This window comes from Micrasema longulum, unplaced genomic scaffold (assembly GCF_059751315.1).
Source record: "Micrasema longulum isolate JH-2025_06_02 unplaced genomic scaffold, ASM5975131v1 h1tg001557l, whole genome shotgun sequence".
Taxonomy (NCBI): domain Eukaryota; kingdom Metazoa; phylum Arthropoda; class Insecta; order Trichoptera; family Brachycentridae; genus Micrasema; species Micrasema longulum.
Window position 1 is genome coordinate 987,015 of NW_028278740.1, and position 144,179 is coordinate 1,131,193.

General features: G+C 33.6%; 3 protein-coding genes and 1 long non-coding RNA gene across 7 annotated transcripts; 2 read left to right on the top strand and 2 right to left on the bottom strand.

Annotated features, from left to right (window-relative positions):
- Window positions 1-4,473: 4,473 nt before the first annotated feature.
- Window positions 4,474-10,554, bottom strand: LOC148274931 (basic helix-loop-helix ARNT-like protein 1). Its single transcript, XM_088236441.1, has one exon. It carries the CDS (start codon window positions 9,006-9,008, stop codon window positions 7,356-7,358), a length of 1,653 nt encoding a protein of 550 aa, XP_088092567.1. The 5' UTR covers window positions 9,009-10,554; the 3' UTR covers window positions 4,474-7,355.
- Window positions 10,555-19,393: 8,839 nt separating this feature from the next.
- Window positions 19,394-27,135, top strand: LOC148274932 (uncharacterized). Its single transcript, XR_015824168.1, has 2 exons — window positions 19,394-19,602; window positions 24,435-27,135. It is a non-coding gene; the product is annotated as an uncharacterized LOC148274932 (long non-coding RNA).
- Window positions 25,972-36,819, bottom strand: LOC148274933 (charged multivesicular body protein 2b-like). Of its 3 annotated transcripts, none has more exons than XM_088236444.1 (6): window positions 36,633-36,819; window positions 31,910-32,001; window positions 30,824-30,940; window positions 29,844-30,024; window positions 28,913-29,019; window positions 25,972-27,871 (listed from the first exon to the last, which is right to left on the bottom strand). In XM_088236444.1, the coding sequence occupies exons 1-6, from the start codon at window positions 36,667-36,669 to the stop codon at window positions 27,767-27,769; spliced, it is 639 nt and encodes a 212-aa protein (XP_088092570.1). In that variant the 5' UTR covers window positions 36,670-36,819; the 3' UTR covers window positions 25,972-27,766. The 3 variants fall into 3 exon arrangements, with proteins under 3 accessions (XP_088092570.1, XP_088092571.1, XP_088092572.1); XM_088236445.1 differs by lacking the exon at window positions 36,633-36,819 and adding an exon at window positions 33,337-33,629; XM_088236446.1 differs by lacking the exon at window positions 31,910-32,001 and having other exon boundaries at window positions 36,633-36,799.
- A 1,933-nt stretch (window positions 36,820-38,752) lies between these two features.
- On the top strand, window positions 38,753-98,088 carry LOC148274934 (gustatory and odorant receptor 22-like). 2 transcript variants are annotated; one of them, XM_088236443.1, is made up of 8 exons: window positions 38,753-38,792; window positions 47,206-47,456; window positions 54,436-54,696; window positions 59,624-59,751; window positions 68,502-68,661; window positions 75,090-75,161; window positions 79,558-79,647; window positions 97,328-98,088. In XM_088236443.1, the coding sequence occupies exons 1-8, from the start codon at window positions 38,768-38,770 to the stop codon at window positions 97,415-97,417; spliced, it is 1,077 nt and encodes a 358-aa protein (XP_088092569.1). In that variant the 5' UTR covers window positions 38,753-38,767; the 3' UTR covers window positions 97,418-98,088. The 2 variants fall into 2 exon arrangements, with proteins under 2 accessions (XP_088092569.1, XP_088092568.1); XM_088236442.1 differs by lacking the exons at window positions 38,753-38,792; window positions 47,206-47,456; window positions 75,090-75,161 and adding an exon at window positions 48,542-48,790 and having other exon boundaries at window positions 54,303-54,696.
- The last annotated feature ends 46,091 nt before the right edge of the window (window positions 98,089-144,179 follow it).

Sequence of the window (144,179 nt, forward strand, 5' to 3'; positions counted from 1 at the left end):
CCTCGAAAGGAAGAAGAACGAGTGGAGGTTAGTCCGCTTCGTAATTTACCAGAGTGGTGGGTTCGATTCCCGGCAAGGACGACGTGAAATAGGTATTTGACATGTTTTTTTACTGCAATGTGTCATAGTCCCTGGGGTGTGAGATTGGCCATATTGCTTATATTACAAATGATCGCTGATACGCCGCGATCGGAGTAACAACGCAGTGCCCCATGGACTGCTGGGCAATGGAATAAGGAAATGGTGACGATAACGATGAGCTGACGGTCTTAATGTGTCATGAAATGGTCAGCTGACGTCATCTGCCAGTAAACAGATGATGCAGATGCGTCGGAAAATATGGAGTTAGGTTAGTTTATTGTTTACTATATATAAAGTTTGTCAAATGAAATAATTATATTTGTTTAATTTTGTTAATTTCAAAAATGCATCGCTTTCGCAATCCAGTCAAAGAATATCAATATTAATCTATATTTTTTAATAAACCGTAAACAAAATGCGTGTAGGTATACAACAATAAGCAATTATTTTATCAACAATGTTTTTAGTATGTCAAATGCTTGCAGACTTGCTGGATTTTCTCCCTAAGGAGTTGTTAAACCGGATGAATCTCACTCACATGATAAAGGTTTTAGCTCTTTTACTTCGTAAAAGTCAACAGATGGAATAGTTGAGGTAATGTGGATGTTCGAACATAGGCAGAATGGTGAATGTTACACAGTGTGTAAAGTGGCCACTTAAACCAGGTAATGACAGGTCATAAGCACTGTAAATGCCTAGACTCCCATATTCCCTTCTCAAAAATGATTTCTCTCTCTGTCGCAACAAATATAATTATTTTATCATGAATTTGGATGATTTCAGCAGTCCAATTTTCGTAAAAATCTCCTTAAGCGCTGAAATCCATTTTTTTTAAATTACACATTTGATGGTTGAAAACGCTTCAGAATCTTAATCAAAAATATATTTTTAGTTTTAATCGAAGTTTATTACGAATATTATACGTAATATAGTACGTAATAATGCAGTTAAAAAATAAAAATATGGTTAAGCTTTAGGGTAATAACCTAATGGGTTAAACCATTCTATGATTATTGTCCACGAAGTTAGCTACAGATTACAGCGATACAACGGGTCGTAGGTACTTCTCTAGAGAACTATTACTCTGAAGGTAAAGTAGTTTTAACTAATTGCGGTTTTACTTGTGTTTTAGGTTATGTAAAAAAAAATTGATCACATGTATCCTATAGAATTCATTACCGAGAAAAGGGTTAAATCTTTAAACGTGAAATAACAAAATTGGTATTTCAGATAAAGAATTTGAGCACTTAGTAATAACAATGTATCTCAATTTAATTCATTTAACGAACAATTAATACAAAGAAATACCGAGCTTTTTGCTAGATTTTTAGTATAGTTAGCTATTTATTGAAAGCGCCAATGAAAAGTCTACGAGTACTCTGGAAATAATCGATCGAGACAAGAGATTAGATTAATCGGTTCAAACAATTAGATTCTTTTATCAAGTAACTTCGAGTTACTTTGATCTTTCATCGCCCATAATCCATCATACCGTTTCTACAAAAATATGATTATTCGGATAAGTTATTTGCCACGCGTTGTAAAAAATAGTTTAAAAAAAGAAAATGGTGGAAATTTTTGTATTTCCAACGAGAGCCGCCAATTTAAGCTAAGAGACAATAATTTAAAATTAACATTTATCGAACTTCGTAGATTATATTTAATAATTGAGAAATTACAACTATTATATTACAATAATATCACATATTATAATACATTATTATTACGCCGTGTCTACGTATAAAAATTGAGACCATTGCGGATGAAGTGAACCAATTGTAAATGGTCAAACTTTTGTATTTATATTTTTTAATTCTGTAAGCTTTTTCCCTATTTTTTAAATAAACTGTTTTGACATTTTTAATTAACATTAATATAGAACGAGAAAAACATTTTACAATCATAAACCAGGAAAGGGGGATTTAAAAGGATTACAGAAATGTAATATAATATAAGGAATGAGTTTACTTAACTTTTAAAATGTCAGTTCACTTCATCTACAATAAACTCAATATATAACAATGCTGAGAAGCATGAATATAAAATTGTTGACTTGAAGGAAAATGTTTATTTTTTTAAATCAATTTATGAAAGAAAATTTAATGAATTAAAAATAAATATATATCGAATTAAAATCAACAAGACCGCGGTCGGTATTTAATTTTAAAAAAGATCATTTGATCTAAAACACGGATTTACTTAAAAGACTATTAATTCGTATATTTTCTTACACCTAAAAGGTAAATGAATATTTTTTGTATTTAGTCCAGTAACTGAGAAAAAATATGAATGTAGGCATTAAAATGTTAAATAAATAAATACAAATCCCATGATAATAAATTTGGAAAAAAAAAATTATAATTAGATATTCTTCATTGATAAAGTTGCATTGAAAATCAAATCGAAATACTCAGAAAACAGTAATATAAGAATGGCAAAGTGGAAAAATAGTTTAGTATCAATAGTCAATATAATTAACTGATATAAACATAATCAATAACCTAATGCAAATAACTGTTTCCCATCCATGATTGGAATAAATCACTAATTTAAAAAATCATTGATTTAAATTAAACATATTTTCAACAAACTGACGTCGTAAACAAGTTTACTCTGCTGCTAATGTGGAAGTTCCCTAAATGTGTTTTACACAATTTACCAATGCGTTTATAGTAAATTTTGTCCGCCTCGTGGTCTAACGACCCAGTGCGTTTTGCTACCATGCAAGAGGTCTCAGATTCAATGCCCGACATAATTGACACCGAATATTGATTTTAAAGGGTGTTTTTAAACTAGAATATTTCATAATACCGGGACTGGTACCTGAAGCGTAAGACTGATTATCTTACTTTCATGTAAAATAAATATTCGAGATACGCTGCGGTTATTGCACCAGTGCAGTGCCCTAGTACAGTGGTCGGCTCTCTCTCTATTTCAACTAAAAATTCTTTGAATTGGCGATAATTGACCAATTGTGTTGACAATCTTGATTATCAATTCCAAAATATTGAATTTCTTCTGGAGACGTCTTCTCATAAAGAGCTTCTTGGTGAATGATGCAACGATAAACAAGTATCTCGCGATGATAGAAAAAGAACCCTTTCTCACCATTCTGCCCAAATGTGAACATCTACATATATTCCTTCAATCCTTTTATCTGTTGATGTTTGTGAGGTTAAAGAGCTGAAACCTTTATTTATGCGGGTGAGATTCTAATTGAATTATTTCACCTCCATACCAGGCAACGCCTGAAAATTTTGTTTTGTCAATTTCTATACTTCTTCATGGACCAGGTGGATTTATCAGCAATATTTTGAGTTTGAAGAATAGAAATTGAAAAAATAAAATTTTCAGGCGTTGCCTAGTATGTGGGTGAAATAATTCAAAAGGGTGAATCTCACCCGCATAAATAAAGTTTTCAGCTCTTTAACTTCAGAAACATCAACAGATGAAAGAATTGAAGGAATATGTAGATGTTCACATTTGGGCAGAATGGTGAATGTTACACAGTGTGTAAAGTGGCCACTTAAACCGGCCAATGGCAGGTCCTGTAGATGCCTAGACTTCTGTATTGCCTTCTCTTAAATGTTCTTCATCTCTGCTGTAATGAGTTTATGTTAACAGCTCCCCAGGGAGTTTAATCCAGTCCTTGTCTACAAAAGTTTGGACAAACTCAAAATATTGTTGAGAACAAAGAGAAAAGTCTCTTTCTGGTCACACTTTTTGTCCCGTCTGTTGAAATTGAAACAATTTATCGAGTGTAAGATGATGTTTCTCTGTCCATTTAATCAGAGCGTTTGCAATATCCTCACCACGTGTTTGACCTTTCAGGGGTAATAATCCTAAAGGTTCTTCATTAGGACCCGTTGACAAAATAAGCGAAGAGTGAACCTTGGGTTGTGTGAGCCGCACTCGAGTGGCTAAAGAGCCAAATTCGGCCGACCACTGCCCTAGTACAGTATACAAAACAACATATTTAAATTATGAAACACGGAAAATCGGTAGTACTTAAAAAAAAACATTTTAAAAGTATAACGTAGATTAGAATTTTATGAGAGCAAGGGAATCGAGAAGGACAACATCTTAAAATACCAAAAATCTTTTATTATGGTCCTTAAAATATAGCTTGATTAGAATGACAGCTGTCAAACTAATTTCATTAGTGATAGGAAATTACTGATCACTGATCAAATCGATTTTATCAGTTATTTCATGCAATCATGAAACTCTATTTCCGAAAATTTATATAAAAAACGCAAAAAAAAGCCTAGTGTGTTTAACACAATTATTCAACAAAAAATTGGACATATATACTTTTTTCATGAACAACGTCAAATGAATTATTTTTTTATTCGATCAATTTACATTGATCAATTTGTTCCATCTCTAACGTTTTTGCAAAATGATGTAACCTTGTAAGAACGTCATTAATAATTAGGTTTATTTTAATTTCCTTTTAGTTTTAACGCTGATTTTTTGTATTAATGTTGATTTATGTTTCAATCATTGTATTAAAAAAATAAATTAACACGCCAGATGCAAATGATTTTTCGTGTGTCAATATAAATAACTCCTTTGACGTTACTACAAAGTTATGTCGTCGCTTTTTCTGACAGCTGTCATTCTAATCACGTTACATTTTAAGGACTATAGTTTAATTATTCTCGTAAATAATGACTGCGTTGTACTCTTTTAAACTGTAAACCCTAAATTATGTCGTTTTCTTTTGTTGAGTTAAACAAAAATAGTCAATAAAATCAACGATTTTTTTATTTATCTGATTTGTGATTTTAATATGATTAAATCATGCCAACCCTGAACCTGATTTACCATAATAAAACAATGAATCGCCTTCGATGCTTTACTTAATAAAGAATGTTTACTATTCTTAATATTATCATTTTTGATTGGAGATTCTCTAATAAAATTAAATGTTATGATAAGGTAGGTATCCAAATAAAATCATAAATAATAAACCGATTTATATTATCATGTAAATGTACCGCAAATAATTAGCATGGTCAAATATATAATTTCATTTTTGTAGTTGATAATTTCCTACCCCGAAACCACTTGCGGTTGCGAATTATTATAAATGTAAAATAATGTAAGTACATTTGTATTGTATTTTTCCGCGGAAGATATACAGGCAACCCACGCATAACAGGGAATGAAATAGCGTATTGGGTTATATGGCTGCGAAATAAGTTAAGAGAATCGTTCATAAGACTGTCATATTCTTTGTTACGGGACGTGATTTAAATAACAAAACTGGAACTCGTCAAATGGACTGCGGAACTAAACATTAAATGGACTTTTGTCGAACTACCCTTCGCTTCGTACGAATGACGAAATTCAGTGGTTTAATTTTTTTTTAAAGTATAATTGTTAACAGACAACCTAAACCAAAAATTTTATTGCATCATTGCAATGATATTCAAAATTTTGAAATTACTTTATCCGTGACGTCACGAGTTGTCGTCGGTGAGACGTGCTGAATTTAAAAGTAGAACTCCTAATATACTAAATGTTGAAAAAAAATTGAAACTGGAAATCTATCACAAAACATAATAAAGCTAAGTGAAAAATTGATTACTGTTCACAAGAACTTGTGACGTTTCAAAGTAATTCATATTTATTAAAACCGTTTTTTTCAATTTTTTCATACATTTACGTTAAACTTCGCCGTAAGATATGGTTTAATTTTTACCGCGCGTGAGAAAGCATTTTTTATATCCACTGAACATATTATTGACGATTAGGGAGATCATTTTGTCACCTAAACCGCATCTTGCCAGCTCTGAGGATATTCATGGATGTCTATGGAATATAATTTAGATGATGCACAGTGATGAAATTCTAAATTGAGGAACGTTTTTTCAAAACACGACATTCGCTCGAAACGGAATTTTTAAAGGGAGCGTATTTTGTGATTCGCGTTAAACCGCGTAAACAATCTTTGTTTTAAAAATTACAACTTACAACTAAAGCTGAAGGAAATCTAATTGAGAGTTTATACTATTCTTTTATATTTAATGAGCATCCAATATAAATTATGAAATCAGGGAAAAAAAAATACACGATTAATATCGTTTTTCAGTAGTGTGAGACTGATAGTTTTTTTAAGCCGGTTTTTAGCGTGTTTTAGTGAGTTTTTTCAGGTAATCGATGCGTCTCAATACTGGATTTATTTTTTTTTAATCAAGACGCCATTCGGTGCGAATATCATGTTTTGAAAAAACGGTCCTCAATTATATTCAGTTTAAGTTGACACAAACATAGGACAATACGTATATTTGCGCTGTAAGAAATATACAATCAAAACAGTGTTATGCGGGAGTTGCCTGTAATCATTTCGGACCTTCGGAGTGCCTGGTTTACAATAACCTGACCCGAAGTGTAATAATAAGAATACATTCATATACATTTTGGACCTTTCATAGATTACCTAATAAATGTATAAAATTGGTTCTCCATAGTAGGGAGGTGTTAATACATACACCATTTAACAAACTTAACAATACATTGTAATATAATCTAGTAATTCGATCCGTTAGAGTTTTATATTCAACCTTTGGCAAAGGCATTGTTACAATTCCAATAATTCACACATTTTAAAAACATCAATACATTTAGAAAGTGCAATCACAACGAGTGGACATAAACAATAATTATTCATTGCAATAATTCACAGTGGATAAGAAAAAGAACTGCCTATGTAGGTACACACATTCAATGTTCTATACCCGCTACTATAAATGAATAGTGCCGTATCACACGGTAAGGTGTTTCATATCATATTATACTGCACACTATCGGAAATGTTTATGCCACCAATAATTATTAAAAATAAAATCAACCATTTATTTACCTTCCATAAGCTCTGCCACATCAATTATAATCAAATTCGTTTCAAGTTCCAAACTTGGCCAGCACGATAGTTTGACGATTGAGTAAATTTAAATAGGTAGGTAGTTATTACTAAACACGTAGAGGTTAATAACAGTAGCTAAAACATCCGTAGAAACTTCGATTAACTGCACAACGTATAATATACTATATGTTTATTCGAGAAAATATTATTAAGTAAAGTTTGTTTAAATAATTTGTAATTTGTGTCCGGCGATTCGGTAAAATAGTATATTGTCGACCTCTACGCAGCTTAAAAAAACACGAGAACTAATGCGAACCTTTTCGTATTTTTGAGAACAAATAAATAATTTTTAAAAACTGATTAAATAGGTATAGTATAATGTATCTTAAAAAGCCGATCACTAAGCGAGGTCTTTATCGAAATCTGCGGGTTGTATTTCACCTCGGCACAGTCGTTTGCACGCGCTATCCAGGCTGTTCCCGGATCTCTTGAGGGCGCCCGACAGGGACATGACGGATATACTCTTCATGATGGAGGACTTGACGTCCGACTGCGTGGGCGGGATGATGGTGAGCGACTCCAGCGTGTTGGCGGACGGCTGCGGGGAGTTCTCCGGGTCGAGGGAAAACTCCACCTGGGAAGGTCTCCTACTACGCTTGGAGTCAAGATGGGATATAAGGTTTATTATTACCTTCTCTATCAACTTCGGATCTTCGACCCCCATTTCGTCGTCGTTAGAAATGCGTTTCAAGGCAGCGTGCGTCTTATCCAAATCGATGGTGGCCAAATACCGATTTCTCATTTCGGAAATCATCTCCATCCCGTCCTTTTCAGAAACGAGGGAGTTAATGCAGACAAAACTTTGAGCGGCCTTCGTCGTCCGGTCTATCTCCAAAAAGCCTTTGGTGCGCAGGTACATGAAGTGTCCCGTCCTGGACACCAGGCGATAACAGGACTCCCCGTAGGGATTGTTCCCGTCGTACATCTGGCGGAGAGCGATCACGACCCACCGCACGTCGTCCTTGTGCATGAAGGTGAAGGCGGACACGCCGATCACCTCCTCCGACATGTAGCCGGCCACCAGAGATATGCGCTGGTCGCAGTGCACGATGCGGCCGTCCACCAGGTGACGCGTCCAGTACTCCTGCTTGCTGGCCTCCAGCAGCCGGCTGGGGACGACGGAGTGGTCCAGCACGCGCACGAGCCCCACGAACACGACGTCGTTGCCGCTGGACGACACGGCGCGGTCCTTGCGCACGCGCTGGCGGCGGATGGGGTGCAGCGCGCCCGCCGCGCCCGCGCGGTCGGAGCGCCGGAAGGAGCCGTCCACGCGGCACACGGAGTACTGCGGCGGCTCCGAGCGGCTGCCGGCGCGCGCCAGGCGCACCAGGAAGTCCCTGCGCTCCGTGGAGATTGCCGCGGACCCGTCCGGGGACTGCGCGCACTGATACTTCAGGTTTTCCTTCACGCGCTCCACGTCGTCGGGGTGCGTAAAGCCCAGTATATTCTGCCCGAGAAAATCTATTTGAGTATAGCCCAGGTACGATACTATGTTGGAGGAGACGACTACTATGAGGCCCTTTACGGTGATGGTGAGCAAGAAGCCCCCCATGAGCTCGAGGAAGGCCTGGAGCACGCCGGGGCCCACGTCCGAGTGGCAGGGCTTGACGGAGTCCCCGAACACGTGCTCCTTACGGAGGTCGTGGGCGGCCAGGCGCAGGATGCTGGTCTTGTCCACCTTCTTGGTGGACTCGGCCACGAGGGGCACGAGGCTGGCCAGCTCGCCGATGTGAGTGTTGAGCGTGGTTCTCCTGTCCTTCTCGGCCTTCTTCCTGGCCTCGCGGTCGCTGCTCCGGAGGGTGCCGGCGAGGTTGAGGTGGGAGCCGTCGCTGTCGTAGCTCTCGTAGTAGGGCTCCCCGGCCGAGCGGGGAGAGGACGCCGCCCCGTGGCAGCCGCCCGAGGCGCCCCCGACTCCCGCGACGCCAGCGCTCTCCTCGAACAAGGGGCGGCTAGAAGATGCCATGCTGTAGCTTTGCCTCGCTGAGGTTTTCATTGACGATACTTTCGATCAACGTTAAAACATTTTTTTAAAACTGATTTTTTCACACAATTTTGATACGGCGAATCCAATTTATATTTTGTATGTAATCATTGTTGTCGATGATACACTGAGATAAGTTTGCAGCACACTCGTTAGTTTTTTTTTGCATTCGATTAAGAATTGCATTATAAATTCATTCGAGCATTTGTTGTTTTTATTTACTACTTAAAATAAAAGTTTCCAGGTTTTATTTTGTATGTTTAAATATTTTACTATTCTGTCAATTGCTAAATTGGCACAAGGCGGGAAAACACGACTGTTTCTTTTCTCGTTCCACACTATTCGCTGATTGCGCCGATCTGTCACATCACGCAGATATAAACTGCAGGCCGCTTTTTTTCTGTTTTCGTTATTTTGTACATAAAATAGAATACATGGCGAAAAAGCCACCGGTTGCACGGTACTGCGACCTGCGACCGACCGGTGAATGAGCTACAATCGAAGAATACCAACACTGACCAACACTACGATGAATTTTATTTATCAAACGTCAAACACAAGTCCGCACGACGCGCAAGGTCACGGCGTTATCTATCGTACAAAACGTTTAACCTTCGAATCCATTTTTCAGACACATTCTTGATATAAAATTCCAATAATGTTTATTAATACCCTTTTCTACGAGCATCACTCGTCGGATACTTTGCGATGAATTTAAAACACTCAAAGTTGCAAATGCTGACCGGATAAGCACTAGCGCCACACTGCACACAGCATTATGTACCGCGAACAACTGGTGCAACTATACTGCAGCCGGCGCAACGGGCGATGACGATATTCGCCCTGCGCTCTGGGCAATTGTGTTCACATGACGCCTGCTGGGATGCCTGCATACGAGCGACAATGTTTCACTGGCGATAAAATAAATGAGTTCATTCAATTATGACAGTCTTATCAGAAACCACTAAGAATCTGTTTAAAACTAGATTCCTGTTGTTTTCTATACAAAAAACAAAAAACTAAACAATTCTTTATCTTTTAAACTACACATTTCTGCAAAAATCAACGAAATTATTTTTCAAAACATTCGTTTATATTAATAAAAAGCAAAATAAAGCATGTCTAGCTAATAATGTGACAGCTGAGGTTTCCGTTCGCGGTACCTACAGGTGGCTTAGCACGAATTACTTCGATAATCGCATACTTCTACCCGAAAACTAATAGACAGGGTAGTACAAAGTGGATTTTATTCGTCTTCGTGTCAGCGAAGGAAATTCCGGGAAAACCGGTTAAAAACTGATCTTTTTTCTATGGATTCGTCCACTGACAGCGACAGCTACGTAATCGCAGCGCTCCCCTGCCGACGAGTCTTAATTTGAGTTAATAATGTTTAAAAACAAATTCTATAAATATAATTACAATGCTTTCACGTTGTTTTAAGTACGCAAAATGATGTTGTACATTTTTACAGACGTTTCGTAGACGCTTGAAGCCTTAAGTGAATCAAATGTTCACCGATATTATGGAGTATATAGAAAGAGGTTAAGTTTTACTTAGAGAGTTTAGTCAACATTATATTTGTTGCCGACGTAAAAGTACATGCACCAACTTGGCGGCCCTTCCTGGGGTTTTAATGTAGCATAGGAGGCTTCAGTATGTGTAAGCGATCTACCACCTCCTCAATAAAGACTAGTATTTGTCACTTTCGGGGGTGGTGATCGCCATACTGAAGCCCACATATAGATTAGAATTCATGAAAATATTTGTATGCCCATAATGTGTTTTTATGTTGTTCTGTATGAGTGTTGATCGCCGCGCGGTCGGCGGGGAACTGCGGCCGGTAGCGGGAGGGTGGGGACCTTATACGTGGCGCGAGAGAGACCGATAGAGCCGGCAAATGTGCTCGCTATCTCTCTCGCCGCGTGATTGGTCAACCTAGCACCGCCCGCTATTGGCCTAGCCCACCGCCGCACGGCAAAATGTTGTATATATAGCCCCGCCGGGGAAAATAAAGTCAGTCATCTCACCACACTACTAAGGCTTTCTACTCTCCACTTCACCTCCCTACCTCGCTTCAAACCGGACCTCATCGCCACCTGGATTCGAACACCGCTACCCCCCTGGACTTGGAACTCGGATACTCTTTGGATTGGATTTTGGACCCCGGATAATTTGGACCCTTGGATACTTCCCCGGAACACACCCCGCCGTTCCCACCGACGGAGAGATACCGGCCTTACAACCCGGTTGCCTGACTCAGGATTGCGGCCGCCAGCGCTACTCGCTAGCGACCCCGCAAGGGATCTCTAGGCGACGATACCTCCCCCGGAGCTTATCGTTCGTCGGCCGAGGCCCGCCTACGCCCGGCCACTCTGCGTTTGACACCAGCACCTATAGAAATACAGTTCTTGTGACGGGCGCGATTGCTACGGACGAAGCAGTGATCCGCCGCGTCTGTTACAAGTTGGTCCTTCGAGCCGGATATTCATCGCAGAGCGCCTAGAGATGACTTCGAGAACCCCTTCACTCCGCTCGGGTCGAGGAGGCACGGAACCAAGAGAAGACCCTGCTACAGATCAGGACTCAGCCGAGTCGGACACATCCGAAGATACAGTCCAGCGGCTGAGGACGCAGGTTCGAACGCTCCGTGCTTCACTACACGATCAAGACCGACGCGTGCCCTTGGAAACGAATCCCGAGCCCGCGCCGCGTGCTACGGAGATGGACGGCATCATGACGGTGCTGTCAAAAATGGCGATTCTACTAGAGGCTTCGCAAGGAAGAAGCCCGACTTCAGCCCCAGAGGACGTTAGCAGAGTCGGCGCCATGATAGCGCGCCAATCTACTGCCAAGGACCTACCCGCCTTCGCCGGAGAGCCGCAGGAATGGGCTACTTTCAAATCGCAGTACACTCAGTCGACGGAGATGTGCTGCCTTTCGGATCCAGAAAACCTCCTGCGTCTACAGCGTGCGTTGAAAGGACGGGCAAGAGAATCTGTGTCGTCATTACTAGTGGATCCAAGCCAAGTGAGGGTGATAATGAAGACGTTGGAGCTACACTACGGCCAGCCGGACATTGTAGCGTCTTCCTTGTTGGAAAAAGTGAGAAGGCTCCGCTGCATACAGAACGACGGATCTACGCAAGCATTAGTAGATCTGTCTAGCGCAGTTCGGAACGCGATAGCGACCTTAGAAGGCTTCGGTGGCGATTACATGTCTACGCCACAACTACTAAGCGAACTAGTGAGCAAGTTACCGCTGTGCATGAAGTCTCTCTGGTGGTACAGCAGAAGAGGAAACCGGGTGAGGCCCTCCGCGAAGGATTTCGCGCTCTTTTTGGAAGATTTAACGGAATCTTCGATGATAGGCGGCGGAATAGAGCCGCAAGTGTACAGCGGAAAACAACGCGAGAAGCCACAGAAGCGAGAACAAGTGCATACAGTGATTTCAACAGAGGGAAACGGGAAAAGTGTAGCGTCATGTGTTTTGTGCGGACGAGGACATTTACTACAAACGTGCCAGGAATACATAGAGTGTAGTATTTCGGAAAGATGGGACATAGTGAAGCGAAAGAATTTGTGTTTTTCGTGTTTATCGAACACTCATCGGGCAATAAAGTGTAGAAATGTAAAAAAGTGCGGCCTCGATGGATGTCGCCGAACACATCACAAGACATTACACGACAGAAATAGTGCCGATATCAGTGAAGCTCGGTCTAGCGCCGATATACGAGCGCCAGATAATAATGCCCGCCGCGACACGCCTGCAGCGGCGGGCGCCGGGGGAAACAGACCGACCGCGAACGAAACCCGCGCCGCGAGTTCAAATGAAAGAAACTACGATTACGGCCACAGTTCGCGGACGAATAATATAGTGACGAGCACCTACGCTCGGGAGGAACCGGTCCTCCTAAAAGTGATTCCCGTCATGTTAAGTGGTCCGCGAGGACGAGTGAACGCGTACGCGTTACTAGATGAGGGATCAACCGTGACATTGATTGACGCAAAAATAGCAAACGACATCGGCGCGCCGGGAGAGACTCGAGGATTAAAAATCCACGGTGCCGGCGGAATGTGCGTAACAGATAGTGCATCAAGAAAAGTCACAATTAAAGTGCGCGGAGTTACGGAAGATTTATTCACTCTCCGCGCAAACACAATACAGAAGCTGAGTCTGCCGCTACAGCCCGTGATTGAAGGGGAAGGCAGGATGCGACAAGTGTGCCCGCAGTTACTCATCGGCCAAGATAACGCCTCTCTCATAGTGACGAGAGAGGCACGGAGATGCGGGGAATACATCGCCTCAGTGACAGCCTTAGGAAAGGTGATACACGGTGGGCGGACACGCCAGACTAACGCCAGCATACTAATGGCACTTAGTACAGAACAGAGACTAGAAAATCTAGTTAAACAAAATTACGCCGTCGACGCGTTAGGTATAAGTTCGACAGCCAAGATATCGCGTCAGGAGGCGCGAGCCACAGAAACCATGAGAGCCACGACACGTTTCCTACCGCAAGGACAGTACGAGACAGGGCTACTGTGGAAAGACAATCGAATATGTTTACCGGATAATCGCCGTACAGCGCTGAATCGATTTTTAAGCATAGAGAAAAAGTTCAGTAAAAACAGTGAATTCGCCGCGGCTTACAAGTTAAAGATTAAAGAATATCTAGACAAGGGGTATGCCCGGGAACTGACGCTGGCTGAAAGACAAGACACTGCGAGTGGGCTTTGGTTTTTGCCGCATTTCGCAGTGACGAACGTGAATAAACCGGATAAAATACGGATAGTATTTGACGCCGCCAGCCGCTGCAACGGGAAGTCATTGAACGACATGTTGGCCAACGGCCCGGACCTTCTCTCATCGCTTATGGGAAATATAATGCGATTTCGCGAGGGAAAGATCGCGCTGGCAGCAGATATAAGGGAGATGTTTCTCCAAATTAAAATAAGAAAAGAAGACCAGAGGGCGCAGCTGTTCCTCTGGCGCGATAGTCCCGAAGAAGAAATTCGGGAAATGATTATGACGTCGATGACGTTCGGCGCGGCGTGTTCACCGAGCAGCGCACAGTACGTGAGAAATCAAGTCGCAGAAGATCACGGGCAAGAGATGGCCGCCGCCAGGGATGCTGTGCGAAATAAATTCTACATGGACGACTATATGGATGCCGTAGACAGTGCAGCAGAGGCGATACAACTGCGCCACGATGTCAGCGAACTACTACGGCGGGGCGGATTCATCCTCGCGAATTGGGCGAGTAATGATCCCTCCGTAATGGAAGCGATTCCTTCAAATCTGAGAGGGAAAAGCGCACGCGAAATAATTAGCGGAACCTCCGTAACAGAGAGGGTCCTCGGCATCAAATGGGACCCGGTGACAGACGAGTTTCAATTTAAATTTAAAGTGTCACGGGAGGTTCCAACAGAGAGGCCTACAAAACGGCAGATGCTAAGTGAAGTTATGAGCATTTTCGATCCACTCGGTTTCGTAGGGTGTTTGACAATACGCCCGCGAATACTGCTACAAGATGTGTGGCGCTCCCACATAGAGTGGGACGAACAAGTGAATGAAGAACACGCAGAGAAATGGCGCACTTGGGTGGACATATTACGCAATACCGAGTGCGCTATACCGCGGCGCGTATCGAGCGCCAAGGGCCAGCCAGTAGAGCTGCACGTATTTTCCGATGCCTCGGAGCAAGCGAGCTGCGCCGTAGCCTACATCGTGGAGGAGAACGCCGCCGGAAGGAATGCGACGTTCATGGCTAGCAAGTGCCGAGTTAGCCCGCTACGAGCGCTATCAATTCCACGCCTGGAATTACAAGCCGCGCTCATGGCCGCGCGACTGGCGGCCACAATTAAGAAAGAATGCGGAAGTAATATACGCGAAACCTACTACTGGACAGATTCTACTACGGTGCTGTGCTGGGTCCAGAGTGATTCGCGTATCTTCACGCCATTTGTAGCCCACCGCCTAGGGGAAATAGATGAGCTAACGAACGCTCAAGAGTGGCGGTGGGTACCAGGAAAGAAGAACCCCGCTGATCTCGGGACGCGGGACGGCGAGATACCAGACATCTCCCCGGCCGGCATGTGGTTCAGTGGGCCGAGTTTCATAAAGAAAAATAAAAGTCAATGGCCGCCGCTCAAGGTAATAACGGCGACCCCGGATACAAGCAGTGAAATAAAGTGTGCGAACAGTGCCATCGTGATGACAGCCCTCCCGGACGAAAGAAGATTTTCCTCCTGGCGGAGACTGATCAGGACTACAGCGTGGGTGTTGCGCTTCATAAACCGCTGCAGGAAAAAGAATACAGGAAGCGCGACACTCATCGCCCCGGAACTCAAGGCATCAGAGAGGGCGTGGATACTCATAAGCCAGACAGACAGTTACCACGCCGAGATAGCCGCAATTAGACGGGGGGAGTGCCTCCCGCGGAACAGCCGCCTGCTGGGCCTCACTCCCTACCTCGATAAAGATAGCGTCCTCAGAATGGGGACGCGAATTATGGAAGCCCCCGCGGTGAGCGAGCAACTAAAGGCGCCCGTCATACTGGACGGAGCGCACGCCTATACGCGTCTATTGATAAGGCATTATCACGAGTCGCGGCAACACGCAAGTACAGAGCGGACACTCAGCGAACTCAGACAACAGTTCTTTATAACACGATTACGGACAAATATAAGGAAAATTATATACGAGTGCCGCTACTGTCGAATACAGAAGGCCCGCCCGCAGCCTCCGCTCATGGGACAGCTGCCTGCCGGCCGACTCGATCATCACGTAAGGCCTTTTACCCACTGTGGGGTGGACATGTTCGGGCCCGTATACGTAACTATCGGAAGACGCCGGGAGAAACGATACGGGGCCCTGTTTACGTGCATGGTTACGAGGGCCGTGCATATTGAAATTACACCGTCGTTGAGTACTGACTCGACGGTGCAGGCCCTCAGAAGGATGGCGGCCCGCAGAGGACATCCGACAACGCTCTACTCGGACAACGGGACGAACTTCAGAGGCGCAGACAAAGAGATGGCGGCCGCCATGAAGGAACTAGCCCACGATCCCGAACTACAGAACGAGGCGACAAGGAGAGGGATCAAATGGGTGTTCAACCCGCCATCGGCGCCACACATGGGGGGAGCCTGGGAACGGCTCGTCCGGTCGATAAAGGGGGCGCTTATGGTGATTCTAAAGGAACAAGCCCCCCGAGAGGAAACGCTAATGACAGCGATAGCGGAGGCCGAGTACACAGTAAACACTCGGCCCCTAACCCACGTCTCGCTTGATAGCCGAGACGACGCTCCGCTGACTCCGATGCACTTTCTCATCGGGTCGAGCGGGGCCCAGCCGCATCTGGCCGATTACAGAGACGCGCCGCCCGAACTGTGCCTCAGAAAACAATGGCGGGTGGCGCAGAAACTAGCCGACGCATTTTGGAAAAGATGGATGAGGGAATATCTCCCGACGTTGGCACAGCGACGGAAGTGGCAACAGGCCGCCACACCGATCATGGTCGATGACCTGGTCATAATAACGGACGCCGCCCTCCCGCGGAATGAATGGCCGCGGGGACGCGTCATAGCAGTCACACCAGGGAAGGATGGACAAGTCAGGAGCGCCCGGGTCCAGACAGCCACCGGAACCTACACACGACCCGCCGTCAAGCTCGCCGTGTTGCAAATCAAGGACGACGTCGGCGCAGAGATGCCTCCTCGGCAGGGGGGAGTGTTGCCGACGTAAAAGTACATGCACCAACTTGGCGGCCCTTCCTGGGGTTTTAATGTAGCATAGGAGGCTTCAGTATGTGTAAGCGATCTACCACCTCCTCAATAAAGACTAGTATTTGTCACTTTCGGGGGTGGTGATCGCCATACTGAAGCCCACATATAGATTAGAATTCATGAAAATATTTGTATGCCCATAATGTGTTTTTATGTTGTTCTGTATGAGTGTTGATCGCCGCGCGGTCGGCGGGGAACTGCGGCCGGTAGCGGGAGGGTGGGGACCTTATACGTGGCGCGAGAGAGACCGATAGAGCCGGCAAATGTGCTCGCTATCTCTCTCGCCGCGTGATTGGTCAACCTAGCACCGCCCGCTATTGGCCTAGCCCACCGCCGCACGGCAAAATGTTGTATATATAGCCCCGCCGGGGAAAAATAAAGTCAGTCATCTCACCACACTACTAAGGCTTTCTACTCTCCACTTCACCTCCCTACCTCGCTTCAAACCGGACCTCATCGCCACCTGGATTCGAACACCGCTACCCCCCTGGACTTGGAACTCGGATACTCTTTGGATTGGATTTTGGACCCCGGATAATTTGGACCCTTGGATACTTCCCCGGAACACACCCCGCCGTTCCCACCGACGGAGAGATACCGGCCTTACAACCCGGTTGCCTGACTCAGGATTGCGGCCGCCAGCGCTACTCGCTAGCGACCCCGCAAGGGATCTCTAGGCGACGATACCTCCCCCGGAGCTTATCGTTCGTCGGCCGAGGCCCGCCTACGCCCGGCCACTCTGCGTTTGACACCAGCACCTATAGAAATACAGTTCTTGTGACGGGCGCGATTGCTACGGACGAAGCAGTGATCCGCCGCGTCTGTTACAATATTATTACCTGATTTTTATGAATATTTTTGTTTTTTATTGTTTATTATGTTTATTATAATTAGGTTAATTAGATTAATTACGTTTTATTTATTGTTATTTAATTGTTAACTTTGTTAAATAGCTAATCTTAGGCATGTTTCACATTTTGTAAAATGTTTCCCTCGGCACGGGACACCCCAGTGAACGGAACATTATTCTGTATAAAAATAGAATACAAACAATGTTAAAGTATAAATAAATAAAATAAATAAGCTAATCCATACATCTTTGTTTTGTTTAAGTAATGGCGATTTATATTTGTCAACTTTTGGGTGGCCACTAGCAAATAGGAGCAATCAAAACCCAGTATACGTGGTAAAGGTGTGTCATTATTTAAGTTAGTTTTTTATTTATTAAAAGAAAACAACAGCAATTAAAACAATCAAAGAAAAATATTTACAAATAAACAAAAATTATAGCCCAATTATAGTTTTCTATACATTACTAAAAACAATGTCAAAAAAAAAGAAGAAAAAGCCACTCTGCATGATTCAACACGTAAAAAAAAATCTAAAAAAGTAAAAGAAAAAGTTTTTTGTTTACTCGGACTTAAACATCCTTTCGCCTGTAGATCCGTACGTAATAACCTCAGATCAGCCTTCCCTCATTTCTTCGGTTCTTCTCCCTACCTCTCCATCGTGGGAATGATCATTCCTTATCCTAAAGCTGTCACGTGCATGCATTGCTGAAATAAGACAAAATAAACACCTAAAATCAAAATGTACACTAACAGACTTCTGTCTTTAAACTTTTAACCTTAATAAGCATTTAATTGACATATTATGCACGAGTTTAGTTTTGATGTCTTGAAAATCGGTTGTAACACAGTTAATACATTAGGTATGGGGTACAGAGAGGGAGAAGCAAACATTTATTTTACCATAATAAGCTCACTCTGTTTATGCAATAAGATCTAATATGATAGATAAATAAATTATTTTATAATAGCGGTACAATGACTTTTGAGGCGATATTTTAGAAAAGCAGTCAGTGAAATGTTACGGTGCAATAAAATAATATTTTAGGACACTACTTGTCTTTTTTAAAACTCGGCAGTTTTTATATTTCACACTCGGTATTAATACTTAATATGCCCCTTTATTCATTTATCATTGTTTTTTTTTTCAATACATAACACTGTTTCATGATTTAAAACTTACCAAATAAAAACCGACAACTTTTTGAAAGTTGCAAAATACGAAAGCGAATTGCCGAAACGACAGGTTAAATAGCATTCGTGTAAAATAACCTTCTTTCAGTCCAAAAAAGATACAAAAATGGTCGTATGTAATGTTAATTTAAATGAGAATATATAGGATAAAGACGATTGGATTTGGAAAGCGAAAACGAGGACACCATATAATGCAAATAAGCGAAGGTTCGGTTTCGCTTCGTCTTCCATACAAAAAATCCTGCCGAATCGAACCGAATTCTGTCGTTGAGGTTTTCCGATTGGCCAATATTTTCGTCTGAACTGAATCAGATTGGAAATATGACAAAAGGAGCCGTTTAGTAAAAAAAATTGTTCCGATTCGTTACTGAGAAAAAACACATTTATTTGAAATAATAGTTTTTTTATTTGAATTAAATAATATAATAAACCAAGGAATAAACTCATTTTAAGAAACCTTTAATACGCAAAAGTTTTGTCGCGCAGTTTTTCTGAAATGAAAAAATGTTTTCAAGTGTCTTAATATAAATTAAAATTAAATTCGGTTTAAAAATCTGGTTTCGTAAGATTGATATAAAATATGAACGATTGAGAATACGATTACTTATTTCTTGTCACTACACCGCAAACACAAAGCTCTATCTCATGTCTATGACATAACACATAACCTATAATCTGCAGCCAAGCTCCAATCACAGACTACAGATATCCTCCAATCTGTCATTCATCATTCGACGTCTCAACGTGTGATGTTTCTGTTACCATCTGGCGAATACGGTACAAAACTTTTTAAACAATAGATACGAAACTCTCCAACAAAAAGGCACACAAAACATAAAGTACAGTATTATGTGTTTCCTACATGAGGTGTATAAAACATAATGTAGGTTTAAACCACCTAAATCTAATTGTGAAAATCCTACTGGACAAATTTGCACTGATTATTAACATTACAGGAGTACATACCTCTTCTGTATTAGTTTTGCGTCACATCAGGTAAAGTGGCCCGATCACCGTGGCTAATTTCACCACAGCGTAGCTAGGCATTGTAAAAATCATATTTACTTACTTCAATCACACCGAAAATCAAACCATAAACCCTCCGTGTATAATGCAAACTTTTATCATTTTTTTTATTTTATTTTGGCAACAGAGTCCAACGCAACGGACATATTAAAACAACAGGTAGAGAGAATGATTCTTGGGTATAAAATGTTATTTTAGTTTGTTTTTCAAAAAAAGGTGTTTGTTAGAGTAAGAGTATATAAAAAAAAAAATGTAAGTGGGGATAATTGCGGTTTAGAATTTAATCAAAATATTATTTTTAAAAGATGTTGCAGTCTAGTAAGATGTCGATGTCGAGAGTATGTATTTGATTGTATAAGGTCAGGGCACGATTGATAGGTTAATTTGTTGCTGCATTTGTATTATATTTAGGGGTACGTGAAAAATTTTGGTGTGTATTGTCCGCCTAGGTGGGATATTTAAATGAATCGAGGAGAGTAGGTCTGGGCAGTCAATTTGGCCATCGAGTATTTTATGTATGAAAAAAGGTCTGCTAGTGTTAGCCAGTTTTTTAAAGTCTGAAGTAAGTGACACATATAACTATTGTCAACAAATCTTCGTACATCGCCTGGCAAATATTGGGGGAGAATTCTTGCAAAACTCTAGCCAAGGTGGAATGTTATGATTTTTTTATATCAGAGGAGTTAAGTGGTAATCGATGATCAGACAGGTAAACAAAGATAGATTCTTGATGGGAGAGTTAAGATCATCAAATGCACCCATCGCTACATTGTCGCAAGATGAAATGAAAAAAAAACAATGCTTTTAACAATTATTTTAATTTAAATGAAAGTCCGAATGCGATAATTCAATGGAAATAATTGGTAGTCGTGTGCAGGTAATGAAAATAGTAGTAACTTCACTTCAAATGAGTTCATTTGAAAGAAAATAACAATTTTGGAACAAATTAATTAATTTAAGAGCAAATAAATCAGTAGGCACGCATATATTTCATATACGCATTAGTTTGTAGCAAGTCAACAAATTTGCATTGCCCAAATTGCTGCAACTTCATACCAAAGACCAATCGGCTTCAATAAAGAGACTGAATTCATTTGAATGATCGTTGGATTATTTCAATAATCTGTCTCAATCTAGCCTTGTGCTATATCTATCTTATAATTTAAAATTAAAGTGAAAAAAAAACAGGGGGAAGCATAAGAAAGTAGTTATGGAGAGAATTAATTAGAAACAGTTAATATTTATTGTCTTACTGGTATGCAATCAATTGTTTTATTTTAGTAGTAAAATACATGATATAAATTTTATAAATACAGTTAATATCTGCACATACAAAAGACTAAAATTAAAACTTGGGTTTAAATATTTTTGATAAATATTTAAAGAAAAAAAATTCAAGGCAGGAATATGAAAGTCTGGAAACTGTCGTTTAATATTTCACATTCCCTTTGTCATTGTTAAAATATTTATAAATCTTGATAAACTTCCTGGGCTGGTATTCCGAGCTATAGCGAATTTTACATACTAAATATGCATTATAGCATGCTGTAAATGCGTTCGAAATACTAGCCCCGGTGGGTTAAATTCAGCATCTATGATGTAGACATACTCAAAATATTGTTAATCAACCTTTTGAGTTCCCTGACATTTATGATCAGATCGAAACAGTTTGTAGTAGTGAAGATGTTAGGATTCGTCTTGCGTACTGCCAGGGTTTTTGGTAGTACACGAGTACTGAGAATTCTTTATAACTCGTTGGTGCGAAGTAGACTCGAGAGTGGCTCGATGATTTGGGGACCGTGTGAATTGAAGTACTCTTTAATGGTGGAGAGGGATTTTTCAGAAAAAATTTCTTCAGTTTCTCTACATGAGGGAGTGCAGATATTATTCATGGCTTTATCCTACTGAGTTCCTCCAGGGTATGGTTGGTTACAGCAGTTTGAAGACTAGAAGGAATGTGTATTTAACAACGCACTTCTTTCAATTGTTGCGCGGTGTTATTGACAACCCTGAAATTATGCGGAGCATTAGCTTTTATGTTCCGGATAATTACCTTAGATAGCGTCAGCATATACTGTTTCACATTCCAATATACAGGACCAACCTGCCAATGGTTATGCCTGTTGGAAGGGCTATCTCTATGTTGAACAATATCACTTTGTACATTGACATTTTTCACGTCTCTGGGGGAGTTTTTCGTTACAAGATTCTCTTACTTTTTTAACATATTATTCTCTGGATGTTATGTATACTTATGTTTTTTTTATATATACCTAATTTTACCTAATTATTTTAATTATTTCTAAGTATGAATTAAGATATTCCATTTGGTAATGTACATATGTATGAATAAATAAAATTGAAATTGGAAATGACTGCGATAACTTAAGCATAGGTATTAAAATTTATGAGATGACAATAATTTATTATACGCATAATAATAAATTATAATTGGTAAGATAGAAAATGTACAAAGTCACATCGCAAGTTATATATATTACAAGTTTATTAGTTGTTTACTGACAGTGTGTCTATAATAAAATATACATTTTATTATTAACCTATGGAATATAAGGAAAACATATTCTCGAGGTTTAAAAAGACGGTTCATGGCTCAGAGTAATAATGCGCCAAGCTATAGAGGAGCCCAAACGTAGGAAAACCATTCTATGACTATTGGGTATTAAGTTAGCTACAGTTCGCAGCAAAACAAAGGGCCGTACTCAGGTCGAGAATTGCCAAATGGATATTAATTTGCATTGTAAATACTTTTAAATATGTACCTGTGTATTTATTATTACAGGGTTATTCCAATTTATTTTTCTAGAATTCGCCTATATTTATTTTATAAAACTGAAAATACATGTGTGTGTTTATTTTTTTTTTTATTTATTCATTTTATTCCCAATATACTTCTGTTACATTTATAGAGACATAAATCCCAACTCCATGGAACCCAAGTCCTGTGTTGAGTTTATTTGTTTGTCCGTCACATTTCCGAAACGGCGAGTTGTAGCAGCCTGAAATTTGGACATGTCATTTTAGATGCGATTTCAAGGTTTCTATTTTCGAGCAAAATTTGAATCAACCTCTATTCGATAAAAACTCAAACTTTATATGGATGCCTAGTGCGGCCCCGACATATTGCCCTTAATCAAATCAGTAAACATACTTTAATTCACAAATTTATCCCCTAAATTTAGAAAAAATAGTATCTGAAGTAAATATGTTGATATAACGAAAGGTTTTAAGCAACATAATACACGTGTCGGGATGATAAATGCCAAAAATCAATGTAAATCATAGGAAAATATTTGAAAACAATTACCTGTGAAAACTGTCTCCTTTAACGCTCCTACCGCTGCAACCAAACATACAGCAATTCACCATAGTCAATTTTTATTTATTATAACGTAAATATCCAAGTTATTTACAAACAAAGCCAAGCACAGCTACAATAGCATCCGATCGAACTGTTATGTTTATGTTGTCAAAAGAAACAAAGTGGCCACCAATTTGTTGCTAAGCATCAAACCAACATCGCTTGCATTCTATGAAACATAGTGATAGGGCTTTTCTATAAGTTCACACATTATTACTCTGAGGTTCATGACATGACAAAGTGATAATTACTATAACCATTGTAAAAAGCATGCACAAAATATTTATGATTTTAAGACACCATCGGAATTGATGTTCATCATACTGTCCACACCAAAGGGTGCATAGGACAGTGCATTGGTTTACTAAATGCAGCGTATATTGTTCAACTATTACACGAAGGTAAGGTGACCAGCAGTGTAGAACCACCTTTCTAATCAAAATTTCATATTGACCTTCCCAGGAATCAAGGGAAGCATAGTAGGCGAACGTGTCATCCACTACATTATGAGGCGGACTTACATCTGCTTGAGTTTCTGATTTGTGATTTTTACTTGAGACTAGCTGTAGAGTCGAAAGAACTCGTCCATGATTCTGGTTCTATTTCACACACAGAACTGTTCTATTTATTTATCAATTTTCTGCCACCACATTTCTTCTGCATGAAAAAAAAAAAATATTTTCGTCTCTTCGTATCATCATCTTTTCACAAATAAATGAAGTATAATAGTAAAGGTGTCTCAAAACCTACTTAAAATTTATTTTTTTATAAAAACACATACTGGAGTTGAATTTTAAGGGTGTTTTCTTTTCAATGTAAAATATGGAGACGGAAGTTACGTGTGGAACACAACATCTGACGAATGCCCGCCTTGGCTTTGTTGGCAAACGTTCACCCTTTTGCATTCGTCAGTGATGATTCTGATAACTCAGTGACTGTGCCGCTCCATCTTGTCGGTTGATGTCCACGCGACCTTGTCCCTTCGACACTTCCCAGGAGAATAGTTTTCTCCAAACTATCAGAGTCTCCCCTGGAAATATGCCCAAAGAACTGCAGGATTCTTTTCTCGCACATGGATATCAGTATTTCTCCATGTCCATTTCCTGGAGAATAGATGCATTCGTACGTCTGGCCATCCACGGAATCCGCAGCACTTGCCGCCAACACCACATCTCGAAAACTTCGATTTTTTTCTTTTCAGATCCCCTCAGTGTCCAACACTCCACACCGTACATGAACACTGAGAAAACCAAGGCCTTCACCAGTCTCTTTTTGGTGTTAATGTTTATACTGCGATTCTTCCAGATCTTCACCAGCAGACTCATAGCACTTTTGGCAATACCAACACGTCGCCGTATTTCACCTTCACACCCACCGCCATCGCTGATGAGAGAACCTAGATAAATGAAATTGTTGACACTTTCTAAGTTGCACAGTAAGGATAATGGCGCTACTTTATTGGCTCGATCAATGATCATAAGCTTAGTTTTGCTCATATTCATTGAGAGTCCCAGATCTGAACTAGCAGCATCTATTCGGTTAATTAGCTCTTTTATTTCAATCTCTGACGATGCAATAAGTGTGGTGTCATCAGCATACCTCAGGTTGGATAACTTCCTTCCTCCAATTGTGAACTTACTTGTCCAGCCGTTAAGTGCTTTTCGAATGATATATTCACCATATATATTAAACAAGACGGGAGACAAAATGCAACCCTGTCTTACGCCTTTTCGAACTGGGAAGTTATATATTGTGTAGATAAAGAGAAAAAAATCTAAATAAAAAAGTCTGTAATCCAGCAGAAAGTGATTTTGTCAAAAATGGCACCATAGGATTCTGTACCTCTGACGTACAAATTTGCGCGTACTATCTAGTTTTATATGTTCTTAGAAACATCAATGGTGTAATGATCATTGTTCTACTCTTATTTCTTAAATTCGAATAAATAAATGAAAAATCATGGCGTCAACTCCACAGATATGAAATATATTCAGGGACGTTTCTGCAAACACTCAAAAATGATAATTTTGGACTTGTGCCATTATTATCGCTCAGGTGCAAAGTATCCATTTTATTTCATTTAAATAAACATTCCAGTGTGTAATTTCAAGCTATAATAGCTAAGCAACCAGAGTTGAGCTGAAATGTTAAACAATAAAATTGCTGCAATGATTTCATACGTTTGTTCAATTAAACAATATGAATATCCAAATCACAATGAGGAAGTTTCGTTTTTTTTTTATTTGTTAATAGACCATCAAACTAAGCCTAAAAAATTAAAAAATGCTTTTGTGTATTATCATCGCTATAATTTTTTTAAGTTTTGAAAATACTCAGCCTGTGACGTCATAAGATGCGCTTCCATTTAAAAGTAAAACCCTGTAGCTGTTAAAATACACTATGTGTTGAAAAAAATGGCTACCTAGAAACCGGAAATCTATCACAAAACATAAAACTATAATTTATTGGTACACATGAATTTGTGACGTTTTCTATTCTTTTTATTGCTTTTTTAGAAACTTCGACATACAATTAAATGCTTTAATTTTTACCACAAGCTAGGAATATTTTTTTATATACAATTTCCAGTAAGCACTGAACTTCCTCATTACAAATAAATAACATCATTTTTTTACTACTTATTTCCCTGCAAAGTTGAAATAGGACAAACGCAAAAGATTTGGCAGCTGACAGAGATGCATGTTTGTGAAGACATGTGATGATGATAAGAATGAAAGTTTTATTGATGGTGCCGACGATTTTATTGTAAAAAAATACAAATTACATATTTTCAAATCCACATGTATAATATGTACATTTTGTAATAAAAGTAAATCGTTTAAATCCACTACATTCATAAAAGTCACTTGTAGAAAGAGCTATGTACAAAAAAGAAATATTTGCGTTCTTATAACTTGCCCAAATATTAAATTTTGAGAGCCATTTTCAACGAGTCTAATGGTAATTAAGTTGGGGTAGAGTGGGATTCAAACCACGTACTTTTGCTCCGTGAATCCGAGACACTAGCCACGGGACTACAACCCGATTCATGTAAATGAATGTTTTGTATAAAACAAATTGAATAAAAAACTAAGTGCTTTTACATATCGTTAACATAAACTCGGACTGTTTTTCTTTTCAATACATGAGACAAATTTTAATTTAACTAATAATTTGAGTTATCAGATAAGTTAAATTTTACATCAAATAATTAAATTTGTGGTTTAAAGACTTGGAAATACATGTTACAATTAGTCGGTATTGCAGTTAATAAATAGATATGTTATTTAGAGATAAAGATCAGAAACCAAACTATAAACACTTTAACAATAGTTTATTTACAACAGTTACATATCAGTTTATAAAAGTACAGATATTTGAAATGATAAAAGTGAAACATAAAGTTGTTTATAATTAAACTTATAATGATTGTGTATTTGTAAGTAAGATAGCTATTGTTGTTTCACAGATATAATTTTATCTGATGCCGATTATATACAGAGCAAATATTTAGGTGGTCAATGTCTCACTCTTCCGCAGAAATATTTATATGTTATCAGACGTGCAATCTTAAGCAATCATAGAAATCTATTCTAGAAGTAATTTTGACTGAATAAATTATATTTACCAAATTAAGACTTCCAATAATAGGATTTTTCAACTGATAAGAGTTGTATTAAAATAATAACATTATTAATACATACATACATTTTTGTATATAATTGTAAGATTCCATATGTCCATGTACTTGTAATTTTCTCAACTAAACGGTTTGGGTAGGTAGTAGATAGGAAGAAATTGCCTTAAGGCAATATGCCCGCCCTTATATGTATATAAACTGTATATGTATATAAAGAGTTAAAATAAATAAATAAATAATACATGATCCTTCTTTATTTTCCAATTTTTTTTTACCAGTTCTCTATATTAGAGTACATTACCTGTTCACTCGATAATTACTAACACAAGAATGTTTTAAAGGACTTAAAACCAAATAATTTATAATCTTTCCAGCAAACAAAAACTTTGTTTTAAAAAATTTGTTTTATTAACACATACGCGGTTATGGCTGCCAAAATCGTCTATGGCAGTCAGCCCAAAAGACATTGGTAGTGAAAAGACTGCTATAGCCTATGTGAAACTGAAGTAATTATATGATAGGGGGTGATATTGTGTCGCTTTAAAAACAGTTGGCAACAAAAGTGTCCTAGTGTGTTAGTCAAATAAAATTTACTTCAAACCATCAACTACGGTCTAATTGGAAGGGAAATATGTTTAAAAATAAGAAAATTACGATATGATTCCTTATGAGAAGATTCTATGGGAAAAAAGTGTCCGCAAACGTATTAAAAGTTTTTGAAATTAAAATCGCAGTACTTGGAAAAAATGATTTACAGTGAACTAAAAATTACAACAAGAAGAGCAGCAATGAAGCTGAGCTGCAATATGCATATAATATGCCATAATTATTATTGGAATGTAAAACATAGGGCCAAGATCTAATCCTACCAATACGTATGTAAAGCGAGTAATTTATGATTTAAGTCTAGCTAATTGGGCTTCAATATCTGCATCAGCATCAGCATTTTTCGATGAAACTCCAACTTTGCCGCGGATGGCCGAAGGTGCATCTGCCATCTATAAAACAAAACAATTCATAAATTATGTATTTTAAAAATGGTTTTAATAACAGTTAAATATTTAGATTGGTCTCGGAATAACTCTGGAAATATCAGTAAGTTTGTACATACTAGGATTGGTAAAACCAAATCGAAATTACATTTTGTAAATAGCTAGTTAAAAGCTTACAGAAACCCAGTCAACGGTTTAAAAAAATATCTATTTCAAAATGCCCGAGATATAAATGGGAGTTTAAAGTAAACTTGCAAAAAACACTCTTTACGACTCCTTGGTGCGAAGTAGACTCGAGAGTGGCTCGATGATTTGGGGGCCAAATGAACCGAAGTACTCTCTTATGATAGAGAAAATCCAAAAGAAGTTTCTGAGATATCTCTACATGAGAAAGTGCGGGTATTATCCTTGGCTCTACCCGACCGAGTTTCTCCAGGGTATGCTTGACTACAACAGTTTAGAGACTAGAAGGAATGTGTATTTGACTACACATTTTTATCGATTGTTGCGCGGTATGATCGATAATTCTGAAATTATGATGAGCATTGGTTTGTATGTTCCTGATAATTACCTAAGACAGCGTCAATATAGATTGTTTCATGTTCCGATGTACAGGACCAACCTGCCTATGGTTATGCCTGTTGGAAGGGCTACCGCTATGCTGAACAACATCGCTCTGGATATTGATCTGTTCCATGTATCCGAAGGGGTTTTCAGGAGCAGGATTCTTCTACTACTTTGACATGAGTCTCTTTCGTGTATTTTTTTCTTCTTTTTTATAATATGTACGTATTGAATATATTTTTGTAATGTATATGTTATATTTAAAATAAATGAATTGAATTGAAAAAAAAAACACAAGGAAAAATATCATAAATGTTTCAGCGTAACGGTGAATGTTTGTTCAGCGTGCACCAGACGTATTCTGTCACATAATAAGTGCAGAACACTATAGAAACACATATGTTTTGTTGCTATTTATCCATATTTTTTAAAATATGTAAATAATACAAAATAGGGGTAAAAGTTAGTAAAACAAGAACTCACCTTTCCACTAATTTCGATGCCTATTTCATCAAGAACCCTGTTCACCACATCATTAGATTCCGATTCTTCGTCCGAGTCTCCCAGCATATCGTCTAATGTGTCTGAAACTGTTTACAACAAATTTTCATAATTAGGGTTAAAAAAAAAACCCTGTTATTTTCATACAATTTTATGTATTATATTATATTTATGGTCTAGAAGACTAACGTGCTAAGACAAAAAGAAAAGAGTTTGTGGAATTTTAACTTTAAATATGACAAATGAGCATGTCGTACCATTTATACTCACTAAGATACTAATTTTTCATCTTTTCCCAAATCATAGTTGCAAATTCATAATAAGTGACATGAAAACAAAGACAAAAAAGCTACTAGTCATACTTTAAACTGCACTCCTAAAAATATACCGATCCTGTAATTAGCATGTTTGTCTTTAGACCATCGACATATACTTGTTTACGTAAATATTTGCTTTCCCATTGAAAAACCATACAGGTTTAAATGAATGAGGTTTAATCCAATAATACATTTATTCATCATCATCATCAAACCCTTATCTGCACCTGATGGTACATACATTTGGTAAAGTAAATGCAGCCTATTTCGATCATCCGTTACAAGAAGGTAACGTAATTAGTCTTCTTAGGTTCCAGTCCAGGGACAGTAAAATATTACAGTGTAAACCACCTTACAAACAAAATTGTGTTGCATGGAATTGATATATAATAAGTGCTCACAAGTTTCAACATGCATAATAATGTTTCATGAATTCACAATTTCATTTACTTAAAATACATTATAACCTCTACCAATTTTATATATAATATTCAGATCAAAATTGAAACCTTATACGAGGGACCATAACGCTCTTAAAACACACTGAGAGAGAACACAATGTAATGACGAAAAACATATTTTTAAATGAAACTTACTCATTTCATCAGTCATCTCCATTTTAGCATTTTCTCTCTGAAATTGTCCCATTTCCGCAGCAAGTTTTTGTGGATTCATCAGTTTATTCATACTGCCCATTGTCTTAGCGGTCGTTCCCATTGCTCCTGCTATTGCAATATTAGCCCCCATGGCTTTATTTTGAATGCCGACACTGGAAATCTATTCGCACAGAACAATACATATTATTAATTAATCAATATTGTAGTGTTTATAAACAACAAATATTTATTTATTTATAAAGAAACATTGAATTGAAAGCATTTCTTCGATTTAAAAAAAAATATCCCTATTACTGTAGAATTTGTGAATTACTTTGAGATTAATATGCCTAACAGTAATTATAAATGCTAGCACAAATCATATATATTTGCGATGCTTTGTCATAATAATGCAACAAATGATGGGACTAAGTAGTGTCAGGAGAAACCATCGATCTAAAGACATAAAGAGCTTGGCAGGAGTTCAGTGGCGAGATGCATGACTCAGGACAAGGACAAGTGAAGGAGAAAAGCTGAGGACTGTCTAGTATCAAAATGTAGACGGTTGATCACCATAAATATGACTATGGGCCTAACTTATTAGATTTCCTTTTACTGAGCTTATACCATTTTACTCTATACCATTCTTATTCTACCACTTTGCCTAGGCATAATTTTATACCAGGTTTATAAGTAAGGCCCCATACATAATTAAACAGTATTTTTTATTTAAAAGGAAATTTAGTGACCACTTTCTAAAAGCTGTAAATAACTGTACTAGAAAAAAGTGATCAAGTTATGGTAGAGAGGGATGAAACCGGACCACAACCCAGTTCCCTAATACATACTATTTTTATAAATTCAATAAATATAAAGCTTTTAACAAGGTTAAATCAAAGTGTTGTGTTAATATTTTTATCGCATCCACAGTAAAAAAAAAAATAATTTACAAAAAATGTAGAACAAATGCAAGTACTCGCCTTACTGTTGGCAGCATAAAACCTCGTCTTCTGTTTTCTTAATTGTACAAGCTGCTTGGCGAGTAGTCTACAGGATTCCTGGTCTCCATTTTGAGCCAACTTTTTTATTTCTTGTTCCTATAAAAACACAATTTTATTCCATAACTAGAAAACATTACCAAAAATACTAAAGGTCAGAGATTTGAGGTTTCATACATAGATACTTTCCTACAATTTGAAGTATATAGTAGGTATGTTTGTTATGTGTATCGTACGAATGCAAACGTTTACTTTATTAATGACATTTTAGAGTATTATTTATTGAATCGGCATTAACAATGTGGAATAAAATGATTAAATTTATTTAAAAAAATGTTTTTATAAAATCAATTAAATTTATTTTGAGTACATAGTTTTAGAAAGCACAGATCCTTCTATAAATTTGGTCAAATCAATAAAAGACATTTCAGTGCCAAACAGTGAAAATATTTTATGGGTTTATGTAGTAGGTAGTGAAAAATCAAATACCTACAGATTTTGCTATTTATTTAAAATGGTGAATGTCTGCTTTTTTTCTTTACTAAATAATCAAAAGTAAAACAGAGAACTCAATTCTTGTGTAATGCCAATATTCCTATATGAGTGTGAATCGTGGCACCTTACTAAAACTAAAAACACCAAATTTCTGAGTTTTGAAAGATGTCCTTGAGGAGAATTTTAAGTATAAGGTGGTTCGATTTTATTACTAACATTGAAGTCCAAGAACGGTTGCAGCAGCCTCCTATAACGAGCACTTTGACGGAGCAACGGTGGACCTGGCTTGGACGCGTGCTGCGAATGCCTCAGCAGTGCCTAAGTTGCCTATTTTTTGGTTTTAGATATCTTGGAAGGCCATCAATGACAATCTTTTGGCTTTTTTTGGCAGAACTAAGAAATGCGGGATTGATGTGGGAGGAGGCGAGAGTGATGGTTGGCGATGAGTCTCCTGGGGGCGCCTGATGAAGTCCACATGCTCCACTTAGTGGGTGGAAAAAAGAAGATGAAGAAAATAGAGAAAATATGATTGGATAAATTTAATAAAAATTTAACAATATAATTAATACTAACAATTTTCTTTTCTTCTCTTTCCAGGGCAAGTTTGTCTCTCTCAATTTCTCTTCCAGCCTTACGCAAGATTTTGTCATTTTCTCGTTGTTGTTCTAAAATAATATAAAAATAATGGAGAATGAAAGAATTAAAAACTTCTTTGTATCCTCCTCCATAAATGCTACAAATAGACAAGTTGTGCATTTGAAACATAATATTATTCTGATATGAATGCACCACTCGTCTATTTGTAACAATAGGGAAACATGACACACTACGAATACCGATAAAAATGTATGAAATGGATTTAGAAGAATTAATTGTATTTTCAAAATCAATATGGATATTGTGGAGAAATTTTTTCATATTTAACTTTGAAAACGAAAAAAAAAAAATGTGACTAGAAAAACGCAACATGTTTGTGCATTGATAGTTGTGATGTTTTAAAAAAACTTGAATGGTTTGGAACAAAGTTGAAAATGAACATTAATTGTGACGTATTCAAAATTACAACTATGTTTTATGCTATTGATAAGTAGCAAAAAAATTTATAGACCCTTATTGCTTTAAAAATGTTTTTAAAAAGTGATATTTCCCTATTATGGAGGAGAATACAAAAAAGGTGTTTTTGGAGGTTAACTAGAAAAATATTATTTTGAAGTTGCCTAGTTGTAGTCAGTGATATAATACCTCTATGGTTGTAGTAGGTAATTAATTACACCGTGATGTATAAATAAAGCAATGATTATTTGAGATTAACTAAATTTCAATGATGCACTGTTACAAATAATAATTATTTAGCATTGAAATATTAATACATAGATGCGCCGTACCCTATAGAGTAAAATATTTTTTAAAGTAGTGATACGAAAACGTACCCATAGTTACTAAGTTTGTTTATTTATATTAGGGCTGCATTCAATGATCATGCATATGCTACCAAAAATTGAGACGATTTTTATTTTGGTATATAAAAAAGTTTTTATTTTAACATTCATTTTTGGTGGATCCCAATCAGATTCTTTCTTTAAATTCCTTATAAGTTAGAGCCGTATATTTCCTTTCACTGGATTTTGGGAAATGTAAAAATAATATTAACTCTCATTTATTATATTTTAAAAACGTATTCCTATTAGTCCACCCCTGTAAGTTGCCATAGTTTGATGTTTCCAAAAAGTAATATAATTTGAATTGTTTTAAGCTTTGTTAATCACTCATGAACCTTTTAATAATGTTTACCCGAAATGTTTTTACATGCTTTCTTTAAACAAATAGGGATTTTGGTTTCGATACTAAACATTTGGGCATTAGTTAAATGTCATCATTTTTTAGAGCTCAGGACATGTCAATGTTATTTAGCAATGGAGAAGACAAGAATCATCAAATTAATCAAAACAAAACCAAAAATAAAATGAAATGAGCGCAGTAAATTATTAAAAGTTAGTTACTATTAGTTTGCTGCATAGATGTGGTGGGGTAAGAGGCAATTTTAAAGCTAAGAAGCTTGGAGTCAGAATTTATAAAATCTACTGACTCTGGTCCAAGCTAAATATTAACTTATATATATTTTTTTGACTGTAACATATTTATATTTTATTATATTGACTGTTGATTTGCCGCATCTGGAAATTATGCCTATCAAATTTTATATAATATAATCAATAAAATTTATATTACTCTATTTTACTAATAAAACTTTCACTTGTATGATTTTGAATAAATTGTAAAAATAAAAAAGTTTGACAACCAGCCCGAGAGTCTTTTATTCTTCAATTTAAAAATAGAATAAAATAAATTTAAGAAGTCTCGCCATATCAAATAACCCAGTACTTACTTATAAAGTATATACAAATAAAGTGCCACACATCATCTATATACTTAAAATGAATGTTTGTTTGTTTGTCCACAATAAACTAACAAACTGATTTATGCGCAGTTTCTCGCAAAATTGACAGCATTATCCTGGGAAGGTTTTAAGCTATTAAAAACATTGATCTGTCTATCTGTATATTTCAGGCCCGGATTGTTTGATCATCAGTAATAGTTGAAAATCGAAAGTAATAAAGTAACAATAATTTTGAAAACAGAATCTTTGTTATACAGAAAAAGTGATTAGGTACTTTTGATTAAACAACCAGGCCCGTTTCAATGGTTACATTTGGAGAGTGGTTTGAATTAAATTCAATAAGATAAATAGTGCTGTTGTTTTGACAATTCAATGTATCTACATTCTGACTTTTACATAAAATTTTGTATGTAAAGATTGGTCATGTTAAGTTTTTTTATGTTTTGTAAATTTCATAATGTTCCATATTAGTTAAGACAATTCAATGAGCATTCAGGACATTCAAGATTAATGGATGGAAGATGAAATTGGGAAAGCAGATTTGCTAGAAATGGGTTCAGAGTTCAAATTGTATTCAAGGTTGAACACAGATGAAGATTGTAAAATAAAAAATAAGATTGACTGAAATTACAAGAAGGCCTAAGACTAGCTTAAAAATATTGTAAAATAAAGGACCATTCACTGAAAGAAGCGGAAATTTCATAGGGGAGCTAGAAACTAAACGTTACCGTGCCAGAAAATCTATGACAACTTTTTAATGAACAGCAAGCAAACCAAAATCACAGATTTTTAAGGCGGAAAGCGCAAATAAATTAAAAGATTCAGAGAGTGAAGATGATGACATTATCATTCTACCAAAAAACCTTTTATGTTTAGTTGTATCGAGCAGCGATGGGAAAGGAAATAATTCAATCAAGATTTAACAAATTGAAAAAGTATTTTATTTTTTTACAACAAATAAATTGTTTCGATTTTTTTTGGAACCTATCCCTTCTTTATGTACTGACTCAGTTTCATATAACACCGCATTTTATAGGAACCTATTAACCGTGTTTTAAGAGGGCCACCTGTACAATAATTGATATCAAACATTCAATTGTGTTCATTTAAGCTATTTTATTTATTTTGTTTATTCAGAAAAACAACAGCAATGCAAAAAAATATACACAACATTATAAAAAAACATTAAATAAAGCCAAATCAGTTTTCCACCTAAATACGATTATAAAAATCCAGTTCAGTTAGATACTAATTCATAGAAGTGCATGTGTGCGAGTTTTTTTGTGTGAGTTCTGTGCATTGTTGGTGCGAACTGTAGGTACATGGAAAAGAGATAGATTCGTGTGACGGGTGCAGTAGCCAGGTACATTAAGGGGCAAACTCAGAAACCAGAACAGGACTATCAAGACGCCCATTAAGAATATCATGTTAAATTCCCATATCTAATACCAAACGACGATCCTCAAGACTAAGTATATTATGTTTATGACAAGAAGTTTTATAGTTCGGGTCCGTAAATCTGGATCTCCAATTGAGATGTCTCAAAAATGTTTTCTGAATATTTTCAAGCCTTATCTTGTGTATGGAATACTGAGGAGACCACACAGAGGAGGCATACTCAAGGAGACTGCGAACGTAAGCGAAAATCAATTTGATACTACCAATATCATTAAAAACTTGGCAAGTGCAGATAACAAAACCTAAGTTTCTGTCTGCCCGCTTCACTATATTTTCGATGTGGTTTTTATACGTAAGTTTTTTATCTAGAATCACACCAAGATCACGAACACTTTCAACTCGTTGTATAGCTTGATTACTTAAAAAATATTGATATAAAATAGGTTTGGAGCTACGTAAAAAAGAAATGCAGCCTGTAACTGAGAGGGTGGATCATCAGTGGCAGAGCGATGTAGGACCTCAATGCCTGTCGATTTAACTCTCATGTATGGTCCGCGATATTCAGTCGTTTAAGTTTTTTTTTTATTTGATATTAAATCAAATAACGACTCAAAACTGTATTGTAAGTCAAAGATATACTATTGAGCTACTTGAAAAAAAAAAATATGATCGTCGACTTAATAGTTTGGCAACACCTGGGACATCCAGCCTAAAATCGGATTTTTAATAAAATTTCTTAAAAATCCGAATAACTTTTAAACGAATTAATATGGCGGAACATACGTACGGATTAAATCGATAGGCATTGAGGTCTTCCATCGCTCTGCCACCGATGATCCACCCTCCTAGTTACAGGCTGTATAATAGATTTACCTATATACTTAAATCAAGCAATAGTAAAGCATTGCCGGTTACAGCTAGTAAATTATATTGTGAACATTAATAATGAACACATATAGAGTTATGTAGTCCTTTATTTATATAAAAAACAATAATCCTATTATCGTTAATGCAATATTCATTTCCACGTTTTGGTGAAAAAAAGGAGTGTACTTTCATACATTCTACCATCTCGAAATACACTTTTGATTTATTGATCTAATACTGACAATATCATTGTATAATCTACCCAGTACAATTCAACTAGAAAAGAAAAGAATACTCTCAAAAATATCCGCAAACATTAATTATGAAATTAACAAAAAATTTGTTGATATTTGTGTTGTCACGAATTGACTATAGTGTTTTGTAATCACATGAATCATTATGACATGAATCTTATGTAAACAAAATAAAAGCTGTGCAAATAAAGCCATTTTAATTTGATAAAAGTCGACACATAATTAAAGTAATCAACATAAATTAGCTAACGCGTTTGACGTAATAATTTCATAATGCCCTGTTTTATATTGTGAATTATGTATACATTCAAAGAAGGCAAAGAAAAAACAATGTTGGAAAAAACGTTGGCGCGACAATACAAAAAAGTTTTTTACAAACCTTTTACTGTCGGAGCTTTTTTAAAAAAGAAATCCATGGTCAGCAAACTAAAACACTCGCAACGTCAAGTAAAAACGATCTTCACACTGAAATGAAGTCCTGATAGGTCCCGATGAAATAAAAATATGAGTCACACATCAGACAGCTGTCACTTTCAAAATAAGTTCTTCTTTTTTTTCCATAGATTATTTTGACCTTGCTAATCCATGTTAGGGTTGCCAGATACCGCCATAAACAACGCCAGGATTAACATTAATTTCGGGGTAAGTTATGCACATTGTAAAGATTATTGAGATGGTTTGTAATCGCAAAGTAATTGTTGAGGTCAACAATTTCTTCTTTTAAAAAGTATCTTTACCGGAAAACTAAGAGCTGCCCCAAATTGCTAAAAAAATTCTTGTCTAGTAGTGAGGTCTTAATTTTGTAAAAGGTTCATAAAACAATAAATAATTTAAATAATATTAATGAACTAATTACCCGTAATTATTCTAGTACTCGCTACACACGTTGACTTTTTGCAGTGAAAGCACTTCTTTCACATACCCGAAAACAATTTTTAAGACAGAGGGTCTTTCTATCAATTTTGATTTTTTTTCACACTTTGACTGTCGTAGAACTTTGTAAGAACCAACCAAAATTGAGAACTGAACAAAGTCCATGTCACAATGATACAATGAGCTAGCTAGGTTTTGGCCGTTGGGACTTAGTGGAGGAGTCAGTGTAGCCCTTTGGCTGAAAAGTTTGGAGACACCTGGTTTAGGGAATGAGCTTGATTACATTTAAGAATATTAAATATTTTTTTAAGCCACTTAAATAATTTACTTTTGTAATCAAATTAAAAATTTCTTAATTTTTTTCTGCTCGTTTTTTTAAATTTGTTCTCACTTTGACGTTTTAAAAATCTTTTTTTAAATATTTTATTAGGGCCTTTAACCAAAACATGACAACATCGGCCAAGAACAAGTTGTATGGATTTACAAATTATAATTATCATAAAAACAACAAAAAAAGGAAGGAATAATAATATGGACACAAAAGATTGACAGCAAAAATATATGTATTAAGAATAACATAAAATAATACATATTTTTTATGGTAAACAAATAGCTGAACGAACAAAATTCAAAAATTTTACACATTACTATTTTTCAAACCTACGAAGTTTAGACAATGTTTTTCTGTGAGTGTATGAAATAATTTGTAGTTCGCTTTTATATCATCCTATGTGTATTTTATTTCGACGTAGATAGGTAGTAGGTACTTACACAAATTTTATTTGCAGGGATAATAATTGACAAACTACAAGGAAAATTACGTAGATTTCATGAGTATTATTAATTAAGTCGATAAATGTATGTACATTGTCAATTTAATATTCCAACTTCGTAAGGCTCTCATACAGTATTCGATGAATAATTATTCGTTCCGACCTTGCACAGCCACCGACTCTAATTATTGTTTAAATAAATAATGGGACCCGTGACATTGTACCTGACGCTTCAAACTATGTGTTTACACTTTGAATAGCGATTAATGACCTGTGCTAGCTGAATTTCTAACATGAAATTATTATCAACTTTGACACTCAAACACTGGGAACAAAAGAACTTACATGTTCGCTTGAACACGGACAGGGACATACGATTCAAAATAGCTTTCTCACTATTTAAAACTATTCAATAGTCAAATTTTGATCTACAATGAATTGGATGAACGAAATGTCAAGCAAAAAGTTTGAAGAAGAGGGGAAACGAGTTATTAAAAACATTTATATCAGATCCAAAGTTCCAAGGTTTGAAACTTTAGGTTTAGGTCACCAATATTCCGACTTTGATGTAAATCCAGGGTACGTACGGCATATCGGCGATTTTGACGCGTCAAAAATATGGGGACACAAACCGAATTCTCTCGGTTTTGGTCCCACGGGGTTCACAGGAGGTCCGAGTTTGTTGGAGCAGGAACTAGGTAAAATTAAAAACGTAAAGCACCGGATCCCGAGTGCTCCGGACCAGAGAGCCGCTAGAAGGAAAGAGCGAGGAAGGCTTCCATCTCTCGATGGAAATATTGTCGAGATACATGACCAGTTTTACAGAGATCACAAACTTCTCCTGCTCTTGTTCAGAGTTCTGGCTGTTATGCCCATTACAAGATCGTCTCCAGGTAAGCCAATTTTTTTTCATATTTCAAATCCAGTACTGCAAAGTACGAGCAAAAAGTATTTTTGCGCCACAACAGACTAAAAGGCGCAAGTACAGAATTAAATAAGGGAACTTATTCACATACACACACCCTCTCACCCTCACACACACACACACACACACCCTGCCTCAAACTGTATTTTTGTGGATATCTGTTATTGGTTTAATATTATGTTTTTTAGTTTGTACATGAATATTTGCTGCATTACTGTTGATATATCCAAATAAATCAAATAAACAGAAGAGAAAACGCAGTCTGACTTTTCTTCATACAAAAAAAACGTATTCCTGTATTTTCTCCCTAGATTACGGCACAGGAGCAATGATTTTTTCACACTATAGATACCATTGTCCCCTATCATTTGTTTTTTTTGAAAAATTGTTTCATTATCACAAAAGATCACGTGCGCCCTGCCCTCTCTGGTTGTTCATAGCGTACCAAGAGCCATTACGCACTATCGACTGGTCGCCGGAGATTCGGTCTCTCGGCGACTTAAACATAGGTAACTGGGGCCAGGAGACCAAGTCGAGCGCAATGTGCAGAATGGACGTCGAAGAAGTTACAATAGTGGCGTTACTAATTATAAAAAGAAAAGAAACGCAAGAGAGTATTGGGTACATCCTTTTTTGCAAGAACGGAGATTATAGGGAATGCTTAAAATATTTTATGAAGACGTTAGAAAGTACCCTCGTAATTTTTTTAACTACACAAGAATGTCTGTGCGTTTGTTTGATGAGCTATTGTGTCTTCTGAGACCACATATAGCTGGCACAGATACTTATACTTACATACTTACGTCCGGTCGCCTCGACAGTTGCTCGCAGTGTGTAAGCTTCCATTTGAACAAATGCTCCTATTGGTCGCCGGCGACCAGCAGTCGTTTGTGCATCGCCACTGCACGGCGAGTCACCGAGTCTCCCGGGCGACCGGTGACCAAGTGCGTAAACACCTACTTAAACTATAGAATGTCACAGTCGTCGTCGACCGAGTCTCCGGCGACCGGTCGACGACTGGGCCAGCGTGTGGACGCTCGACAATCGCTCAGCCAGCTTGATCTGTATGAGATCGGTTTCTCGGATGGTATGTTAAAATTAATGGCGAGCTACCTCCAAAATAGAAACCAATACGTCTCCTACGGTCTATTCGCATCAGAGTGTTTCCATACTTTCTCGGGTGTCCCGCAAGGCTCTCACCTGGGTCCATTGTGGTTCTCAATTTTCATTAATAATATTTTAAAAAATAATTTTGAACTCGCGTTTTCTTTTTATTCAAACTATTCTTAAAGGTCACAACTTCTGACGATTTTTGTCTTCTCCAAGCGGATATTTCTAATATATCTGAATAGGGAAGGCGAAACAAACTTAGGTTTAATGTTTCTAAGTGTTCGGTCGCGTCCTTCACTAGGGCCCAACAAACTATTTTTTTTCGTTACAAAATGAATGACCAGAATCTGATACGAACATCGTAAGTTAAGGATCTGGGCGTTAGATTTGTGAGCACCCTGACATTTCATGAACACATAGAGACAATCAGTTGGAATGCATTGCAGATGTTAGGATTTGTTCTGCGTACTGCCAGAGTTTTCGAAAATACCCGTGTACTGATAACTCTTTACAACTCCTCGGTGCGAAGTAGACTCGAGAGTGGCTCGATAATTTGGGGGCCACATGAACTGAAGTACTCTCTTATGATAGAGAAAATCCAAAAGAAGTTTCCGAAATATCTCTACATGAGAGAGTGCGGGTATTATCCTTGGCTCTACCGAGTTTCTTTAGGGTATGTTCGGCTACAACAGTTTAGAGTCTAGAAGGAATGTGTATTTGACTACACATTTTTATCGATAATTTTGAGATTATGATGAGCATTGGTTTGTATGTTCCTGGTAATTACCAGACAGCGTCAGTATAGATTGTTTCATGTTCCAATGTACAGGACCAACCTGCTTGTGGTTATGCCTGTTAGAAGGACTACCGCTATACTGAACAACATCGCTCTGGATGTTGCTCTGTTCCATGTATCCGAAGGGGTTTTCTGGAGCAGGATTCTCCTACTACTTTGACTTGAGTCTCTTTCATGTATTTTTTCTTTTTTGTAATATGTACGTATTGAATATATGTTATATTTAAAATAAATGAATTGAATTTAATTTATTCTGTGTTAAAAAACTGACAACAGGCGGATCGTGTACCGGCGCATGTGGCGCCAGCTCTGACAGCGACAAATACCCGTTCTACACGTTTGCCAATACGCTAATATTGCCAGCGTCTTAGTGAAGGTATTGGCCAGCGAGTGAAGCCGCCTTTATGGCATCCAGGACCATTCAAAAACCCTTAAATTTACCTAGTTTGTCTTCAGACGTACAGTCTACAAATATGATTAATATTTTTGAAAAACGCAAAAGGTACTGACGCAGAAAATTTCATGCGACACTCTTTCTTAAAAAAAAAAACAAAATGGGTCAGTTTTTGGGCACGGGAATCAGATATACGAAACATTGATTTTCGTTAGGCATAATCAGTCCAACGTGCACTTGTCTTTTTCGCACAGTATTCGGGGAGGAATCTGCGTAAGAGTGACAATAAAACAATGTTCAAATCTTAGAGTAATAACCTAATAGAGTTGCCCATACGGAGAAAAACCATTCTAGGATTATTGACCACGAACTGTATTCTTGATCCGCCTGGACACAGATAAAAGATTTCTGTTTCCCCTTCTCAAAACAGTGTTTATTTCTACAAACTATGTATTTTTTGTGTTGTATAAGGCACTGCGTGCCGTGTAAATTAATAAGTAATTAAATAATCGATTTCAACAATGTTTTGAGTATGTCCAAATGTTTGTAGATAGGCTGAATTTCCTTCCCAGGGAGTTATTTAGACCTAAATTTGTTGCCACAGAGAAGGAAAACATTTTTGAGAAAGGAATATGGAAGTCTAGGCATTTATTTGCAGGGCCTATCATTGGCTGGTTTAAGTGGCCACTTTACACACTGTGTAACATTCACCATTCTGCTTATCTTTAAACATTCACTTTTCCTCAACTCTTCCGTCTGTTGACTTTTATTTTTTTTATTTATCAAAAGAAAACAACAGCCATTGTAACAAAAAATAACAACATTTACAAATAAACCAAAATTAGAGGCCAATTATAATTTTCTACATATATATAAGTAAATACAATGCAAAAAAACATAAAAAAAAGCGTGCCCATGAAAAGATACTCTGTATAATTCCACTTGTAAAAAAAAGACAACAATAATAATGAAAAATATAATTTTTTTTGTTGACTTGTTTTCAAAAAATCCTTTCGTCAGCGGATGCATACGGAGTAATCACAGATCAATTCATTTTTCAAACAAGAAAAAATAAATATTCAAAAAAATAAAGCATGTAAAACCTTTTTAAATAGGTACAGTTAAATGAAATTATAATTATTATTTGCAATTAAGGTGCTAGAATTTTCTTTATGGTTTTATGTGAAGTAAAAGAGCTGAAACCTTTATCGTGTGGATGAGATTCATCCGGCTGATAGGCAACGCCTGAAAATTTTTTTAAAATTTTTATTATTCTTTCCAATTTATGTTTTTTAATATCTTTTTGTATCAGTTTGTTTAATCAACAACGTTTTAAGTATGTTCAAATGTTTGTAGATAGGGTGGGTTTCCTCCCTAGGTAATTACAGCTCTTTAAAATTATAACTAAATGGTAAACAGTTTTACGTTATTTGTTAAATAGTTATATGAACAAAATTAATTCCATGTGCTTTATGGGCCTGCCACACACTCGACGAGTGGTATGGGAAGTAGCGAGGAAAGGAGGCAGAGACGTAGTGTGGCAACATTACTCGTCATGCCGCTCGTCATGCTCCTCGTCGTGCCCATCGCTCCCTATTTTGTCGGTTTGAGCGCGAGTCAAAGGGCCGGCAATATGAGCGCGAGTGGGGCCACATAATCGCGCGGTCGCAGTACGCATCGAGCTCTCACATAAGACGCGCATGTCATTTTTAAATGATGTATATTTCTTTGTATGACATTTTTTAAAACTATTTTTTGTATTTTTTTTTTACAATATACCGAAGATGTTAAACAAAGTACCTTTTAAAAAAATAAAGGATAATTACATTTAAATGAAAATACATATTAACTGTAAAAATAGCAAACAAAAATCCCACAAAGGCATGGCCTGTTTGTGGGTATACCAGAAATGTTTATGAATTTTTGCTCCTATAATAAATAGACCGATATAATATTTTTGTGTTATGTAAGAAAGAGAAAAGAAAATATTCCGTTAAAGACTATAAGGTACTTTTTTATTTTATAGTAATTAAAAAAGGAAATAAAAAATATATAAAAAACATAAAAATATTCCATTATTCCATATTAATATACATTGATATAATTAGCTGCACTAAAAATGCATAGCACGCACGCTGTCAGTTTCATCGTCCATTGTATAGAAAGACAAATGACAAGTGCCAACCTATAAAAATATTTGTAGGTATTTGGCTGAGTCTTTTATCACTATATGTTGTTAAATTTTCAAAATTTATCTACCATATTTTAGAAATTTTATTACGAAATACATGATCAAGTGCAAATTCAAAAAAACTTATCAGTTTAAAGGAAAAATATTATAAAATGTCATACTGTCAAAAAATGTTTTTACTTACGTAATTTGATGAGATCAAATAATTTTTCTCTTGAAAACAATATTATGAAGTGCATTATTTTTTTGGCATTCACTTTAGTGACATGGTGCATTTTCATTAAAACACAACAGTGTTATCTGTCAACTTCGAAAATACAAATATATATAATTACCCAGAAGTCACAGATTATCCGATATTTGTACAATTCTACATTATCTCTGCAGTACGCTAGTCAGGAGTGCTATTTATAGATTTTACCTTTTAAATAATCACGCAAAAACTCTATCTATCTCTGTCTTTCTCATTTTGTCAAACAAAGTATGAAGAGTACGTAAGAAATTGACGAACATACAATGTAACAGGATATTTTTTTTAATTGCTTTGTCTTGAAGCGGTATATTTTACGCATTCGGCGGCACACCGTACGATCCAACTTACCGACTACAGCCTTAATTGCGCGAGTGGAGCAGTGTGTGGGCGGAGAGGGCAACATCGGGCGAGAGGGCGGCAGCGCGAGGGGCATGAGCATGAGCAGCGCAAGGAGCATAGTGTAGAGGGGCTATTATTTCCTCATCCAAAAATAGATTTCCTACTACTTTCCTTAATCCTTATCGTGGTGTGCAGAAGCTGTGGCGCACGTGCCGGATTTTTTTTAATGTACTTGTGTTTTTAAAATAAATGTTTTCGTTCTTAGGTTTACCCTGATATTTCGATTTTGGAATCATTTTTTCTCAGTCGTAACTAACCATGTTAGAAAATGTGAAACAAGTTGTGGTAGAGTGGAATTCAGACCTCCAGATCAGTAGCCCGAGACCACAATCCCTTTCAATTAATATAAGAATTTTTATTAAAAATCAAAATACAAATTTACAAAATAATCGGAACATTTGCAATATGGAGTATATTTGAAAAAAACTAAAAACCAAAAGTTAAAACATACTTATGTACCGTGCGCGAAAATGTTTAATAACCCTTAATTTATAATGCTTTCTTAATTTACATAGTTCATAACATCGTAAGGAGAGGATGTAGGTTCTGAAAAGGAAAGGCGGTCTAACTTTTCTTCATACAAACGTAGTCCTGGATTATGTCATCACAGCAATGTTTTTTTTTTTATATTTACCACTATTGTTTTGCTTTTTTGATAAATTGTTTCGTATGGGAGCTAGAACCATCCAAAAACCCATAAAACCGCCTAGCTTTATCTGCCGTCTTTGGACGGACGGTATTTAAATATGATAAATATTTTTGAAAAACGCAAAAAGTACCAACACAGAAAATTTCATTGTAATACTCTTTCTTAAAAAAAACAAAATCGGTTCAGTTTTGGGGTGCGTAAAACGGACCAGTGAAACATCAATTTTGTCAGCTAAAAAAATATCGCCTATCTCTTAAATGACGTATTTTAAACAATGCACATTTTTTTGTGGGTAGAAGTATCTATTAACAATACTTCAAGCAACGCGATGTCTATCTGGCTCAAATGTTTATCTCAAACTAATTTTTAAAAGACTAAGTTTGCGTTCCACAATAAATAATTATTCACTCGGTTCGCTCCATACAAATTTATACGAAAATGACGCACAGCAAAATTAATAAAAATCAAAAGTAGAAGTAAATGACAAAACAAGTGTGCTTTTTTTAATTGCATGAAATCGAAGACTTTTAACTATGCCATTTTTTAGGGCTTTCGTTTATATTTAGGTATGATTATCTATGTTCACGCATTAAATTCAATATGTCCATGTATTTATAATTTACCAAAACTGAACGGTTTGGGTAGGTAGGAAGAAATTGCCTTAAGGCAATATGCCCGTCTTTATATGTATATATATTGTATATGTATATAAAGTTTTAAATAAATAAATGAAATTTATAAATAATAGTTTGTTTATAGTTTTAAAGTAACTTTTTTTATTTTCCTTAGCGTACATTTATTTTAAATATTTCAATACTTTGCTACTTGCCAGTAGGCTCACAGCATAACTTGTTTGCCTATTTTGCGCCCTTAAGAACTAATATAAACTTTTAGCCTTAAAAAAGAGGCTTAGCTGATTATTCCTTTTTTAAAAAACGTATTTAGTCATTAATGTGTTTATCATGTTTTTAGTCATTAAAGCTTTAAATATCGCCATTTAAAAGGCTCGGCAACTCTGATCCAAAGTCAGGGTTTCGCAATAGTTGATGTGAGTTCACCTTTAAGCCTAATTGCGTAATTACTGTAATAAATAACCCACAAGCATTTCAGGTGATTTGATCAGACAATGGCCTACCAGCATTATTACTTACGTTTGTTACCATTTTATTCGATGGTTTTATAAAACACCTGCGTTTGATAATTCCATTTGTAAAAGGGTGCGCGTAGGTAGATTTAGAGCATCCATTACCTTTTTCGATTATTTAATGTCATGCTTTTAGTTAGTTTCCCGAGCATTTTTTCTGCTTGCTTTCATTCTTGTGTGGTGGCTGGCTATAATGTCACATAAGTATACATATAACCATTGATATATTAAAATACATAGATTTGCCCTGTTCCAATTGAATTATTACCTACATACTAGGAAACGCTTGAAAATCTTATTTTCTCAATTCCCATACTTCTGATCTCACTGATCTGATGAATCTCACCCGCATAAATAAAGATTTCAGCTCTTTAACTTCACAAACATCAACAGATGAAAGAGTTGAAGGAATACAGATGTTCGAATATGGGCAGAATGGTGAATGTAACATAGTATGTAAAGTGGCCACTTAAACCAGCCATTGACAGGTCATAAGCCCTGTAGATGCCTAGACTTCTATATTACCTTCTCTTAAATGTTCTTCATCTCTGTTGTAATATGCTCCCCAGGGAGTTGAATCCAGTTCTTGTGTACAAAAATTTGGACAAACTCAAAATATTGTTGAGTTATTTATTTATTTACGAACTTATGCAGTCTATTTCAACAATGGTAAATATAATTTCTTATAATAAATACAGGTACTAATAAAATTAAATACAACCAAATAAAATTTAAGTTAGGACAAAAATAAATAAATTATTATCTCAAGACAAGATCCGGTCTATCTTGGTGATTTTTTAAATCCATAAAGACTTGCCTAAAAGATTTTTTTTCGATAAGATATTTTTTTTTTCATAAACCAACTCTACTGCTTTCATTGCTCCTTTCACTAAATTATAAGGAGGGCTAATGTCGGATACTGTCATTCTTCCTCATACCCATATTATTGCAAAAACTAATTGTAGCGAAAGATGTGTTTACTTATATTAAATTAAGTCACAAAATTATATTTTCAGGATGGTGTTTTATATAAATTGAAAAACATCAATTAAGATTATTATTATAATTTATTTAAATGTTTTTATTCATACTAAGATACATATTACAAAAAAAAAACCTATCGCTCACTCTATGAGGCCAAGAGCCCTGTATTTTAAAAGAATACTTAACTTCGACGCCTTTCATATGATTCACCAAAAGATTAATTGCATTTCAAGGTTATTAACAAATTAAATTTAATCATGTCACAGTGAAAGGATTGTTAGTACTACGATTGACAATTACAATACTAAGGTTTAGAAAGCCAATCTATTTTTTTTGATGGGAAAGGACAGCATAACATATATATTTGTTCAGATTTGTTAAAGAATTTGTTGAATTGTGTCTGAATTATTTTCTTCATTCCGACCGGAGAAATATGTCGATGAACTAATGATATATTTTAGGGATGGTGACCTTTCGATGGAGGTCCGCAGCCACCTTGTACGCCATCTGCTTCTACATCCTAACGACTGCTGTGGTCCTGGTAGTTGGCTACGAGAGGATCCTCATTCTGCAAACCACCAAGAAGTTTGACGACTACATCTACGCCATTATCTTCGTCGTGTTTCTGGTGCCACACTTCTGGATCCCCTTCGTCGGCTGGGGAGTGGCTCACCAGGTCGCCATTTATAAAACGATGTGGGGAAGATTCCAAGTAAGTTGTATTTAGACAATTGACTTTTATACCGATATATTATTTTATGACGATCACTTAAACTAGCCAAACGATCAATTCGTTTCTTACTCATTTCACTGCTTTAAAAATCAATCAAGAGTTTTGACTCATTTTTATAGATATAGCTACTCCGTATAAAATCGCTATGCTGATCGCTATGCTGACTAGTTCCAAAACACGACTGCAACTTTGTCATGACTTATAATGTCGGCTGGTTTTAGAACACGACGTTTCCATACATGTACAAGGCTTTAAGGAAATGTAATTTTCTCTCTCCGTTGGCGTTACAGCCAAAATCGAGCCCTTCTGCAATTGTTGCCTCCAACTCCGTGTGTCTTCCACCGCCGTCTTCCAATTCGCCACCTGGAGAAACCGCGCTGCATCCTTTCTCACCTCATACTCCATCCACTAATCTCCTTCCACCCGGATGTCTGTTCACTAGTCTTTTAGAGACGCGTGAATCCGGCATTCATTGTACATGTCCGGCCCAACCTAACCTACCCTTAGCAGTTTCATAGGTGTCGAGATGCTTGCGGCCTGGACCTCAATTATGAACGCTATCTTCATCTGAACATATCGAGATGGTATACTTAACTTCTGTACTATCTACCTCGGTATGTTCTACTTACTTGTCATTTCGACATCGTATGATCGAATAGAACCAATGAATGATCCCGAAATTTTAGTCCGCGATCTTACCTCATTAACATTTAAAATAGTTCTCATTTATATTTTGAATCGGCCTCTGTGATAAAAAGTGCCCACTTCAAAGTGATTATAAACTCTAATTCAAACAAAAAATGCTCGCTCGAACACGATTTTTGCATGACTTTTGAGAATCACCAAGACGGTATACTTAAATATCACCTGTATTTATCTATTGAGCGATTATAAGGCCGGCTCTCGATACGCACACTCAGAAATATGTAAAACAGATGAAAAAAATGTAAAAACTAATTATTTTTTTTATAGTGGCTACTTCCTTACGCCTAGATACTCTTATATAGGAAAAATCTAGCGACATTATTTTTGCATTTAGCTTCTTGTTTTCAAAACTGACAGTTATGTCAGAATTTAATTCGACTTAAAAATTAACTTATGTCTCTCTCATATTTTAATAGGCTTTTAAGAAAAAGAATACCAACCTCAAAACGGTTAAAAAATCAGATAAATCGTAGTTTAATGAAAAATTGCTCGGTGGAACAACATTTTTGTCACTTTTAATGCGAAGATAAACGTATCGAGGTGTACTAAACCCGTCGGTACAAATCGATGTTCTTGCATCAAAACTTGATGGTGGGGAGATCGGTAGTGTATCTTCGTAATCAGTCGGGAAAATTTTATCTTCAACTCTGACGTAATACTGAAGCTATTTCATTTTAGTGTGTAGATATGTGTACCGTGACGTACGCTTCCCAATGTTTCATATCGATGTACCTACCCAAAACATGAATGTGGGAGGTGGATAATTTATCTTTGTAATCGCTAGAGAGAATTTATATTCAACTTTACCGTCAAGGTGAAGGTATGACGTCTTTATCTTCAACTTTATCTACAAAATAAAATAAAATTTTCTGCATGAAAATCAGAATGTGCTTACATTTTTTTCTTATAAACATGTTCAATTATAGGTTACCGACAAAGGTACTTTAAATGTTCATGCAAATATTCTCATTTTCCTGCACAGATATCGGTTTTTCTATATAGACAGTCGAAGATAACTCTGTTAACTTCCCACTGTAATCGGGGCCCTGGTATGTACAGCACATCGCTATGTTATGGCGTTTGCCAAATCGATAAGATTTGTGGCATCCCTTATGAATAGTCTATTTTCAAATTCTTTTGAGTGCATTTTTCATTTCGCATTTCCATAAGAATATTAAATTAGTTATAATTTCATGTCAAAATGGCTAATTTGGCTAATAAATAAAGTCTTTTTACTGTGGAATAATATGGTATCTTGTCAACTTCCCACGAATGTGATCTTTGAAATAAGGGTCGCTTTGTTTGGTTCTCAAGGATGCATCTGTTTTATACGGGAAACTACCTTGACCAAAATCCACAAATTTTGATTGACAGATTCTAACGTATTTTGTCATCGCTTCCAGCTACCAATAGTGTTTCGGATTCGTGTGTATTTTTATTCAAGTGTCAAACCATCCTGTCTTTTGAAATACAGTGGCACTTGCTTTGATCTTCTTAGTCCTTGAAGTCACTCCCTTCCCTGGTGGCGAGTCAAGAAAGCATTAATAGTTCTTGTAACATCGTAACGAACAATACACGAAAAACAGCATCTTAAAAATCAATCTGAGATAACGTCCCCGGATCAATAAAATAACATGAAGTCATAGAATTAAGAATAGTCCAGAAGGAGCTAAGAATCATATTTGAATACATCGAACTGTGTCCAATAATTCCCCCACTATACCTCACTTTCGCCGCGCGCATTCGTGATGCCGCCGCGTAATGTTGCACGATGGGAAAAAATATAATTATAACACAAATGTAAGGTTAAAAAAAAAGCAATCTCTTAATTTCTTTAAAATATTATTGTGCACGCGGAAATATTGATTGACACGACAGACTACTCACTACTACAGTTACACTATCTACATAAGTAAAGGGTCATTTAATAAAAGTAATTGAATTAATGAACATAGAACTTAAAATATAAAACACATTTTATTTTACATAAAACCGATATTTTTATGTCATGATATATAATATTTGATGTTTTAAAGATAATGTCGGTCAAATGTTCACGATAGAGTTGTTTAATCCGAGATTCTTTTTTTATTAGTTCTCTCATTAGATGAGCAAAGTAGGGTAAAAAATTGACTACCCTGGCAACCCTAACGAAATGTTCATTTTGTTTCTTCGACAATTTGACAGATGGAAAAATAATTCAATTTTTAAAAATGTAAATTTATCATTTGCTAATTACGCATGAAATGTGATTGCATCCTGTTTCTTTAAGATCCTGGAAATAAGTTCTGTTGGTGAATGTTATTTCATCTACTAAGATAATTAATTTAAATAGTATCATAACATATATTATATCCCCTCATACCAGCACTTTTGCTGATTGGGAATATTTTGTGACAGTAAAAAAAGAATCTTTATTCTTAATTTTTTTTTTAATAAATATCATTTTGTATGTGATACAGAAAATATTTTTCCAAAGCTTTAATTAATGGCGTGAGGTCAGAAATATTCTTCATAAAATAAATGATTCTAGTTTGTGTAGGAAAATTGCGTGTTGTTTTCATGGCTATTTCCTTTCGATTATACTGTACATAAAAATGAAACAATCAATTAAGTTAACTATCAATTTATTCCTTTCTACTTGCTGGGCAAGTAATTAGTCCATTAATTAATCAATGGTCATCGACAATTAATTTAATCTATGAAAGATACTTTGTCAATACAGTTTTACTATTTAATATGTATCAATCTTACAAAATCCCTCGAATATTAAATAAATCCAGTACTCGTCTATTTTGAAGTACCGATAAACTAATAAAAAAGAAAATGAAAAATTTAAATCTTTTTTTCTCCTTATATTTTCTCTTTTGTAAAAGGCTAGTAGCGAATCAATTGATTTGCATACATATATGGCTAGTTCCAGTTTTTTTCACTTGCAAAAAACTAAATAAATATGATTTTTTGGTTGGTCGGAAAAAAATAGCATTTGGCATAAATTCCCACAATAATAAAATAAAACTGTACAACAATACTAATAATAAATACTTTATTTTATTATGGATCATAACATAATAATCAATACCTACAGCTTATAATAACTCAACTAAGAACGACTCATGCTTGTGAACTTGCCCCGACTCGCTGGAAAATCCGTGTTGAGCTGGAGCACTTGAAATGCTTTCCTAAATATACATTATGTAAATGCACATTCATAAAAAGATTAATGTACATATACATGCACCCATAGAATTAAGAATAGTCCAGAAGGAGCGTAGAATCATATTTAAATACATCGGACTGTGTCCGAAAATCCCACTACTTTACCCCACTTCCGCCGCGCGCATTCGTGAAGTCACCGCGCAAGGTTACCAGATGGGAAAAAATATAATCATTACACAAATATAAAGTTTAAAAAAAAGCAATTTGTTATTTTCTCTAAAATTTTATTGTGCACGCGGAAACATTGATTGACACAACGGAGTAGATAAGTAAAGGGCCATTTAATAAGAGTAATTGAATTAATGAACTTTGAACTTAAAATATAAAACAAATTTTATTTAACATAAAACGGATATTTTTATATTAAATAACATTTGATGTTTTAAAGATAATGTCGGTCAAATGTCCACCACGGCGTTGTTTAATCCAAAGTCCAATTTTCATTAGTTCTCTGATTAGATGAACAAAGTAAGGTAAAAAAAATTACTACCATAGCAACACATACGAAATGTCCATTTTCTTTTCTTTGACAATCTGACAAATGGAAAAATAATTTAAATTTTAAGTAATGCATTTGAAATGTGATTGCATCCTGTTTCTTTAAGAAACCTGCAGTATTTCTACACTTTAAAACGACATAACACGGCATAGTTGAATTCGAATCGGGAGTTGCGTACTGAACGACGTCTACAAAGAAACTAATGGGCCAAAACGTAAAACTACTCTTTTAGAGTAGTTTAGTCGCCTTCTGTTTGATGCGCGTATGTGCTTTCTAGACTAATCTTAATTCTATGCATGCACATATAACGTCCGCACAGATTTGTTTTATTTTTTAATTATTTTTTTATATTTTTTTATAAGCATACAAAAATAAAAAGCCACATACAGCTTGCCCACCACATACCACACACCGCATCTGAGGACATAAGTCTCATTGGCGGTGAAAACATACACGGAAAAATTGATCTTTGACGAACGAGAGAAGCTTCCCAAAGAAGCTCTCTGTAATTTGGTAGCCTTGGCATCTTTGCGCTGTAATCCAGAACTACATTATATGCACTTCATGGTATCGTGGAAAACAGGGAAGTGAATTTGTCATTGACTGAGATTAAATTTATTAGACATGATCAATTCGCCGAAATAATTACAAAACTCTTTGAAAGCCTTAAAATTATTTTTGGAAGCCGTCAGATCTGTATATCCGTCAGGATCTATAACAGGGCCACGGATGGTTGCGAGAAGCTCCATTCGGTATTCGTAGAGAGGGGGAAAAGGACAAGACCACAGAATGTGTTCATAAGATTGATTAGGATATCTCCAGCAACACGAAGGGGAATAGACGTTATTTAATTATTTATTTTTTTTTATCATTAATTTGTCTCCTGATGTGTTTTGCATTGAAATAGAGTGGACTCCGGATCTTGAATTTTCCTTAAAAATGCATTTATATGACGAAAGTAGACTTTGATATTTCGTTTATGTATAAAATAGCCTTTTGCGATAATTTATACATTTTTAATTTCAAAACGGCGAAAAGTGTTTAATCCACTAAGGTATATAAAAATTATTTAAATTATTTTTTGTCATGTGTTTGTATTGAGTTAATGAGCAAGAATAAGCGATAAAAATAAAACAAAATGGTAAAGGTTATGCGTCATTCGAGAGAAAATTTTCTGCTCTACAAGAGAATGCGTTTGCTTTTGCATTACATATATTATTTTGTTTGATTACAAGCCATTAATGGAACGTCAAGTAGACGAAAGTGAGCATTTTCGACACTTCCTTCTGTTCGCGTTCAATAAAAGGAAAAAAGCTGCCAAAATTTCTCACGTATTTGCTCAGTGTGTGGTGAAAATACTATGAATTATCGACTAATTTGTTGTAAAATAATTTAGGAGAATACATTATTGCAATTTATTAACTAATTTTTGAACATTTTTTTTGTTTCTTCATTTGAAAAAAAACGGACAAAACGTATTGCTATATCCTAATAATTTGAATGATTTCATTATTTCGAGAGACCATTGCAGGAGACTGCTGCGAGATATTGCATAGATTTATATACATACTATTAAGCGTGTTGTCCAGATGCCCTTGGAAATATATGTATGTTTATGTAATAGTATTTCATTTTTATTTTTGCAATTATTTAATTATATACGTGCTTCCACTTTCCATTATGTTGTATCCCAACTCAACACAGGGCCCTTGGCCTCATAAAGTTTGGGATACGTTATTGTTATATTTTTTTTAAATTAATAAATTTTGTAAAGAATTTAATGTATTTCTTTTCTATTTGAATTGTTATTTTTGACTAAATGTATCATTTAATTATTGTTTATTTTAAGTTTTTTTTTCTTTTTAGAATATTAAATATTAGCGTTTTTATGATTTACACAAATATTTAAACTTTCGAGCGATTTACATCGAGTTGTAAATAATTGTTTGTTAGAAAATTGAAATTAAGTTGGGGTAGAGTGGGGATCAAACCTCGGAAATCTGATCCACGAGTCCGCGACACTAGCCAGGGGACCATAACCCGAATCAAAAGTTACTATTCATTTTTTAAATTTTTAATTATTATAGCTTAACACGGGCACAGCCTAAAAAGCCATTCTATGTTTGTAAATATGTTAACAATGTAATTTGACAACAATATTTTGAGTTTGTCTAAATTTTTGTAGACAAGGACTGGATTCAACTCCCTGGGGAGCTGTTTATATTAACATATTACAACAGAGATGAATAACATTTAAGAGAAGGTAATCTCGAAGTCGCAAACATCAACAGATGAAAGAATTGAAGGAATATAGATGTTCAAATATGGGCAGAATGATGAATGTTACACAGTGTGTAAAGTAGCCACTTAAACCAGCCATTGACAGGTCATAAGCCCTGTAGATGCCTGGACTTCTATATTACCTTCTCTTAAATATTCTTCATCTCTGTTGTAATATGTTAAATGTAATTTAAAATGAATAAATAGTATTTGCTTTCTAGTTATTATCCTTTTTATCTGTTATTTGTTTTCCAGTTACGGTATTACAAGGTGACGGGAGAATCCTTGCAGTTCCCTCATCTGAAGACTCTCATAGTCGTGATCAGCGTCGGCTGCCTGATCCTGGCCATCGTCTTCCTCCTCTCCCTGTGCGCCCTGATGGAGGGATTTCACCTGTGGCACACCTCGGCCTACTACCACATCATCACCATGATCAACATGAACTGCGCTCTCTGGTACATCAACTGCAGAGCCATCAAGACGGCGTCCCACAGCCTCTCAGAATGCTTCCGGAAGGTAACAGCAAGTTTTTAAATCTTTATTCAGTAATTTAATAAAACTTCCAGTTTACGGATGTAGTTTTCTGACTTTTTTCAATAAATTTCAGTTCTGCGATAATTCTTCAAGTTGTCTTATAAAATCTTTGACAAAACACCCAGTTTTCTTTTAAAATATTCCGTTTTTTATTCAGCATTTTATGTTTAATATAATCTTTCGGTTTTATAATGAAGCTTTAAGATTCCCATTAAAGCTCTAACTTTTATATTGAAGCTTTTAGTTTTCAATTTTCTGATGAAACGTTCAGTTTTCTGATTAGACATTCAGTTTTCTGATTCAACTGATATTTCTGTATTATTTAGATGATTTTCCTAATAAATTTTTTAGTTTCTGTTGAAATTTCATTTTTCTGATGAAACTTTTAGAAAAAATTTGAAAATACCTAATTTCCGGTGGAAATTTCTGGTTTCTAATGTAACCGTCTGGAAATCTAATGTGAAATCATTTGCATATCGTTATCAAATTATTATGGTTTTTATTTTTCATTATCTTATGATGCATAGGACAGTTATTGCAGCGTTACCTCAATTGTCAATTACTTGAACGCAAAATGATATGAATGCACGTTGGTTATTTGGGCAACTTCACTTTGCCCAAATAACCAAATAATGTTAACAAATAACCACACATCTGAAAAACTAGACTGATCGTATTGCCTTCAGGTATATAACAAATTATTCAAATGCAAGGCTATTTGAGTAGCAATGAAGTATCCTATCTACCATAAAGTGCAGATAAATGATTTATTCATTTTATTTTATTCAAGATTTTTACTGGCTTCCAAAAAGAATTTCAAGGCATTTAAAAAGTTTTGTAATCATTTTGGCGAAGTGATCATGTCTAATCAATGTAATCTCAGTGAGTGAAGAATTTACTTCCCTCTTTTCTCAATCCGAGGAAGTGCATATTTTGTACTTCTGGATTACATTTTTTCAGCACAAAGATTCTAAGGCTACTAGATTACAGAGAGCTCCTTCTAGCAGCTTTTCTCGTTCGGGAACGAAGAACTTTCCGTGTATGTGCACACCGCCGAGAGGACTTATTCCTCTGATGTGGTGTGCGGTATGTGGTAGGAAAGCTATTACATAAAAATATCCACTGTTAATCTAATAATGCATAATATATAAGAAAAGAGTTTCCTAAATTGTATGTATGCAACGTTTGTACACGTGTGTGTTTAGAGGGGTGCGTGTGTAATGCGTAAGTAAAAAAAAAGAAGAAGTATTTAAAAATTAGAAAATTATTTTCAGGCGTTGCCTAGTAGGTTGGTAGGTGATTTGGTTCAGCCGGATGAATCTCACCCACGTTGTAAAGGTTTCAGTTCTTTTACTTCACTAAAGTCAACAGATGGAAGAGTTGAGGAAATGTGGATGTTCAAACATGGGCAGAATGGTGAATGTTACACAGTGTGTAAAGTGGCCACTTAAACCTGTTTTCTCGGCGAACAGGGTCTACATTTGATTTCAGATGCGATTACTAGAGAGCAAAGTAATACATGTATCGATCATATTATAACAAAAGGAATATATGGTTTCGATGCCTTTACTTTTCATTCTAATATAACAGACCATCACACCATTGCCATATGTACCAAATCTGAATCTCACATTACAAAAGAAAAAAAATCTCGCGTTACAAAAATAATATACTCTGATTTGACAAATGATCTAGAAAACGAAATGTGGGAAAAAGTTTTTATGGAGAATGACGTGGATATGGCAATGGACGCATTCATTACAACATTGACTCAATACATAAACAAACACACGACCACAAAAAATGTATCTCACAAAAAACTAAAATTCACTCCATGGATAACCAATACTTTAGTACAAAATATTCACAAACGGAATAAATTACATGTAAAAGCCAGTAAAAATCCTAGCGATATAATTATTCAATACGAGTATAAGAAATATAGAAATTTGTGTAAAAAGAATATAAGATTAGCGAAACAAAACTACTACAAAAAACTGATTTACGAAAATAGTAACTGCGACCCTGCACGGATGTGGAAAATAGTGAGGGAAATTACAAGAACTTCAAAATCGAAAACTACCCAAATAGACAGTATTGACATAAATAACACAACAATATCAGACACTAAATCGATAGCAAACCATGCGAATAACTATTTTACTTCTGTTGGAAACACTTTAGCCCAAAATATTCTTAGTGAATTAAAATCTAACGAAGACACCCTGGCTTATAATATACCATCTCTTGCTTCAGCACATAAAATTGAAGAAATTACAACAACACCTATTGAAATAATAAAAACTATAGACTCCTTGAAACTGAGCACAGCTACGGGTCCAGATAAAATAAATTCAATTGTTATAAAATCAATTAAAACATATATAGCAAAACCATTAGCATTTATATTTAATCTTAGTTTTAATATAGGAATTTTTCCGAAACATTTGAAGGAATCGACTGTAATACCAATTTATAAAAATGGTGACAGTAAACGTATTAAAAACTACAGACCAATATCCTTGCTCAATACTGTTTCTAAAATTATTGAAAAAATTGTCAAACTAAAACTTAATAACTATTTAGAAAAAAATAATTTACTCTCAGAAAACCAATATGGATTTCGGACAGGCATGGGTACTGAAAACGCAATAGCTAAATTGTCTGAAACAATAGCTAAACATCTAGACAATAGGGAAAAATGCTTGGCTATTTTTCTGGACCTGGCTAAAGCTTTTGACACTATTTCACATAAAATTCTATTTAAAAGGTTACATAATATAGGAATCCAAGGGCAGTTATATAAATGGTTAAACAGCTATGTAAGTGGAAGATTTCAGAAGGTGAAAGTGGGTAGTGACTTGAGCGAACCTGCTCAGCTCTCATTTGGTGTTCCACAAGGGAGCACTTTGGGACCACTGCTGTTCTTGATATATATTAACGAACTTTGTAACAAGCCATCACTTGGACAAATCATTTCATTTGCAGATGATACAGCTATAATTTATAGCGCATCAACTTGGTCAGAAACTCATAAAAAAGCAAGCAATGACTTAAGTTATATTAAAAAATGACTAGACGAAAACCTGTTGACTTTAAATTCGGATAAAACAAAGTTCATTCGTTTTAGTGCAACTTCCGCCGGGCAACCTAATGAAATTCACGAACTTCAACTACATAATTGTTCAGTGATGGTAAATTGCAACTGCAAAAAACTGAGTAGTGTTCAAAGTATAAAATATCTTGGAATAATTATAGACCAGTATTTGAGATGGAATGAACAAATTGAAACTATAACTGCAAAAATTAAGCGCTTAATACATTTTTTCATCCCACTTAGAAATATACTTAAAGTCCCGGACTTGAAACACCTATACCATGCACTGGCAAATTCTGTGTTGACTTACGGTCTAATTGGTTGGGGAGCTTGCACAAAAACCGCCCTTGAACCTGTAGCAATTGCACAGAAATCTTTAATCCGAGTCATCTTAAAAAAAACATTTCGCTATCCAAGTGACTTGCTCTTCAAAGAATTCAGAGTACTGAATATTATTCAACAGTATATATTGAGAACGGTAGTGGTTACACACATAAAGAGAGACATTTACCCAAGCGTCAACCACAACCATAATACAAGATACTCTAATAGGGATCTGATACTAAGTGAAGGGGTCAACACTGTTCTGGCATCGAGACAACACTATAACGTAGGCAAAAAGGTCCATAACCTTTTGCCAGAATCGTGGAAAGACGGGAGTGTTGTCAAGTTACGGAAGGTGTTGACCTCGCTCTTTCATGACATTGGTCGTAGGGAGTCAGAAAAGTTGATGCATGCCACGGATTGGAGAACCTTACTGGATGTCAAAAATAAAATATAAAAAAATAAGGAATAATTTAAAAAATATATATTTATACATACATAAATTGTCTATGTTTTTATAAATGTATGTACGTGTATGCGCATGGGCGTATGTACGTGTGTGTATGTACATGTGTATATATGTGTATATTTACATATACATGTGTGTATATATGTGTATGTCTGTATGTATATGAATCAAAATATGTATCCGAATAAGTTTAATTTTGTTTGTCTGTGTTCTATATTAATTTGTTAAGTATTATAATATATTAAAATGTAATTGCCTAGCTTGGAACGGGGTATGTACCCTTGTTAGCTGGGCAAAGTGAATATGGAATTATATTTTGATAAAGAGTGTGAATAAATAAATAAATAAATTAAAAAAAAAAAAAAACCAGCCAATGACAGGTCATAAGCCCTGTAAATGCCTAGACTCCCATATTTCCTTCTCAAAAATGTTTTCCCTCTCTGTTGTCATAAATTTAAATATGAACAACTCCCTAGGGAGGAAATCCAGTCAGTCTGCAAGCATTTGGACATAATCAAACATTGTTGAAAAAAAGTCATTTAAAACGAGTATTTATATTGAAAAGAGTATAGGAGAGAACTTGATAAGAGGTTTAAAAATTAAAACAAAAAAAATAAATTATACTCACTTTAGAAACCTTTTAAACATTTTTTTTAGTAATGTTATGACGCTTTGATTATGTTTTTTTAAAAGTATGGTAAATTTCAAAACCTCGTTCTGAAAAAAAATAAAACAATAATAATTAGTACATATTATTGAATGAAAATGTGTAACGAGTCCCTTATAAAACGGTAGATAACCTCAATATGTAGGGCAAGCGATGTATTGTCAACAAATAAGAAGGTAGATATGAAAATACAGAATAGTATTTTTAGTATATCTGTTTTTGTATATATATTGTTCATTAGTTATCATTACTATCTAAATAAATACATTATTATACAGTATGATGATGACGCAATGATTAAACTGAAATACAACGCATTTCATGATTATGGTCCTTACTTGTTTTTTCCAAGGAAATGGATGAAGAGTGCACTGCAAGTATGATATCTCACTACAGAGGGCTGTGGCTGAACTTAAGTGAACTTCTTCAAACCCTGGGGAATGCATATGCCAGGACTTATTCCACCTATTGCCTCTTCATGTAAGTTTATATTATCTCGGCGTTTTATGCACCTGCAATACTTATGATCACTATATTGAAGATTGTTTCGGAAAAATCTCTTTTACAAAAAAAACAAAATATTTCCCGAAACTTGGATTTATCATACAAATAACAAACAAGTAATATTTAGATCAAAAAAATCCGGGATAAACAGTGACCGGTTTCATCGCTTTAGCAGCATCTTCATTTTTCATTATTCATTTTTATCATTATTTTTTTATTATTATAACTAACCTCTATTTATTATAAAATTATTAAATATTTTTTTTGTAAATTAATCAGTTTTCGAGACCGGTATTATTACTACTACTACCATCACGCCATTTCCCCGTAGGGGTAGGCAGAGAGAATGGACCGCCACACACGTCTATCCTGGCATACAATCCTAGCCTCTTCCACATTCATACATCTTGTCATACATGCCCTTCGGTTCTGTCTGCTTTTGACATGACCAGACTTAAGATTTTGGTTTATCTGATCATGCCACGTCTTCCTTGGTCGTCCTCGTCTAACGTTGTTAACCGGTATTATGATCATAAAATTAAATGTTTTTACACAAAAACGGTAAAAAAAATATAAAACCAAGACAAAAATTATTTTTCTCGCCTCAATCAACATGATAACTTATTTTTTGCAAAATAAAAAAATATTTAAATAACAAAATATTGATGTAAAAATAATAATGTATTTTTTTGTCAAAATTTGAGTATAGAGAATCTTCCCACGCGGTCTTATTTTTTTTACATCGACGATGTTTGACGTATGTAGTTTTTTTTTGTAAAAAAGCTAATGGTTATGAATGTTCTCTAACCATGTACGCCGTCCCATTTCTGTGTAAGCGCAGCGCAGGTGATTGCTATTACGTATGATTGAATTTACAGTCTCTATGGAGCAACCATTTGCTGATTGGAATGTTGGAAAACGCTCTGGCATTATCATTTCATCCATTAGAGTTTAAAGAAAATACACATTTTATGTGGGAATACAATCTATTTTCTTTCAATAATAAAATGACAAGTTTATCTACCGCTATCTGGCGTTGCCAGGACCCCGATTACAATATGAAGTTAACAGAGTTGTCTTCGACTATCTATAAAGTAAAATCGAAATTTGTGTACTATAATGTGTATATTTGTGTGAAAATTTGAAATATCTTCGTCGATAACCTGTAATTGAATATGTTTAGAAAAAAACAGGGATGAAAATTGTATTCTTCATAAAGAAAATTTAATTTTACTTTGTAGATAGAATTTCAGAAAACTGTTAACTTCCTATTGTAATACGAGCCCAGGGCCCCGATTACAATGGAAGTTAACATTTATCTTCAATTTTACCTACAAAGTAAAATTAAGCTTTCTGTATGAAAAGCAAAATATGCATAGGTACATGTTTTTCTTTTGAACATGTTCAATTAGGTTGCCGACGAAAATATTATAAATGTCCATGCAAAAATACTCATTTTCGTACACAAATATCGTTTTTTTTTCTTTATAGACAGTCGAAGATAACCCTATAGACTTTCCATTGTAATCGGGGCCCAGGGCCGCAATTTTGAAAGGCTATCTTCATCGGTATGTACTAAGACGGTATAAACTAATATCTTTGTTTATTTATGAACGTGTGTATATTTGTATGGAAATTCAAAGTATCTTCGTTGGTAATTGAACATGTTTATATTAACATATTACAACAGAGATGAAGAACATTTAAGAAAAGGCGACTTTTTATTTTATTTCATTGGAAAGCCAACAGCCATTTATAAATTTATAAGATACAATTATACCATAAATACATATCACAAAATCCAATTAGAGGCTTCCACATAATATTGTTACTGTAAATGTTGTCACATAAAATTTATACATAACATAAAATAACTAATCATACAAAACTTATAATATTACTAGAAATTTAAATGTAAATGTGCTACATATTATAATAATAAAAATACTTTATAGTTTTATTCCACTTTTATTTATAATTATTTTATAATTTTTTTACCAGTGACCGGGTTTCGTCGTGACCGACATCGTCAGACTGGTACATATTATTACATATTATTACTACATATTATTATTACTACATATTATTCTAAATATATCTACTTTTGAATATTGGTCACATAGTTGCACATTATAATATATAATCCAAATATAGTTGACCATACAGTGTACATTTATAATGTGCCTACATGCAGAGCTGCACATAACCTGCATAATATAGGCTGCGGATTCAAGGCGCAACATCACAAGTTGAATTATTTTTAGAAATTTTACTTTTAAAGGAAGTTAAAGATATGTTATTAATATCAATACAATTTAATTTATGATTACACATATTTCAGATTCTATTGACAAAAGAATTTTGAAAAGATACAGATACATGCACATATAGATACAGTGATATAGAAGTCTAGGCATCTACAAGGCTTACGACCTGTCAATGACTGGTTTAAGTTGCCACTTTACACACTGTGTAACATTCACCATTCTGCCTATATTTGAACATCTATATTCCCTCAATTCTTTCATCTGTTGATGTTTGTGAAGTTAAAGAGCTGAAACCTTTATTTATGCGGGTGAGATTAATCTAATTGGGTTATTTTACCTACATACTAGGCAACGCCTGAAAATCTTATTTTTTCAATTTCTGTACTTCTTCATGGACCAGGTGGATTTATCAACAAGCCCTGTAGAGGCTTAGACTTATATATTACCTTCTCTTAAATGTTCTTCATCTCTGTTGTAAAATGTTAATATAAACAGCTCCCCAGGGAGTTGAATCCAGTCCTTGTCTACAAAAATTTAGACAAACTCAAAATATAGTTGATCTGGTTTAGAAGAAAAAAAATGTAAACATATTATGTTTTTCATACAAAAAACTTAATTTTTCTTTGTAGATAAAATTAATGAACTAAAATGGTTATCTGTAAGAAAGAGACTTAAATTTAATATGTTGATATTTATACATAAATTTTTTCACGATAAATTACCAAAATATTTTAAGGATAAAGTTGTCTTAAACAAAAATTGACATGAATATGCTACTAGACAAAAGGATAAAATAAGACTACCATTATTGAAAAGAGCTGAGTCGCAAAATTGTTTGATGTATAAGGGTTTAAAAATGTATGATGAGATGCCTGAATGTATGAAGAATGAAAAGTGTCTGAAAGAATTTAAAAATAAATGTATAAGTTACTGTAAGGAAATGTAAATATATATAGATGATGTAAATGTACATAATAGTTTATATTAGTTTTAATATAAGCTAACTTAAGAAATAAATAAAAAAATATATATTTTAACTTTCCATCAAAATACATACTCAGGGCCGCGATAAATGATATATTTATCGGTACTATCGAAAATTTGAATTCAGTGAAGAAAAAACGATATTTATGTACAAAAATGTGTATATTTGTATAAAAATTTATAATATTATCGTCGGTAACCTGAAATTAAACATGTAGAAAAAAAAGAATATTTGTTCATAAAGAAAACGTAATTTAACGTTGTAGATAAAAATGAATATAAATTTCAACTTCCCATTGTAATACGGACCAATATGAGGTAGGGTGAAAAGAAAATAATGTTTTGTGCTGGATGATACGAAGCATTATGCTGGTTTTTAGTGACCGACCGAAGTTTCGATTTCGGTTTCCACCAGTTTCAGCCAATAAACCGAGTTTTGGCCGCGGTTTTGGTTTTAGACATAAATTGGCCGAAACCTGCGGTTGGGATGTGTCGGGTTACGTTCTGCTATACTCGGGTGCATCTTATGGCTCGTGAAAAAAATACTGCCCTAGCAACACTAACGAAACAACCATTTGTTTTCTTCGATAATCTGACAGATGGAAAAATAATTAAATTTTAAAGTAATGCATTTACTACTTATTTATTATTTATTTATTTATTTATTATCATTATATTACAAACACAAAATTATAATTTATGTAAAGTTGCTTTGACTGTCTAACTAGGGTTATTTACCCCGTTCTAAAACACTCAAAAAATATAAAAAACAGTAATCAATTTATAGAAACAGTTATAAAGATACAGGACAAAGTGAAAAACAAAGTAAAAAATGGAGTAAAAACATAGTAAAATGTAATAAAAACATAGTAAAATAGTAGTAAAAACATAGTAAAAATGTATTAAAAACATAGTAAAAATGTAGTTAAAAAAACGTAGCCAAAAAAATAAATTATAAAAAAAAGTAATAAATGCAGTAAAAACATAGTAAAAAAATAAAAAACCATGAAATGCATTTGCATGCTTACACATGCATTTGCTAATTACACATGAAATGTATTCCCATCCTGTTTTTTTAAGATCCCAGCAGTATTTCTACACTTCAAAACGACATAACACGGCATAGTTTAATTCAAATCGAGAGTTGCGTACTGAGCGACGTCTACAAAGAAACTAATCGGTCAAAACGTAAAAGTACTCTTTAAGGAGTAGTTTAGTCACCTTCTGTTTGATGCGCGTATGCGGTTTCTGGACTATTCTTAATTCTATGCGTAGGACAGTCAAAAATACTATACAATAGCTTAAACACTACGATGACTTACCTCACCACTAGAAAAAATACATTGGAGATAAATTTAAATCAACCTGAAAAAGCACACAATGACAACACTTACCCGATGAGACATAACATAACTAGACCATACAATATTTTTTATATAGCGCTAACGGGTTTTTAAAATAATAAATAAAATAAAAATTGATTTATTTAACACACCAATTTTTAAGAACTAGTAAGGTTTAACAATAAACACGGCCAATGTTGGACGTTTTGAAGTGACTTAAATGTGTAAAAGTTATTGAAATAAGTTTCGGATACGGTTACGGTTTCGGCCGAAACTAGAACAGAAGTCGAAATTTGGTTCGGTTTCGACCGAAAATCTTGTTTCGGTCGGTCACTACTGGTTTTCCATTATGCAAGAAAGGGTACAAAAAGAAGTAAAGTACCAGACTCCAACTCGGTAATTTTGAGTCTTTCCACTTGAAGCAAATAAGAAACATCTAGAATACTTTTATAATCTCAGAGTAATAAATCTTTCCGTATGGGCAACTATGTTAGGTTATTACTCTAAGGTTATAATAGGGATGTACCTAAGTAATCGAATAGTTTTTCCGCCAGAACGTTGATTCATTGACCAAAAATTCTGCAAACGTGAAACTTTCAGTTTATGCAATTTAAAACGTAGTATGTATATAATACACAGAGCTGGTTTTAGCACTACCAGCGCCCTGGGCGGGATTTCTACGGCGCCCCATATCTTCCACCCCTTTAAACTCATATGAAAAAGGCAAAGTTTATGCTGAAATAACCATTTATTAAAAAAATACTAATAAAATTTTACATTTCTTGACTTTCTATCGGTAAACTCTTTTATTAAAATACTAAAGTTTATGTTTTCCGCAATTTCGTTTTCGATTGACAAAGATACCACGTTTGTCAATCTAGATTGAGATATTGTCGATCGTAGATAAGTTTTTATCAGTTTAAGCTTAGAAAAACTTCTTTCCCCACTAGCAACCTTTACAGGTATAGTGATCAATATTCGTAACGCTATACATACATTTCGATACAGTTCTTGTAAGCTGCGATCTTCAATAAAATTTAAAACAATTACAGGAGTAACCACATTCTAATCAGGCAAAAATGATTTCAGACTTATGAGTTCATTACACAACATACATACACAGGAGAAATTAAAAATATACTATTTCTTCAAAATAAGGCAATGAGGATTATACTCAGAAGAAATATATATTCTAATGTAGAAAGAATGCACAAAGAAATTGGCTTGCTCACAGTAAAGCAACAAATTAAACACAATGTAGCAATTTTTATGCATAAAATGAATAAAATAAAAACAATTACCAATGAGGAGAAAAACAGAATCTAAAAACTCATTGTACAAAGGATTGAAGCTGTACAATGAGTGACCCGAAGAAATAAAGGAAACATAATAAATTGAAATATTTAGAATTAATTTGAAAAAATATGTTATTGAGAAATTTGGATAAAAAAATTGTATATGATTATAAGTTTATATTAGTTCTTAAGATGTTATAAACTAGCGTAATAAAGCATAAATAAATAAATAAAAATCTGTATCGGATTTATAATCTACTGTTAATTTCAATTGAAGATCACCACAGACCTTGAGAAGTTCTAGTTTTTCCGGGTATTTTTTTATATTGAACAGAAAAGACCAAGATTCCAAGTACTCATTCAACTGTTCAAATCTTTTATAGAGTAAAATTAAGGTAGTGTCCAAAATGCTGTTGAAAAATTCAACTTCAAATTTCTTTTCTGGAGAAGTTATAAGCTCATCGTGGATGGTTTCACCAGCTTGGCGTTTAACACGTCGAATTTTTGTTGTGGCTCTAAACACAGGTTCAATTTCTATTTCTGCTGCCAACTCCTTTGCACTTTTAAAGCCTTTTAAAACTCTTTTAAAGCCCGTGTTTCTGTAGTTTTCGATAAAATCTAAGCATTTTTTAAACATTTCTGTGCATTTAACGAGATCCATGTCTATTGATTGTAGAGATTTACTGACGACACTTTTAAAAGTGTTATTGTAAATGGCTTTATATCTGGCGCCCTGGGCGGTCGCCTAACCCCGCCCTACCCTAACGCTGTTACTGATAATACAGATTAGCATATACTAAAAGATTGTTAAATAACACCAAGATAAAAATGCAACGAATTATTTAAATAAGGGAAGTGGCATTGAAAAATAACCCACAACCCACGGGAGTAAAAGTGGTAAAACAAAAAAAACTCATTTGCATATGAGAGCAGTTACACTCAAACTGTAATCTTACAACCCTTGTCTTATGCCAGTAGGTACTCCTATATGGGCACGAATTTTGGCACCCTACCAAAGCTCAGAACACCAAACTATTGAGTTTTAAGAGTAAGTGCTTGAGGAGAATATTAGGCATAAGGTGGCTCGATTTTATAACTAACATGAGGCCGTCGATGACGATCTTTCGAGTTTATTCAGTGGAACTAAGGGGCGCTGGATTAACGTGGGAGGAGACGAGAGTGCTGGCTGGCGATAAAATCTCCTGGAGGTTACTGGTGATGTCCACACACTCCACTTAGGAGCGAATGTGGAAAGGAACAGGAAAAAATAGTAATCTAACATTCTTTTGTAAAACCAAAAGCACAACTTTACTTAATGTTCACTCAAATGTGCCATCTAGTTTTTTTTAGAAGTAACAATGGCATGATGATCTATTATTTCTTAAATTTGAGTATAACAAAATTGTTGAATAGAATAACCCGCTAAGCCTCTAGTTTAAGGCTTGTCAGCAGGTGGGATAGAAAGGATATGGAAGGAGGTAATGCAAAATACACCAGGGTGCTTTCTTGGATTTTTTTTCTTGCAACTGGCGGGAATCGAACCCGCAACGCCAGTTTCACAGTTGGCCGTCTAACCAACTGCGCCACGGTGCCTATAAATGAATATTTTGGCATAATTAACTCAAAAACTAAACATTTGAACCTGTGCCTCTCAGATGCAACATGCTTGCTCCAATTATGTTGAGTCAGAGAATAATCTTGATATCATATATTCAAGATCATTTCTATAGCACTATTTTTGTGAAAATTACCTCTAGGGCGCTGTTCAATAAATATCCTAATACGTCTTGTAGCTACAGAGCGCATAGACGGTTGGAATTCTCGTTTCTAGTTATGTTATATTTTAATAAAAGCAGAAGCTAAATCACAATATGTCTTGCAGCTCAGAGAATACGAATGATTAAAACTAGTCCCCATTTACATTTTACATATAAAGTGACTAAGAACTGTTTTTAATAAAATATTTATGCAGTTACAGAACGCATAGTCGGTTAGAAGTCCAGTATGGAAGTCTTCTCAGCGTAAATATTATTATTTTTTTTTTTATTTATCTAGCCATATTTACAATAATACGGTTATAATATAATAGATACTTAAAACTAGACTGAAAAATTTTTCAAACTTATAATTTTCAATATACATAATGTGTCATAAATAAAGTTATAGTATACAAGAATAGAATTTGGAAAACCATAAATAAAATGTTTATACATATTTACGTTTGTGATTTTAAAATAAAATGAAAAAATAATATTGCATTTTCTCATCACTACTCACCCACGACGACAATGCCTGCATGCTGTCGCTGATTTCCATTTTGAATATATTTTTATTCAAGTTGAAGATATCACTTGCTTTGGCTCCAATAATATTATATTATATAAGTTGCATATTCTATGAATGCATGAATTTTTGCTGCATTAGTGTTTACATCGGTGCAGTAAAATAACTTGATGTGACGGATACGTTTAAAAGGCACATGGAAATTAAGTAAACCTAGTACATTGGGGTAGTCAGTAATGCCATTTAAAAGCTTAAATAGAAGCATTAAGTCAGCAAAAAGTTTATTTCAAAATGTAGTAAATGTTTCATTATATTTATTTAATAGGTAAGTATTTCTATATGATAGACATTTTAATAATTTATTTTGGACTTTTTCTATTTTATATTTGCGATTTTCATAGTATGGATTTCTTAGTTTCATAATAATTTCATAATATTTCATTTTATATTTTTAAAGCAGTTTGTCACTTTCTTCGTTGTGTAAAACCAAATAGCTGTTATTGAAAATTGAAAAATTAAAACCCTGTTAAGTTTTCATTGAAATATTTGTACAGGTTTTGCAATATTACCGTGGCTGTGTACGGAGCCTTGTCTGAGATAGTGGACCACGGATTTGGCTTCAGTTTCAAAGAAATTGGACTCTTTGTGGACACTGTCTATTCATCCACTTTGTTCTACATATTTTGTGACTGCTCTCATAAAACTACACTACAGGTACGAATATAAACATTTAAATAAGTGAATTTGTTTATGTACGGTAGTAGCAAATAATAACGACACTATTGACTATAGAATAATTTATAATTTATTTAGCAAATGAAAAAACAATAAAAATATTTTATAGTATGTATGTAGAATGTACGATTTTTATTTTTCTTCTGTTTTTTTTTTTTTACTTTTCAAGTTCTTCAACCTACCTATGCTAAAAAGATTGTCATTTCATTTGTCAATAGAATCCAATTTATTATTTTTTTTTTTAATTTATCGGCACCAAGAGAATAAAATAATATGAAAATAAATTCCCACCTAGGCATAGCCTGTGCATATACATATACATGATATAGCCAGTTTTACATTACAGCTCATACCTATATAAACAATAAAAAATACACAGTGTTAGTATATTTTTTTAATTAACAGAAAATTTACCGACTGACCAAAGTACTTTCTGATAAAATATTATTAAAATTTGAAGCATTAACTTTGTGGTCAAACATTTTACTTAATGTAATTAAATCTTTGTATGTAACCACTTACTGACTTTTCTATGTCTACCGGTTTCGAGACGAACCCGTCTCTTCGTCAGGACACCAATTAAACCAACATGCAAAACCCACTATACACCTTCACCATAGTTGTTGCACAAAAATATAAAACCAACACGACGTGCATTTTAATAAGCAACCGTTACATGCACTGATTAGGTTATGAAAATATTTTATGCTGTGGGAAAAACAGTTGAAAAAAGAGGAAGGGCGGGAGTTTAATGGGTATAGGGTGACAAATATTTAATAACATTTAGTACAAATACTTCCTTTCAAGGTAATGGCACTGCATGACACCACCAACACTATTTGAAATTTCATAAACTTTTCTGCTCTCACAAATTTAAAATACACATTTAATCATGATATTCACTACAACAATTCTAAATTTCGCTTAGAGAAGTTCGTCAAAAAGTCTGAAAAATATTCCCAATTTCATAAACTGCCCGATGAACTAAAAAACGAAAAGCAAATCTAAACGTGTTGCAATAAAAAAAATTATAATTAAATCTTTTCGGTGATAGTTATTAATATAATTGATATAAATAGTGTTAAATACTGTGTTTTATGTTTCTAATGTTATGTTTTCTTACTATCTTGAATTGTATCAACTGATATTGTCACAAAAATGTTTACTTTTTTATGTACCGTCCGAAATGAGTTTTTTTTTATAATTCCTGTGAGCTGTGAGTAAAGTATCTGGTTCATGTATTTATCAATATTTTTTTTTAAAACTTAAAACTTTTTCAAAACTTAAAAAAAAAACAAATGAAAACTCAATGTTTCCCAATAAACAGTATCTCCAGTCTCTCTGAGAAATGTTTGTACTTAATTCATAAATAAAGACTTACTATCTAAAGGTGGTGAACTATACAATAATGAGGGTTGCATATATTTTTTTTCATTATGGTAAAACTTATATGATAGGAATTTGAGCAGTAAGGTGTTATTGTGGTACCATAAATAATATTGGCAATTTCTGTGTTAAAAAATATTGTGATACCGTCATGTAAGGTATGGCAGGTTCAATATTCATAATATGCCTCCAGTATTGTTATGCATAGCTCCATTTTTGTGAAAATCACCTCAAGGGCACTGTACAATAAATAAATATCCTAGCACGTCTTGCAGCTAAAGAGCGCTTAGACGATTGGGATTCTAATTCCTCTTTTCCAATTATGATCTATTTAAATTATAACACATAGGAGCTAGATTACAGCACGTCTTGCAGCTACAGGGCGCATGGACGATAAGTAATCGAGCTTGCATTTACATTCTGTTTTAATGTTACAAAAAAAAAAACTTTTTTTTTTTAATAGGAGTTTGATTATTACAAGTCTTGCAGCTACTGGGCGGATGGTCTGTTGAAATTCTAAACCCCGTTTACAAAATTTAAGTATTTTATGATTGATGACATTTACATATTGAAGCAAGATTACCAATCGTCCTGCAGCTACAAAGCGCATGGACAAGTGGAATTCTAGCAACTTAAAATTATATCAATAAATTTGCAAAAAAATAACATTGAGCAGAATATGAAAGTCTAGGCATTTTACAAGGCTTATGACTAGCCCTTCCTGTTGCAACAAATTTAGATCTAATTGAATGTGGACATTTGAAACATTGAAAAAAAAAACATATTTTAATAAAAACGAACTACTTTGAAGGACGTCATTGGTACATATGAATCTACCAATGATGAAAGCTGTGAAAGATATCCGGTTTGCTTACCGTAAACGGACCAATCGGCAGAACTGACAGAGAATAAGCGGAAGAGAATCTCTGACATCACACGCGGAGTTATAGATAGAAATACAAAACCTTAAAAAATCATAGCGCTGATAAAACGATATATGAAAAGTGAAAAAAATATATATTAGCTTAGTTTAAATAGTCTATTGTGGAGCGTCCTATGGCTGGGACTAGGTGGGGACAAAAATATGATGAAGATGAATGACGTTATGAATAGTGAGTAATAGATTTTTGAATTGCCGAAATTCGAAAAGCTTCTCTTCTTTCATGGGAAGGGAATGCTTGAAATCATCGTTACCTATCGCATTACGCATTCATGGGCCCGCAGTAACGTATCGACCGGGGAGAAGTTAATATGCCGTTCAATTGTGGATATATTCATGTAATCATATCGACATTGACATTAAAATTTTACTCCGCCGTTTCCATCGTCTGACATCAAATTCGAAGAAATAAAAAATGGCGGCGAACTTTGTAAATTGTGGCCGTAATGAAAGTATTATGCGTACTATTATTACATTGACATATAATACGTAGACATGCCATATAAAGTAGTATTCCTCAACGTACAACTCGGCTGCAACAATTATTTCATGTTGGTATTTCAAGCACGAATAATAATAAGAATGCATCTTTGCCCAGAATTTTAAATAATTATAATACGTTTTTTTGCGGAAATAGATATATCTTTTCTCACTTTAAACAAACTTTAAAAAAATGCTAGCACCCTAACTAAAAACAGTGATTTTTTTTAATTAGGGTTTAATCTAACTGTACCTACCTAAAATTTTGTTTTTTTGTGCACTTTAATATTGTATTTTTTTTCTCTTGTTTGAAAGAAGAAAAAAGGGAGGACTGATAGCTTCGTATGGATCCACCGGCGAAAGGATTTTTAAGTTCGATTTAACAAAAAAAAATTTTTCAATTTTTTTATTTCATTATTATTGTAATATTTTATTTATTTTTTACGTGTGGAATAATACGGAGTGGCTATTTCAATGTACGCTTTTTTTCTTCTTTTTTTGACATTGTATTTAGTAATGTATAGAAAACTATAATTGGCCATAATTTTGGTTTATTTGTAAATATTTATTTTTTTGTTGTAATGGCTGTTGTTTTCTTTTAATGAAAAATATTTTAAAAAGTATTGACACGAAAACGTACCCATAGTTACTAAATACTGTTGATTTTTACAAGGGCTACATTGCAAATCGAACAAACACCTTGCTAAAATGAACCTTTCCGAAACTTCTAGATGTCGGTTCTGCTGTGCAGATGAGGAAACACCTATACATATTCCACGTGAATGTGATGCTTTACATCATAAAAGGAGCCTCATCTTCAGGAAACCACTGCTTAAACCTGAGGATGTTAAAGAGCTCGCCCCCTACTTAATAGCCCGATACTTCACGGATCTGGGCTTGGAGGGGGTGATTTAGCAAAACGTAAACTCTCGCCTTCCACACAGTAGCCAGGTTCTTTATAGACCTGTAGCTCAATCACAAATAACTATCGACGTGCTTAAAAACATGCTAAGCATTTGAGCGATCACAATGAACAATAATGAACGTGCTTAAGCTATTGCAGTCATAAGTCAACGTGTGTGTAATCTCTAAGTCAACGCTCGTGTCGGTTTGTTTTTTGTTTTCTTCGGAAATAAATACAGTTCACTAGAAAAAAATTGGCGTTTAGTATTAAAAAATACAATATATTGCATTTACAAAATATTAAGGAGTATCTGATACAAAAAAGTGAAAATTAAATTACAATTAGTATGGCGATTGCTTTTTTTGACATTTGGCTTGCCAACTGCCGGCTTAATGCAATGAATAGCATGATAAATAATAAATAAATAAAAATAACAGTTTTGGAATATTTTCCATATTTACACCGGTGAAATTCAAATCTGAGATTGCGCAGCAGGATTATACGTCGCGAAACGTAAATATTTTGACATTTAATATTAGGTGTTCGCGGATGTTGCATTGTGATCGTGAATATGATAACAACCATGGTGAGAAAATGTTATCACGTCACTTATTAGCACGTCGATAGTCATTTGTAATTGAGCTACTGAGCTTGAAGGGCGAGAACTATTGGGGAACATGGGGACCCGTCACAGTAGATATTCACAGGTCGCAGTGACGTCAGGAGCTTGCATAGCACTGAACCCTCTCCCTCACTAAGAATAAAAGGAATAAGAGCTGCATTCAATGAGCATGCATATGGTACAGTTTTTGGTGGATACTAATCAGGTTCTTTTCTTAATTTCATGAAGTATTTAGCCCCGTTTATTTCTTTTCACTGAATATTTAGGAACGAAAAGATAATATTAACTCACGTTTATTATGTTTTAAAAACGTATCCCTATCAGTGCATCCCTGTAAGTAAGAAGAGCTTTGCAATTTAATTTATTATATATAGTAAAAAACTATATAAAAATTGCGCTGTTTGGATTTCATAGTTTGACGTATAAAAAAAGTACATGTTTATTTATTTAAAAAAAAACAAAAACATATTCATGAACTGTTTTAAGCTTTGTGAATCACTCATGAACAAATACTTTCCAATAAATAGTTACGCAATCCCTTTTACAATGTTTATCCGAAAGGCTTTTACTCGTTTTCATGACACAAGTAGGCATTTTTGTTTCAATTTTAAACGTCACGCTTATCTGGCGGTTGAATAACGACTAAATACGCGTTGAGTATTACTGAGCGTTTGGGCATGAGTTAAATCGGGCTGTGGTCCCGTGGCTAGTGTTGCGGACTCATGGATCAGAGGTCCGCTCTACTCCAACTTGATTCCCATCTTATAATGATTTACAACTCCTTGGAAATGTCCTTAAAAGTGAAATATTTGGAAAAATCATATGAACGCAAATATTTCTTTAAAAAATAAATAAATCATCATTTTCGAGGCCTCAGGGTATGTCTATTGTATTAATATGTCAATGGCGTAGTAGATTCAATATTTTTACCTTATTCTCTAGGGATAACAATACACGTGTAGGAGGTCTCAAATTTAAAATTGACTGGTGAATTCCAAAAAATATTACAATTACGGTATTTCATTGAAAATATGGAGGAATATCTACTACGTGGGTGAAATAATTCGGTCAGAATCTCGTCCGCATCAATAAAGGTTTCAGCTCTTTAACTTCACAAAAATCAACAAATGGAAGACTGGAAGGAATATGGATATTTAAACATTGAGAATGTTAACTGTCCAAAATGAAGAAACACGTTCTCAATTTACGATATCTAAACCTTAATATGAGGTATAATTACATTACAATTACATTTATTTTTGTGTCCATTATACAGGGTGTTCATATAACCCTGTCACATCCGAAACCACCATGATCAGTATGTGCAAGAATACATATTGGCACATTAAATAATTTTTTTAGAAGGAATAAAATTTAAAAAATAAAATATTAAAAAAAGCAAATGGTTGCTTACTTCTGCAGGGGAGAAACAAGGAAGGGGCAAGGAGGAGACTAATACTGCGCCGCGCTCCCCCCACTTCTCCCCCGCAGAAGTTAGCAATCATTTGTTTTTTGAATATTGTATTTTAAAAAAAATTCTTGGTTCTAAATATTTTTTAAAATATGGTAATATGTCTTCTTGCCCATACTGATCATTGTGGTTTCGGATGTGACAGGGTTTAAAGAACCACTGTCTATTGAGGGTATTAGAAGCAAACAAACAACATCACCATTGAAGGAGTTGCTTGCTTAGCCTTAAAATAATATGTCAACAAATACATTTTTTTAAGGGTGGAATGATGCGGAGTAATATACATAGAAAACAATAATTGACCAGTAATCTTGGTTTATTTGTAAATATTGTATTTTTTGCTGTAGTAATAGCCATAGTTTTCTTTTAATAAATAACATACATCAAAATAAATATCCTTAAATGTGTCAGGTGAATTTTATAGAGCTATGATGTTTTTAACACTTGTGCAGGGAGCAATAAGGAACACTTTTCCTTAAAAAAAGCAATTCGCCAAAAATGTCGCTTACGTTGTTCTGCCGATCATAGCTCGTCATATATTTTTTCTTATATAATATCTAAACACAAAATATTGCAAGGAGCATAATTTATTTAATTTCATTAGGTTGCGCAAGGCGTCCAGGATAGTTTACTATCGATCAACATGATGAAGATTGATCAACCAACTCAAAAGGAAGTAAGTTCTTAACCGGATATTTTCAATATTATGCACTTATTTTTAATCATTTTTATAAAGAAATATGCCACTTCATTAGGATGTAGCAAATGATCGAGATACACTGCATGTAGTTCACCAATGTACTATTATTTGCGAATAAGACAACAATTTAGAGTTTAGAGCTTTTTGCGGTGTCCACAAACGCGCTCCGCGTTTCTATGTACTAAGCTGGGCCGCGGTTGCATGGGGAAAAAAATGACAGATTTCTATCCGGCACAGCAGGGACATATTTTGATGACATATTTTGCGGGCATAACTAAGTTTTTAAAAGGATATTCTATCCAAACATGCAATTTAGCACGAGTTAGCCATCGGGCATGTTAATATTTTGCCTGGCAATTTATTTTCTAAATTTTAAGGATTTATGTCTTTTAAAACCGCTACGACTATTCTGTACAAACATGTTTGATCTGTGCAACGTGCTAATACCTACTCTGAGTAGGACACTTGGGTAACTCTGCTAAAATGGGTGGACACCTAATAATAAATATGGTCTGGATGTGTTGCAATCAAGGTATAGATACAAGTATCAGAAGAATAATTCGTTTATATGCAGTAGGGAGTAGGTAGTTTTTCTAACCATTGTTCAAGCAGACGAATGCTGTCTCCAAATTCATCAATGTTCACATTTATATAAATGCTTTATAACGTTAGTTTACAACATCTTAAGAACAAATATAAACTTTTAATAACACTTCATTTTTTACCACTTTTTATATAACACCCAACTGCAGGTAAAGATTTCTCAGATATTTCTGATCCCAAGAAAAAATCGGTGAATGCTGTACTATTCCTTTTGATGTGTTTTAAACTGGTGCAATATATCACAAGAATTTCAACACTGATTCTATTATCAATAAAATCGTTTTTTTTCTATGCATTTTCTCGTTCTATAATATTTTATAAAAAGTTTTTTTTTCTTCCCGTCTAAGTATAAATCAGTTATTTATAGGACTTTGACATTTGCTGCCAATTTTGCGCTATTTTGCGTTTCCGGTGAAGCTTATTTTTATTATATCGCAGTAAAACTGCTTAAACAATAGTTGTCCCAGCTTTGTCTAACACTTCGCATGTATCGTATTTTCTTGATAATAATCGTACTGTTTGTGGCGGTCGGCTTATCGATAGGAGCAGTCTACGTTGAGGCTTTTGGTTGTGATTGGCAAAGACTGTCACTATTGTCATTTTTCGATTGATAAGATTTAAAATGATGTCAAAGCACTACTTGTGCCTGTGCATTATTTTCAATGCTGAATTTGAGATTTTTGCCTTAACATTTACCCGATTAATTGTTTAATTGATTTTAACACTATCTACGGTTTCAATCATTATTTTTCTATTGGTCTGTTTGTGGATAAGGAAGTTTGATGGTTACATTTTTGTTTCTGGGAGATGCATTTATTAATGTTCTTAGACGTGCAGGATGAAATATCAAACAAACCTTTTTTTAATTTGGTTTGAACCCAAACTGGAACTTACCTTGAAAATACAATTATATCAAAACTTTTGATATTCATCCGGAGGCATTTAGACTTATTAGAATGTAATTATGTTTCACACATGTTATTTTGAGACCATATAGCACATTTTTATCGCTGTGCCCTTTACGAAAGTAGAAAAAAAATAATACGGCCCACCTCAATGTACATATGCATGTCGACTGAAGTTCTGTGCGTCCTTCCAAATATAATTAATAGTAGATGTAACAAAAGTAAAATTAGGGAGTGGCTACTTGATTTTATATTATTAGATGTTGGTACATAATGCTTAAGAATGTTACATCCACACATACGGCGGATGCAGTGATTCCCTTGCAAATTGGTAAATAATATGCGAATTATTTAAATTTAGCAATATCTGCCACGGGTCTTGTTTTTGGTATTATAATATGCTTTACCATTACACGCGCCTGCGTTTCGTCAATAATTTATACTCAATAGACTATTAATAATTATCATAAAGGTTACCTTATAAATCGCCATATTCTTAAACGCGCTTTACAAAGGTGATTCTATTCAATATTCGATTCAATTTGACTTCAAAGTAAAGCAAAACTTTTCAGTTAAACAAATTGTTTTGCTATTACATGCTAAGGATTTATTCAAATGACCATGAAATTTCAGACAGAAAATCGGTTAGAGAGAATCGCGAGTACAGTAGAACTCCGTTTATCCGAACTCCTGTCATCCGGGTTGCTAAATATCAGTATCGTTTTCAGGAAATCAAAATAAAGGAAATATTATAATAACAAATAAAAAGGGTGCTGGCTGCCGGCGCTCCAGCGATTAACTTTGCTGGACATGTTTTTTAATGTGATTCCAATTCACTATTTTGAGTGGAGGCATATGAAAAAAAAATTCACTGTTTTATTTCAAAGGCAATCCGACCCGATCAAAAAAATGAATGGTTAATCCAATCATCCGGATTTATGTAGACCGGAATAACGTCTAGCACCCATTAATCTGGATAATTTGAGTTTTACTACAACCTAATTGAAAAATAATAGTATTATTTTGAATACCTACCTAAATATATATTAATTAATATGTACATATAAGTTAATATACAAATACATAACTGATTGATAATGTACGTTTTGTGATACGAGTCGGATCTATAGTAGGTACATACGTAAATACCTACCTACACTAAAAGTTAGAGCATGATTATTTTTTGTCAGCATCCCTACTGATAATAGTCACCGCACGCGCCTCATGATTTATTCTTGTTAAGTTGGTGTTTATAATATGTGTTGATTTAGTATTTATCTAAAAAATATTTTTATTTATTTATTTTCAGTTTACAAACAGTAAAAGATAACACAATATAAATACAATTTATAAAAGAAAAAATAATAACACTAAACATCCTTCACCGATTGTATGTGAACACCAATAGTCACTAAAGAAAAATTAAAAATTTGATATAGACCAAAATTTAGTTTTCATTATATGTTATTAAAGCAGTTTATTAGAATTTCTGTTGGATTAATTTTAATAAAATTTAATTTAAAATAGGTGCAATTTATACAATCGAATAGAATTTCACTAGAATATTAATAAAGTTTCGAAGTAATAATATGTTTTTTTTTATGTATCTCAATAATTATAGTAATAATAGTCACAAGAAAATACAAATAAATAATAATATGAATTTAAATATATTTAAAAATATAAAATATTAAAATTGAAATAAATAAAACTTTAAAATTAATAATTTAATATTTTGGGTGTTACTGTTTTTACTTTGACTGTTACTGTGTAGATATAAACATATTTATTTAAAACTAGGATTAACTTTATATGGGTAAATCTCTACCAACCAGTGGCGCCTTTGATACCAAATTTCTAGTGAAGCTTAGATTTGAAGGATACGTATAATATGCGTAAATGTTAAGTAGGTACCTACAGTAAATAACACAGTGCAGACCATGTTTGTAGGCATCTTTGAGCATTTTTATATTGGTTGCTAGTTTTTTATTTTCATAATGTGTTGATATAATGCGAATTAAAATACATATTAGGTACTGGTGAATAGCAATGATTTCTTAGTGAGGCTCAGCCTCACTTGCTTTATTATATGCTCCTTAGTCCCTGCCACCAACAAGCCACAAAAAGTGCCTAATTGGGATTTTTGTGTTTACTTATGTGTATTTTGTAGTATTGTATTATAAAGCTAAATATTTTTTAATAAATATAATATAATTATTAGAGATGCGCCGAGTACAAGTTTTACCGAGTTACCGAGTACGAGTTTTACTCAGTTTGATGTTTGCCAAACTGAGTATTCGGCCGAATAACTCGGTTCAATAAATCAAATGCTTTGTTTGGGGCGCAAAACGGGTCTAAACAGCTCACGCTTCGTCTCAGCTAATCAGTGGCTTGTTATTTTACAAAAAAAATAGGATTCGGTGAGCGTCAAACTGCGCAAATAATTTATAAACATTATTCCTCGTGTACAGAAACTGTTGACAAGATGAGTTTGTACAATTCTTTGATTTCACAAAGTGGTGTTGGACTTAATGCTTCTACGACGGCGATGCTAAACCATATTAAAATGAAACACAAAGAAGAGTCAAAAGATTTACAGAATGAACCTCTATCCGAAAGATTAATATTGACAACCGACCGATTTCCATAGTGGAAGATAATGGGTTTCGAAGATTAATGAACGTCTTAACGTTTTCATTACATTTCCCAAAATATTATATTACTTTAGTTAAACCGAGTATACTCGTCATTTAAACAGAGTTATTCGGCCGAGTACGATTAATAAAAAAACGCCGAATACGCCGAGTACCGAGTATTAAACGAGTACTCCGCCCAGCACTAATAATTATAATTATTTGTTTTAGGTCGATCATTTTATACAAGCAATTGAGATGAATCCAGCCACTGTGAGCTTAAAGGGGTACGCGAATGTCAATCGAGAACTACTCACTTCCGTAAGTTTTGCATTAAGGTGATTCTAAACGATGTGAAACTAATTATTCGTAGATGGCGCTTTTATCATTTTTTTTATTGAAAAATGCCATTTTTACGTTTATTTTCAATGGAAATTTTACAAAACTTGGTTTGCGCAAACTTTACTCTATATCAATTGTAAGAAATACCATCACAATATAATTTAGGTCCTTTTCACAAAATAGCGTACAAAACAAAAAATTAGATAAATATGTATTTTTTTATAAATGACGAAATCTACCGTTCGACGCCAAATTTTACTATGTTTATGTTATTTCCTTATTTATATGTTTTAATTTTGACCTCTTTTGCCACTTAGCATATTCTGTTTTTCTGCTATTTCTTAATATTTTCTAAAGCTTTTGACAAGGTCGATCACCAAATACTGTTGACCAAACTGTTTTCGTTTGCAATTCGTAATCCATTGTTATCTTTTTTTAAGTCATATCTCAGTGAAAGGAAACAGTTTGTAAGGGTTAATAATTCCATCTCAAACAGCATTAATTTATCTTCGGGTGTACCACAGGGTGCTCACCTTGCTCCTTTGCTATTCAATCTGTTTTTCTTACTTCATCAATTTGGCTCTTTGCTGATGACACTAAAATTCTTAAACAGATTGACAGCCCTTCCGATTGTTCACTATTACAATCTGACTTATTGTCTTTTAGCACCTGGTGCTCATCCAATAATCTACATCTCAACTTAAGTAAGTGCAAGGTTATGAGATTTTTTCGTCTGGAAAATTCAATCATATACGACTACTCACTGAACGATGAAATATTATCATCTGTGTCTAGTATACGAGATTTGGGTATTATACTTGAAACTAAACTTAATTTTACAATTCATATAAAACATGTTATCAATAAATCCTTAAAACTTCTTGGATTTATTAACAGAAGCACAGTTGACTTCAAAAATATCAATACCCTTAAAACTATCTTCTGTTCCCTAGTTTGCCCGCACCTAGAATATTTCTCTGTTATCTGGTCTCCATATTATGAAGTTCACATCAAGAATATTGAATCAGTTCAACATCGATTTTTAAGAAAGATAGGCTGGAGGTTGGGCTTATCCAGAGACATATATACGAATAATGAGTTAGAAACTACCTTGAATATATCTTCTCTTCGAGGCCGTCGAAATAAATCCGACCTTATAGTCCTATTTAAAATTCTCAACTCACTCTTTGATGCGCCTGAACTACTGAGCTCAATAAAATTAAATATCCCAGCTAGAAACCTCAGACAGAACTCACTCTTTCATACCGATAACCATAGAACTAACCATGGTTTTCATTCCCCTATGCCCAGAATTCTTAGGTCTGCCAACAAACATACCAGTCTTGATTTCTTTGATAACAAGTTGTCTTTTTTCAAACGATCACTGAATCAAATTCAATTATAAACACCTCTCTCCCGCTTCCACTCCCACAAAGTCTACTATAAACCATTGAGTCTTTCTAATTTTGTTATAATAATTTTCTATGTATAAATGTATCCATAAAAATGCCCATTGGGCGTATATATAAATAAATAAATAAAATAAAATAAATATTTATTCACACAGTAGTCCTCAAATGGCACCCTAGGCCCCGATTATAATGGGAAATTAACATTTACCTTCAATTTTATTTACAACGTAAAATTATTTTTTCTGTATGAAAAACAGAATATGCATACATTTTTTCTTCTTAACACGTTCAATTATAGGTAACCGACGAAGATACTTTAAGTGTTCATGCAAATATACTCATTTCCGTATTTAAATATCAGTTTTCCTTTATAGACAGTCGAAGATAACTCTGTTAACTTCCCATTGTAATCGGGGTCCAGACAGGTACATAGAAGATTTCTTAAAAATGGTAGTATTAAAAAAAAACAAATTGATTGTTTTAAGATAGTATTAAATTTTAGTATTGACACGTTATTATTAACATGCGTCTTACACTGGAACATAATGTATTCACTGGAATATGCGATTAAGTCAATGATGCCTAAAATCGTACCTCGGACATATTAAATAAAAAATTTTGCTCACCCCCTAAGTGCATAGTGAGCCGTAGAAGACATAAAATTTTACAAAAATGCAATACTGTTTACTCTGAAGACAATCCATATTGTTCCCCTTGATTTGATTAGCTCTATAGTATTATCAAAAAATACTATGAACGACTCCGTTCTAATTTTAAAAAAAATAAATAGTCAAATAAAGGGTACATTGCAAAAATGGTCTCATGAACAAATCGTAATGATCGCAGAACAACGACACATGTAATTTTCTTCAATTTTATATTAAAACAGTTTATTTTATTTTTGACACTTTACGTCCCCAAACGTATCCTTTGATACTTAGGTTAGTTTTATTTTAATTTTATTTTATACATTTTTAGTATAAATAAGCATACTATTAAAAATATTAAAAAAATAAAATAAAAATATATTTTAAGTTTTTTTTACAATATACACAAGAGGTAAGGTAAACATGAACAGGAAATTTAAAAGGAAAAATAATGAAACCCACTAAACCGCGAAACCGGCTTGTCTTGTGAAACAGAGTATTCAAAAAAAGAACAATTGCATAGCAATGCACTACATATTAATAATAAGAATAGTAAACAAAAAATCCCACACGAGCATGGCCCGTTTGTGCAGTTTTTCATACTTTGGTACCATTGTCATTTCGCTATTCATTTCTCCAAGCAGAGAAAATTTGTTTGTGATTCCTTGAATTTGACATTTTAAAAATAGAACTATTATTTGATTATTTCAGTCTAGTACTTATTTATCCTTTTGGTGGATAAAGTAAGTACCTAGTACCTACGTTGTCGCATGTGATTTCCGTATCGTTCTTAGTTAATTCGAATTTCGATTTATTTATTATTTAATTTATTTTCTTAATAACTTACCTACTTACAATCGCATCAATTATTAACAAATTTTGTATGGCGCAAATACGTTTTGAAATCATTCAAACTTATTTAAATAAAGCTATTGATGGGTCTCCGGATGATATAGACATTTTTTTGGCTTCTGTTAGTGATATCGAAAATATTAATAAATCATTTACAGATTACCATATGTCGGTTTTGAACAGTAAAAAAGATGAAATAGAATTATTAGAATCGGACACAAATTATAAGCAATTTTTAAATAATTATTATGATATTTTGAAATGGGAAAAAAGATTTTCCAGTGTTAAAAGTCACACTAATCGTTCTAATAATGACAGTATCGATGTATGTTTGCCAAAATTGAATCTCATAAAATATTCTGTATTAGTAATTACCGAGTGGAGTAATTTTATTAATACATTTAATTCTCTTATACATTTCGATACTAGGCTTAACCCAATTAAAAAATTGCATTATTTAATTGGATGTTTATCAGATGAAGCATTAAATATTATTCGTCATTTGCCTATAACTTTGGAGAATTATATGGTGGCATACAATTTGCTTGTTCAGCGTTATGAAAATAAACGTCCCATAGAAGATATTCATATTGAAAAATGTCATCCTGGTTTAGATAATATAGTTAGAGTAGTTACTATCAGAACATCACAAGGTCAAATGCGACGTCATGTGGTGAAAATATATGTTTTACCAATAAATTAATTACTTTATAATATCGTGTATATAATAAAACAATTCAATTAAATTGTATTTCATAATTGTCTATAAATCAATAATTCGTTTTTAATCAAATTGCAAAAAATTCAAGGAATTAAAAATATCGTGTTTCGTATTGTTTCATTTTATTTCAGGTATTGGTACCATGGTTTGATTGACTGGATATTGATAGTTTCGTTTTATTGTTTGTTCATTCATTTTGAGGACCTATCATAGTTCCTCAAGGTCGGGAGTATGTTAAGTAAATAACAGCATTTATCGATATTATTCCTGGCCGATTACCTTTCGTTCCCATCCTTCCTTTGACCTATCCTTATGGTACCTACGTAACATCAAGAAAGAAGACATTCAAAATTAGAAGATTCGGATTTAGAACAAAAACAAAACAACATTTTTGACTTGACATAACATCGGATAAAAGAGTGTTTGGAATCGTCGCGCGTCCTGAAAAACATTGTTATATTAAAGTTCATTTGTGATCCAGTGCCAGAAATTGAAGAACATTCAGATTATATTAAAGGTAGGTATCTACTCCATGTACCTATTCCTTTCTCAAATATTTCCCAATTCACAAAACTGAATGAAATTCGATTTTCATTTACAGTCCGCCTTTTCGTTAACACTTATACAAACAATGTTGGTACTTTTTTATTTTTTAATAATTAAGAAAGAAAAAAAACATAAAAATATTCCTTATTTTTAAAGGATAACAAAAAGGACGAAAGAAAGAGTTAATATCTTTAGTTTGAATCCAGGATTGTTTATATTTTTTAAAACTTGTATTTATGTTTTTTTAAACTTATATTGTTTTGTATTAAATTTATTTCTGTGGATATCGGTCATTGGTTTTATTTTCTGTATATTTTTTTTGTTATATTTTTTTTAATGTATTACTGTTGATATCCCCAATAAATAAAAATTTAAAAAAATAATAAAAAAGAAGGAGAATTTTGAAAGTTTATGATTTACGACATATTATCAGTAAAGAAAGAATTGATCAATTTTGAACCTTTAAAATACGCATGTCATCTATTTAAAGCTTCTGAGTAAGAAAATTAATACGGAGTGTCTTCTGGTTGGGATAGTCTGCATGGCTCAGCCTGTTCTAAGATGGCTTATGTAACTTTTTTTTTCAAACCTGGAATACGAAGCCTTAAAAAAGCTTTTTCAAGATCACGTAATATGAAGGAAAGTAAATGTCACATTTTTCGCTCATCTGTCCATTGTTCTACGATAGCGACGATGAATTTTACAGTAGAGCAAAAAGAAAAATAAAAACCGTATTTCTTGAATACTGGGTTCTTATATTTTACAAAGAAAATTTTACTAGATGTTATTAAATATTTGTATATAACCACTTACCGACTTTTCTATGTCTACCGGTTTCGAGACGTACCCGTCTCTTTGCGTGGACACCAATTAAACCAACATGGAAAACCCACTATACACCTTCACCACAGTTGTTGCACAAACATATAAAAACAACACGATATGCATTTTAATAAGCACATGCACTGATTAGGAGAAACATGTACTGATTAAATTATGAAAATATTGTGTTTGAGAATTAATGAAAAAAGTAGAGGGGATGAAGGGAGGAGGTAAACTTAGTAGGTTTAATAGGGTGACCATTACAGTGGAACATCGTATAAAGGACTATATTGAAAAGTTGTTTGATTATTGATCAAAAGAACATTATTTTTTAAAGCTTTCCTAATTTGAAATTTTTCCATATTATTTACTACTAACCCTTTATTATTTGTATGTAAGATTTTAACTTCTGTATTTTTATTAAAGTCATGATTTAAATTGATTAGATGATTTGCGAATTCAATACCATTTAGTAAAATGTTTGACCACAAAGTGAATGCTCTAAATATTAATAAAAGGTAATTTTTAATTTGAATCAAATTATGTTTTTACATGAAAAAAAAAACTCCATTCTCGATCAAACAAATAAGCGTTATAAGCAATCGTCGCAATTTTTTGACAACCATGATCCTTTATTATTTTCTCCAATCATAAAACAAGGACCCACATTTTACAAAAATATTTATAAATTGTTTAACACATGCTGTATGTGTTAACATTATGTTTTAAATGTTGTATTTTTTTCATCATTAATGTTTTTACTATTATTTTTGTCGGTCTTTTGTAGGAACTTCAGCCCTACGGGAAATTGGATACAATAAATGTTTTCTTGCGTGGTAAAAATTCGAGCGTTAAATTGTACGGCAAAGTTTCCTAAAAATGCACAAAAAAATAATATAAATCTTTAATAAACTACTTTGAACGACGGTATTATTTTGATTTTTTATTTTATTTTATTCAGAAAACATACAATCATACATAATAAGTATAAAAAACAACAATTTTTTAACATAAAAATACCAATTAAGTTTTGTGACAAAAAAAATAAATAAATAAGAATTTCAAGTGAGAAAATAATCATTGTTAACATTTGCGTTTTCCATGGAGGTAATAAATTAAAATAAATAAAAATACAGAATGTACACTCCGAGCCATCCGCGCACACACATGAATGCATATATAAAACATACACAAACATATACATTACATGCGGCACATATACATAGCATAAACCACTCAAGATGCGCATTCAGCAACTATCCCAAATAATCGACCCCTAAAGAAATTTTCTGTACAAATGCAACGTGCAGTTAAAAATGTCTACATTAATACTGAGTCCATTATAATTTCTACAGGTACGTCTAATGAATGAATTCGGGGTATAATTGTTTTTACAAGTTGGTATATAAAAAAAGACAGGAAAATTATGAATGTACATTTATTTAAAAACAGACCTTAACGTTTTTTAATGAGGAAATTCAGTGGTTTTTTTTATTTGTTTGTATTATTTTGATTATTAAACTGAGCCATTTTTGTTTTTTAATTTTTATATATCTTTTTATCAGCGCGACGATTTTTTAAAGTTTTGTTTTTCTGAAAAAACTCCGCGTGTGACGTCAGAGGTTCTTTTCCGCTTATTCTCATTCAGCTCTTCCCATTGGTCCATCCATGGCAAGCAAACCGGAAATTTTCCATAGCTCTCATATCATAGGTTCATTCATATGAACCAGTGACGTCATTTAAAGTAGTGCGTTTTTATTAAAATGTTTTTTTATTATTGTTTTCGTATATTTTCAAGAAACTTTGCCGTACAACTTATGCCCGAATTTTTACCGCGCGCAAGAAAACATTTATTGTATCCAATTTCCCGTAGGTCTTAAGTTCCTCATTGTGCAAACTAACTTTACCTCCTGTCTGCATACATTAGCATACAACATTTGTACAAATATTATATCACTAGTGTTAAAATGCTAATTTCTATTATGTTTTCGGTGTAAGGGAACGTGTGCGTGTATGTCGAAAACTTTATAAATGTGACGTGCGCATAACATAATATGAAAGCTAAAGTTTTCTTTTGCCTATGTAATTGAAGCGAGTTCGTTTAAAGTCTTATGCAGTTGAAAACGGGAATAAGGAAACTGAATGCTTCCCAAAATGGAGGCTGTTCACGTTTTTTATCGTTTTTTATTAGACAAAAAATACTAAAGAAACAGATTTTTCCGTGTGACGTGACGTCAGATAATTTTTGAACAAACAAAAAACGTCCAAAAAATAAATATTTTGAATTACCTGATGCTTCGGGCCCTATGGAACGCACATATTCCATTACCGCGCCATATCTGTACGCATTGTTTGGTAGAAACGCACTCGGCGGGCATGGCGTTTGGCGTCAAAATGACATGACGCCAACTTCGAGCCGTTTTTGTGTAAGTCGTTTTTAAATTCAAAAATTATAAATGACAACTCGTTTTTCATACATTTATAGTTAAAGTCGTAAAATACACTAAATATCTCATTTATTTTCGACTTTTTTTCTGATTTGTGAAAACACCCTATTCGATATAAAAATAATTTCTTGGACAAAATGATTATCCGAATATATATAAACAGTGAAACTTGAAAACAGTTTTTAGTTGAATGCATGTTTAGTAGCGTCATCGTTCGTCCGTATGCCCTATACCGTCTATTCTACGGGTTATAACACATCTAGTTCCAATCTTTTTGTGAAAAAAAAAACTAAGTTTTAGACTCATTCCCTTGCAGCAAAATATTTCCCATGAAAATGGGATTTTTTACAAACGATAACTAAGAATTTAGGCTCAAATTACACACTTTAGAATAACATGTAGATAAAAATGCGTTCTTGCAATTTTATAACTTGTTTTTATGAACAAGTTGTTTCTAGCCCCATGTCAATATGATAAATTCAGCCTGGGATAAAGTTTTCACAAACCCATAAAATTGCTAAAATTTCTTTGCGTATTAAAACAAATATAGCCGCCACATGAAAACCAAAAACATTTATTAAAAATTAAATTAAAACATTTATTAAAAAATTTTAATTACCAACACATTAAGGTGATTGCAGAAAAACAACATTTTTAAAATGGTCAAGTAACCGGTGTTGGACCAGTTAACTTGGACTGAATCAATAAGAAGTTAACAAATTAATATTTAATTGTCTATAAAATAAAATCGATTTTTTTGTACGAAAATGTATATTTATATTTCTATAACTTTTGATTTTAATCATGTCCAAATACAAGTTACCGAAGAAAATACATAATATTTTTACATACTTTCATTTAAAAAAATCAATTTTACTTTTTGGACACTTGAGGGTAACTAAGTAAACTTTCTATCGTAATATGTGCACTGATGCGGTTTTGAAAATGGCTCCTAAATTAAAATATTTTGACAAACTACGAGTATATATACGAAACGATAGCTTTTATATAAAAAAATCATTGCTATCTGTTTGATTTATAAATGAAAATAAATCTCTTTTTACTGTATTGTATCTTATTTCACGGAAAATTTCAGACTTTATTGGGTTTTCTGTCGGGGATATTGGCTCTTCAGAGGCAGACGAAATCTCAAAACTGGCATTTTATTTACTTTGATTTGTATTTAATACTTTCTCAAGACTAAATAACGGGAAAATCCCACATAAAAAGTGGAAAGCAATACTCTGACGATGAAATAAATGTGTTTATAGCATAGGACTGTAGTAATAGTCTTTAAAGTAAATGCAGAACTTACTTTTATTTTTAATCTTATTCTTAGAGGTGGAGGTCAGTACTTTACAACCTCCTGATGTCACTGCAATCTGTAAAGATCTATTGTGATGGATCTCCGTGAATAGTTCTCGCCTTCCAAGACCAGGTCTATAAAGAACCCGGCTACTGGGTGATGGGCGAGAGTTCTCATTTTGCTGAATATCCCCTTCCTCCTTCATATCTTCAGGTTTAACCAATGGATGAGGATGAAGCTTCTTTTATGATGAAAAGCATCACATTCATATTTAATGTGTACAGGCGTTTTCTCACCTGCACTGCAGAAAGTTTTAGAAAGGTTCATTCTAGCAAGGTGTTTGTTCAATTTGCAGTGCCCTGGGTGGGCTCTAGTGATAACCCTCACTTGATTTCGGCTGAGCTTTATTTGACTTATGCAAAATAACTTTGCGAATAACCTGTCATTGGCTTGCTTAAGTGGCCATTTTACACACTGTGTAACTTTCACCATTTCGCTTATGTTTGAACATCCATATTTCTAAAAAAAAATCATATGTCAATGACATATAAAATTTTCATATCTGAACGATTCCCTCGGGGGTGAAATTCAGTCTTTTGTCTACAAACATTTGGACAAACTCAAAATATTGAAATAAATATCAGCTGTAAAAATAAAGTTAATATTTTTATACGGTACTTGTATTTCCTGTATTTTGTATTTTTTCCATGTTCGTGACTTTTTAAAATACGCTTCATTATTGCGCATTTCAGTGTAAGACAAAATTGTTAAAAACACAAACTACGTAAAAAGAGATATTAAAATTCTTACATTCTCGAGTTATTTTTTCAATGAATTTCCGTGAAATGCATTTTCCACGGTTTGAAATGTTCTTTGACTTTCAACTTCATTTCCTCAGAGAGTATTTGCGAAGAAATTCTTAAATAAGTAAAGAAAAATCTGTCACTGACAACTGTCTATTCAACTGCATTTCTTAGAAACCACGGGTCATCTTTACATAGTTACATATTTAAGTTTATTTATTGATAAAAATTGGTGACAAAATAAAGTATACAATTACAAATGGTTTGTACATACGCTTCAGCATAAGCGAAATTTATCAGATTTGATATTTCTATATAACATCATTAACGACAAAATGGACTGTCCTGATTTACTTTCCCTAATAAATGTATATGTACCGTTACGCCGTACAAGGCATACGCCCCTGTTTCAGATAAGAAAATATAAAATAAATGCAGCGAAGAATTCACCAATTAACCGAGCAATTACTTACTTTACTAAAAATGAGCAACGATTAGATCTCGATTTATTTCATGACTCGGTATGGCAATACAAAAAGAAGTTAAAGGTAGTTTTGTAAAGATTATTCATATTCCAATATATATAGATATTTTGTTTATATTCAACTTATTTATTTTTTATGAACTTCATTATCGATGTTCTAAATAATCATCCTAAATATTTACATTTTATATAGGTGCATACATAAATGTAATCATTATATGTGTGTGTGTACGTGAGTGCTTATTCTCATTCTTAGAGGTGGGGGTTAGTGCTTTTTAAGCTCCCGACGTCACTGCGACCTGTGAATATCTATTGTGACAGATCCCTGTGAATAATGAATGCTTACATATAAATATATATATATATATTTTTTTTTATTATTACTTTTTTTTTTTTTTACATATTTTTAAATTTGGATTTTAGGCCGAAGCAGTCTTAACAATCTTAACAATTTTACACCGATCGATAAGGTGGTTGATAGGTTTCCTCAATAAGGTTAAAAACAGTTTTTTTTGTTATAATCATTGTTCAATAAGTCCACTTATATTCACTACACACTCTCGCATACACACAATACTCACATACCCATACACATATGCAGTGGCGTGCGTTCCATAAAGGCACATAAGCAGTGCCTACCCTACTAGAATTTCATTGAAATAATAGCAAAAAATAATATCAAAAATATTAGTAACTATTTTTTTATTTTTTTTTCAAAAACGCGCTAAAGATAATTCGGTTAAGTAGTATATTGTACCGATCAGCGCGCCGCTATCGGTCTGGGTCGGGAGAAGTACGAACTACAAATGCCTTTTTCTTCCATATGAACATATCGCGTATGGGGAAACATAATGTGTATGTGTGGGTTTTATTTCACTTGTAATTACGCGTGTATGTGTAAGCTGGTAGGCAGTGCTTTTTAAACGTTGGTAGGTACATTGTTAAAACAATGTTTCTAAAGAAAGAACAAACGAATACGTTAGTGATATCTAGCGTTTTTTTTCGATTATTATTTAATAAAAGACAGTCAGGTCGAATAAATAACCTTATATTGGTTTCTATTATAATTATACAATTGAGAGTATTTTTGTTTCGCGTTTATTTAAAAAAATAAAATAATAAAGGTAATTTTTTGGAACTTATTGATTCGGTAGCTAAATATGTCGGTATCTTGGAAAATCACTTGCAATTATCTAGTAGTGCATTTACGGGAATATCAAATAGAGCCCAAAATGATTTGATTTCGAGTGTAGCAACTGTAATAAATGAAATTATATAAATATTTAAAAGTAGGATTTCGTAGCAATAAAATATAAATTATATTAAAAATAAGAAATGTACCATATATTATTTAAATATTATTACGTTATAAAAAAAAATATGCTCATAATGTGATTGAGACACATTAAATGTATATATTTCTACTGATATATTGTAACCATTGTATGAATTCCATAATGTGTTTTGTTTTTGTGAGAAAAATAAATTAAAATAAAATAATAAAAGAATTAATAATAACGTTTCTACCTCTCTAATAGAGTGAAAACTCGTGTTTAGAGATAGAGTTTGTTTCACTTAAATATATATAAATCTATTATATTTTATTCAGATTTCAAGTACGCTTAATATAGTGATAAAAATGAAAATAAATTTCAAAAACAGTGAATTTAAAAAAAATTGAAATACTCCAGTAAAAACATCTTTATTTGATTTTGTAATAACTTGATAGTAGACAAAGAAAATATGGTGATTAAAGAGATTAAGTTTATTGTAAAGAAATACGTCCAGGAGCACTGATCCTGAGTGCCGTCCAAGTGATTTACCTTCGGCTTCCCGCCGGTCGCCACGTTCCAAGTGACTCCGCCCACTCCCACATCACATGACTGGCATAATAGTGACATATATTAAGTAGCGAGTGTCACTACTTGACTACAGATTCAATATTTTTATTGTTGGTTGATTTCTTTTTTTTGCATCACAACAGACCAGGAGGCCGAATATTAAATTAAGGGAATTGAAAGCAAAAACGCCACTATCCATGATCACTGTTTAAGATAAGACAAAAATACCTGTAGCGAATAGATTATTTCTTTTAAGTTCAATGTGCACATTGTATGTTATGTTTATTCATTGTTTTTGTCCAATATACGTACTGTTTTCAGATATGGAGATCATTTTAAAGAAGGAAGCGGGAAGTCTCGGTGTTTACAAGGCTTGTGACCTCACCATTCTGCTTTTGTTTTAATATCAACATTTCCTCAATTCTTCCATCTGTTGACTTTGTAAATATTCCTTCTTTCTTCTTTTCCACATCCGCTCTAAGAAGAGCATGTGGACATCACCAGTTGCCTTCAGGAAATCTTATCGCCAGCCAGCATTTTTGCCTCTTCCCACGTCAATCCAGCGCCCCTCAATTTCGCCGAATAAAGTCGAAAGATTATCATCGACGGCCTTCCAGAACGGCGTGAGCCCGCAGGTTTAAAGAAGAGGCAACTTGGGTTTAGTTGGTTCTCCTGAGACATGCGCAGCACGTGTCCAAGCCAAGTCCACCGCATCCTCAAGACGCTCGTTATAGGAGGCTGCTGCGTCCGTTCTTGGACTTCAATGTTAGTTATAAAATCGAACCAGCTTATACGTAATATTCTTCTCAAGCACTTACTCTCAAAACTCAGAAGTTTGGTGTTTTGAGCTTTGGTAAGGTGCCAAGATTCGCACCCATATAGGAGTACTGGCATTATACAAGAGTTGAATAATCGGCATTTCGTTTTGACCGAGTATAGACTAGAGTTCCAGACAACACGCATCAAGTTAAAAGTTGCTCCAGACATCCTTAGGTATGTGAACTCCCAAGTATTTAAAGCTGTCAACTTTCTCAGTCCTATGTCCATTATTATAGAGAGGCTAATCAGGGTCAGGACAGGATTTGTTGCACATAATCTAAGTCTTTTTTGCATTAATATTTAGACCCAGACGAGTTTAGTATTTTAAAAAAAAGTTTTTTAATAAAGTTTATTTACAAATAAAAAATAGGACGGAAGCATTGACTAGGGAAATGTAGAAAAATGGTGTATATTTATACATCTCACGCTCTTTCTGCCCTTATTTATTTTATTAAAATCACTTGTCAAAAAAAATGTACATAGAAAGTTAATACGTTAAAATAGCTTGGCTGGCAGAGTCCCCCAGGATAAAATAACAGTTGCGGCTGGAAGTGGGTTGTCTCCCTAATGTTGACTTTTGTGAAGTAAAATATTTGAAAACTTTTAGTGTGGGCGAAATTCATTTGGCTGAATTATTTCACCTACCAGGCAACATCTAGTTAAAACCAGTTCATTTAATTAGTTTGTCCACAAAAAAATTCACAAAATTTTTGTTTATTTTGTATTTATTAATATTTTTTGTAAGATGAAAGTTTTAATTTACAGGATACTGATTAATTATGTTTTTTTTTTTAATTTGTATATATATTTATTTTCTTTTATTAATTTTTATGTTTTGTTTGTGTTTTAATGCTTTTGCATTAAAATAATTATGCGTGTATTTGTATTTTTTTAAACCGCCTCTAAGGCGTTTACATCTTAAGTAAAATAGAAAAAAATATCATATTGAATTTTTCTGGTTTATTTTTATACTTTCATACATTTAATATAGGGTCAAAGCACCAACGAATGACCGTTTAAGGTTCAGCCTGTAGTGAAATCCACATTAAAGGTATTAGTTTCATTATTTAAGCGTACAAAATAAAAGAAAACAATAAAAAACACGTTCATTTATCTAAGTACTTTTACTTTTTTATTGAAATACGAGTATTACAATTATAATAATTATAACTCTAAAAAAATTGCAGAATTACAAGTGAATGACCATTACTACCTCAGTAAAAAAAAAAAAAAACTCAAATTTAGTTACATCATAACATTATAAAACACCCTAACACATTGGAATTTGGATAGGATATACTCAAAGAATTGTATAAGAAATAGCATCAAATAAAACACTTACCACACCTTTCCTTATAAAAACACTATCAATCTCAAAACAATAACGGGAAGACGCACCTTTTGATAACTCACAGTTCAAAACTGATAGATTTGTTTCTTACCAAAAGATGTGTCCGCCTACTGCTTTTGTCATAGTTTCTAGTGTTAAAAGTTTTTTGACTGGACAACAATTCTTATTATATTGTGTTTTATCAACCAATGGTCATTTACTGGGGGGTGGTCATTCACTGGTGCTTTGACCCTACCTAACTTTTAAAAATTATATAACGTTACGATTGAATTCTTAATGTCATTTTAATTATGAAAAATAAAAATAAATATGTATAAATTTTTGCTTGACACGAGTAGAGCCGAAATATACACAAAAAGCTAAAATAAATGAAAATAAAAAAAACGTTTATAACCCCCGGTACAATTTTTTAAGGCACAACAGAGGAATGGATACGAGTGTTTAATTTTTAAGTTACGTCTGACTTTAACTTTGGAATAGCAAAATAAATAATTTCCATCGGAAAAATATAACTAACATCATTTTGTTGAAATACAGGCTGATTTGCTCTCCAATTTATACAGCGTTTCACACTTTTAAGCATCTTGTGTAAGGTTCGGATTACATTATCCACTGGAAAAGCCATTAGCAAAATCTTGAAGGCTGTTTTATAACTTTATTTAGAAAGTGCGTGCCTTATTAAGGCGTAATAACTTCTCCAATTTTTCTGTCGTTAATTACATCTCCGGAGCCTTCTATGGAATATATTTTGGACTTGTTATTGCATTAAAATTTGAATACCTGGGTCAGTTAAGTTATTCGAGTAATGTTTTGAGAAAATCAGTCACGCAATAAATATTTTTTACGATTTCTACTGGCAGTTATATGAATTAACGTAACTCAATTTTAAATCTTTAAATGTATTTTATTAACTTCTCTTTTAATCTTTTGCCGAAAAACCTTTCAATACCTTAAAAATTATAAATACTTTTTTTTTCACTTTTTGTATTTATTAATGACGATTTGTCGTCCTTTAAGTAACAATACTGCGTAGATCATTGTTATTTTTACAGGACGGCAATAAAAACAGCTTATTTTAGTGAATTGAAGGGAAATTGGATTTAAAAGTTCTTAATAGGCGACAGTTTATGGATAAACATTTGATTTTAATACATTTTTAGATGTAATTTATTCCAGCTTTTTTAAAAAATCTACCAGTAATAATAACAATAAAGATGTACGCGGTGTTGTTACTAAAGGAACGCCAAATAATTTTTATAATGTTAAATATACATTTTCTTTATTTCCTATTTATATACTTTTATGTTAAGTTTCGTATCGTATACCTTGTTTTTCGTTACTTTATTGATAACTTTGAATTATACATTATACATCATATTCTCTTAATTATTATTACAATTACGAATTAATTTGATTGATTTTGTATTCATTTTAATTTAATGCTTTTATTTTTTAGTAGGTAAATTGAATTATGTTTGTAATATAAATTATTCATTAATTTTTTTTATTTATTTAACTTTTGTACGTGATTTTATTTGTACATTGGCGGGCTTATTGCCAAATGGCTATTTCTTCCAACCAACCAATAAAATAAAAGTTTTATTTTTATAATTCAAGTTACAAATTAATATTAAAAAGCTCAAGATATATAAAAAATATAAATAAACGTATTTGTTTATAAATTACCTTAAATCGAAACTATTACTCAATGGGAAAAGGGAAAAAAGGGGAAAAAGGTAGGGAAAAGAGATTTTGGAAATGAAAAGAGATGTTTCTTCAGACGTGATTTAAACAGAGATAATGTAGTAACATCTTTGATGGTAGATGATTCCACAGTCGAGCCGCATGGACACTATATAAATTAAAGAAGAAAGAGGAATTGTGGATGGGTATTAAGAGAGCGCCTTGAGAATTAGAACGAAGAGGTAAACCATGAACTGATAAGCGTTGAAATTTTTCACGCAGGTATATAGGAGCGTTAGGACTATGAAGTACATTGAACAGAAGTGAGAGGAAATTAAATTCATACTCTTTCATTTTGAAGTATTTTATGTTATTTTTTTCGATTGTGATTCTCAATATTATTATTCTATAATATGTAATTACATATTTTAATTTACTGAATTTTCCCCCGTAAGTTAATTTTAAAAAGTTTATAGGTTTATACGTTTATGATTCATATAAATAATTGTAGTGCTTTCACACTTATAAATTACGCAGAGTATAGTCTAAGCTTATATCCGAGTTGCACAGTTTAAACCCGCGCTCTGCTAGCTCTGAATGCCCTGCAAGACATCGGCCACTTCCTTAGCACGAGCACAGCCTAAAAAGCCATAATAAGTTCGGAAATATATCATGTAAACCTCAGAGTCATAATTCGCTAGAAAAGCTCTATCGCATATAACAAAAGCGTTCCAAATTTTCGGTTTGGTTTTAGTTTAACATCAAAACTGCAATGGACAGTTTCGGTTTGCGCTGGCTATTCTCGACTTAAGTACCTACGGCTCGTTGAATTGCTGTAAACTGTAGATAACTTCGTGGTTGATAATCATAGACTGGTTTTAGTCCGCATGGGCGACTGTATTCTATAAAATATTTATTCTACTATGCATGTACTCTAAGATACAAACTGTTTATTAATAATATGTACATAGCTTACTAGAAAAAAAATTGATCGCTCAAAGAAAACGACGTAAATACTTTTTTTGACCGACACAATTAACTTATCCTAAATAATTATTCCACGCACTGAAATCACGCAATTATCATAACCGTATGTAAAATAAAAATTTCAAAAAATAACAGGTTGTAACATTAATCCACTTAGTTTGATAGACCAATCACAGTAGCTCAATCATAAATAACTATCGACGTGGTAATAAGCGACGCGATAACAATTTCTCACCGTGGTTTTTTATCGTATTCGCGAGTAGAACATCCGTAAACTGTTTATTTATTGGATACTCATCACTATTTTTAAAGGCAATATATTGTATTATTTTTTATATAAACAAAAAACTAACCGACACGAGCGTTGACTTAGAGATTACACACGCGTTGACTTATGACTGCGATAACTTAAGCACGTTCATTATTGTTAATTGTGACCGCTCAAACGCTCAAATGATTTTAAGCACGTCGATAGTCGTTTGTGATTGAGCCAGGTTTTATCGCTCTCGTGACATCTTGAGACTGATATGATTTTTGAGGCTATGGGATTTAAATCTGTGTTGGACGGGGTATTTTGACGATGTCGCGAAAATGATGAAACCGATTATTCTATCAAACTAAATTTATTGGAGTCATTTTCATTATCATCAAACTCTCTCCTGATAGTGAATATTACATTGCATTACTTAAGTGAATGTAACATATCTCGATCACCTGTTTCTGGAGGGTAAAGTGATCTGTCTTTCGCTTCAGGTCCCGGTCCAGAGACAGCAAAATATTGCAATGTAAAACCACCTCATAAACAAACATTTCATGTCGACCCAGTCAGGAATCGAACGCAGGAAATGTGGATGTTTAATCATATACAGAATGTTGAAAACACCAAAACTTCCATATTGTCTTCTTTAAAATATTCTCATTTATTTTATTTTTTCCAGGCGGTGACAACAATAGCGATTTACCTCATCGTACTACTCCAGTTCAAGATTTCTCTGATCAAAGACCTTCATAATACCACCGATAGTTAAAAATTTATAGTACCCCACTTAATACAAATATTTTTTTGATCGGGTTTGGGTCCAGTGGCAAATGATACTGTTCTTCGAGTCCAAAACACTGCCACATACCAGAGCCCGGTTCAAACAACAATAACCTAATTAATAGTTATGCCAACCGATTTCGAATCAATGGCGTTCTTTTTAAATAAAATATCAAGGCTTAAAATAAACTTACACACCTAGGATTATTGCACCTTAAGTTATTATTAATGAATATTAAATAAAACAAATTTAATGAATTCACTTCAAATAACTACTTGTGTGAAAAGCTTTATTTAATTTATGAATTTTATTTTATTTAGACGAAATAGGGAAATATCACTTTTTACAATTATAAATTAATGTGGGCCTATGAAATACCGTCGAATAAAAAAAAATGTTTTTCTGCTGATTAGTGGCATACAAAGTATTTTTTTTTTGTATTGTCCACGCCCCTAATACGTCACGATTCGGTCAAATTTCAAACTTTGTTTGTGACCGTTTAAATTTAAATAGAACATCTTCACGAATATTGACGTGACAATGAGTAACTTCAGTCCTACGGGAAATTGGATACAATAAATGTTTTGTTGCGCGCGGTAAAATTGGAGCATTAAATTTGACGCCAAAGTTTCTTGAAAATGTACGAAAAAAATACAAAATATTTTAATAAAAACGAAATACTTTGAACGACGTCACAGGTTTATATGAATCAACCAATGATAAGAGAGTTGTGGTATATTTCCGGTTTGCTTTCTCTCAACGGACCAATGTGTAGAACTGATCGAGAATCAGCGGAAAAGAACCTCTGACGTCACACGCGAAGTTATTTTAGAAATACAAAACTTTAAAAATCATAGCGCTGATACAAAAAAAAAATGGCCAATACCCGTATGCAGAGACAAAACTTAAGGTGAGGAAAGTACATTCTAATTTCAAATGCAGAGAATAACCCGAAGGTGAAGACAATAGAATGTGCTTTCCTCACCTTAAAGTTTGTCTCTGCATACGAGAGAATAACCCGAAGGTGAAGACAATAGAATGTACTCTCCTCGTCTTAAGGTTTGTCTCTGCATACGGGTATAAGTTTAATATTCTATTAACATATATTTAAAATAAAAAAAACCACTGAACTTCCTCAATGTCAAAGCCAAATAATTCAACATGTCGCGTTTTTGTAGAAACACATATTTTACAATTTTATTTTAAAGGTTATACATGAAAACATTTCTCCACAATATACAGATCGTTTTGTAAATACAATTAATTTTTTTATATCTATTTCACATATTTTATCGGTATTCGAAGTATGTGATATTTCCCTATTGCAAATCACAAATACACACATAAAAAGTTGATTGGAAAACGCTTTTATTTATAATTTGGTACTGTTACTAAGCGGATATGCAATAAATAAATAGATCGAATAAATTTCTAAAGAGTTTTCACGGCCCACCAAGTTTGCACTTTTTCCAACAATTCGGATCGCATTGCATATTGATGGACATCAAACGTCAATGTTAAACGCCGTAAGAGTGCAAACGACACGGCATTGCAATTAATAATTTTTCATAATCTTTTTCATGAATCCACTGCATTTTTTCCGAAAAAATAATTATCCGTTCTTGTAATAATTATTACCTTAGTTCATCGAAATTGGAAAACACATTTCATTATTAAAATAAAATTAAAATACGCAAGAATTGAGCAACTTATAATAAAACAAAATGAAAAGTGTCACAAAGGTTAAAAAAATATTTAAACAATTCAAAATAATGTTTTAAAATTAAACACGAAATTATAATAAATTTAATTTGGATATAAAAAGTTTGTTTGATTTGTATCCCTATTTTAAACAAGGCGTAGGCGTTCTTTCCTTTGTATCTTAGTAGGCACCTAGAAGATAAAATATTTATTTTGAATTTTGTAACCGATTTTACGACGGCAGTACCTACCCACCATTCCAAGTTGTGCTACGTCATCCCGAATAACTTCTAAATTATATATACCTTCCCGATAAACTTCAACGCTTATCAGATCATGGCTTACCTTTTTGTTCTCATTCTCGAAGCACCAGCGTCGTAGATAGGGGCTGGCCAGGCGGGCGGCTGTTAGGAGCTCAATCCTCAGGGGGGCGCACTTTGCAGACCCGCAGCCTTCTTTTCTCTTTCTCTTCCTAGAAAATAATTGGGGGGCGTGAAATTCAAATTCTTCCAGGGGTGCCCTAGCTACGACGCTGCAAACACTCTTTTTCACATTCATTATTCCTCCTTTTTTTCTAGAGCATCTACGTGTACAACAACTCTATTTAAATTGCGTTTGAAAAAACATTACCTCTCTTTTTTTTAAACTCTCCTCTTTTCTCGACGTCTCATTCACTTTTTTAAATTGAAAACTAATTTCGCAGTCGCCAGCAAGCACATTCCATGTCGTCTTTGTTTTCGTTATTTGGGTGTTTGTGTATTTCAACTGCTTATTTTATTATTCTTGCACGGTAATTTCTAGGTTTATGCAAAATCTTGTATTCGAAGACAAAAAGATGTGCTGTGTATAAAGTGTTCCGCAATCGCAGATTTTTCCGGGTGCCCTATTTTACACGCTCTTTTCTGTTCATCAATTGTTTTCTTTGCTGTGCGCCCTGTTTGAAAAATGCATACTTGATTGCTCAAAAGAAATATACATATTAATACTTGCGGTGTTGGTTTTTTCAAATATGTATATTAAACATAAATAAAATGGGAGATATTAAATAATAGACTTAGTGATTTTAACAGAATGATCTTTAATATAATAAGTATATCTCTAGCCACCTTCAAGAAGTCTCTGAAACATCACTATATATCCTCAGAATCCTAAATTTCCTGTGTTTTATTATTTTCTTAAATAATAAATTTTTATTCCTTTTCTTTCCTTGATTCCTATTTCTCTCTTCTTCTTAACACATTATCTGATTCCGTATTCTTCATCATTTGATATACATAACATAATGTATTTATTAAAAGTTAATATGTGCAAGCCCTATCTCCCTATGAAAAAACAACTGTTATTTTTAATCAATTAGGTTTTTTTTCGTGTGTGTAATCTTTTGATGTATATTTTCGTTTTTTAGTTCAAATTTTTGACCAACTCTTCTTTTGACCAGCCTATTTTTTGATTCGCTGGAAGCAATCTCTTTTAGCAATTAGTTCGCAAAAGTACTTACTTGTGCTTGAAGTTTTTAATAAAAAAATAAATAATATAATATAATACACAAATTATTTACGAGCACTTCAGATAATATTACCTACCATATCTCAAAGTTAATCGTCTTGTGATGTTTCAGAACACACGGAATAATAAATTGTATTCTTACAAGTAAAGTTTTGCCATTATTTCGGCTGTTTGGTTCATTAAACAAAAATAATTAAATATGCTATGAAAATACTTTTCCACAGAATCTTCAAAAGTACGCCTCGCTCTGCCGTTTCAAAAAGACGAATGTAACAATAAACATTTATTAGAAATTTTCACTTTCCTAAATAAAACTACCTAGACTCAAAAACATAATAAACCAGATTTATTAACATATTACAACAGAGATGGAGAACATTTAAGAGAAGGTAATATCGTTGGGTTTCTGGCACAAGTCGATAACTGTAAATCTTTTAAAAAATTGTTGTCTTCATAAATGGCATTAAATAGGCTTCGTTTGAAAAGCAAATAAAAATATTTCAGATTTTATAAATACAAAAGAAGAATATTTTATAATGCGGTTTTATTTAAATTTCATATATTTATTCATTCAAAATAAAACTCGTTTACATATTTATGAATTTATTAAGGGTTTTTTGGCGGTGCCCGTATTAAGCCATAATAAGAAACAATAAAAAATATATATTAAAATTAATTCTATTTTCATAACATGTGATTCAATAGAATAATAATCCAGAAAACTAAGTATAAATAATAAAATTCCAAAGAAGACAGGATTAAAAAATAATCAGATATAAATTATACAAATTTAGTTACATACATAATCAATTAAATAAAATATTTTAAAAAGGAAATAATACGAGTAGTATAATTAAAATCAATAGAAAATAATACAAAAACATTATTGAAATGATAATTGAGATATGGTTTTAAAAAACTCACTCTATACTATAGTAAGAAATCAGGGTAATAAATATTTTGCCAAATAACAGTGAGTACTTAATTAAATAATATTAAAACAAATAATGAAAAAACATCAATATATATAATAAGCAAATAAAAGTATGGAACGAAAGCAGTCTAGTCAATTTTCGCTAATCTCGAACTTTAAAAAAAAATACAACATCGTTCCTATCGATGTGCAGCAGCCAATTGCAAACATTATTTATTTATTAATGCTTATTTTTCACATATAAACAATAATAATAAAAATAATGTGACCTCACTGGGGTTACCCGTGCAGAGGACACTTAACAGTATACTTTTTTTTTTATATATGTTAGAATATACAAATATACAGAGAGAAATAACAAAATGTTCAGACAGTTTTCTTCTTCTCTGGTCTCAATCCTGGGATTGGCTGGCAGCAGTTACATTCATTCTTCTCCTCCATTCCTCCCTGTCTTGTGCGGCTCTTTTAAAGTCAGCATATGATGAGCAGCGCACGTCCTCTATTAGGTCCTCCAGGTACTCTCGGCGTGGGCGTCCCCTAGAATTTGTCCCCTCGGTCATCCCCTCTAATATGACATGCAGGAGGCCTTCTTGACGTGTTACATGGCCGATCCATCTCGCTCGCCTTTCGGACAAGGTCCTGAGCAGGTGCCTTCCACCTTCGATTCTTTGGAGAACCTCCTCATTTGTAATGTGATCTCTCCAGGAAATTCCTAGTAGTCTTCTATAGGACCACATCTCAAAAGCCTCTAGTCTCCGTTTATCTCTTTCGGATAGGCACCATGTCTCGCAGCCATACATCAAGATACTCCATACATAGGTCTTGATTAGGAGTATTCTTAGTTTTAGGTCTATATTATTTGATTCAATTATTTTTGACCTTTTATTAAATGCAAGTCTAGCTTGATATATACGGCTGTCGACCTCGCTCTTAGACCGACCGTCCCACGTTATTTTGCTCCCGAGGTAGACAAACTCCTTGGTGTTCTTTAGTGGTATTCCCGACATCACTACTCTCATCTGGTGTTGCATTCGGCCTACAGTCAGTAGCTTTGTTTTGTCATCATTTATCTTCATACTGTAGTAGACAGTTTTAAACACTACGTATTTACGTGTATGTTTATAATTGTTGATTTAGGGTTTATCTTTAAACTTTAAAAGTTCAATTATTCACAGTTAGTAAAATTATAACTTGTACGGGAAACCCGACGATATTGACGTTTACATTTTAATTTATTTTTTTAATTTTTGATTTGATACAGCTTGCACAGCTTGCAACAGCTTGCCCAGCACGTATCACACACCGCATCCAAGAACATAAATCTCCTTGGAGGTGCCCACATACGGAAAAATTGCTAGCCGAACGAGAAAAACTGTCCGAAGGAGCCCACTGTAATCTGGTATCTTTGACTTAAAATAAGGTAATTCAGAAGTGCATAATGTTATGTACTTCACTAGATTGTGTAAAAGAGGAAAATGAATTCTTCACTGCATAACTAACAGACACAAAAAAAATATATTTTTATGTACATTGTACAATTTGTGAAAACCTGTTTTGATGGTCAACTATATAAAAATGTGAAATTCTTGGTTTCCCAAACAAAATAAAATTATCAAGAATATTTTAAGTCTATCTAAATTTTTGTAGACAAAAACTGGATAGACTAAAAATAGTCCTAAATTTGTTTTTAAATTGGAATAAAATCGTAAGATTCAATATGTCCATGTACTTGTAATTTTCTCAAACTGAACGGTTAGGGTAGGTAAGAAGAAATTGCCTTAAGGCAATATGCCCAACCCTTATATGTAAATAAATTGTAAATGTATATAAAGTGTTAAATTAATAAATAAATAAAACCAGCTGGTTCTCGAAGGGTATAAACATTAAAAATTATTTTCAGGCAACGCCTAGTACGCTGGTGAAATAATTCGGTCAGGATGTCACCAACCATTTCAAGAATAATAAAATTACTTTGTTTGCAATGACTTTATTTCATTACCTACCGGTTTTTAAGCTTCTTAGCGGGCTCCTTTGTCAAACCATCTGATCGAAAATAATAATTATTTATTTATTTAGCGTGTGGCACGAAACAATTTTAAGGAGATAAAAACAAAAAAAATCACAAGTTTAATTAATATTCGATTAAAAGTTCGACACGTTAAAAATAAAACGTTGAACTCTGACCACTTATTTGAAATATTTAAAATTAAAAAAGTTATTTATAATAATAAAAACATATAAATAATCAAATAAATAATATTTCCTGTGGTCCGGTTATGCCAAATTTGCTGAAAACAAATTATCTAATTTAAACCCCCCTTACTACTCACTTCACAAACACAAAATTTTATGACTTTATTTATTAGCTCCATATTTATCAGATTTAGATATACAATATTTAAACTATACAAAAAATAATGTATTTATTTCTTAATTATACCATGACAAAGGAGCACGTGGTAGATTAGAAACCGGTCCGTAATTAAATAAATAATAAGTAGTTCAGTTCAGTGCCGAAAACATGTGTTTTTTTTTCTTCAAATGCATTCGACATTGACAATCGAATGCGACATCGTAATTTCAGCTGTTAAACTTCCATCATGTAAAACGCTTAGTCATGTTTGAATGACGAGTAGTTATTGTATTTTAACTTAAATTTACAACACGGATAAATGTTATGATGTTGGTATATCAACAAATGTGCGACAAATATAACTGTACTTGATTTCAATCGGTTATCAAAAGAAGTTTCACTAGAAAGGTGATTTTAAAATTGGTCAAAAACGCATTTGAGAGGTATACAATATAAAATGTATATAATAATACGATAGGTAAATGGGTGGTAAAACGATGTATGATGAGTGCGCAAATGTTGAGATCCGTGCACTATGTAAGGTCGAGACAAGCATTCTCACAAAATTAAGAAAGGGGTGATGCGTTAGTTTGGACATATGTACATGTAAAGCGAATGAACAGCAAAACAACGGCTAAAAGGATCTCTGATTGAAATGTTGATGGATGTAGAAAACGAGGAAGACCGAGAAAAACATGGCACGATCAAATGCAACAAATACTTGAAGATGGACATGTTAAGAGTTAAAATAATTGGCGTGCGTGCATGATAAGATGTATGCATGTAGAGAAAGTGAGGTCTGTATGCAAAAAAATAGTGATATGGTGTATTACCCTATATGCCTACCTCTACGGGGAAACGGCGTGATGGTTTGTTGTTGTAATAAAATATAATCCATTAAATTAATATGAAGTATATCGTATAACAAATTTTAATATTCTCCTTCGTCGAACTAGACATACTTTGTTACCGAGCAACGACAAATTCAACTCCAGAGCAGCTCAGAATTCTCTATTAGGAAGAGCGATAAGTAATTTGGCCAAATTTGAGAAGATGTGCGATCTTGATATATTTAACGCCTCAGCTCTCCGCTACAAACGGAAGCTGAGTCTCATTAACAATAATAATATTTAGTTTTTCAAACTATATTTAGCCTCGATTAATAACATGAGCCTCAATTATTAATTATTAATAATTAGTCTATTTTTGAAACTATATAAAACAAACACCATATTTCACACAAGTAGAATTACGCGTTAAACACATTCTTGTCACAATTTGTTGTCCTGTCAGAAATCGTATTATATATTGTGTTGTGTACGTAATTGGTGCTGTGTTAGGTTTATGTTTTTTGTAATAACACTGTAATTCTACTGATAAAACACTGTGTGCACAACATAAAACTTAAATAAAAAAAATTTAAAAAAATGTATCTTAATACAAATAATAATTATAAATGTTGCAGTGTCTCAGTAAAACATGTTCTATTGTTTGTTAATAATACATTCTATACACAAAATATCCAAAGGAAGAAGTGTGACTCCAAACAATAAAAGTTTAAATGTGGCAGGAGAGCCATAGATAAACACGTATTTGTTAGTGTTGCTAATTTTTCATTCGTCTTAGTAATTAAATTGTCGAAGGGTTTTCAAGAATAGAATCATGACAAAAAAATCAAGACTACTCGACTTTTGTCGATTGAGTTACAAAATGTCACATCTTTCCGCCGAAAGGCCCCTGAAGTCTGTTAATGATACATAACTCCTACATTGATACTTTATACTCAAACATACGAGTACCCACTTAACCTATATAAGCACGAATCTTAAATCCAAATTTAGCTCTAAGGTTTGGATTATCATAAAATATGTATTATGATCAAGTACGTTACACGAGTAGTAATCGGAACGGAAATATGGGCTACACTTTGCTAGTTTGAAGTAAAACTAAATTATTAACTAATGCTTTTGTAAGAGCGAGCTTTCAACAGGCATAATCTTAATTTTCACAATATAAGCTGTGGGGGGCATAGTCTATTGATCGATCAGTGACACACACACGTGCTAAATAGTCGATGACACACACACTTGCTTACAGTATGGGCACCTTTTTACAATGTCCATGTAATGAAGTTGGGAAAAGTTTAAAATAAATTTCTTAGATTCATCAATTTTAAACTCAATTTTTGAGCTGAACAGATTGTTTATAATATAACGTTTTACTTAATTTGTTAAACTTGTCATTCCTTTTTAAGCGGAGAATTCTTAATGAAACAATCAATCTTTATAAAATCGCGAATGACACTGGACGTCCCTGATTTAATGAGACTGATAATATATTGAGTTTTTCTACTGACATTTCTTGATGGAACTGCATTTTAATTATAATAATAAAAATACTTTATAGTTTTATTCCACTTTTATTTATAATTATTTTATAAAATTTTTTTTTGGTTGAGTCTGACAATGTCGGTCACGACGAGACTGATTAGTATCAAAGTACCGAATAAATGTACAATATTAGAGTCTACCTCTGTTGTGGCGTCTGACAGACAGAATTATTTTGTAAATTATCCAATCGTCAGACTACACCGGCTCGAAAACGAGTATCGGTTGTCGGTTTTTAGATTAAAAATTCATACGGCGCGCGGCGATAAAATAAAAATAACTAACACTATTCGAACGCTGTAAAAAGTATTGACTTTTTGTTTTTTACTTACCTACACTTAAATAATACATATAGTTTGCTTTTTTTGCCTTAAACCGTTTTAATTTTTGATAATATTTAATTATGTACACATCTACTTTTATCTTCTATTTCGATGCAATTCGATACTTGAAAAAAAGCGTAAGACTGATCATCTTACCTTCATGTAACAAAAAAAGATCAAGATACGCTATGATTGGTTTACCAATGCAGTGTTCTATGCACCATAAGGTGTAAAAAGGGAATGATGATAATGATGACTAAAAAAAAACTATTTTTAAGAAACATATGTTTTTATGTTAATATATAATTTATATTAACTTTTGTAATGAAACGTTTAAACTGTAATTTTGTACCAGTCATGTAAAAGCCTTCTGCGCGCAAATAAAACAAAATAGAATGATTTTACCTAAAATGTAGAGCCACGACTATAGGAACCAACTCAGCGTTTTCTATTGGATAAAATACATTATATTCTGGATGTGCAACCGTATTGCACATAAGACGTCCGTCCACATAAAAGCTACGTCCTAAAGTGCATTAACTTCGTTGTCGTCATGGCGACAAGAAGATAAAAAAAACGCAGCCTATGTCAGTCAACCCAGTTAGTTAAACGCATCGTCGGCGTAACACTCGCGTGATATAATTCAATTCATTATTTTTTGCCATGTAATAAATACGCATCAAACATCAACATCGTTTTTTCGGTCAATCTCCTACTAGGGTAGGAGCTCCCACACCCCAAACCTCCAAAATCCTACAAATCAATCAGTAATAAGACTCGATGACTGCTCATGGGAAAAAATAAAAATCCTGAATAAGGAAATCGGGCAGAAATTTGGTGTTTTGTTTGGTCAGGGTGTTTGCTGACCTCGCCTAGGTGGGTTCGACTCTGGGCAAGTTCAACATCTTGCCTCCATGTAGATGTAAAATGATCAAGATAAAATGAATTATCGATCCACTGTCATATGCACCACTGGAAGACGATTGATAACAGCCTATTTATAACCATCGTTTTGTTATTTTTGCTCACTTAATAATTTAACCCATGTCCGCTTCCAACTTTATACAATGTTTTTTTAACAAACAAAAATGCTACTAACGTTTTTTCACAAAACAGTAAACTAGTTTTGCGAAGGAAGTTAAAGTTCAGTCACTTATAAAACTTATGTAAGAGTCACAGTAAAAACTACTGCTAACTCCAGTTTTCTTTTACATGTATAATATGTAATACTTTTACGTGAAACAACATTCAATGCTTTAAAAGTTGTCCAATTTTTCTTTGAAATTGTTACCTTTTTTTACTCAATTTTCCAAAAAAAAGGTCAAGATACTGAGTAGAATAATCAAAATATTGGATTTTGGGGTACAATATTTGATGATTTAAAAATCACTAGTGGAAAAAGTATTTAAAATTCTCTCAACTTATTTTTACGTCATACGAAACACCATAAATGGTGAGAAACAATATTTTGAATTTGTCCAAATTTTTGTAGACAAGGACTGGATTCAACTCCCTGGGAGCTGTTTATATTAACATATTACAACAGAGATGAATAACATTTAAGAGAAGGTAATATGGAAGTCTAGGCATCTACAGGGCTTATGACCTGTCAATGGCTGGTTTAAGTGGCCACTTTACACACTGTGTAACATTCACCATTTTGCCTATATTTGAACATCCATATTCCTTCAATTCTTTCATCTGTTGATGTTTGTGAAGTTAAAGAGCTGAAACCTTTATTTATGCGGGTGAGAATCATCTTATTGAATTATTTCAACTACATACTAGGCAACAACATCAACTGATGAAAGGATTGAAGGAATATGGATGGTCAAATATAGGCAGAATGGTGAATGTTACACAGTGTGTAAAGTGGCCACTTAAACCAGCCATTGACAGGTCGTAAGCCCTGTAGATGCCTAGACTTCCATATTACCTTCTCTCAAATGTTCTTTATCTCTGTTGTAATATGTTAATAAATGGTGATACTTACAAAGAAAATTACCCGACTTTTAAAGAACTTGAACCTTTCAATAATATTTTAAAATTACTATTCACTAAGCTTAGAAACCTACAGAGAAAATTAAAAAATATTCTTCTTATTAACTTTACAATGGGGTGAATAGTGGGGTGAACAAGTAGTGGGGTGAATAGACGGGGTTGCAAGAGAGAAGGAAAACATTTTTGAGAAGGGAATATTAAAGTCTAGGTGTTTACAGGTCTTACGACCTGCCATTGGCTAGTTTATGTGGCTACTTTACACACTGTAACATTCTCCAGCTAATGACAGGTCATAAGCCCTTAAATGACTGTCTTCCATATTCACTTCTCAAAAATATTTTCTGTCTCTGTTGCAACAAAGAAAGATCTAAACAACTCCTTAGGGAGAAAATTCGACCTGTTTACAAACATTTGGGAACACTCAAAATATTATTGATACTTTTTGTTAGATAACTAAGCAACGAAATCTGAAAATCTTTTTTTTTCTGGAATGTAGTATTTTAAGTTATTTAATTTTTTGGGGATATTTACTCACTGAAAACAAATACCGCCTATATAAGCCTGCATAACACCTATTCTACTATACGGATGCGAATCGTGGCACCTCTCTAGGGCCCGAAACAGCAAAATACTGAGTTTTGAGAATAGGTGTCTCGAAAGATATTTAAGAATATTTTACAATACAATGATATTTGTTCATAAAATTATAAACTCTAATAAAAAAACAGAATTTTCGAAAAAAATTGATCGGAACCAGCATGAACACGATCACAATACTAGAGAAAAGAACAAAATTAGACTTCCATTTAGGAAAAAGGCAAAGTCACAAAATTCAATTTTAAATAAAGCAATTAAAAAGTATTACGAAATGGAAAAAAATATTTATGAAGAAAAAAACATATCAAAATTTAAAATAATGGTCAAGACATATGTGATAAACAATGTATAAATTAAATATATTTGCAATGTTATTATTAGAACACACATAACAATATGTATGATATGTGTGCCCTACTTTAAGATTTAAATAAATTTTAAAAAAAGAATCTTGGGTGAGCGGTGGTTTGACTTAGTGCGGAAAGAAGAGTGCTCCAGAGAGTAGTAACTAACGTTTCCTAACACTGTCGACATAAGGGGGTTTGAAATGGATAAAGAATGTACTTATTTATTTTATTTAAACTTCCCTTAGTCCCTACCTTGTAGACGATGAGGGGTGGTTTTAGAGTGACAGTGAAAGGGACATTGAAAGTTGTAAATGTAAATATTTGTTCGCGCTTTTCCTTACTGAATTTGGTTAGTAAAGGATGAAATATAATCAGTTCATAATGAAAAAAAAAATTGCTTGCTTGTATGAGTACATCCGAAGAAAGACATGTTGTCTTTAAAACGGATTCGGGTATGTGTGCGGAATGAAGTAATAAGATAATGGACACAGCAAACTCCGGTGGCAACTTTCATCAAGCGTAGGCGATATGGTTGGCTGGGTCATACACTGCGAATGCCTCCTGAGAGCCTTAACTACGCTTGCCTACTTTACAAGGTATCAGGTTTTTGACGTCCTGAACGACCGCTGCTGACTGTTAGTCGGCAGTTTATGTCAGAACTACGAGACGCAAACCTGTCTTGGGAGCACGCACAGGATAGAGATGCAAAGAGGCTCTTTGTGAACACCATATGCTCCAACTAGGGAACGGACATGGAATGATAATAATTTTTAGATGAGAAAATATATTGTATTTTAACATGATCAAAATCTTAAACATTGGCCATGCTGAATTTTGGCCTTTTCCCGGCGAATGGCTTTTCCTATTCACTTCGAATAAGGCGTATATATACAGCTCTTTGTTTGATATATTTATTTTATGCCTTTTACAAAAATTTATAATCCTAACATATTTGGCTTAATACATTTTACCCAAGATTTATAAAAAAATTAAACCTAAAAAATATACAAGATTAAAAAAAATAATAACCTATAAATTATACAACATATTCAGTAGAAAGTTTAAACAGTTTAAAAATAAATGTAAAAAACAAATTAAATAATAAAATATTTTGTAGTAATATAACAAGAAAATCGTAAGTACTGTTTCATATAGCTGGAAAAAGTGAACAAAAAACTGTATTATTTTATGAAATGTATAAGTAAATAAATGTAATTACCATTCACCATCTTTGAAAAAGTTCAAAAGGTTTGTTCTATAAGAACTATACCCTACACTTAATATATCCGATACGTGGGAATAACTATTGCCGAGTTCATAAAGTCTGTTTAATACGGCATTACAAGTATACATTTTTTTGTGAATTGTTGCTACAAAACAGTGGCACGTGTTTTGGCTAACAAAAATTTACTTCAAATACCTATGTTAACTTTTTCATTATATTATCAGCAAAATTGATTTATGACTAAATATGGGCTCAGTCTGCTTTTTGTGACACTGGAAAAAGTCTAGTATATTTTCCGAATTTGAAATCATCAAAGACAAAAAATTCAACATCAATGAATACTACATCAGCCCAGATGATGGCCGCTACAATGCTGTCCGGAACGTCGTTGTTCGCAAAAAGAAAAAACATCATCTTACTCTTAATCATTAAATCAAATGCAAATTTCCACTCCTACTTTCCTTGAATCATCCTTCACCACTCCTTATCAATTTCCTTATTTTTCTTCCCACCATCTTCTTGTTTTGTTAATTTTTTTTTTTAATATACAGTATATTATTTATTCTTTATAAAGTTTAAACTTTGTCGCTTTATTGCAGTATAATTTAGTGAATACATATAATTGGATGGCAGGCCCTACCATGTATGCATTTATTATAGTTTTTATTAATGTTAATTTAGCCTGTATACCTGTTTGTGTTCGAAATAAATAAAAACATTATTATCATCAGCATCAAACCCTTATCCGCATCACGTGATAGGCAGATGTACCATCCAATGCGAGGGGGACGTATTTCCACTCGATGTCCTTTTTTAGGATTTTCACCTGAGAGCAGTCTTCGAGTAAAAATCACTCGTCCAGGATTCCAGTTCACTATTTCAGTATTTAGCATTTCACTCACAGAACTGTATTCTTCATCCGCCTGGACGCAGACTATGAATTAAATAACAAAGCAACCACGGCATAATTAAACATTTTCAATTTCCGAAAGGTTGTGAAAATCTTAGAACTTAAAATAATAATAAAGTCACTTTGATAAAGGAAATTGGAAATCAACGGATACCGCATCTACTTTAAAGGAGTTTATTTACTTAAAATATTTAAGCTCGTTTGGAAGAAGGCTAAGTCCGCACTTATTGATTCTCGGTAAGGGATCTTGAACTTCACTTGGTGTTTTACGCTTTTCATAATACGATCACACTTAGAAAAAACTTGGCTGTGGGAATCTTACTTTTTCCGCTTTTTCATAAGGCGGTTAGCATGTTTGACTATCACCCACGAGGTCCCGAGCTTATTATAAAATATTTAAACAAAACATGTTATTGTATTATAAGCATCTCTGCGGTGTTATTCTAAATCTTCTCTACTCACTAGATAGTAGTTTTAGGGATTTTAAATTTTTGAATGCGACGACACTTTGCTTCATAAATGGCCACACTAATTACGAAACATCAAATGATGTTTAAAAATCAGAAAAATATCAGTACGGCTTGGTTAATTTAACCTAATTAAGTGTTTTGGATAAAGCTTCGCAATAATGTTCTAAATGAAAATCATTATTAACAATTTACAACAGGGATGGAGAATACTTGAGAATCCGTGTAAATAGAATTCTCCTTTTGTGATTTAAATATATTTTATGATAGCGGACAATTAAATTATTTTCTCCAAAGCTGCCGATATGAGCTGGTGGATTATGCAGCCAACAATCTATTAAGATGTACTCAAACCAGAGAAAATCAATATGGAATAACACTAACCTGGTGTTGAGTATTCTTCCTTGTCGGCGATCAGCTCACGCGCTAACGGGGAAACTAGTGGTCAGGAAAACTGCATGCACACAATTTTCTGGAGTCTGGAGGCGGCGCAGGGGATGATGATCAATGGCGATGGATGATAAAATGATTCCGGCGTTGTGTGATTTATAGCGTTAGGTTATATTAACTTTTACGGCGAAATAGCGAGAAATACTTTTCAACAATCAGAAAAGCGTGCGAACATAACTCGTTGAAAAAGCGCGGGGGACGAGCAGTGTTGCCAACCAACAAAATGTCCCGTCAGGCGTGGCAACTTCACAAATCAAAGTTAGCCAGTATCTACTTACGTGCGATTCTTCTGGCTAAAATTCATTGAAACAAATTATCGGCTCAACCAATTACCTAAAAGAAGGGAATATGGAAGTCTAGGCATTTACAGGGCTTATGACATGTCATTGTGACTCCCGCGGGGGTGAAATCCAGTATTTTGTCTTCGAACATTTTGACAACTTCATATATTGTAATAAAATCAACTGGTCCAAGAAGAAGTTTCAAAATTGGAAAATTGTTTTCGGGCGTTGGGTAGTATGTGAAATAATTCAGTCAGATGAATCTCTTCACAACAATAAAGGTTTCAGCTCTTTAACTTCACTAAAATCAACAAATAGAAGAATTAAAGAAATATGGATGTTCGGACATAGGCAAAATGGTGAATGTAACACAGCGTGTAAAGCGGCCACTTAAACCAGCCAATGACAGGTTATAAGCCCTGTGAATGCCTAGACTTCCATATTCCCTTATTTTAGTTATTCTCCATCCCTGTTGTAAATCGTTCATCTTAATGACTCCCGAGGGGGTGAAATCCAGTCTTTTATCTACAAACACTTTGACAAACTCAAATATTGTAAGAAAATCATTATGTTTGATTTCACGTTATCATACTTATTTGAAGTTTAACCATCAGTATGGCCAGATATGAAGCAAAGTGTAAACGCATGCAAAAAATTTAAATCCCTGATTTAATCACTTTCTAGGGGGAAGAGAAAATTCAGAATACCACCTCTGTTGTAGTAGGTGTAGTGGTCAAGACGCTTGACTCACGCACGGAAGGTTCCGGGTTCGATTCCCGGTGAGAACACAAAAATTTTAAAAATGTGAGTTTTCTCAAGCCTGGGTGCTCTGTGATGTAATTCACCACTGTAATTAGGCCTCCTGGCCTGTTGTGGTGCAAAAAAAAATATAAAAAAATGTAAATGTAAAAAAAAAATATGTAAATGTAATATGGTAACCTTTTTGAGTTATTGGTAATATACTCGTAGTTTGCTATAAAATATATATACATGTGAAACATTTTAACGTTCGTATTACTTTATGAATATTAATTATTAATTGTTTAGATTCACTTTAATTATACAGATTTATTATTTACCATAAAATACTGTATATTGTATTTTATCTTTCATCTTTATTTGTAGTTTTTGTTAAATTTATGTTAAAATATCGGCCTTGTGGTGTAATGGTCAGCGCATTTGCCTACCATGCAAGATGTCTCAGGTTCGATTCCCGACATGGTTAACATGTTTTTTTTTTTTAAAAGGGTGGTTTTACACTGGAATATTTCATAGTCCGTGGACTGAAACCTGAAATGTAAAACTGATCATCTAACGTTCATGTAATAAAAATGGTCAAGATACGCTGTGATTTGTATACCAATGCAGTGCCCTATGCACCATTAGGTACGAAAAGGGAATGATGATGATGATCTTGAACTTAATTGCATTATGATTTAATTGTGTTAAATTATGAAAACGTATTTTTGATTAAATTTATGAAAATTTTAGTTCAACACAAGTAATGCCTTAAGAGCTGAATAATGGCCCATCAAATTAAATTTAATATTACCGAAAAAAAAAAGTTGCCATTATAATTATTTACATACATTAAAATTATTATTTCTCTCCTTTCCTAGATCCACTCCTTCCAAACTCTTCTCAGAATCCCACATTCCCTAACGCGAAGTTACACTAAAGTTTGTTTAAGTAAATGTACATGCACAAGATGTATCTGTCCACTAAAACACAGATTTAATTCGAAAATATGTATATTTGTATTCAAAAAGTTTAAAACTATACATTTTGACCAATTTTCCACCAGCCTGATCCGCAATAAGCCCGCAAAATTTTATTTATTTCTGCATTTGAATTAAAAATAAATAAAGCGATTTATAATTAACCCTAAAGATAAAATTTACTTCAACAGAGAGGAAAACATTTTTGAGAATGGAATGTGGAAGTCTAGGCATTTAGAGGTCTGCAAGCATTTGGACATACTTAAACATTGTTAAACCCTAAAGTTGTTCATAAAATACATGCTAAGTTGAACCAGATTGTTCAGTGCGTTTAATCACGGGTCAGAGGTCTGTGGTTAATACATCGCTCTACTACATCTTGATTCATATTTTCAAGCTTAGTTATTTTTAAGACTAGTTGAAAAGGACACCAAAATTCCTAGTTGGGTAATTCATAAGTGTGCAAATAAGTCATTTTTATGAATAAATATATTTTTTAATAATATAATCTGAATGTACACAATTTTTCTGTCACTCTCTCGCAGACACCTCTCCGAATAATGTGCGAAAAAGACAACTGCACGTCGGACTGATTATGCCCAACGAAAATCGTCAAAATCGATATATTCGTTTTCCCGTTTTTCTCATGCCAAAACTGAACCGTTCTGTTTTTTTAAAGAAAGAGAATCAGAAAGAAATTTTCTGTGTTGGCACGTTTTTTTTTTTCAAATATTACTATGGTTTTTATGCGTCTGAAGAGGGCAAATGAAACTAGACGGCTTTAAGGGATTTTAAGGGGTCCTTTAAAAGAAAATTTATTTTTAAAAAATACTGCAGCTACACGCCAATGGTGGATATCTGTAGTTTACAAAAAAATCATCGCTGTAGTGCCATAATCCGGGGAGAAAATACGAGAATATTTTATTATGAAGAAAAGTCATATCGCGAATCCTCTTAATTATTGTGATCTCACCGAACACGAGGCAAGTGTCTTATCTATTATTTAATGGAAGTAGCCCAACTTGGATGGGTAACTTTAGGTCATGTTAAGTTAGATTATTTAAATATGTTAGGTTGTGTAAGGTTAGGTTACATCCATCTATTTTACATTTTTCTTCCCATTCGCGTCTGCGCCATTCCATTCTTAGTATGATCACTCAATTGCCCGCAAGCCAGAGAATAGTCCCATCTGTCGGATGAATTTGTAACCAATCGAGCAAATAACTAGCTTTAGAAATCCCCGTTGGGAGCTTTCCGAGTATTATTATTTGTTCAACTAACCATGAGCGCCTTCATTGAATCATACATTTTATTTCGTTCGTTACTCATATGTAGGTGTAAAATACATAAAATTTTATACCTGATTTCAAGTGTATGTTCACATCACCATTCCCCTCCCTGTCCCGCACCTGATGGTGCAAATGGCAATGAAAGCACCCACCCCTTTCCCAAAACTGTTTATAATGACTTGAGTCTTTTTTCAGTTTCACATATTAACTATCATTTTTTTAAACAAATTAAGCGAAAATTAAATATTTCAGTCAAACTGCAAAAATAACAAAACAAAAAAACTTTAAAAGCTTTCATTGTACCCCTCAATGAAGCATTGGGAATTTCTGATCAATCGAATATACACGGTCAGTACAATCACCTTAATCTTATTTCCCAGAATGACAGTGAATAAATACATTGTTAGTTCCAAATTGTGCAAAGGGTTCTGTATTGGTATGCTAAATACAGCGTTTCTTGATATTCTATTCCATTAAGGAAAGGTGATCACCGATCGGTCTTGCGCTTTAGAGGCGTTATGCTGGACTCGTTCGTCTTTAGAATCGTATGCGACTTCCGTAATTCAACGAGTGACAGCATTCTTGAACCACCCATACGAATGCAGTCGATTGAAAACCAATCGACTTTATCTCGAGTGCCCCAAAGCACTCGACATTGACAATCGACATCGTAACTTTAGCTGTCAAACATCCTTTTTGTAAAACGCTCGGCATTCATGTTTGAATGACGAGTAGGTATTTTTGTTGTATTTTAACTTGAAATTTGATAGCTGATCAATGTTATGATGATGGCTGATCAACAAATGTGCAACAAATATAACTGTACGTATTTTTAATCCATAATCAAATGAAGTTTTACCAGAAACATGATTTCAAAATGATTTTATCGGTCGTCAATATCAAAATACTTATATAAATTACATATTTTACAAAATGTTTTTAAAATCCATTAAATTAATATAAAATATTTCTAATAACATTTAGATGTGTGTTATGTCAAAGGAAAATAATTAATTAATTAATAATAGATAAATAATATAATATATTTATGTGCACACTTAGTTTCACTTGCGAGCACAATAAGTTTTTGACTATTTATTTAAATGTATTTAGGTTTTTTTCCTCACGATTTTCAACAGGTATTAAATTTAACAGTTTTGGTACTACACTCCCCATTGTTCTATCTGCATAGTAGTTCTTCTGTCGTGGCACCGTCAACTGCTGTGCCGATACTTGTCGGGTTACAATCTGGCGGGTTACTTTGAATTTAAAACTGCAATCGAGGAAGTGATCTGTCATTGTCTTATAGTGACACTGTTTGTTTATAGAAAAAACCTTAACATAATCAAATAATATTTTATTATTGTATTTTGCCTCAAGCTTTATTTTTACAGGTACGATAGTTTTTAAAATTTGTACTTGTAGGTTCAAGACTCTGTCGGTATCAGATTTGAAGCTTAGGCCTCATATTCTTAATCTATATTGAATTATTGGGTCAACTAGCCCCAAGTAAACTAGTCTCAGTACTGGATATGGTAGGTATGGTTTTAAGTGGTTCATGTTAAGTAGACAAACTCTTAGCTTATTGCAAACTGTTTTTACCTGTTCTTCCCAATTAAAAGTGGAATGTATAATGATACTCAAATACTTATATTTTAATACAGGATCTATTTTTGTGCGTTTATCGTATTTGAAGTACCAACTTTGAGATTTTTATTTAAAATCACTAAATATATATTTTTTGCCAATCAGTTTCAAAACATAACTGTTCCTGCGTTAAAGCATAAAATAAAATACTTTACTTCTTACTTTATTTTACTTAATGCATTTTTTGCTAATATTATGTGATCAATCTTTTTTTATGTATTTATCATTGTTTTTTTGTTTGTTACTGTCTAAGTAACCATTTTGTATCTTACTTTTTATGTTCGAACTTGAATGTGTTAAAATAATTTTAAAACTGCTCAATTTTAAAATGATGGAAACGTTTATAAAGTTTACCGCATTGCAGCCCGCCGCACTAACAACTAACAATCCCTTGATGTAACATTAACTTAATTATACTGTGCAGACTATAGAAAGTTTTGCATTTGGTTTCCACACATTAGGTTCTCCACTAAATTATTTCTGTACAGAATTCACGTTTCGAATTTAAAGTACGTATCCTTATAAAACTCGTATATTTCTTGATTCTGTTTATTTCTTCTTCGGAGATTAAAGACAATAAATTGTAATATGTGGTAAAAACAAAAGACTTTAAAATTATTGCTTGTTATGAAATTTGTATTCGCTTTATAGCCTGTACATAAAATGAAAAAAAACAGTTACATACAGAACTTTAATAAGTAACAATTGCGAACAATATAAATATACAATTCTTTGTAAATATGGTAAAAAGAAACGAAACGGTTATTTAAAAATAGTTATTCTTTGAAAAAAGCTGTCACCATTTTTAAACTGTTACTGTAAAGAAAATCTAGTCACGATATGAAATGAAACCGTTTTTAAATATTACAGTTTAAGATGCGTGCTAACCACCTCGACCCATCTCATGGCTTACGGGATGGAAGTGAGAGCCAACACCAACAACATGACAAAAAACCTTCCCAAAGTAGCGGAAATGAAAACCCTACGCTCCATCACAGACAGAACTTTTAGAGATCGGATCAGAAATGAGACGATAAGATCTGCTTGTAGTGTTAAAGACATGGTGAGGTGGGAAAGAAGCAAAAGGAGCTTTTGGAGGGACCATGTGGATGGCATGCAAGATATGAGGCTTGCGGAAATTACTTAGGTTAAAACCCTTGCAGCAGAAGATTACCAGAAAGGTCGCTGAAAAGACTGAAGGACAGCTGGACGCCATCATCCCAAGACAGTCCACCGTCATAAACAGATCAGACGACCTAGATCAAGAGAAAGAATAATTAGAAGAAATTATATCTAATTTTTTTGCAACAGAGAAGGTAAACATTTTTGAGGGGGGAATATGGAAGTCTATGCATTTACAAGGCTTATGACCTGTCATTGGCTGGTTTTAGTAGCCATTTTACACACTGTGTAACATTGACTATTCTTTCTATATTAAAACATCCACATTTCGACAACTCTTCCATTTGTTAACTTTTGTGATGTAAAAGAGCTGAGACCTTTATCATATGGGAGAGATTCATCTGGCTGAACCAATTCACCTACTGGGCAACGCCTAAAAACAATTTTCCATTTTTTTTTACTTCTTATACAAGTTAATTGAATCAAAAATGTTTTGAGTATATCCAAATGTCTGTAGACAGGCTGCATTTCATCCCGATGGAGCAATTCAGATCGAAGTTTGTTGCAACAGAGAGCAACATACCCAAAACATTGTTGAATAATAAATATGTTTGCAAACAGTTTTTCACAAATCGTCGCTTCAGTTCGTTTTTGTCCAACAGACCAAAATACAAATCTGCAAAAATAAAGCTTTAATTTTTTTTTACGAAGTAGGCAATAAAATGGCCACACAATTCGTTAAAAAATCCTTAAACAATTTTAAAAAATATTTTCGTCATTTTCATTTTATAAATAAAGGCTTTCTCAGAACTCTTGTACACTTAACTCTATTTCGTTAAAAATGGTATCTTGGAAAAAAAAAAACTAAAGCGACGAAATTTGAAAACGCCATGTAATCATATTTTTTGTTTTAACATATTTAAGAAAAGAAAAAGGAAGGACCGCAGATATATATTTTTTTATGTTACAATAAAAAAATACGTAAATATTGTGGTTCACAGAAATTATTTTTTTATTTCTTTTTCTTCACGTGTCATGTCGGGTCCCCCCGACATTGACGATCACTTGAGAGAAAGCTTCCCTATCCTGAGCAGTGCGAAACAGCTCCTCCACAGTTCTAATCCTGGTCCATGCTCGGATGTTTCGAAGCTAGGAAAGCTGTTTTCTTCCGACCCCTCAACGTCCCTCGATCCTCCTCTTCGTGACAAGCTAAAGTATGGCATATTTATTAGCTCTCAACGCATGGCCAAAATATGAAATCTTACGGAGCTTAACAGTGGTGAACAGTTCTCTATTAGTATTGGCTCTACGTAATACTTCATTGTTGGTTATCATATCGGTCCAAGATATTCTAAACATTCTACGGTGGATCCACATTTCAAATGCTACAAAGCGGTTTATATTATTAACTTTAAGAGTCCACGCCTCTACACCGTACAGTAAGACAGACCATATATAACATTTGACCATTCGTTGTCTCAGCTTAAGGTTTATATTATCGTCACGAAGAAGATTTTTCATTTTGTTAAATCCTATTCGGGATGCTTCTATTCTGCATTTTATCTCAATATCGGGGTCTAATTTTTCTGTGACGGTACTGCCTAAGTACCTGAACTGCTTCACTCTCTCAATATTGATACCTTTAAGTTGGAGATTTACATTTAGATGACTTTCTCGGCTAAAAACCAAAAGTTTAGTTTTGTTTCCATTAATATTTAAACCAAAACGTTCTTATCAAGCAGTTTTTGAAGGTCTTGTATATTGTCTGACTAGAAATAATATAGGGTTATTTTTTTGCTACGTGGACAATAAACGGAAGAACCGATATTGGAAATAATAATCGCGCAACGATACCTTTAATCTCCGGTTTAAAATGACTTTGTACATACTATAAATATCAACAAATGGACATTGGATAGATGTTCTACAACCTTTTCTTAGAAGCATGAAGATTTTCTTAAGGATAAATCATCATCACAACCCCGATAGTACATTGGCGAACCAAATGCAGTGTATCTCACGATCATAATCAACTGTTTAATTATTAACATTACAAATATCTTAATTACTTCATTCATGTCAAAAAGTGTCAAAAATGTTGTTCTACTGAGCAATTTTTCCTTTATCTATGATTTACTAAAAACTTTAATCGTTTTGAGGTTGGCACTTTTTTTGTTAAAGGCCTATTAAAAATATGAGAGAGAAATGAGTAAGTTTTGAACTCGAATTAAATTCCGACATGACTGTCGCTTTAATAAAACGAACGCTTATATGTGAAAATAATGTCGCTAGGTTCTGTCATATTTACAAATAAGAGTATCTAGGCGTCAGACACAGATTATATGCGTCATACCTCTAAAAAAATAATTCAGTAATTATATTTTTTCCATCTGTTTTACTATCTTTCCGATTGCATGTATTGAGACGTTATAGGAGCCGACTTTGTTGTCGATCGGTAGATACATACAGACGATCGTTAAGCGTACCGTCTAGGTGATTTCCAAAAGTCATGCAAAATGCATGTTCAAGTGAGCATTTTTTGCTTGAATTGGGATTTATTGGAGATTATAATCGCTTTGAAGTGAGCACTTTTTATTACAGAAGCCTATTTAAAATATAAATGAGAACTATTTTAAATGTTAATGACGTAAGGAACGCGGACTAATTGTTTGCGGTCATCCCATTAGCTTGTTTCGATTATATGATGTCGATATGACAAGTAGGTAGAACATACAGAAGTTGAGTATACCGTCTCAATATATACAAACGCTATTTTCATCGGTACACATACCGAGACGGTATATTTAACTTCTCTATCTGTAAAATGACTCGCCTACAGTCTGTATTGAATGCCGCAGCGAGACTTATTTTTGAAATCTCTAAGTTCAGTCATATCACTCCACTACTTCGATAATTACACTGGCTGCGTTTTCCAAACAATATACAAACTCCGTTGGCGTATGTATAAGTCACTGCACAACTCTGCTCCAGAATATCTAAGGGAACTCTGCATTCCAAATGAGCTAGCTGATAGATGTCTTACGCTTAGATCAGCTACATCTAGTCAAGAGGAAAAGTCATTATACCTCTACGCAAACAGCGCTATAAATTCGGCGAACGCGCATTTGCGGTCGCAGGCCCTACGGCATGGTATGCTCTCCAGCAGAGGTGCGAAACTGTAAGAGTGAGTGATGTTTCCGAAAAAACTTTACACCCACTTGTTCTCTAAATCATTTAAATAAATCCTTAGCAAGTGATGACAAAGTACATTGTTTTTCTTAAATTAAAAATTTTAAAAGTTGAAATTAAATTTATTTCTTAATATAATAACTTTTTAAAACGCCCTTGAGGTATTATATTACGAAAATGTCGCTATATAAGTTACCCATAATAATAATAATTATCTATCTCGGTATGTTCTACCGACTTTTCATCTCTGACATCATATGATCGAATTCAACAAATACGAGACGCCGAAACATTACTCCGCGTTCCTTACTTAATAAAATAGTTTTTTTATAAAAAAATAATATTTGCGTTCTTACAATTTACCCAAATATTTAATTTTGAGGGCCATTTTCAACGAGTTGTAAATGACTCACTATTAGAAAATGGAATCAAGTTGGGGTATAGTGGGATCTGAACCACGGACCTTCGGTCCGTGAGTCCGAGACACTAGACACAGGACCACAACCCGATCATGGTTTTCATTCGTATTTTAAACATGTACCTAACCAAAACTTGAAGGTAGAGTCTTCGTTATCGCTCGGGAGAATTTATCTTTGGCTATACCGTCATGGTGAAGGTTTGACGCCTTCAACTTCCCTTTGTAATTGCGGCCCAGGCCTCTCGGTCTTCAACCAAATTCCGTGTGTCCTCCCAAATCAGGTCCGCGTCCCGTAGTTCAGACGTAAACTGCCGACGAGCCGTGGACGTCAACTGTTCTCAAAACTGCTAGCCCAAAGCTGTATTGGGCCCTAGTGAGGTGCCACGATTCGCATCCGCAGAGAATATTATATGATATGCAGTCATTGTATGGTATGTGAATATTTTTTATTTATTTATTTATTTAACTTTTTGTACATAATGTTATTTGTACATTGGCGGGCTTATTGCCAAATGGCAATTTTTTCCAACCAACCAATAAAATAAAAGTTTTATTTTTATAATTCAAACTCCAGAACATATTCAATAGAAAAAAAAAGATATATAAAAAAGTGAAAAATAGAAATAAACGTATTTGTTTATAAATTACCTGAAATCAAAACTATTACTCAATGGGAAAAAGGAAAAAAGCGGAAAGAGGAAAAAGGAAAGGAGGAGAGATTAAGGAAGAGAAAGGAGATGTTTCTTCAGACGTGATTTAAACAGAGATAATGTAGTAACATCTTTGATGGTGGATGGGAGATGATTCCACAGTCGAGCCGCATGGACACTATATGAGTTAGAGAAGAAAGAGGAATTGTGTATGGGTATTAAGAGAGTGCCTTGAGAATGAGAACGAAGAGGTAAACCATGAACTGATAAGCGTTGAAATTTTTCACACAGGTATATAGGAGCGTTAGGACTATGAAGTACATTGAACAGAAGTGAGAGGGAGTGATAGTCTCTCCGCTGTCTAATTTTGAGCCATTTCAGTTGCCTACGATAATCAGAAATGTGGTCATATTTCCTAAGACCAAAAATGTACCTTATGCATGTATTCTGAAGTCGTTCAAGTTTATCTAGTTTCTTACAGCTTAAATCAGTCATGCGTAATCTAGAATGGGTAGTAGTAATGCTTGTACAAGAGTGCATTTAGTACTAATGGGTAAGAATTTTTGCAACCTTCTAAGTGAGTGAAGACTGAAAAATATTTTGCGGCTTAATTCATTAGTATGAGCTCGCCAGCAGAGATGTTCATCCATTAGTACTCCTAGATTTTTTACGGATTTCCTGTACTGAATGTTGGTACTACTGGAATATCAATTCCAGAAAACGAAAATGGCTATTTTCATTCATATTTTCAGCATGTCCAAATGTTTGTCAACAGGTTGGATTTCACTCCCTGGAAAGCTATTAAGATCTAAATTTATTGTTTATAGATCTAAGTTTATTTTAGCGTCAATTTAATGACCCTGAAATTCAAACCACTTAAATAAAAAATCGTATTATTATCGGTCACATACAGCTCTTACAAAAGTGTAAAAATCGCGTAATGCAACAGATTCTCATCTCCATTCCTCTCTCTCTCTACATAAATATCAGTTTTATAGTGAGAAGATCTTTTAACATAACAGGAAAATATCCCATCCTACGAATACCGATAAAAATATATGAAATGGATTTAGAATAATTATTTGTATTTTCAAAATCAATATGGATATTACGGCGAAATGTTTTCATACATAAACGTAAAAAAGAAATCTAATAAAAATACGTTGCTAGAACAACGCGACGTGTTTGGCCTTGGTTGTTCTGACGTCAAGATTCGTGATAATGTTCTAAACCAATTTCAATGGCCAGGAACAAATAAACATGAATCGTGACGTATTAGGGGCGTGGCCAATGGAATGACCGTTTTTGCGGAATTCAAAATTACACATTTAAAAATATTTTTTATGATACTAATAATTAGCCAATTTTTTTATTGCTGTACAGTATTTCATGGACCTTTATTACTTTAAAAATGTTTAAAAAAGTGATATTACCCTATTATGACACCTGATTTTTATCATTTGAATCATTTTTATCAAACCAATATGCTATTCTTATTTATATATTACGTAGGTCCATACAATATGTATTTGTCTGTTCATTTTGAACCAACGTCGGCGTATTGTCATACCAACCTTGTTTTATTGTTGACATTACTTCGTATTCACTGCATTTTGTGGTAACCTACCGTTTTATATAATACTCATCGCAAATTATTCATTTAATATGTATCAATAAACTTCTAAAATAAAATACTCGATTTCAGAACAAGGTTTAAAAATTTACTTTATTTAAAAAAAATACAATTATAACATTACATACTTAACTTAAATATTTTTAAAAGCGTTTCGAAAGTAGGTATAAACGATTTTTTTTAATAAGCAACCCGTGTAAAATTATAGATTTAGTTTACACTTACGCACTCATACACTCGCACCCTCACACATTCATTCACACAAGCACATAAACACATTTTCACATACACACACATGAATACAAAAGTCACAAACCTACAATTATGACAACTCTTTTCTTATATAACATTATGTATTATGAGATTATACAGTAGATTTTTTAAATTTGATCTAGTATTGTTAGTATGTTTCTATTCATTTTTTATGTAATAGCTGCAAAAATCCCAGATAAAATAAAATAAAATATTAAAATTAAGACGTTTATAACATCCAGTGTTAATAATATTAATATTTTTATATCAGCTCGATTGGGCAGGTAGTGCAACACTCAACCAGCTATATCACAAGTATAAAGCATAATAATAATTAGTAAAAAGGTATAAAAGTTAAACACCCATAAAAATAATAAAACAAATAAATTTTTACATTTAAAAAAAGGTTAAAAATGTTTTTTTTTCAAAACGATTACGCGTTTTTTTTTGTTTATATTTTAAAAAAAGTTTGTACTGTCAGGGAATTGTAAAATAAAAGTTGTTGTTTTTCCAACACGATATATTTACAAAATAAATTAAAAACTTGCATTATGAGCAAACCACAAAAATATTTTAAAGAAAAGAACTTGCTTGCTATCATAATTACAATATTAAGGTCTGTAAAATAGTAGTAATTTTATACAACCAAACGAGTGACGACAAGACTTATTAATTCTAAATAGCCGAAACTACTCAAAAATATCCAAATAAGTACTGACAGTGATTAATTTCTAAGTGGAGCTACGGTTTAAATCAGCCATATTGAAAACTAGTATCGATAATAGTTTATTTGTGCACAATTTTTTCCGCTTGGTTTTTCGTATTTTTTATTTTCTCTCCATCTATCCTCGCCTCTGTTGTATACACCATGATTTGGTCTGACACACGTTTTGTATATCCGAATTATGTTTCCAATAACCATGTGTTCATTGTACTATACGACATTTCTTAGGCATCCAGATGTTTACTAACTGAGATGGATGTGTTCTCATCATCACTATGGCAGTATCATCTGCATGGCATGTGATGTTAATGACCTTATCTCCCTTAGTAGATTTACTGCTTTTTTTATTCTTAAAAGCGTTTTTTTATGTATATATTTATTCTGCTTGTGTAAGAAAAGGTTTCAGGCGTATATATTATATGGTTTGTTTCTTTAATTATGTTTATTTTATTATAATATCTAAATTTTGAATTGGTCAACTATATTATGAAAATCCCGCTCCTCCACTCCTCCACTCCTCCACTCCTCCACTCTATTTCTTCATCCCTTAACCTTCTTAAGAGCTCTTTTTTTTTCTCATGTTTTTTTATAATATATTATTTTTCTCTTTACTGTGTAATATGTTCTCTCATTATATTTTTGAAAAACTGGATGTATGTACTATTTTTTATATTTTGTATTCTTATATAACAACTGTTGTTTTTCCTTAATAAATAAAAATGATAATTAAAAAAAATAAAATTATGTGCTATATTTAGTTATAAAGGTGCTAAACTTGCTTTGTTTCTTTTTTATTCTCAATATGTGTTATTTTCTAAATGTTAATATTATTTATGTCCCGAATTGAGTTGTTGTAACTCCTGAGAATGTAATTCAACGTATTTTACTTGTAAAATGCTTTGTGTTATATGATTTATAAATAAACAAAAATAAAAATACTCCTAGCTCTATTTCTGTGCCTACTCGTGTTCAATTTTCTTTATTTTTTTTCGAATACGTTTGAAACTAACGAATAATTAAACAACACCTTTTTTATTGATTGAAAATAATAAAAAGCCACTTGGGAATAAGCCCGCCAATGAATATTTATTATTTGCTTTTTAAATACATTTTTTTATATTTTTATTTATCATAAACAATTGCAAAGTAAATAATGAACATTCTGTCAATGTATTCAAAGTACACTCTAAGAGCGAGTTATACCAAAAAAAAACCAAGTTAAATAATTATTGCATTTTCGTTAAAGTGGAAAAAATGAAATAAAAACACAACATTTTAACTTAAGCTTTTGCGGTGCCACTGGTTTTACCTTTTATTTATTTACACATTTATATTATTATGCTTTATTAATCCTACTAGGACTTATACATTTAGGCAAATACGTATTATTTGCTCTATTATATGCTCAATTCTCTCTTCGATGAATTACTTCAGTTTATTTATAATAATGAAAATACGTATTTAGTTTTATTCCACTTTTATTTATAAACTTTTTACCAGTAATCGTGACCAACATCGCCAGACTGGTGAGAGACTAAACAAATGTTATATACAAGTGTAATGGAATAAAACTATCTACGTATTTTTATTATTATAATTAAAATGCAGTTACACCAAAAAATGTCAGTAGAAAAACTCCATGTACACTTTAGTTTAGTTGAGAACTTTCTATTGAAGCTTTAAGTTTTACAAAAACTGTCAGAAACGGTTTCCTTTTTCTGTCAGGCTTTTAGCTTTTCAATATCGTGGTCATTAAATCGTTGGATACCGCGGATTTATGTGTATAAAATTTCATAAATAATACAAAGTATGCAAACTACGAAAAATACCACTTATTACTTCGTACAGAAAGTAGTAAACGTATCGTTTATGTTTAGGTGATAAAATATATTTTATAATTCACGAAAAAATATATTTTTCCATTTATTTTTAAATCAATAAAACATAGAATTAAGAATAGTCCAGAAGGAGCGTAGAATCATATTTGAATACACTAGACTGTGTCCAATAATTCTTCCACTATACCTCACTTTCGTCGCTCGCATTGGTGATGCCGCAGCGTAATGTTGCACGATGGGAAAAAATATAATTATAACACAAATGTAAGATTTAAAAAAAGCAATCTGTTAATTTCTCTAAAATTTTATTGTACACGCGGAAATATTGATTAACACAACAGAGTAGATTAAAGTAAGATAAAATCATTTAATAAGAGTAATTGAATAAATAAACTTCAAACTTAAAACATAAAACAAATTTTATTTTACATGAAACGGAAAGGCACAAAAACGTTATCACTGTCTCTGACGCTTGAGGTGCGTCTGGCATCCGGGTACTTACATGCTTTGGTCGGTCGGCAAGGAAGTGGGTACGCTGGGTTATAGAGGACGTTCTTGCCTAGTTTTTTAGAAACACCGTATTCTCATATTAGGGACGTATGCCATATTTGATATATAATATCCTCTTTATTAAAAAAATTACAACAAAGATGAAGAACATTTTAAAGAAGGTAATATAGATGTACAGGGCTTATGACCTGTCATTGGCTGGTTTAAGTGGCCACACTGTGTAACATTCACCATTTGGCCCATATTTGAACATCTATATTACTTCAATTCTTTCGTCGGTTGATGTTTGTGAAGTTAAAGAGCTAAAACCTTTATTTATGCGAGTGAGATTAATCTAATTGAATTATTTCACCTACATACTAGACAACGTCTGAAATATATATTTTTTTAAATTTCTATACTTCTTCATGAACCAGGTGGATTTATCAACAATATTTTGAGTTTATCCAAATTTTTGTAGACAAAGACTGGATTCAACTCCTTGGGGAGTTGTATACATTAACATATTACAACAGAGATGAAGAACATTTTAAAGAAGGCAATATAGATGTCTAGGCATCTATGGGGCTTATGACCTGTCATTGGCTGGTTTAAGTGGCCACTTTACACACTGTGTAACATTTACCATTTTGCCCATATTTGAACATCTATATTACTTCAATTCTTTCATCGGTTGATGTTTGTGAAGTTAAAGAGCTGAAACCTTTATTTATGCGAGTGAGATTCATCTAATTGAATTATAACAGCTCCCCGGGGAGTTGAATCCAGTCCTTGTCTACAAAAATTTAGACAAACTCAAAATATTGTTGATATCCTCTATAGTTATAAACATAAATTCTGAACATGGAAATTGATTGAAAAAAGTCCGCCTCGCAGTGTAGTGGTTGGCGTATTTGCCTACCATGCTCGTGATCCCGGGCTTGATTCCTGGAAAGGTAGGCACAAAATATTTTTTTTTAATAGTAGTTTTAAACTAAAGTGTTTGATTGTCTTCGGATTGGCACCTACAGCGTAAGACTTGTTACCTTACCTTTCTGTAGCAGATGATCTAGGTACGCTGCATTTAATTTAACAATGCAGTTCTCTGTACACCATCGTGTACAGATAATGTTATTGTTGTGAAGAAGATTCATCTGACTGAATTATTTCATGTACTAGGCAACGCCTGAAAACAATTTTCCAATTTTTAAACTTCTTCTTGAACCGGTTGGTTTTATTACAATATTTGAGTTTGTCCAATTGTTTGTAGACAAAAGACTGGATTTCGGCCCCTCGGGAGTCATTATTGTAAATCTTAATGATTCCCGAGAGGGTGAAATCCAGTCTTTTGTCTACAAACATTTGGAGTAATATGTACGTTTAAATGATGTTATATGAGAAAAATGATGAATTAGACCATCAAGGAAACTGACGCCTACATTATGAGAATTTTGGAAGAACTGTAATATACGGATTGTCGGCCTCGTGGTGTAATGGTCAGCGCGTTTACCTTCCATGCAAGAGGTCTCGGGTTCGATTCCCGACATAGTTGATGTGAAATATTTATTTTAAAATGTGTTTTTACACTATATTTCATAGTCCCTGGACTGGTACTTGAAGCGTAAGACTGATCATCTTACCTTCATGTAACAAAAAAAACGCTCAAGATGCGCTGTAATTGGTGTACAAATGCAGTGATTTATGCACCATTAGGTGTGGAAGGGGAATGATGATGATGATGATGTAATATACGGAACGCAATAAGCAATATTTGAGACTCGTGGGCTGAAATAAAAGAGTCAACAATGAAAGGTTCCTAGAAACAATTATGCCTAGAAATGACTAGAGATTTTTTAAATTCTGAAGAAAATCTGAAAACTATCACAGACGAAATAGTTATCCTTACGAATGAACGAAACTTGGACGTCAACGACGAATATGTATGAACATTCAACATTTGCACACATTTTCAGGAACCAATTGTGTGTGAAAGTCGAGAGCCGATTGTATATGATGTTTTTTAGAAGCCATAATTCAATTGAATTCAATAATACTTTATGTTTTATCAACGACCAATTGAATGAAACAGTTTCGCGCTGCCGATCAAATGGTTATTTCTTAATTTTTATGAACCATTAAGTTCGATGATAACGTTCCATAAATACAGTAAAACAAAAATAACAGAGCCTTCTCTCCCTCACTCGCAGCTCGCAAACAGTGGCATATTGTTATTACTTCAAGTGTCATACGAACCAATGAAATGATTGCATTTATCGGTGTGATAATGGACAGTGACGCAGCTGGAGAGTAAAGATGTGAAGACCGATTTATATGGATCAGAAAACTAAACAAGAAATCTATCAACAATGTTTTGAGTTTGTCGATTTTTTTGTGGACAATATGTAGGTAACTAGGCTTTTACATTCTCTTCTTTTAAATGTTCCACATCTCTGTTGTAATTTGTTAGTATTAGTAGCTCCCTAGGGGGTTAAATCTAGTTCTTGAATACAAAAGTTTGGACAAACTCAAAACATTGTTGATAAATCCTCCTGGTCTAAGAAGAAGTAAAAAATTGAAAAATATTTTCAGGCGTTTCCTAGTATTTGGGCGAAACAATTCAATCGGATGAATCTTACCAAGTCAATGAAGGTTTCAGCTCTTTAACTTCACAAACATCAACACATAGAAGAATTGAAGGAAAACAGATGTTCAAATATAGGTAAAATGAGTGGGAAAAAATCTGCCTCAAGTGTAGTGGTTGATGCTTCTAACTACCATTTTTGTAGTCCTGGATTCGATTCTTAAATGGGTCAATATGAGATGGTTATTTGTCCTTATATATATTTTTTAAACCATGTTTTCTTTTAAAATACCTATGTATTAAAATGTTATACATTATTTATTACTAAATAGACTGTTTAATCCATAAATAAAATAAAAACTAATATCAATTACTAATAAATTTAAGAAATAATAGTGTTTTTATCATCATTTTAATTTATTTATTTAAAACAAACATATTGTTTTAAAATAAAGGTACCCAAAACACATTACAGGTATATTATTAGTAACAAGTTTATAGGGTGGTTTACACTGCAATATTTCAACATTCCTGAACCTGCACCTAAAACGTAAGACTGATCACCTTACCTTCCCGATCACCTTACCTTCCTGATGATCATAATACACTGAATTTGGTTTACCAACGGAATACTCTATGCACCAGGTGATGAAGACTATTGTTTACGCGCAAGATTTGAGCGAAAATAGATAAAAATCGATTCTAATAATATAACGATCAACGAATTCAAACCAAATTTTCATTGATTTTCATTTTCGAGTTTAAAAATGAGTACACACAAAACGGCTCACAGTTGGGGTCACGTCATTTTGACGTTACGCGTTATGACAGTTGATTGCGCTTCCAATATATATTGCGTACAAGTTTGGCGCCGAAACGTCATACGTGCCGTTTGTCTCACAGGGCGCGTTACACATCGTTTTCGGGTAATTCAAAATACACATATTTTAAATTTTTTTTGAAAATTTATCCGGCGTCGCACGAAAAAAATATTAATACCGTTACCATCGTATTTTTTCGTCTATTTAAAAATAAAAATAATGGAATACCGTGAAAAGACCCTTTTGTGCATTGCTCAATTATTATGTTTTGACTTAACATGTTAAAGATTCATGCTTAGCTTTCTGTCCCATATAAAACGGGTAAAACGAAGCGGAGTTTAATAGTTAATGGAGTTCTCGATAATCCACTTCACACCGCTTTAGAAACTAAGTGGCAATCCATCTGACAGATAAACTGATAAAAGATAAGATTTCACGGTATTTTACCTACGTGCATCTCTAAAAATCACATCATTCTAATACAATGAATGCAATTACCTACCTTGTACTGGAGTTCTGTGGGCCAGGATCAGATCAGATTCTGTGGTCAGGAAGGAGGGGCACTTGACGTGGATTCTTTATTATAAATATGCGATTACACAACACAGTGGATTAAATGAATTATGGATCGCAAAAAAAACTTGTTCGCGATCGCGGTGAGGATATCAAAGGCATATGCATACACGATGACAGTTCAGTTGTTATTATTGGAGCCGGGACAATATCGGTACCCATGGTAGGCATTGCAACACCTTAACCAGGGCCCAGTGGGTAGTAAATAAATTTTAACTCCTCAACCTACTAAATGTGCTATACACATGTATAGTAAATGTGGAGTAACCAAATATGATTCCACATAAAATTTTGTTGACTGATAACAAACAATATTTCAAAGGAGAAATCATATAATATTAATTTATTAAATAATTAAAAAATTACCTCCTCAGAACATGTTTCTCTTAAATTGGACTAAAAGGAGGACTCTTAAATTACTTTAAATTACTAATTATAATTACTTTTGTATATAAATTTTTTTATTTAGTATTTTTTTAAATCTTGTGGGCCCCATTGGTAAAACCTGAGGACGTGAAAGCACTCGCCCCTACGTAATGGCCCGATACATTTAAGCCCTGTACTTGAAAGAGAAGGTTTAGCAATGTATATTACACAATGTTTTGAGAATGTCCAAATGCTTGCAGACTGGCTGGATTTCCTCCGTAGGGAGTTATTTATATTTTTCATATGTATATATATGTGCTCAACTTCAACAAGCCAATGACAGGTCATAAGTCATGCCTAGACTTCCTCTCTGTTGGAACAAATTCAAGTTTGTATATTATTTATTTATTTGACTTTGGTTAGGCCGATTGAAAATGTGTCACAGCGTAAATAAATTCCTATGCCTGTCTCCTTTTCTCTCGCCCACTTGAATCCTGTCCCTTTTGCACCTTTATAGTTCTAATAACTATTGAGTTGATGGTTTTGCCACCTGGGGTCAGTGTCCGATTTGACCGCGATCGAAGTGCATGTTCGATTTGAAGTTATGCCGCTCGCTCCGCCTTATCGCCGCCTCAGCTAAGCTCGGAGAAAACAAGAAAATCAACTAAAAAGGTCAGTCCATTCACTCCATTTCTTTGCATCCATTTGCGCTGTGACATTTGCAAAATTTTATATACCTACTGCCGAGAACCAGCTCACGCATCGCCAGACTTTTTGTACACAATGTTATTTGTACATTGGCGGGCTTATTGCCAAAAGACAATTTCTTCCAACCAACCAATAAAACAATAGTTTTATTTTTATAATTCAAGTTACAGAACATATTCAAAAGAAAATAAAGATTAAAAAGCTAAAGATTTATAAACGTATTTGTTTATAAATTACCATAAATCAAAACTATTACTCAATAGGAAAAAGAAAAAAAGAGGAACGAGGAAAGGAGGAGAGATTTAGGAAGAGAAAGGAGATGTTTCTTTAGACGTGATTTAAACAGAGATAATGAAGTAACATCTTTGATGGTGGATGGGAGATGATTCCACAGTCGAGCTGCATGGACACCATATGAGTTAGAGAAGAAAGAAGAATTGTGGATGGGTTGGTCACGTAGAACGAATGGACGATGAGAGAATGGTAAAACAAGTATATATGGCAAAAATGAACGGCAACGTTAGACGAGGACGACCAAGGAAGTCGTGGCATGATCAGATAAACCAAAATCTTAAGTCTGGTCATGTCAAAAGCAGACAGAACCGAAGGGCATGTATGACAAGATGTATGAATGTGGAAGAGGCTAGGAGTGTATGCCAGGATAGACGTGTGTGGCGGTCCATTCTCTCTGCCTACCCCTACGGGGAAATGGCGTGATGGTAGTAGTAGTAGTAGTAGTAGTAGTATTAAGAGAGTGCCTTGAGAATTAGAACGAAGAGGTAAACCATGAACTGATAAGCGTTGAAATTTTTCATGCAGGTATATAGGAGCGTTAGTACTATGAAGCACAGTGAAGCACAGAGGGAGTGATAGTCTCCCCGCTGTCTAATTTTGAGCCATTTCAGTTGCCTACGATAATCAGAAATGTGGTCATATTTCCTAAGACCAAAAATGTACTTTATGCATGTATTTTGAAGTCGTTCAAGTTTATCGAGTTGCTTACAGCTTAAATCAGTCATGGAAACATCAGCGTAATCTAGATTGGGTAGTAGTAAGGCTTGTACATGAGTGCATTCAGTATTAATGGGTAAGAATATATTACAATAATAATAAAAAATTATAAAATATACAAAAATTTATATTACATATTATAAGAGCACTCACCCTTCACTCTTTAGCCCGGCTTGCGAAACTGCGAGTGCTTAGAGTATTAAAGACCTTAGAAGGCAATAATTGATTTACGGGGACCCATCACAATATATTTACACAGTTCGCGGTGACAGTCAGGAGCTTAGTTAGTAGAAAAAATAATAGATGTTTCTCGTTTTTTAAAAGGAATAACCCGCTAAATTATTATGTTTTAGAAGCTTTGCGGCAAGTGGGAAAGAGAGAATATAGAAAAAAAATACACAGCAACACCAAGATTAATTGAGACGATATATTTAAGCTCACCATCCACCCGCAGCTGTTATAAAGTCCTGGGGGACTCTCTGTCAGCTGCGCATAGAGGAAAGTTATTATAAATATTCCTAAGGAATACAAACTCTATGCAGATTAATGAGAGGGGAGGAGGATGTATAGACAGAGGCCAACACGTCATCCCCACCCCTCAGGATTCCCTCAACGCCTCTGATTTTTTTATTTAAAAATATGTATTTACACAAATAATTTACATAAATAAACGTATCCAAATATACAAAAACAATTTCTTAAAACAATAGTAACACAATAAACATAACTAACACAACAAAAATAAGTAAAAACGCGGATATTTATAATGAGAGAACGGCCTTGAATAAAGAAGGACTCCTTGGGTGATCAGAGGTAGAGGATCCGAATACCACCTCCGTAAGGGAAGGAAAAAACAAAAGAATGTGTGCGTTCCGCTTGGAAGGAAGCACAGTCCCAACTGAATTAGCATCCCACGGGAACAGTTGCCTGTCCCACCATATTTTACCAAGATTAAGTGCATAAAATATTTTTTGTGTTATTTGGGATCGAAATGGAAGTTCAGTGCAACAGGAAATTGGATTTAAAAAATACTTTCTTACGCGTGGAAAAATTAGATCCTTTAATTGTATGGCAAAGATTCTCTAAAATGTAAGCAAAAATGAACTACTTTGACGATGTCTCTAGTTCTCTAAAATCAACCAATAACAGAGTGTTGTGATACATTTCCGGAACCAGAAAGCTAACCTACCAATCAGAACAACTCGCCGTAGAAAACTTGTGACATCACAGTTGAAGTAATTTTAAAATCACGAAACTTGAAAAATCATAGCGCTGATAATACGATACATAAAAACAATTTGTTTTTGCTTAGTGATTATTAATGTGATTTAAAACTAAAGAGTATAAAATGTCATACGACAAAGTAAAAAAAGTTTTCATAAAAAAATATCAATATAGGTACATTATTCGAAATCATGCTTTGTTGTAAAATATTACTTCCAATCTTGACGCAGTATTATTTTGGTAATACGGTAAAACATAGAGATTTTATTGAACTTTCGTTTGGCTCTTACCTACCAAAAGGTCTGTATTTGATCTGCATTTTTATTTCCCCAATAATACAGGGGTTATTAAACAACCCCATGTTAATATTACGGTACACCCCTTGGTAAAACTAATTCTGAGCATACACACAACTCAACAGACTATTAAAACTTTCTTAGAACAATGAATTACCGGCGGTTGCGGGCGAGTCCTAAGTTTTTGTGTCTTTTTGTTCAGCCAAGAAATGAACCGTCACCTTTTGCACACTCTGTGTATATTTCTTTACGACAAGAAACGTCATCGTCATTCACTTAAGATTTATTTAAGTAGTTGTTTTGTTCCTGTATCAAATATAATTTTTAAACAGGATGTTAGTTTAAAATGTTTTAAGAAGGTTTATTCTACTAAAAAACAAAACAAAATAATTTTATCTAACCTTTGCATAAGTAAAACACTTTTTTTGTTTGTTTTTTAAACACTTTACAACCTTATAAATCAGCATTTTATTAATGGGACACTAAAATATAAATTCTCTTAATAAATTTTTTACTTTACACAATTTTTTTAAAATTAGAAAACATTTTAAATAAAAGTAAATTACGAAATGGGGGACTTTTTAAACAACACTGATGCTAGTGTTATTTCAAATCAGTACCGTTAACAAAAGAGACGGTGGTGGTATTTCCGGTGAATTTATTGTATGTCGAACAAAAAACAGCTCTTGGTTGTGTAGCGCGAACGTAGCGGCGCGCCGCGGCGATGAGGAGTAGAACCGACTGTACCTGAACTACATGCTGGGACGGGGCTGACTCTTTGGGCTGACTTTCTTGGGCTGACTGGGCGTTTCCACGCTCTGTGGTTTCGTTATTGGCCACGTTCTTTTGTTCTCCATGTCTTCATGGCGTGATTGTACTGCAGAACGTTGCTCTTTTGTTGGTGGATATTTAATGTACAATATTTTTAGTCTTGCAGAATATAATGTATAGTATTCAATATAAAATGATTTCTTGCTTTATCGCTCGTTGTTTTATATTTCAGATGAAATCATTGCACATGTGTGTGTCATCGATTAATGAACTATAGCCCCTAAATTTATTTATAAAAATATGTATCTTCGAGTATATCGGTAACCTAAGATTGAGCAAGTTTAAAATAAAACACTATCCTAATATAAACATTTTCATCCAGAAAATTTGGTTTTACTTTAAAGACAATTAAAGATAAATCTGTTAACTTCCAATTATTGTAATCATTCCCTGGGCCCCGATTACAATGGGAAGTTAACATTTTTCTTCAATTTTATCTACAAAGTAAAATTAAGTTTTCCGTATGAAAAACAGAATATTCAAACAATGTTTTCTTCTAAACATGATCAATAATAGGTTATCGACGAAGATACTTTAAGTGTTCATGCAAATATACTCATTTTCGTACACAAATATCGGTGTTTCTTTATAAACAGTCGAAGATAACTTTGTTAACTTCCCATTGTAATCGCCCCTAGGTCTTTAAGGAGCCGGGTTAATAAGTGAAGGGCGATTGCTCTCATATTTTACTATGGTTATATCTTCTCCTCCAAGCTTTTACCAAAATGTGGTTGATATCCGTTTTTATTGATTTTTGTCATTTAAAATTTAAATAAAGATTTTTTTTCGTATACCCACCATGTGAAACCTAAAAAAAGTATTATTGTACAATATACAAAAAAACATATTTTTTATAATACTTATATGCAAACTTCACCAGTTCTGCAGAATAAGATTTCATTCGTTTACTGCCCACATAAGCAAAAAGGAAGCCTTTTTTTCCACCTCAAAAAATATTTTTCAAAATAGGATTATTTAATTTGTAAAAATGAATACAAACTTGAACTAAACGGGGAATGAGAAGGTTTTCGAGGTTAAAATAACATTTTTTGTAACATTTATTCCGGAAAGAAATCTTTCATTACGTATTTCTGAAGGATATATTTTATGATGTTGATTTTTGTAAAGAAATTGATATTCTTAAACATTTATAATTTTTTTTTTTTTTTATAATTTTTACTGTACGCTTTTTAAATAATTAATTAACGCTTTTTTCCGTCATATTTGACCCTGTATGCGTCAATGGGTTTAAAAATTTTAATATATTTATCAAATTTTGCACCACATTTGTTCGTATTGTTTAATTTCTATGGACTGACATTTTCTTTTAATAAATCTTAAGTTTGGACAAGCTTTTTGAACTTTGATTAATTTCTGGGAAACAACTTACTTCCTGTAAATATTTAGGGGTCTCCATTCAGATAAACATTTATCTTCCGATGTTTGAAGAATTATTATTTATTGATGTTTATATTTGAAGCACTTACTTTGTGGTTATTTAAAATAAAATAAAATATTTATAACTGATGTATTCCTCGTGAATTAGATTTAAGTTCACGTGGTTAATATTATAAAGTTTGATCGTGTCAAATTGTAAATTAAACCTTGACAAAGAAGCACGTAGTAAACTTATTAAATCGTACCTTGATTAGGAAGCTTGTATAGCTTCGAAATCGGTCGGTATTCAAATATGTATTGAGTGGTTAAAAACAAAGTATTTTTATTTTGATTAAGCACTTTATTTTATTTAGTTCACATTCAATCTTTTATTTTTTCTTTTCTATATAAACACCTCAGTGGGCATTCATTTACATTCTTTTAATATTATGTTCTAGTTACTGTAGTTCGTATATTTAATAATATATGCGCATGCATACACACACATGAATGTATGCATAGATGTATACATGCATATATAAATAAATAATAAAAACTATAATAATAATAACAAAAAAATCATAATATTGGTAATATAATATACATGGGTACGTGCAGATATTGAGCCAAGAAGCATACCACCGTCGAGAGCTTTTTTTATTAATTTTACGACTTGCGAACTTTTATGTTCGTATTTTTGTATTAACATCCTTAACGGAGTGGCGACAAAATGAACGAACAACTCGAAAAAATACTGGAAGAAATCATACAAATAATAGCCCATTGCATTATTCGTGAGAAACAGAAATGTCGAATGGCCGGGATACGCCTCTCACAGAAATAATAATTAGATGTATTATTATAATACATATGGTACATTATAGTATATAAACTTATATGTATGTAATAGATCAAAAGCTCTGAAAATGTCTATAATCTTTATTGCCCATTATAAATATCAACTAGTATTAAATATTTTATTATGATATATCGGTGCATTCCTAATCTCGTTTATTTCATTAAAAGCCTTGATATCTACTCGTTACTTAAATTTTATCATACGTACATTATGAACACCATTTATTTCATTAAATTATTGATCTATTGTTAATTTTGTAGGAATAGGTTGTTGAGGGTTGGTTGGAGCTCCAGCCCCAGTTGGAGGTTGACAGAGAAGACATGAGGTTGCTGTTTGATGTTTATTTATTACATGGCGAATAAATAATCAATTGTGTTGCCTGAGTGTAACGACGATGATGGGTTGAAGAGACTTCACTTGAACTACACGCTGGAACTGAGTGACGTCATCGAGCCGAATTGAAGTGAACTAAACTTGTAGGGGTGACTGACTTGTTGGGCTGACTGACTGGCGTTGCGTTCTATGGTAGGGACGATGTGAATTTATTGCAAAACGATGCTCCCAGTTTAATGTGCAATACTATAAGAGTTGATTCGAATGTATTGGATTCGATAGAAAATGATGATATTGCATCGTCGGTCATTAGTCTACTTCAGGTGAACTAATTCGACACGTGTGTGTCATCGATTATACCATGGATCTCACAATTTAATAAAAGCTCGAGATAGATTTTAATTTTTAAAAAAACAAATCTCGGTTTAGAGTTCTAAAACTCCGTGGGATTATTTATACAGTGTGGAACATTACCTACATATTATAGACAAACAAACATAAAACCCGTATGTAATAAATTAATATAGGCTCATCAAAGGGTTGCTGTATTAATAATAAGTTGGATAAGCTTCCGGATATCCGGAACTTACTTATCTTTCCAAGGTTTGTATTGTGTAACTTCAAAACATTTATCTTTCTAGCCTTTTCGGTATAAGAAGGGGTGTTAAATTAAAACAACTTTTTGAATTTTAGCCCTCATGATTTGATTTGGATCATCGTTTTCCAATATTTTTAGAATAGCAACCCCCTTATAAGCCAAAAAATTAAATCAAAAAACCTTAAAGAAAAAATAATAATATCTTTACCATCGTTTTTTTGCTTATTTAAAAACAATAGTAATAATAAAACAATTAAAACAGATAATTATTTTAAAAGGGAAGTAAGGTTGTATCATCAACATCATTCCCTTTCCGCACCTAATAGTGCATAGAGCACAGCATTGGTACTCCAATCTCAGTGTATCTTGATCATTTTTGTTACATGAAGGTACGATGATCAGTCTTACGCTTCATGTACCAGTCCAGAGACTATGAAATATTCTAGTGTAAAAACACCTTAATAAATATCTTAAGTCAACCATGTCGGGAATCGAACTCGGGACTTCTTACGTGGTAGGCACACGCGCAGACCATTAATTGCACCACGAGCAGGAGATTAATTTTTTTCATTTCTTTTTTTGTTTATTTAATATTGTTTACAAACTTTATAACATATTAATTTATCAACTATACTGCCGTCACAACAAAAAAGCAGTTATTTGGTAGTCATGTTAACATATTACAACAGAGATGAAGAACATTTCAGAAAAAATAATATAGAAGTGTAGGCATCTACAGGGCTCATGACCTGTCATTGGCTGGTTTAAGTGGCCACTTTACACACTGTGTAACATTCACCATTCTGCCCATATTTGAACATTTATATTCCTTCAATTCTTTCATCTGTTGATGTTTGTGAAGTTAAAGAGCTGAAACCTTTATTTATGCGGGTGAGATTCGTGTGATTGAATTATTTCACCTACATACTAGGCGACGCCTGAAAATGTTTTTTTTTTATTTTCAGTTTTCTATACTTCTTCATGTATTGATATGACACTTTTTAGTATTTATCAAATTTAAAAAAACTGAAAATAATCAGTAAAAAGAATTAAGTAAAAACACAGTACGTCAATTGTTTTAAAAACGTTAAGTCTATCAATGCCGAGTTTTTGCTTATGGGTCTCTAGATATTGTGTTATTGCTTAAAAAACTTTTAAAACATTTTATTGATTTTCGTAATGAAATTTTTTTTTACCGCTCATTGCTGTAATATATAAAATGTTTAAAAAAAAATGTCAAACATTACCTCGTATTTAAAACATTTTGTAATTTTTGTCAAAAAGATGCCTTTTTGCTTATGATGGGAGAATATAATGGTTTTTCTAGCTACGCTGTGCCTCTCCAAAAAATAAACTTAGATATTTGCTTGGAAAGGGACTTACACAGTAAATTTATTTATTATACTTATTTTAGGTTGTAATACAATATATATTTAAATATATATTATTTCGTAAATCAGATTTAGTAAGTTTTTGGTTACTATTTCTTTGTTTAAGTAATTATTAACGTGGGTTTCTTACATTTATGAAAGTAACTTTAAATTATTTTATAAATCGTTTGACGTCAAGTGGTGTCTTGAGAGTAATTAATTTGAAGATTTTAATTTTTTTAATGCGACGGCACTTTGCTTCATATAATGGCCCCACCAAAGAATTAAGAATGGTCCAGAAGAAGCGTAGAATCGTATTTGAATACATCGGACTGTGTCCAATATTTCTCCCACTATGCCTTACTTTCGGCGCGCATTCGTGAAGTCGCCGGGCAATGTGGGAAAAATTGATGGGAAAAAAAAATTAATCATATTACAAATGTAAGGAAAAAAAAAGCAATCTGTTAATTTCTCTAAAATTTTATTGTGCGCGCGGAAATATTGATTGACACAACAGAGTTGATAAGTAAAGGGTCATTTAATAAGAGTAATTGAATTAATGAATTTTGAACTTAAAATATAAACAAATTTTATTTTACATAAAACAAATATTTTTATATCATGTTAAATAATATTTTATGTTTTAAAGATAATGTCGTTCAAATGTCCCCCACGGCGTTGTTTAATCCGAAGTCTTATTTTCATCAGCTCTTTCATTAGATGAGCAAAGTAGGGTAAAAAAATACTACCCTGGCAATACTAACAAAATTTCCATTTTGTTTCTTCGACAATTTGACAGATGGAATAATAATTTAATTTTTAAGTAATGCATTTGCTACTTAAACATTAGTTTGTTAATTACACATGAAATGTGATTGCATCCTGTTTCTTTAAGATCCTAGCAGTATTTCTATATTTTAAAACAACACAACACGGCATAGTTGAATTCAATTAAGAAGTTGCGTACTGAGCGACGTCTACAAAGAAACTAATTGGTCAAAACGTAAACCTACTAATTTATGGGCTTTTTAGTCACCTTCTGTTTGATGTGCGTATGCGGTTTCTGGACTATTCTTTATTCTATGGGCCACACTGATTTCAAACGTCAAGTGATAATAATAAAACTGCTTCAAAAACGGAAACAAAACTAATATGGTTTGGCCAATTCAACCTAATTAAGTGTTTTGGGTAATGTAAGGTCGCAATAATGTCCTAAATGTAAAGTATCATGTTTTTTTCTCGTGTTCATATTTTTTTGCGTTTAATCATAAATGTGGCCATATTTGAAGCAAAAATTAGTCGCATGGAAAAAATAAACTTCCCAAATTAACCACTGTTCAGGGGATAGAAAATATTCATAATTGCACCCCAGTTTGTTACTCGCAGACCACAACCTGATTCTCGTTTTTTACTAATTATAATTAAAATGATTTTTTACTAATATTTGGTCAAATTAAAAAAAAGCAAATATTTCGTTTTTCAATGCTGACCATTGTTTTCTTTCTGTGTATTTTCTGTAATTATTCAACGGTTGTTTGTTCAGCTCATAATTTTAAAAGTTTTGTCCACTGATAACATGCTATTGTAGAATATGGTGAAGACTGTATAGCAAAGATCGTACTCACTCTAAAACTTTTGGTTCTTATATTAGGGTGCACAACACTTCACTTCTCATGTTATGTATAAACGGTATCGTGTTGTTAGTTAGGAAACATTTAAGATAGTTTATTTAATATTTTTTACTTTTCCAGTAACTATGCAGACGTTGACTAGATAACACATTACGAACTTATCAGATCCTCGACACTTTAGACCGATATGTGACATGTTCTTAAATATTTCATTTTTTTCATGCACGTATGTAAAGTGTTTTTCATTGAGGGCGCTCGAATTTTTAATTCAAATAAAATAATTTGTGTGTAAGAGATATCATTATATTTTCGTTTGAAAGAGTATTTTATAATATTTCATTTACCTTTCTGATCATGGTCTTTTGCTTCGCTCTTCTCAAGAAAGAACACTTTCCATTCCTCGACATAGCACATGATTTTTCAGCTATTCCTTTTCCGTCCAAGCTGTTAGACTTTAGAATAAGCTTACCTCTTCATATAAAGAATGTACCTTCTCTAGCCACCTTCAAGAAACGCCTTTAACATTATTATATTTCCCCAGAATCCTGAACTCCCTGAGTTTTAACTGCTGTTTTTTCTCAAATATATTTTTTGATCCATTTTTCTTTTCTTGGTTCCTCTTTATCTCTCCATCTAAACTCATTATCTGATCCCACATTCCTCAACCTTTAAAACGTAAAACATTATGATTTTAAATATTTTTATTAATGTAGTATAGGTACAAATGCTTGTTAAATGAAGCCCGGGTTTAAATAAACAAACTCAGGGGTATTGATATGTTTTCGTGTCACTACTTAAAAAAATATTTTACTCTATAGGGCGCGTCTATGTATTAACATGTCAATGCATGTACATATATCGCGGTTTGCTATGAGGCCAACGCAACATTTGCTATATCTAACATGGAGCTTGTGTAGGAATAACCTGCCTCTTTAGTATAACTACGTTATAAATCTGCAGGTTTTTGTCACAAAGGTCTACGATGTTCGCGTAGGAGAGCGATTTGCTGATGAATATTGAAATTTTATGGATATCCACTTTTTAAAACTTGTCGCAATTGAAATCACGGCGATGTTTGACGTTTAATCATCAGTGTCTCCATTTATGAAGCAAAGTGTAGTCGCATGCCAAAAATAAAAATCACGAAATTTATTTCTGCTCTTTTCCCGCGAGACGAATAGTAATGGCACCAGTAGTATCACAAATAACTATTGACTTGCTTAATAACATGCTTAAAACGTGCTTAAAAACATTTAAGCGATCACAACAAACAATTATGAACATGCTTAGTGGAATTTTTATAATATGTGCAAGCGTTATCTCCTAATAAAAAAAAAACAGCTGTTATTTTAATTAATTAGGTTTTTTTTCAACATATGTATGTGTCTTTTGAGATATATTTATGTTTTTTTAGTACAAAATTTTGACCAATCTCTTCTTTTGACCAGTCTGTTTTTTGGTTGGCTACAAGATATTGCTTTTAGCAATAGTCTATCAAAGTACTTATTCTTTGTGCTTGCAGTTTTAAATGAATAAATATTTTATCACGCGATATGATCATCGCGGCTTTGCTAAACAGCACGTATTCTAAGTCCAATTTTTGATAACTCGACCCCATAAATCGGACTCGATATCATCGATGGCATTATTCATATTGACTTTAGAGGCATCCAACGTCTACGGATTATTTCCATAAACCATTAATTTAACATAGTCTCAC

Coding starts and splice junctions, on each gene's coding strand:
- LOC148274931 (XM_088236441.1), bottom strand. CDS start 9,008: ATGAAAACCTCAGCGAGGCAAAGCTACAGCATGGCATCTTCTAGCCGC.
- LOC148274933 (XM_088236444.1), bottom strand. CDS start 36,669: ATGGATTTCTTTTTTAAAAAAGCTCCGACAGTAAAAG. Junction 30,941..31,909: donor AAAGAGAAGAAAAGAAAATT/GTTAGTATTAAT, acceptor GTGTTTTTATAG/GAACAAGAAATAAAAAAGTT. Junction 30,025..30,823: donor TTTATGCTGCCAACAGTAAG/GCGAGTACTTGC, acceptor CTGTGCGAATAG/ATTTCCAGTGTCGGCATTCA.
- LOC148274934 (XM_088236443.1), top strand. CDS start 38,768: ATGCCCATTACAAGATCGTCTCCAG. Junction 38,793..47,205: donor CATTACAAGATCGTCTCCAG/GTAAGCCAATTT, acceptor GATATATTTTAG/GGATGGTGACCTTTCGATGG. Junction 79,648..97,327: donor ATCGAGAACTACTCACTTCC/GTAAGTTTTGCA, acceptor TATTTTTTCCAG/GCGGTGACAACAATAGCGAT.